The following is a 135080-nucleotide window of genomic DNA, read 5'->3' as shown; positions in this document are numbered from 1 at the left end:
AGCACACACTTTCACATTTAGTGGAATAATAGACAGCTTTGTATAATTCACTGATTTCAGATGATTTCTCACCCCAAGAGCAAGTCGCTCAAGTTACATAAGTCACCTGTTGTTTAGTCAATCTGGCAATTTTAATTAGAATAAATTTTTATGATTCCTCTTTGCAACACTTAGAGCTGCTCTGCCACCAGAATGCCGAGATGTCTGTAAATTATACAGGCTCCAATCACATCTTTTTTTGCTGTTTTAATTACAGTAACATTGCAGCATTAATCATGTAAGCCTCTGTTAAACAAGTAACAGCCATCCTCCATCATAATTAAAAAGAAAGGCCAAGCAAACAGGAGCTTTGGAGTTTACCATATTTCCTCCGAAAATTGTATTTTAACTTAAGAGTTTCACAAACAGTAGTTTTATTTGGCTCTAATTAGTGTTGTGAAGGAAACACCGAAAGGTTAATAAGAGATGGTTAGTTTGTAATGCAAGTTTCCCGGTGCCAGCCCCAGCAGTTCAGTCTGTTTTCAGAGTCATTAACGATGTAGATTGATTACAGGAGGAGATCGGGAAGTGCTGGCTTGCTGCGTTAGCAGAAGGTTCGGTTTTATTCATATACCTTCCCTACTGTTAAATATGATGGCCATTACCTTGACCATTTTGCTCGTCTTAACTGCTGTGAGACAGAAAGTGTTAATGGTTTCCTTGGGGTTACTGGCAAAGTAAAAAAAAAAGGTCCACGTGAGCCTTTTTTTGGCTTGTTTATAAGGGAAAAGGAAGCTGCAAACTTGACTGAACTGTGTGTTTATCTTAGAAATATTTGAAAATCCAAGTATTGTGTAGTGGTTTTGGAAAAGGATGCTTTGGGAGAGCCAGGGGTTAGCACCACCCCATCCTTCAGCTGAACCCTGACGAAGATCTTCTCCGCAAACCTTCTGCTTGGGCTGGAGTTTAGAAGTTAACAAAACCAAGCACAAATAGAAGCTGAAACTCTAATCAGAAATATCACTTCTTCATATCTCCTATAAATTGCTCTCCAGTCACCCAGCAAAAATATGGGTAGGCAATAACTAAATTCGACAAATTCTCATTAAAAAGTACAATAAAACGCTAGAAACTCTTCAACTTTCTGGGTTGATCATTCATCCATTACAAACCTACACAACAGGGCACGGATCCAAGTTTTAATTTTCCTCTCCAAATTGCCAAAATGTTCACATCTGGTGAGTGTTTTCTGTGCTTAGATGGAAAGGACTTGAGGATCTAAAAGTTGTAACTTCTGTGACTGTGGACTGAGTAACTTCAGTGATGGAGGCACTGCAAGAATATCTTTGAAGGAAGGAACCTGAAAACTGAAGAAAGAGTGCCAGGAATGTGGGATATATGATAATGCTTCTTATGCAAACAAAGGAGGTCACACATCTGTTTGTTATTTAGTTCTGCTGTTGCAGAAAGGGATTGGCGTTCATTTATTGCTGTGGATATGACTTCAGTGTCAACCCTGCCCCACCATCAGTTTCCCGCAAGGATTTCTCCAAGCTGTGCTCAGTGCTACAGAGCTCTGAACCTAAGGAAGAAGCAACACGAGGGATCTGTCCATGCCAGCCAGTACATCTGTGTGCAGATTAAACCTCCTGGAGCGAGCGCTGCCCTGCTCTGCTGCCACACAACAGGGGGGTGAGGGAAGCTGAGCCCATCGGTGGGGCAGCCCAACCCGCTGCCCAGTGCTGCCTGCCCACATCCCACCCACTGAAGGTGGAGCTCAGCACCACATGCCTGGCAGCAGTAAGGGTCATCCTGAAGAGAGACTTGTTAGTCTGAATGCTTGGCATCTTTTTTCCCAGTTACATTCACGGGTCTAATAAAAGATATTACGTCCCCCTGCGAGCCCCGCTGAGCAGCGATAGCAGCAGCAGGCGCATGGGGAGGATGGAGAGACAGTGTGTACAAAAGCATCAGTATCCACCACACAGCCATCCACAAGCTTAGATGCTCAATATGTAATCATGTAAAAGTGAAGGAATCATAAGACAATCAACTCCTCTTCCCAAAGCCCGGCTTAGCCACTTGTCATAAAAATCCTTCTCTGGGGTTTCAAAGTACTCCGAGAAGCTGACTGCTCCCTCCAGGCTGGCCACTGCAGGAGCACCACTGAGCTCGCCGAGGCTACTTTACTGAGAGATCCGTGCAATAATACAGAAATCAAAAGAGCTGTAATAATTGGCATTGCCCTGTAAAGAAAGCTTACAGCATTTATCCATCTTAAGGGATGTGCTGTCACTCACATATGAATGTTATACTTTATGTCTTGTGCTGCATATATGAATACAAGAAAGTAGGTATTTTTATTAATTTGTAGAAACTTCCAGAGAAATGCAGCTGTATTTCCAGCCTCCAAAGCCCTACAATATGTCACTTAGGTCTTCACGTACATACAGCTCTCAGAAAGGCTTTTCTGCAGAGTAAAAGGGAGTTGCAGGTGGAACGACTGCTGGAAATCAGCTTACAAAATCAACAGTTTCTAATACCTGTGTTTGCCTCCAGTTAATACCATTAGTCATGTTCTCAATTCATGACTGAAATGCACCCAGATACTATGGAAATGAGCATAAGAGCCAATTGGAATATTCTAAATAAAACCTGATCCCCTAAATGACGACGTATCTGAATAATTTGGGATGCAACCAGCAAGAAAAGTTTCGGTGAGTATCACGTGCCTGGCTCTCCTTTACATCCAAGCCTGTTCCTATACTGTGTGATAGTATAAAAAAGACTTAATGTAAGCATTTAAATATAGCCCATTTCTATTCAAAGAACCCTTTGTCTTGCTGGAGTTTATGAGACTCAGACACAATTAAACCACCTATGTGAGCAAAGTTACTCAAATGTGGAAATGTATGCAGGATCAGGTCTTTCCAGATGACATTTCACGCCAACCTTTACTGCTGATCTGGCACCAGAAAAGTGGAAGTGATGCTTTTAGAAGCAATTCTCTGTAGAGACACATTACTGACATTGCTTAAAAACCCTCTCACCTTGATTTGAAAGCTTTTTCACTATTTTATGGCTGTGGTGACTGTTTCTAACACTGGCTTCTTTATGATTAGTGTGTGTTTATAATTTTTGCGTTTTCTTTTGGATTCTATTTTTATCTTAAACAGCAAATCGCTGCTTCATTGGGCCAACGATTTTCTTTCTACGACTGATGGTAAAAAACACTGGCCAGCACTGGGAATTAAGAGAAGTTTGAAATCTGTTGCTTCTAACATTAAAAACACATATTTGAAAAAGTTCTTTTCTGATTTCTATGCTGGCAAGAGCTCCTATGACTTACAGAGTACAAGGATGGCTCTGGCTCAAGGCAAGGTGAAAAAGGTAATAGAAAACATTTAAGCAGATCTAGACGCCTGTATGCATCCACACAAAGAAAACAAGCCAGACCTGCACAAATGTTGCTTGGAAGAGGGCAAAGGGATTTAAAAAATAAAGTCCCAGTATGCGCAAAACCAAGGGAGGAATAACTACCTGAATCACAAAACAGAGTATCTAACCTCAAAGATGCTAATTCAGGTCCTGAGGGATCTAATCAACCTCTTTGTTGAAGTAAAGATAAAACTTTTTGACAGCAAATGCTTTCTGATAAAATGGAATTTTCAATTACCCTCTGAAACATCTGGTCTGCGCTGCCATTTCCCAGGAAAAGCACTACCACGCTCTGCAGTGTTGGAAAACATTTCACACTGAGATTTCCCCACGTTGCTGGGAGGAACAGGTGTCGGGAGCTGCAAACCCGACGGCAAAGCTCCGGCGGCTGCCAGCACCACCCACTGCTGTCCACAAAGGTGATGTCAGCCGTGGGTCTCCTGCCCAGCACCACCTCCTTGCTGGAAATCAAGGCATCCTCCAGTGCCGGGCTTTGGGTCAAGGTTACACCAGGATGCGGAGAAACTCCACACCACATTGCGGTGAAATGGGCCAAAATACAAAGGGGGACCCAAGGATTTACCCCCATCCTCCAGCAGACTTCTCCAGCCAACCCAAAACGTCGCCGAGATACAACAGCCACTCAAAACCCTCCCTTTCTCCAACAAATCCATTTGGAAGTTCAGCTGAGGACACCATTAGGAAAGGAGTGCATATAAACTTCTAGCAGTGCTTAACACCTCCACAAATAAACAAATAATTAAGCAGCGAGGCAATCGCAAAAGGTGGAGCGGTGCCGGTGCCCGCCTTCCTCAGCGTCCCATTTGGTATCAATTAGCAGGGGAAGGAAAACAATTCTGGGCGATAATGAACTCCAAATTGGGTACATATTAAAGCAATTACAGCCATCTTTTCAACTGATGAATTTATAATCAATAATTAAGATCCTGAGGTAAAGAGGGACTGGGCAGAAGTCCTACTCCCAAAATAAGTGATGTGGCTGAGCTCCAGGCAGTATTTCTGATGACCTGCTGCTACCCACTAAAGCTCGACACCCTCCATGCTATGGTTTGCCATTTCTCTGGAAATCTAGGTCATTTCCAAAGGAAAAGAAAGGGCTCCTGCCAGCAGGACTGGCAGCTAGTGTCACTCCCACCCAAAAGCAGCACCAGGGCAGAGAAGGGGTAGAGGGCCTGGAGGCTACCTGAGCATCTGCGGTAGGTCCCTGGGGCTCCCATGGCCACGTACTCACCACCGGTGCTGGGCTCACTGAAGAACACTGAAGGAGCTTGGACCCATCCATGCCTACCCCATGCCTACCTCTTTCTGCAGAAAATCCAGCATCTGAGTAGGCAACGGCTGGCCAGACAGGTCCCAGTGCCACCACAGAGGGGTTGCCCTCTACCCCTGAGCTGCAAGGATTTCTGCCAACCAGCGTCTTGCTTCAGCAGACCCAGGATTACCCACCAAGCAGATAAAGATGCCCAAATTACCTGGACAAAGTCTGATAGCTGGCCACTCACAAAGCACTCATGGTGTCACAAGGCGAGGTCCAAGCCCAGCAGAGCCTGGCCACCGGGGCACCTCGCCGGGCCCCCAGGCAGGAGATAATTAGCACTAATGAGCGAACTCTGATGACTCTCCCACCCCATTTCTCTGGGATTATATCAGATGTGGTTTGGGCAGGGATAGCGAGCAAAGGCAAAGCAGGGGGACGTGAGCCACCAGGCTGCTGTTTGGCCACAGACCACGTGCTCAGGGCAGTGGGCCGCGCTCTGGTCCTGCGCATCCTTGGCATTGAACTTGTGTTTCTTCCCTGCCCTGCTACTCTGACCCAAAATCGGGTAAAAATTACCATGCTAAAACCATCGCTTTAATCATGCAGGAACCGCTGTTATCACCATCATCTCAGCATCTTGATTTTCCTGATTATTTTCTGCAGTCCCTGCTTGACAAATCAGCTCAGAAAATGTTCTCTTTAACCTTTTTTTCAGCTTCTATGACAGTAACTGCTAACCCCCCTGCCTGCGCTGCTCCTCTCATTGCTCCACAAACATCCTGACAACCTCGCAGGCGAGTCCCCACTGCTCCTCCGCACAAGACGGCACGAGTCCTGCAGGATGGGAGCTGGCCCCCCAGCACACCTGCCTACAGGTCCAGCTGCATGGCAACGCAATGCTGGCGTACCAGTTTCCTCCCAGAAACAAACCAGAGCCAAAAGCACCAAGCCCCTAGCCATCGCAGCACTGGGAGGCAGACATACAGGTTGCTTTTGGAAGTCGCCTTCTGGCAATACTCCTGATTTTGGGGGAGTCTTTTACGTGCAATGAGGAGTTCATGTTACAACAGATTGGACCATATTATTTCCATCTGAATCCTTCAACAAGCTCTGCCTCCAACTCATCCTCTTTAACTTATTTGCATTGTTATCTGGTGCACAACAGAGCCAGCATGAAGACTTATCAGAAATGTAATCTCTGTAAAACCCTATCTGCAGTCCATTGAGATTGGTTTTTTTGCTGAAGAAATGTGACAAAAAATTAACAGATGTTGCTCAGACCATTCAACGGGATGGGAATCAATTATGAACATTTTTGCTCCTACAGTCATCCCTTACTGCAAACGCATCTTAGGAAACCCTCTCCTGATCGAAATGAAAAAGCATTTCTTTGTAATAGAAGAATAATAAATGATAGCTATCAGCCTGCATTCTCTGACACGGCACTGGTCCGCAGAGAATTAAACTGCCACTGTACAGTTATATAAATGTTTAATTTTTTTCATCTTTGGCCACAGTAGGGTTGTCTGGAAATACATTATCGCTGCGGATGCCATCCCTCTCCAATTAGTGTGGCTGGCAGCGTGGAATGGGTAGGTGACCTCCACGTTCCCCTCCTCGTGGAGTCTTACAGGGTTAACTACGGCCATTTAACAGACTCTATCGAGAATTAATACAGCGATCAGCTCCTCTCCAGCAAAAAAAACCCAACAATCGGTGGCGCAGATGGCAAGAACTCTCTCTCCCCCATTTGACTCTTTTATGACAGCAAAACAAAGGCTTTTAATGATGTTTACCATGAATTGAATTAAACAGCTGAAGACCAGTTCATAATCACAGCATTTTGTTTTCATATCCTTAAGTCTTTTAGCAGTGGGGCTTCCAGTTGAGCCTCAGCTACAGCTTATCTCAAGATATAGCCAAGCGCCCCGAGGCTCCCCTGCGCCAGAGCACCAAACCGCATTCAGGCTTCTTAATTGAAAAAGACAGGATGTTTGCATAGGATCTTCGCATCCGTCAGACATTAAAAGCTACATTCATGCCCAAGTACAAACGACGGCCTGGGCTCAGCTGAACTGCTCTGACTTCTTTCCTCCAGCTAATACCAGCCTGGCTCCTGCAGGACTTCATCCCTGCGCGTGGGGATGTGTAAGAGCTGAAAGCCCACCGCCTATCTGGGGAAAAGATGCAAACCCTCACCCACCAGCCCGAGCTAATCCCTCGTGGGATGCCCGGCTGATTGCCCACACGCTCTGCTGACCTTTCGGAAAAGTTGCCCAGACGGCGCCCACACATGAGCTCCGGAGATGGCGAGCAGGGCGCGCAGGGAAAGGCGCACCAAGTGCCAGCAGGGACCAGCCCTGGGCACGGCACCGGTAATTCCTGCCCTAATCCCAACGCCGCCACTCGCTCGCTGTCAGGCGGGTGCTCATGGCCTTGGGTTTTCTGCCTGTGAAACAGAGGATAATCCCAAATGCTCACTTACCTGACAGGCGCGGCGTGAATATTAATTTATATCTACCCAGCACCCTGATGATGTACAGCATTATCCCCTGCAAGCGCTACGCATCCCTGCTGTGCACCCACTGAGGCAGCACCAGAGCCACCGACAGGGCGTGTGGGGGCTGGGCGGGTGGTGGGCAGCCCCCAGGGCACATAGCAGTGGCTCACCTTGCTCAGGGCCCTGAGAACCCATGGAGGGGACGCTGGTGTTCAGCACGTCGTTGACGGCCGTGTCGCAGTAGAGGCCCCGCTGCACATCGTGCTCGCTGTCCGTCTGGTCACTCTCCTCATGGCCGCTGTCCTTCAGACTGTTCCCCTCCAAGTCCTTGAACGTGGAGCTGCTGGGGGAGACACAGTCGTGACTTATTGGGTGGGACAAGGTGGCCCCCACTGCCCCATGGCGTACAGGGAGACCTGCGGTGGTGGCACTGCTGCCACCACTCAGCCTCGCACCCTGCAGGGACAGGGAAGTCCCCTGCCATCCCGGCACCCAGCAGCAGGGCTGGAGCTGCTCCCCACACACACAGAGCTGGTGCAGGGAGGTAGGGGGGGACACCCCCTGCTCAGCACCCTGAAACACAGCATCCAGCCTGTCCCGCCTGGCAGGCTGCCTCTGCCCATGGGGATGGTGTCAGTCATCTGCTCTGGGTAGTATGGAAGCTGAGAGTGAAGCAGGATTGGAAAACAAAATTTAAAATATATACACTGAATGAGCCGTTCCTATAACTCGGCTCCCTTAAGTCGTATTACCACATATTGAAGTTACACAGGATCTAAACCCCAATTTTTTAGGTTATAGGCCAAATCCTGGTTGTTTAAAGTTTGAAAACTAAGGTCTTCCCAGAAACAGGAATTCATTTTCATGATGACAATGCCATTCTTATTTTTAAAAATAACCCGGCAATGCTGCATCCAAGTTCTCACAGCCTTAAGGAGATCCGACACACAGTTGAACTCCTTGACATCCCCTGCAAGCACAGCCACTGCCGGCTAGACCTGAGCTGCTCCCAACTTCCCCCAAGGGCCAAGCAGCTTCATCACCCCACAGCTGCTAGGCTGGAGGGATGGAAGAGTTTCATTTCTGGCTGCATTTGGGATCCTCCTGCTGCTCGCCACCATCCTGCAAGGGGTGATGCCCCAGGACACCCAGCAGCAAGTCACAGGGACATCTTGAGATGTGCCTTCCCCAGGTGGTACAGCCATCAGTGTCCCTGGGCAACCCACCCTGCGCCTCCTTCCACACCCAGCCTTGGCATGGGAAATCTGCATCCATCGGGGGGATCCACCTGCACCCACTGCCCCAAAATTTCTTGCTGGCTGATTTGGTATGAAACACCGGTGGGTGATGCGGCCTGTGCTTCAAAGCCCCAAAGAGCTGGAGATTTTCATTACTTTGAAAAACCCTTTTGCGTCTCCACGGAAACCAAGCAGACCACCTACCATCTGATGCTTTGCAAAAGCACACAAGGGGGTAGCTCTGAAATACATATAAACTGGTAAACCTTCAAACATTACCTTTTAAACAAAGATGTCCCTGTTGAAGCCACTGACTTTGATTCCAGGTGACATCAAAGAATTTTAAGTTAAGAAAGCACTACAAATCTACAATTCATTTGTGTGTGCATAGATGAGCGAGAGAGGCAGGCAGACAACACAGGAAAAGTACAAATAGATTAATTAAAGTGCTGGATTTGAGGAGATTCACTCACCAAAGATAGAAGAGCTACAACGTCTTCATAAAGGCAAAGGATGAAAATGATGCCACAGTATGTTACAGAAAATATTTTTTGTTCTTAGATGTCTGCACAGTGTTCCCAGCACCCGTTGTACTAAAGGTACAAGACAAAGGTAGAAAGCGAGGGGAAACACTATCCTACATGGAGCTGCTGTTCATAATGCGCAGGCAACCCGTGTTACAATGCATTTATCTCCCCTGCAGTGAACCAGACCGTAATGCAGCAGCCACACGACATGTTTCCACGGCTGACACTTCTCTAAAGGATGGGCAGGTCTCAGGGAATCGGCAGCAGCAGCATTTCCCAAACAATACAGCCCCGGAGTAAGCCCTGCTGCAGCAGGCGGGCGGGCTGCTTGCCTTTATCTTAGGTGTGAACGAGGAAAGATTAATAGATTGGGGTTTTTTCAGTATGGCTGAAGACTCTCCGGCGAGGGGCAGCATGACGCAGGCAAGCCGTCGTCTCTCACAATCGCATTAGCATCATTAAACACCACGAGCCACGCAGGCAAATACACCTGTCCTTCCCTAGCTGAACCCAAGCTGCTTAAACAATGTGCTCACAGCTCCCTTACTCCTTGTATTTTTAAGATGTAAATAAATGGGATCTCAGCCAGGCAGATAATTGGATATTTTTACTGCTCAGATCAGATCTCAGCAGTTCAGGGCCGGCTCCTGCTCTCCGTTACACCCCTGCTGCCGTGAAGGCTTCTGCAGAGCACCCTGGCACAACCCCACCGGGCACCGGCACGGACCCAGCTCGCTCGCCGCACACCTCGGCCGGTCCCTGGGGAGGAGAGGGGAGGTGGGCAAAGAGCTGCCGGCCACCTCCTGCGCCCGCATCCTGCGCGGGGAGACGGCCCTCCAGCCCTGCGCGGCGGCCTCCTGACAGGTATTGATTGTGCTGTGTCAGTGCCTTTCCGTGCCTTGGCAATAGCCGGGGAGGCAGAGCCGAGCCTGCCCCACAGGGGGATGCTCACCTCTCGTTTAGCACAGCCCAGCGGGGTTCAGCCAGATAACCCCAGCGTTAACCTCCCGGAGACATTTCTTTGCCACCACTAAGCTCTGAGGATACCACTATTTATGTAAAGAGTTAAATTCCCCCAAGGGTAATTGCCAGGTTGCAACTGAACCGATATTTTCCTTTTTACCCATGGAAGAAAAAAGCCTCGCAAAGTGCTGTTTTGCCTCGGCATTCAACCTAAAACAGTGAGCGCATATCCAACCCAATTATCTGCCCCCAAACGAGAATTTTTTTTTTCTTTTCCCCCGCCTCACATGGCAGGGAGATCTCACCATCCAGATCTATCATTTTATTCCTGTGCATTCAAATAGAATAAACTCTATGAATTTGAAAGTTGTCAGGGTAACAGCACTCCACCTAACTCACTGCAACTTCCCAGCGCGAAGGAGGAAAAGAAAAGAAAAAAACCCTTCCTTTATTGCAAACCAAGAGCAATGGGACGTAATAGGAAGTAAATACTGTTTTTAAAATCAAATGATTACTCTGGAAACGTTTTGCATATTAAAAAAAGCAAGTCGTATATAACACAGTAAGGAAGAACATTAAATAATCAGGATTTGGCTGGGCAAACCCAAGTGCTTTCAAGCAAGCCTACGTACCTTTTTATTAAATGAGCTCTGCTGTTCACGTAGTTGGAATCAAAGGAGTAGTTTTCAGTCTGGAAGGAGGAAAAGAAAAGGGAGATGGTTACAAGTCTGATTTCCCCATGACTGGGAACGGCCAGGTTTGAACCCCACATAAGGGAAGGAGCACCCCGGCTCGGGACAGACCCCAGCAAGCGGGACGGAGCCAGACGTGGAAGATTCCAGTCCCTGTCGGTCTCGCCACCAGCTTTCACCAAAAAAAAACCAAGGCTGGCTGGTGACCACAGAACAATTTGCAGAGAAGAAACAATGTGACTACGCTCTGTTACAAAACTAATTGCTTTTAATTCCCTGATGGACTCGGTTCTGTGTGTGTCAATTTGACTGAAAGTTCAAAAGGTATTTTTCTTATTAGTGTATAATTAACACGTTAAAATATTTATTGCATAGATATGTAAATGCCAGCAAGGTAATCCCCTGCTGGAGAATTTAATGTGGGCACTTTTCTTTGTTTTACATCATTTCATTTGCAGAGACAGTGGGCTCTGTTATTAATAAAAAAACAAACAATGGGCAACACGCTTAAAAGTTGGAGGGGAGTAAAAGCAGGGGAGAAAAGCCAATGGATTTGTCATTTGCAAGCAAAACCCACTAACTTACTCCACACTTGACACACTAACTTTTAACCTGATTACACAGCCCCGGATTTCTGGTGCTCGCAGCAGGTAAGCAACCGACAAAAGCAACCAAAAAGTAGAGAAGAGAGCAAGGTGTTAGCACTCTGGAGGCCACAGTTGGAGCCACAGGGTGGGATGTGGTGGGTGCTGCGTGGTACAGTATGGTGGGAGATGCACGGTGGGACATGATGGGAGCTGAATGGTGGGATGCAGTGGCTGTTGCAGGGTGGGATGTGTGGGAGCTACGAGGTGGGATGAGGTGGGAGATGCATGGTGAGTCACAACAGAAGCCATGTCAGGGACACGGTGGGATCTGCATGGCCAGGCCAGGATCCTCCCTGGGCTTCAGGGACCCATGAGGAGGCAGGTCAGGCACCCCAGTCCATCTGTCCCTCTACCCAAAGTCTGCCCAGATCTGCAGGGATCCCACCTGGGCTCCCACCAGCATCACTCCTGGGCTGGGGGACATTCTTTGCCCCTGCCAGACACCCCTGGCAGAGTTAGGGGTCGACCCTGTTCTGTCCTGCTTCCTCTGGGCTGGCAGCAGCATCCTCCTGGGACAGAAGCAGGGACAGTCACCTGTCCCAGCAGCCTGTCCTGGTTCCTCCTCACCCTGGCCCCATGGCCACTCTCCTTCCCAAAGTGCCAATTTGGGATACTATGGCCTGTTTTTATGGCAATTATGAACATGGCAAAAATAAATGCATGCATCTTTAATGTCCCAATAAATAAAGGAAAGCAGAGTCTGCTGCTAACGTAATCACAATGGCAGGATGCAGGGAGCAGGGCTGCTGCAGCAGAGCCGAATGTGAAATCCAATCGTACCCCAGCAGAGGTTACACTGCTCTGCCAAGATAATAAAGCAAAGGCGGCGTTGGTTAAATGTGACCTTTTCTCAAATACAGCACAATGTCTAATTTACCAAACAGGAACCTCCCAGAGAGAAACATGCAAGGAGCTGCGAGCCGGGGGAGTTGGCCCAGCACTCAGCACAGCTCAGTTATTACTTTCACATAGTAATTACTGCTGGAGAGTCACGCAGGAGATTTACTGCACAAACTACTGGTCCCTGCAGTTCCTGCATCCTCAGTCCTGCTGGACGACTTTGATGGTTAGAGCTCAGGAGTAAACGGACACATGTATTTTTAAACTTTGTGATGCCCAAGGCTTTAAACACTGCAGAAAACACTGGTCCTGTGTTTATCCATCAATCCTGGCGCTGCCATGCCATGGGGATTGATGCCACCCCACAGCATCCCCCTCCAGCAGCCCCACGGAAGATCCCAGCCCTGCAAAGGGGCTCTGAGGGCAGCCAAGCAATGGAGCGCAGGAGGGACAGGAACCAGTTTTAGAGCAATTCCTGCCCAGCAGGGAGCCCTGTCCACCACACTGCACTGGTGCAGGTGGCAATGGCTCCAGCAAGCCTGGAGCCTCAGCTGGCCCTGTCCCCACACCCCCAGCCCCACTGCCACGCCAAGCAGCAGTGTGAGACCCCCTGTACCCACCACTACTCTCTGATAAGATGTGCGCTTCATCCCTATGGGCTCATCTCAGCCCTGGGAAAACCAGGAGAGGAATGGGTGGCTGAGAGGACCCAGAGGGCAAATTGCAATATATGCAGGTACAACACAGAGCTTTAAAATGCTCAGAGCACTGTCGATGCACCGCCCAGGCTTCAGGGGCCAAGGGATACCCAGGGCTATCCGCAGGGAATGCTCGACCAGTGCTGCCGAAACACCACCACAGGCTGAGGAAACACCGCATGTGTTGCCATCACATGTGCCGCAGCCCAGATACAGACACTAAATCCCCCTCTGACCAACATCACTGGGAGCTTTGCTGTTGATTTCTGACCAAAAAAGACGACCAAATCCTGGCTGAACTGAAACCATTCACTGACAAGCAAACTCCCATCACATCTGATGGACTGAGGTAACACCCTTCCCATGCAGACTCCCTGGTCCACGTGTCCCCCCCTGCTCAGGATGCTCCACGTCACTAATGCAAGCAAGCGGGTTCCCGTGGGGTCAGTCACAGCATCCGTTCCCAAGCTTCGAATCCCCCATGCCACCAAAAGCAGCACGACTAATGCTAATTACTTCCAGATTTCGGACAAAACAAGGAGTGACATGGCCAGAAGGATGGGAAATCTGCTTCCCTGGGACGAGGGTTTGCACCCTTGGCAAGAGCTGCCTGCCCTGCCTGTACTGGCACATTCCCACCCGTGCATCAGGCAGCCCAGCAGTTTACGAGACCTCTCCTCAGCCATGGGATTATCCATCAAGGTTATCTAGATGCAGGCTAGGGGATCAAAACAGAAAAATAAAAAAGAAATGAGATTTTTCATGGAGAAGGGCTGCTTTATGGTTGCATTATTCAATCGAAGTTCACTTGATCTAATTCTAGTTCATCCTGCAAAGTGCAATTACTCACAAACAGAGGCAAAACAACAGCGAAGGAGAGTATCTCCAGCATGTCAACATTTTAATTGGGAAAGGAACCGCTCCCTCTCTTAATGAGGCCCGAAGAACAAAGTTGAAGTACAAAAAAAAGAGGGAAAAGGTAAGGCTGGCTGGCACCGATGAAAGTGCGCTCTTCATAAAGTGCATCATCAAGAGGCCAGCCCTCATCTTCTTCATTATTTTGGCAAAAGCAGATCGCTGCTTTCTCACTGATCAGCTTTGCTCCTCCAGAAATCAAAGGGAAGCCCAGCCTCCAGCCCAGCCTCCCCTTTCCATGTCCAGAGCTGGGTATGGCAAGGACCTCCCAAACAGCACTGCCAGTTCTGATCTCCTGCTCATCATAACACAAATAAAAGATGCTCGCACTTGTCAGGATCAGACCCTCAGCCTCTGTGCTACAAATACACAATAAATTCAAGACACTGGGAAGCGCTGAATAACACCTAGCATAACATCTGTGGTCTCAGCCTTTATTTCTCTTGGAGGAAAGAAACCCTGCTGTCCTCCAGGCTTGGGATTTGCTTTCCAGATGCAGGAGTGTTGGTGTCAATGCCATCAAAGAGAGAGGCCTGGCTCAGCACGCAGCTTACCAGTGCCTAATTTGAAAAATGCTTTTAACTGCTGCCTTAGCAACACAAATATAAATATAACAACAGACACACTCAGAATCGAGCAATCAGCAGGGAAATTTTAAACTTCCCCCCCCCCCCCAGTGGTTGCTTTTAGTTGAGGACTGCCAATTCCATTAAATTAAAAAAAAAAAAAAAAAGACGTACAAACATCAGGACAACTCTTCTTGACCCGGACATCGGGAGGTGACTTCCCTGTTAGGAAAAGGTCTGGCAGCAACAGAGCACTGCTCTAACGACTGCTCACTCTCTGCCTTAGAAACAGAAATAAACCTCAGAGGATGCAAAGGTGGTTTAAGAGGAATTAATGCAAGTGCCAGCAGAAAGGTCAGCAGGCTGCAGCAACTCCAGGCACGACCACCGCTGTGGACTGATGGAAAAATAGAGGATTCTGGCTGGAGTTGGTCCCCAGGGCTGGGGGGACATGTCCCGGGCTGTGCCAGGCGGCTTGGATCAGCGCACCCATGTCCCTGCCAGCCTGCCTGCCTCAGGGTGGATGCCCAGGATTGGGCTTTTTCTCACTCTTCCCTCTTTTCAGCTATTTCCAATGTTGGTTTTTTCAAACCAAAGTCTGTGGAGGTGAAAATCCAGCTTTCCCTGCTGTGTCTGGATCCAGACTCTCGGTGGAGGATTTGGCTCCTTGGTCCACACATCAGGCCCCCGGCAAAGTCTGTGGTTGTTTGAAGCTGGACCCATCTCTCCTGACCCGAAGTGACAGGTATCCATCCCTCTGCCAGCCTCCGCCTTGGAAGATAACTCCAAAGCATCCCAGTGTGAGGTTTTTTGCCCTTCTTCTCACTTCAGGGTGAAAACATTTCTATCTTTCTACAAATTATTGTAAACCTGCTGCAACCTCCTGCCAAAGCATGTAGGGACCCTTCACAAAATCAGCTTCATAAAAATGACACATTTAGCACCACTTTTTCAGGGTTATCCCTTGAGCCTTTTTTTTTTCCCCTACGTGCCTTGTTAATAAAGCTTGCATGTCACCCTTTATTATTAAAAAACAAAGCGGACCTTTCTCCAAGGCTGCAATGTGCATCTCTCCTTTTGGGTTTCAGAAAATGCTCTCGAAACATGCAATGGCTCCTCATCCTCTGAATCAAGCTGCTCATCTTCACCAGGAGCACCGGTCTGACCTTTCCTTCGTGCTGCAGGCATCACTGGGGACCACAGAAATGGCAAATCATTCCCAAAAATCCACTGGGTCTCCCCGGTGGGAAGGGCAGAGCTTGTAAGACCACTTCTCCTGGTCCTCCTGTATCCTCAGTCCTGTCCTCCATGGGCCACTCAATCACAGGCTCCAGCATCTGCAATAAAACTGTTGCTGCCTGTTAGGAGATCTCTTAATTCTTATGGTTTGAACTATATTGCGGGTGATATAGAATTCATGCAAATTAAATAAAAACACTACAGCTGCACGGGGGAGACAGGGAAAATTTCAAAGTAGAGACCAGGTCAAATGAAGTATGCATCAGCAGTGAGGGAAATATCATTTAGCAAGCTGCTTATTTACCTCATGGGAAATAAATAAGCAGTCTGAGACTCCTTCCTGACGGGAGCAGGCACTGTACAAATCCCCACTGAACACCAAAACCTAGCCCCGCGGCCCTGAGAAGAAGAGTCCAGGCTCATCGTGATGCTCTCACACCCAGCAACGCAGCTGGTCTCTCTCCCCACACCAGCAGGAGACTCATCAGATGCAGCTCGGGGCTGGGACCAGATCTCAAGGGACATCAGGAGAGGTTTTCCCCCATCGTGTATGATGCCACATAATTAGCCCCTGCACTACTGGCTACTGATGAGGACACTGCTGCCTCAGAGCATCAGTCAAAGCCCAGGAGCAGTGGCTGCAGACCAGCCTGGATGTGCACTGTGGTGCCTGACCCACGCCTCCTTCCCTGCGCTCACCACCAGCTCCACTCAGGCGCTGCCGGCATCAGCAACATCTGCAATAGTGGGCGAGGGTCCTGAGCACTGCGGCTGCAGCCTGGGAAGACGTAGCAGAAAACAGACCCGTATTTCCCAGCTCCTCACTCTCCAGCACTGGCAGGACCTGGCATGGTGGGTATCAGAGATGTGAGAGCAGCACCAGCCCCAGGCTCTGGGGTAAACATCCATGCAAACTCTACCCAAGCAGCTACTGGCGCTTCCACCATGCAGGAAAGTCAGCAAACGCTGAGGACATGGTGGGGCAAGCGATGCCTGTGTCACCCCATGGAGCCCATCACCCTCCCCTCCGACAGCCAAGCCGTGCTGTGGCTCAGGGACCCCCATGGCGTCAGGGACTTTGGAAAGGACCCAGCTGACCACCGGTCCCCTTCTGCAGCTCCAGCCTGCTCCACGGGCACCGGAGCACATGCCAGGGGAGAGGGGCTGAGGGATGCACCTCTGCTGTGTCAACAGCTCCAGGCAAGACAGAAAGTAAAAGTGAAGCAATTCGGCTCTTATTGAGCACCATTTAAGAGCCAGTCACCTGGAGGAGCTGGAAAGGTTAAAAGGATCTGACCTCTGGCATCTCCCTTTGCAGCCATCTCCCAGCTCCCTGCTAAAGCCTGTAATACAGGAGATTGCAAACTGTAAACTAGCAATATAGTGTCTCTGAAAAAGTAAGTGCATTTAGCATCTGATATTGATGTTTTATAATTAGATGTAATACAGCAGATCATTTTCCTGCCCTTGATCAATGAAACCAGGGTCGGGTTTGGGGTTGGGCTTTTTTGCAGACACTGATTGCTGCCTAAACCAAATGGAGCAGTGCCTCGCTTGGTTCAGCAGGAACGAGCAGAGACGAGGATGTGCAAACACAGCATCCATTTAGATTTACTATCCCCGAAATATAAACAGAATATTTATTTCTGACCTTTTAAGCACTAATTCCAAATTTAATAAGGTACAATGAACATTCCTCAGAGCCGGACTCCATGGCTGCTTAACACCACCGACCCTCTAATTACTACTGTAGCTTAAATAAAGGGCATTTGGTTCTGATGGACATTATTAAACACCGAAGGAACTGAGTCCAGCCTCCATTTTCTCTGGATGAAATAAAAAGCATTGCAGAGAAATCACTGGGAGAGTTCATCCTTTAGCATCACCCCGTTCATCAGAATGAGCAGAAGTATCAAACCAGACTGTATTACGGCGCTGGCATGCCCACTAATCCACACTGAACTCCTGTCCCCTCCCCAAATAAATACAGGCTTTGTCATTTTTTATCTGAAAATGGATCAGAAGCAGGAGGAAGGGAGCTGCTGTGATGTGATTTTGAAAAAGGGTACAGGATTAGAAACCCAGATTGAATCCCAAGAGAAGCAACACACAATGAAGCCATAATTACACTCCTGAAAGCCACAAATAGTGTCACCCGGTTGAATTTGTCAACATATCAGAAATCTACAGTATGGTTATGAAGGGCAAAAATGCAACAATAAAAAACCTGCCTCACATTCAAATGGCACCTATAACCCAAAACCTCTTTGGTGACTGTGACACAGAGGTCCCTCCAGCAGCACCACCAGGGCAGGCACCTGCTCGGCACCATCCCCACAAAACTGATCGAAAAGCAAAATACTGACCCAAAAGGGGAGCATGCTTTCTAGAGGAGAGCATACAGATACCCTCCCTGCACGTGAGCAGCCAGGAGGCTGGCAATGCCCCAGCAGCTGGCCAGTGCCCCCGAGACTGGGACTGGAGGGATTTGGGAGCAGCAGGAGCAATGCCTCCCTCCCATGTGCCCACCCAAGGGCACAGGGACGAGGTCACCAGCCCCCCTGGGGCACAGCCTTCTGCACGGTGGTGCTGCCTCAATACACCCAGGAAAATTCCCTGCAGAGATATAATAACTAATAAACCTAATAAAAGGGTTTTTTCCCATCACCTGTGCCTGGGACTTTCAGATATGTAATGGATCCATGCATGCAGCTTCCAGTGTGGACTACACCCCTCCCTAAGTAGTGCGAGAAACAATCTGGATCTAATCAGCAGCCCCAGGGTAATGGGGCATGACTTACAGATTTGTTAAAAAACCTTTCAGAACTGTCCTTTCCCTGCCTCCTGCCATTAGGAATGAAAACAAATATAACAGAGGAACCTTTTTTTAAATGTTCCCATCTCTAGGGCTAAATAAAACTCCTTGTCATTCACCTTCTGGAGCGGCAGGTCAGACTGATGCATTTTGTAGGGAACAGGAGAAATCACAGATTTGTCACTGCAAAAAAAAAAAAAAAAAAAAAAAAAGAAAAAAAAAAGAAAGGAAAAAAAAGAAAAACCAAAAATCATTGCAGCTGAGTTAAAAATAGCAAAGGCGTGAGATGCTGCTGCCAGCTCGGCACATCGGAGTGATGGGATGCTCGGGCAGCCGCCACGCCGGCTGCATCCCTGAACGCACACAAGCCCCGGGGCAGGTGGGGGGCACACCACAACGGTGCCGGGTGCCAAAACAGAGCCAGGCTCAGCTGCTGCCCCACCGCCGAGGGGCACCTTGCTCTGCTTCTGCATCCCAGAGGAGACGGAGACACCCCCAAGGCTCCCTGGGGCGGTGGGCGAGGGGGCTGGCAGCTGCAGCCAGACCATTTCCCCGCTCAGTGGCTTAGCAGACACAAGTTTGGCCAGGGGTACCGAAACCGGTGCAGCGGCGGGCGGCAGCCCCGGGGGCAGCCAGGGAGGGCAGGATGGGCGCATGGGGACTTCGGCCCTGCCCCATGTCTCAGCGCAAGCCCCGTTTCTTCTGATTTTGGGGCAAGCAGCGAGCGCTTCCCGTATCCCCTACACACCCCACAGGTGTTTGCATCCTACAGCTTCACCAAGGCCTGATCCGGTCCCATGTGCACCCCCGGCACATGGCCATGTGCACCCACACCCGGCTCTGGAGTGCAAGCTCCACACCAGCAGCTCCTGCCTGGCTCCGGCAAAAATTCCCCAGCACTGCTGGATAATAAAACTGAGGCGAACACTGCCCCGTGTGCTCATCATGCTGTCATTTACATTGTTTATCTGTAATTGCACGGAAAGGCTTGCAATCAGGATAGCCTTGCCAGCACCCGCTCTAAGCCTCAAGGGGATTTTGCTCACAATGAAATTATTTATCAAAACCATTTTCTCCGATTTTAATTTTTTTCCCAACTTGGGCAGGAAAATGCAGCTCTCCAGCCCACAAAATTACCCTGCAGCCAGGGGAGTGACTGGGACCCTGAGCAGGACTGGCCCTCCCGGCGCTGCCATCGCCACCCACGGCACCACGCACACAGCCCGGCGGGGAGGTGGGATGCGAAGGGCACGGCACAGCTCAGCCCGGCTCCACTCCCCCCAAAACCTGCTGTCCCCCAAAAGGTGTCACACTGGCTCCAGCAGCCTTGGGGACACGCCAGCACCCGTCCAAAGAGCCCTTCCTCCCCCCTGAGCCATGCTGCCAGCTCGGAGGCACCAGGAAACTGAGGAATTTAGCCCAACAGGAGCCTGTTTTCTCCCAGAATAAACTGTAGGGAAATAAATGATAATAAAGCACCCGCTGGGTTAGGGGATCTCTGCTCCCGCAGTCACTGGATGCCCCTCTCCTCCCCACACTGCCCCCCCCCCCCCAGCCCGACAGCCACCCCACACTATTAACAGCCTGGTAAAAACAGCCTGTTGGTTATTACAAAGATGCCAAAACCTTACTACTTCTTGTTCCTTCCAGTTAATGTACCATAGCCGAGGATGAATTGCTATTACAACGAACTAAAAATAAAAATGTTTCAGAGGCCGTAATTGGCTTGTCTTGTTGGGCTTTTTAAGGAGCCAAAGTACCAGTTCCAGGCTATTAGCCCTAAGGTTGTAGGAGAATGGTATAAAATATTTCTTCATTAAAACCCTACCTTCTCCACAGAGGTGTTTTTCTTTAGGGCTTTCTTCCCCCTTTCCTTTTTTTTTTTTTTTTTTTTTTTTATTCTTGCTTTTTTAAAAGACTTGTGTTATCAAATAAGCTTTAGTTAAAAGAGGACTTCGGAAGCCCAGAGGTGATATAAATAGACAGGGCTCGGTGCAGCTGGAGAACCAGCCAGAGCCTTCACTCATCTATTCAGGTCACTTTCCTACAAAACTTACGTAATATTCCTCAGTCACATCTGTAATGTTGGACCGTTCTTAATAATCAGCACCAAATCTTGCAGTCCTCGGGAAGATGGTGCTCTGTGCCGGCAAGCACCCAGCCCACCGGCACAGGATGGGGACCGCCACCACCGCAGGCTGCAGACCCTCTACCAGGCGGCCAGGGGTGCCCCAGCTGCTCCCTGGAGGGGGTACAGCAGAGGTTTTTTTTCCCTTTTGAGGCCCTTCGGTGCTACTTGGTTCCTAGGAACCTTAGTTACCACCATTACTCAATATCGGCAACAAACCCAAGAAAACCGGAACCATTTATTCAGCAAAACCCTTCTTTCAAAAGAAGCAGATGCTCTGCTGAGCAAGGACTCGGCAGCTCGGCACCAGCCATCCTGATGAGGATGGTGACGATGCACCAGCAAAACAACAATTCTTTATGGTCACAACTTTAAAATTAGCTGTAAGTCCTGCCGCTTGCAGAGCCCGCTCCGACCGACGGCAGCACCTTGGGGCTGCCCTCACCACTCACACGGAGCCGGGCATGGCAAAGAGCTCTGACAACGGCTTAGAGCGGCGTGCCATTGAAATAAATAATAATAATATTGATAAGGATGGTGACCAGTCTCTAGATAACACTGCACAACCAGGGAAACTCAGCAGAAGAATTACAACAGAGCCTTTTACTTTCTGCTTTTGCACAAGAAGGATGACACGTTTCTTTGAAATGACAACCCAACAGTTATTTACTACTTTGATTTTGTGATTTGAAGGTTGCTGTTAGAAGAAGACTATTTCTGTTAGGTACAATTGCTATTTTTTGATAGTGTCTAGGCAATACCTTGTTAAAAAGGGCAAAACAACAGTTATTAATTACCCTAATTAACCCAATTCATAAGACACATTTGTGTGGCTGTCATGACAACTGCTTTGACTAACTTGCCAAGAATAGCTTAGCTGTCCATTCAAATAAATCCCTGATAATTACTAGTCTAGTTTACTGGGCTTCTGTGATAATAATAATTAGTGCTACTGTACAAAAGGTCACGCTAAACAGTTTATGAATGATGCATTTTGCATGGTGATTACATGAGTCACGCAGCATCCAGCAAACAGACGCAGCCACGTTTCCAACGTGGCAAGAGGCGATTAGATGGGAGCCTGTGGCTGCTCTGCCTTCAGACAGCACGGCGGGCCGAGAGGGAGAAGTCATTAAGGTCAGAGAAATAACCAAGGAGAAGCTGGGTGAAGCTGGGACAGCCACCGACCTGCCTCCTCAACAGTCAGGGTGTCCTTTCGTCCATCTGTCCACCCAGCCACCACAAGCCAGGAGGTGGTACCCTACTTCTAATGAAGGCGGTGGTAGAGACACCAAAAAGCTTCCAAGCCTGCCCTGTCGCATGGTGGTATCTCACCTCGCCACCTCATTCCCCACCCCCGGCAATGACAGATAACCATGGGTCACCCCTCTGGTTTTGACATACTTCCTCATTAGTAGGTTTCAGGATCAACCACAAACGTGGGGTCAGGTCACCAGGAGCATCACGAGTCAGGGCTGAGCAGCCTCAGCCCTCTCAGTCTCCATCTCTGCTGGAAGAACTCCTCCAACCTGTGGTTTGGGTCTCCCCATGACCACTCGCAGCTCCAGCAGACCCTGTGGGTGCTGGCTGTCCTGCGGGCAGCAGGCACTGCTCAGCCCAGCATCACTGCTCCTGCGGCTGCTGCAGGCGCCAGGAGAAAGGCTGCCTCCCCCCGTGGAGGGGGCTATGCTTTCATACACCTTCACCGCAGGAAATCCTGGGCCGTCAAATGCCATTTTTCCTTTGCTGAGGTTTGTAGGTGGAAACTGATCCGTGGGATTCCCTCTGGCTGCACCTATACAGAGGCAAGAGGGGACAGGACCGCAATGCGCCAATGCTGCAAAATCCTGCAAAAGCCCAGGGCAGGCAGGGCAGCAGGGCAGGGACGGAGGCAGCACACTCACATTTAATACAGAGGACAGCTGCCAGCTCCATGGAAATCTATGAAATCACCCCATTTAAAATAAATTCTGATTAAATACCACATATGGTCCTTATTGTCTGTCCCTTGTTACCTATCACAAGAGGCATCTGCATGTAAACAGGGTCTTAATCTGCAAATATTTGTCTGCTACAGAACTCTCCTCCCTCACCCCCACCTGAACTTGCAATTATTCTTATTGATTGACTTTAAGAGAGCACCATGCACATGCCTCGAGCTGCCACGCGCCGAGCAAACAAGGGAACAACACCAGGCTCCGCTGTAATCATTACCGGGGCGAGCAATTGCCCTGTCACACATGGCAGGTTATGGCTTCAGACTGGAGGCAGCAAGGCCAGATGAACGCTTAAAACGTCGTTACAGTGTGAAAAGCGAGGATGTAGAAATGACACCTCCTTTCTCAACAAATCTGTTCCCAGAGCATCTCCCAGCTCTGCGGATATTTCATCTCGTTAAGCCTGAAGAGCCAGCATAGCCCTTGGAGCAGGGATGCAGGCTCGCGGCCACTTTGCCTGCCAAAATAAGCTCTGAAGAGGACGTCTTCAATCTGGGGGAAACTGGATTTGAGGTCCCGAGAAGGATTTCAGCACTGGAGCCTGAGCCCAGGCTCGCTTGCGCAACACCCGCAGCCCTGGCTGAAAGCGTGCCTGCTAGAAGACCAGGTGCTGTTATCAGACCAACGAGGGGAAATTAGGGAAACCTGATGCTGAGCAGAACCTTCCCCAGTTTTCCCAAGTGAAGTTTGCAGCTCAGTTCAATATGTTAGTGTCTAATGAAGGTTTCCCCCATACTCTGCAGGGTATAATCATTCTCCTCTTAATGAGCATGTGTTAATGGCATATTAATGCTGACAACAACTAAGTGCAGAGAACAAGAGATGAACATATTCCAAAATTCGTCTCTTTTTTTCTGAACAAAGGAATCCATCGCACGGCTGAGCAAGCCCCAGCCCGGCGGGAGCCCACGGCTCCCACAGCGATGCCGCCGGCTCTGGTCCAAGGGCTCACCACGGGATGCAGAGCCTGGATGGGACCACGGCTTTGGTCTCTTGCTAACCCAACCCCTGCAATTAAACCGATGTACAGGGAAGGATCTCAGCCCAAGCGTGGTACCTCCCCCCAGAGAGGGGACACAGCCACAGTGGGGCTGAACAAGAAAGCAGAACTGCTCGCAAATGTCTGGAAAAGCGTTTCACTGGGCAGACAGGTTCGGATACTGTCTCTAAGCCAACAGCCGTGTGGATTTGATCACTAAATGTCACTGAAGCTGGGCCCCTGCCAGAGCATCCAGATGTGAATCTGAATATGAAAAGTCCAGGAGGGAGCAGGTGATGGGAGACGCAGGCGCAGGCACCGAGCCCCATCCCGGTGCCGCTGTCCCAGCCCATCTGGGTTTGCGTGAACAAGTTTATATAAGCTCGCAGGCACGGAAAAGAACACACACAAAATGGGTGTTTTCCTGTTTTTTCATCTCTGTTTGTGAAGGCAGCTCCCAAAACCCTGACAGCTTCCCACAAGTAGCATCAATCCGCCCCGCGGGTGTGCTGTCCGCTGCCAGGCGCTGCAGGGAGGCGCGGAAGCCTAATACCCTAATTGCCTGACTCCCGTGTGCTCCCACCAGCGCATACACTTAGGTTTCCAGATCGATAATCAATGCTAGAATCAATAACAGGGAATTTAGCTACATTATAAAAACAGTAAAATCAGCCAATACTGAGAAATGACTATTGAGTCCTGTGTTTTCTGTACTCACTTAGTCTAATAATGGTGAATGATATTTTCCAAGTACATTATTCAGCAATAAAACCACCGAATTATTTGATCTCTTTCTAACCTTTATGATTCTAAGCACTCTTTTTGACCCAGATTGAATGAGGCAACATCTGCAGAGCCTTTCACAAAATTGTACTCAGCATGCACTATAGTAGGTCCGCTGCCAAAGATAAATGTTATTATTTTAAAGCCATCATCCTCCTAATAGATGAGCAAACACACTGCATTAGCATAGCCTGCAGAGCTCGAGCACGGGTGAGAAAATGCCAGAGGGTTTTCGCTTAATGGAATTTTACATACCTGACTTAGGATGGGTTAATGCAGTCTACCAACACGGGAATTTTAAAACCTGCCCTGTGGCATACACCTGCCATTACAAAAGATGGTATAATCTGACAAGCTCCAGATCCCCGTGAGAACCACGAAGGATTCACGTCCAGATCTCCAGTGGCCAACAGGGCATCAAGACAAGGACCACAATTGTCTACATGGCCCCACCACGTACAGACCTACGCTATCTACCACAGCCCCACACAATGTATCGGGTGTAAGGAGGAGGAGCGGCTGGGGTTACCCGCAGCGTGCTGAGGGCTTCCATCCGAGGGTGTACAAAGTGCAGTATCTGCGATGCACATCTGTCCACTGCAGCATTAGCACTTGCCGCATGCAAGCCTTCACCAGCCTAACGAGAACTCACCGTAATCCTGTGTTAAACAGGGAGGCACTTCAAGGCTAAGTGCTAATCACTTGTTCAGCTGACGTAAGCCATTACTTCACTCCAAATTTAGACCAGAAACTTGAGGGAGACACTGAAGCAATGATGCTGTGGTCTTTTCTCCAGCAAACCCTCCAACAGGTGCCACAGGCAAGCTCTGCCCCAAAAGGAACAGCGAAATGGGGAGCCATCCACGGCCTCAGTGCCACTTTGCTGAGCCCTGGGTGATGCTCCTCTGGGGACAGCAGGAACTGGGACCACAGGGGACCCCAGGAGACAACACACACTGCAGCCCTGTGAGGGTAGCGCTGCCTGCAGAGCACCCCATTCATCACCAATTCAGAGCATGCTCTAATTTAAATTATAATTACACTTATAAGTACACAGATTACAACTATTTATGCTACAAATAAGACCATCCTGTATTTTAATTAACAGAAAATGATTGGAACTCAACTATAGTCTCTGCTGGGAACAATATCTAATCATTTATTGAAGCAAGGCCATGTGCCCAGCCCCATAGGCAGCCTGGCAGGGAAGGGGGAGCAGGCAGGGCTGGAGGTCCCCCCATCCGAGCCCTCGCATGGGAGCAGGACCAACCATCAGAGGGGGTCACAGGAGAGGTCTCCCAGGAGAGATGGAGGGCTCACGGCTGGTGAGCCTGCAGGCAGAGCCTGTGGATGGAAGCAGGCAGGGGACGAAGGGCAGGCAGGGCTCTGCCCTTCCTGGCTGATGGGAATTTAGGAAAGACCCCAGCAGGACACCCTCAGTGAGGGCAGGAGCCCAAGGACCTGGGAGGGCACCTGGCTGATGAGCTTCTCTGGCTCAAAGTCCTCAGGAGGGCCTTCTGGAAATGGCAGCTGGAAAATATGGCTCGAGCAGATGCGCATGAGGTTGTTAGTGCGCTTGGCCTCAAGGATGCCTTTGCATGCAGCATGTGCTTTATGCAAAGCGAGCGACGGGGAGAAACCACAGAGTTCAAATCGCTCAATACAACAAGAGTTCATTTGGAAACTAATATAAGAAAGGCCGTAAGTAGCATGCAAGACCACCCTTTTGTCGTAATTTTAAAAAAAACTTACTATAAATCTTCCGTAATTTAAAGGAAAATTCTTATCTGCCATGTAAATATATGTGCCGGAGCTTTTTTTATAGACTCAACAAGTAAGAGTTATGCATCAGAAATATGCATCAGAAATTCAAATTTATGGAGAGGAAAACAAGACGCGCCTCTCTATTTTCAGTAAAAGTGAACCATAAAACCCAAACCAGTAAGCATAAAATCAAATGAGATATATATATGGTTATATGACATATTACATACTTATTTGCATAATTAGGTACAATATGTAACAATTCTATACACACTTTTTATATGCTTATAAATATATCATGTATAACATACAGTGTATAGCATATAACAGATAACATATAACAAATAATATAGAGAATGCAATATATAATGATATAACCATATCCATGTTGAGCACTCTAGGTGTTGCTATCAGCGGAGAAGGGTTTTACTGTTAAACACAGCTTGGCTCCTGCCACCACACCACACAGCGGCCTCTTAACTCCTCCCCAGGCTCCTGCAGCAAAGCCCCTTGGTACCACCCAGCCGGGACCCCACTGCGGGCTGGAAAACCCTTGGAAAATCCCAAGAGAGGAGCCAGGATGGGGTCACAACCCCATATCATCCGTACAAAACATACAAGGATTAGTGGTGGACTTGGCAGCGCTAGGTTTACAGTTGGACTTGATAATCTTAAATGCCTTTTCCAGCCTCAGCGATGCCGTGACAAGCTAAAGCTGTTGGACTAAAGGCTCGCCTAAGCCACCGCGCAGCGAGCGCAGCCATCAGTGAGGGACGTAGTTAAATGTGAATGGGAGCCAGCGTATTTATCTCTGTTGCAAGGTATTCAAATGAATTTTTCCATACAGAGAGCTTGGAGCGATTACATTAGGAGACGTATAATTTGGTTAGGCTGACCTCGGAATGGAATCAAAAGCTGCTGATTTCCATAATGTTGGCCTCTGACGCTCGGGGAGGTCAGGGGATGTGCAGCGATACACAAAACACTTTGGGAGTAGTTAAGCTGAGGGATTTGCTGGGACTCGTGATTTCGGGGGCGTATTTGGAGCGAGCAGGGAGCGCAGCTGGGGAGGTTGGGGTCCCCCCCACAGGCTCGGGCTCCCCGGGGGGTGCAGTGTGCCCGCTGGCTGCCCTGGCAGGGACCCCCGAGCCCTCCCCAGGGAGGGGGTAACCAGCCCCTACCTGAAGTCGGAAGCACCGCTCCTCTTCGGCAGGCTCTGGGAGAAGCAAGGCTGCCGCTAGCTCCCAGGCAGGGATGCACAGGCACAGAAATGCAGAGGCACTAATGAGAGCCATGACCTGTGCTTACCCATCACGGTGCGCATCGCAGGCACAAAAAAGTGCTGAGTTACAGTGACCTCCCAAGGAGAAAACAAGACTGGCAACGCTTGCTGCAAAGTCAGCTTCCGACTAGTCAAACGTCGACGCTCATAATGTTTTAATTATTTTCTCTGCTGAAAATAAGCCTTATTTCAACAGCCTGGCATGCCTCAGTGCCACAAACTTTCTCCGGGTTGGAAATTATCTCCGTTTTCTTCTTCCCCCCCCCCCCCCCCGCTCTATACACAGCATTACTCAGAAGCAAGCCAAATCCCTTCCAATTATGTACGATGATGTTTCCCCAGCACCACACTAAAGCAAGGCCCTTCACTTCTAAATGGCATGGTTTATAACAAATTGTCTGTTATACCAGACAGAAACTGATTTCCTCAAACCCAGCATATTAAAGTGAGTACATTCATTCTGGTTGTAACACACAAAATGTGATTACAACAGACACTTTGGGGGCTTTTTAAGGCTAGCGGAGAAGAGGAGGATAAGCTGGAGGGGAAGAAAGAATTGACAAGTAGAGAAATGACAGAGAAAGAGGAACAGCCACGCTGATTTCATTTCTTACAAAACAAAAATCTTTGTGTGTTGTTGAAATGTGCTTTAGTTAGCACCGCCAGATAGCCAGAGCAAAAACTGCCGGTGCTGCCTGAAACGAAAATTGCTCTATTGTGCTTAGAAAACCATTTCCTACAGTGAGGAGAACGCTTTCCAGGTAGTAAAAAGCATATCTGAAACCAACAGGGCCTTATCCTGCAACTGTTGCTCGCTCAAATAATCCCTGCTGCCACGAGGAGCCCAAACAAAATCAGTGTGAGTGAGGATTACGCGGGAGTGTATCAAGGTTGGGGGATTAGACCAGGATTATCACTAAAACCAGTAATTCCCCATCTTACTGATGGTGGCCATCAGCTCAGGAGGCAGTGGATCGCCACAGCCGCAACCCCTCGGTGCCGGGGCCGGAGCTGGGTCTGGGACCTGCCAGGCACGCAGGTCCCTGGAGGACTCGAGTCCTGATGGATCAGGGCTGCTCCACCTTGACCCTCTCCAGTGGGACCCCCCAAAGCAGCACCAGAGCAAGCCCATGCCTGACCCACACCCTGCTCACAGTGAAACGGCAGCACTGCTGCTTCCCTTCCCTGCCACTGCCGTGACGGAGCCATCCTGCACCCCCAGAGAGTCAAGCTGAACCTCCATGCTAATTCTACCTTTGGACACCCAACCTCTCAAACAAGACTTGCCGGCGCCCATTTCACACCTCCTCACTTCTCCCATGCTGGGTCCTGCCAGGGACCAGCCACCACTCAGCCCCGGCTGAGACTGAGGGGCAGAGCCAGCTGGCGTGCCCCCGGGGATGCTCCCCGTCCCAGGGCAGCGCTCGATGCACCAGCACTGTTTCCCAAAGCAGCACAGATTTTGGATGTAAAACTGTCCCTGAAACGCAGATGCAGCCATTACATGCACCTTGTTTTCTTTTAAAACCGTGAAGTCAAAATCCAGGCATGTAAGTGTTACCCAAGGGTGGCTGCTCTACATGCAAGTCGTGTCCTGAGAATCCTAAAAGGCTCGGCATTCAGACCGGTTTCCACACCACCCCAATGCAACGTGCATTTTTATCGAGGAAGCTGCCTAATGGCTCCTATTAATTTTGATTTTTTTAATCTCCTGGTACAACTTCCAGTAATATACATGCAAAACTTGACAACAAGTCCTTTTGGTTTCAAAGCTGACTTCCCCTCCGGCTCAGCAGGAAGAAAAAAAAAATAAGCCCTCGGCAGCAGCAAAGCCTCTGACCGGCAATGCCCTTGCAGCTCCAACATGTCCCACTCTCCCTCCTGCAAAACAAAACACTAATGGGGGCCAAGCTTCCCCCTGTCAGCCACAATCACCAGAGCTGCTCGCAAACGCTTCTTGCATATCATTGCCTACCACCACAAGGATGCTAAAAGGCTGCAGGCAGGGGTCCCCAAGTGGTACCTCAGCACCCAAGGGACCACCGAACCCCAGTGAGGCCGAACCCCCCCGAGATGTCCCTCACTGCCTCCCGATGCTCTCTTGGCAGCCATGCCCTGGCACAGGGAGAGCCGGCAGCTGAATCCAGCCCCCACCCAAAGGGAAAAGCTTTTCAAGGGTCATCTCAAACTTTTTTGCATCCTCAGAGTGGGGTTGCAGCCTCTGCAGACACCGCTGTTAATCCCTTGTGGATCAGCAGGGAAAGGTGGGGAGCACTGACAAACCCAATTACCACCGGCACGGCATGGCACCGCCTGCCCCAAGACCTGCCACTGTGCATACCACTGCTGCGGCACGGGAGGAAACATTTCCTGAAGCTCCACAAACAACCCATCCTTGGGGACTTCTATTTCAAGGTTCCTGACTGTTAAAGTAAATGAGCCTCACGTTAAAGACCAGCTACATTGCAAACCGACCGCCGCTAGGACAGCGCGTGTCTGCAGAGGCAATCACTTACTCCCAGCCACAACCATCATATGCTAAGCGACATCGCCAGCGACACATTTACCTCTGTATTTTATCTTTTATCAACCGACGCTCTGCCTTCTCATCAGGAAAAGTCACTCCTAGGTGGAGCAGCAGCGATATCTCCCCGATGCTGACACCTCATAAAGGCTCCCCAGGGAAATGCCAGCAGCCTCGTCACTGGAGGCAACTCAAACCAGCCCAGACAAAGTCCCACTGGATGCACTGCAGGGAACAGTTTGGCTCTGGAAACTCTGGGCAGGAACTGCATTTATTAAATGCTCGTCACCTGAAGGTGTACCAGTAGCACGCTTCACACGTGTATCATCACACCATAATACCTGCTAAGGCAGCGATGGGCTACGGCTGCGATGCTCCTCCATGGAAGCATCTTCTATGGAGTTTCTGTGTCACCCTGTGTGCCAGGACAGGGTTGTCACTCTAGTCACCACTGAACCTCCTCACCCTCTGGGGTCACCTGGATTTTTAGGAGCCAGTAGAACCCACACCACCACCAAGATAAACTTCCCTTGCAACAGCTGGAAGCATAACACTGGGACTCTCTGCCAAAAAACATAGAAGTTCCCACCCTAAACCAAACTTCCAAGCAGCTTTCAGTTGGGATTTCTCCTCCCTGTGCCCTGGCCCTGCCCTTTTGTCCAAAAGCTTTCCCTAGGAGCAAGCAGATTCCCACCAGGACATGCTGCTCTCCCCAGGAGCACCCACCCATGAGCTGCTGATCCCTCAGCAGGGCTGGAGAAGCGCAGCTGCCCTCCTGCGTGCCCGCGGGGCTGCTGCAGGGCACGTTTTCAGCTGACACTTCATGGCACTCATTACAAGAGACAAATTTATTGCTCCAGGCAAGGTACCGGTTCTTTGCAGTGCATCCCACCTGTACAAGTGATGGGGAAATGGGGCGTGCTGGAGCCACAGGGAGAAGCAACGAGCATCCCAGCTCCCTCACATGAGGGTGTGCAAGGCGGTGGGGGTCTTTGGAGAGCACACGCTGCCGGAGCCCAGGCTAACGAGAAGGGACATGGACAAGCACTGCCTTCTGCCCGCAGCTGCCTATTAACTTTATCAGCCGAGCTGTGATGTTCCCGATGCTCCTTCCCTCCTCCTCAGCACGGCAGACCTCCCCTGCCAGCACGCACTTCTGGCTAACGCCAACATGATGGATTTTATGACTGAATTTTGTCTGTGGCAGTGAATCACAGGCTGACAGGGTGCTCCACTGCTTGGTGCCCGTAGCAAGGCACCAGCCAGAGATGCGCTTGAGACCCCTCTGCAAAGCACACTGCTCTGGGAAGGCAGGAATTCCTCAGGGACCGCAACCCCCAACATCCCAACAGCAACGGTCACCCACATCCTTGGGATGCATCCCCCAGGCAGCTAGGCTCCCTGAGCCCCAGCTGATACCTAGCAAAGGGCACAGGCAAATCTGAGCATCAACGGAGATCCCCTCATGCACGAAGGGCGGCATTTCCCACCCCCAGCCTGCCCAGGCACAGCACAAGGAGCAGACGGCTTTGGTAGCAGCTCTTCCGCCTTACCTGACCAGAGACAGGCTTATCCCAGACTGCTCCTACCCAGGCGTGGATGCAAAGTCCCTGCCTCCACCCACTGGGGGACCTGGGAGCAGAAGAGCCTGCGCAGCTCTATGGCTGGACACGTGCAGTAGAATATACGAGCGCTTATATTCAGGTCATTCCCTTTCTGTTATGGCTAAGAAACTCTATTACAGCTTTTATACCAACACCAGAAGTTAAAATTGAGCTTTAATGCTCTGGACCAGCGCTGGGTTGCTCCTGCCATACCCTCCCAAAGGCAGGCAGAGTCATGGTGCCGCAGCCACAGGCAACCGTGCAGGGCTGTGCTGGGGCACCGGTGCAGGAGGTGCCTCCTCACAGCATCTCAGCAGGTAACCTTGAACAGGCAAAACCCTAATGGAGCCTGCACGTGTGAGGGCAGGAGAGCCTCCAAACGCAGGCTGAGCAGAAGGAGGCTAAATGCCCACGATCTGTCACGGAGATCCCGACAGCCCCCTCCTGACCGTCTGGTCATTAAAAGCTGCACCTCTGCTTTGAGCGACCAGCATTTGGGCTGGGAGCACTGTAAAACTGGGCTGACACCAGTACATGACCTCCTGGGAGGTGGTTCTGTAGCCTTAGCAAAGGTTGAACACCAGGGTTCAATGAGTATTTTGCCAATACAAACACTGCAGGATGAAACCCGCCAGCACCAGCCCTCTCCAGCAGCCCTGCAGACTCTCGCAGAGGGCCAGGCTCTGCTCCCCATAGAGCAGATAAATCTGAAGCAGCTCCACTGTCTTCAGCAGCAGCATCTTACATTTACACCAGCACACTGAACGCAAAACAGAGCAAGCCATAAATATTTCAGCTGCTTTTTCAGCTTTGTTATTCTGCTCAAAGCAGGAAACATGACAAACCTTTGATTGTTTTGCTTAATACCAAACAATAATTCAAAGAGAGACAAACAAGCAACATTAAATGATGCCTGTGATGTACAGGAAAGCTGATGAATTAGAAGAACCTGATGAGAATGGTGTGGATCGGAGCAGACCCTTTCCATGCCCTTGGCAGGTACCACGCATCCCTCCTCCAGTTGCACACCCATCCTGCACGGCGAGGGGACAGTCCCAGGCCAGGCGTGCATGTGGTTGCGCTGGGGCACCCTGCACTGCCTGCACCCCCAGCACAACACGCTGCCTCCAGTGGAACAGCCACCACCACCACTTTCAACCACCTTTTAACAAACTCTTGTGAAGTTAACGAGTACCTTGTCCCCTGAGTATCATCATACCCAAAATCCACTTGCAAAGCAGCCACCTCCAGCCTCCCAGCAGCATGGAGGCAGCGTGGCCAGGCACACCCATGCTAGCACCCCCGCTGGGGCATCCCTGAGGGTGAAACATCCACCCATGGCCACATCAGGGCTGCCCCAAAACCTGCAAGGTGGGTGCCCACCACTCCCCCTGCCCGTCCTCCATCACTCCCTCACCCAGGGCATCCAACGCACGGAAACCACCACAGCCTGTTTGCTCAACACATCGTTTCGGCAGCGCTTACACCGACAGACCCACAGCCCATGGTCCACGTGCAAACCCATCACCGATGCCACAGGGGCACGGGCTGCCCGCCTGCACTCACCTCTGGCAGCGGCATCCCGTTGATGATGAGGTCGGGCTGCTGGGGGCTCTGCCCCGTGAAGGTGTGATGGTAAATGTGGTTGGAGCCGGCGTTCCTGTTGTTCTGGCTCTCCACGTTGAGGAAGGTGCTTTCAGAGCGGCGGCAGCCCAGCGGCAGGGTCTGCTGGTGGTAGTCAAAGTAGTTGAGGGATGAAGTAAGAGAGGAGCAGCTCACAACGTTCATTTTATCTGTCTCTTCCACGTCCCGCGGTACCAGGCGGATATCATTCTTGCTGATTTTCTTCTTTTTGCTTGATTTCTTTTGATGCCCGTAGGAGTATTCTGCAATTCTGGGGGACAGAATGAAAATGAATAGCTGAGAGCATCCCGAACCCTGCCCCACTAAATACACATGCTGAAACCCAGAGGGCTTGGCCCCCATCTCCATGTAGGCTTCTTAGTCATGCACATTACGTCATGTTTTGAGACTGGTGGCACAACACAGACTTTAGCTTATTTTCATATGCATAACACTTTCAGGTCAAATATGAAAAATAATGGGAAGGAAGAATGCCTTTGGTTTTTTCTAGTGTTTGTAATTGCTGATATTTAGTTACTAGGAGTAAAGTCCAGCCTGCAGAAGAGAAAAATGGAGATGTTAAAATCCATGAACTGAAAAGGGTACCTGCATTCATTTCCATGCATAATAAGGATTTTAAAAGTGATTTAATTTGGTCCCTATAATGAAAATTCAAAACGAATAGCGGATTTTTTTCCCAGTTCATTTTCCATAGCAGTAAATAAAGCAGACCCAGAAGCAGTCCTAGCTGGCAAGCTCTACTCTCTCACACTCCAAAGGCTGTTTGTTTATTAATGTTTTATCCAAATTGCTGGTGTTTTGACTATATCCTGATAATACCTAATAACTCAAAATCTTTTCTCCAGCCGCATCCTATTCCTCCCTCACTCCCCAGCACGCACACCCCCTTCTGCTGGGAAACGCTTTCACCTTCCAGAAATCAGAGCGCAACAAAACTGTGTTTTTCAAAAAGAAATTATCCTTTTTGACCTTTTTTTCTTTTTTTTACTGCAAGCTTGTTTTTCTCTGCCTTTCTTTCCCTCTTTGCTTCCCACCTGCCAAAAGAATCAACTGATTAAGTGCCTTGTTTGCCTTCTGCAATACACCAGAGGAAAAAAGTTACCGTAAAACACCACCCAAGCAAATAATGACAAATATGATTGCACCTTGCATTAACTGGGTATGCTCAGCTCAGAGTGACTGTGGCTTCTCTTTCCATAGGGAGCAACACAGCCCTAGCGAATGCCTCACAGATGAATTTGTACATGCACTGCACTGGGCAGCTCAGTATTTCACAGAGAAGCACATCAAATGCTACCCACAGTCAGAAATACACATTTGAAAGTCAGGACTTTGCTGCTTTTCTTGTTATGATTACAGCATTAAAAAAAAAAAAAAAAAAAAGACACACCAGAAACAAACAACCCAATAGCTGCAACAGAAATAATGGGATGAATAAATAATACAGTTTATCTAGAAAGGCAAATATTGGACAAATATTCTTGTTCCAGAAAGCTAATTGCCTGAGCATGAAAATGCCAGCAAGTCAAACAGCTCTCATATACCTTACATGCCTCATAAATTAACACATTTTATGAAGACTGTCCAGCAGCTCTTGCAAGAGACTCTAAAACAAGGCACTGCCAAGCCCAAAGGCACGCACCCGGTGTGGGGAGAGGGTGCCCCACGGTCACAGCCGCTGCTGCGCCTACCTGGTGCTTCTCTACCTCCGCAGCTGACTTCTGCTCAGATGCACACTGATAACCGCCTGTGCATCCCCCTGAGCATGCAAATAAATCAGGGGAAGGCAGGGATTTCTGTTGTGCCAACAATCTATATGCTGCTGACTCCTCTAACAATGCTTGATGAAGCTTTAATTGTTTTGTTTACCTAAATGTTTAAGTTTGGCAATGCGAGAGCCCAATTATTTCCTGCAGGCATTCATTTTGCTGTCCTTTCTCTATTGACCAATTATTTAATCAAACTGCACTTCATTAATCCCTAAGCCATCACAGTAAACCCGGGGCTTATACATATGTGTGAAGCTGTTAGGGGCACCACCACAACGTGATTTTTATCTATTCAGGCCCTATTCTCCTTTAATGGGCCAAGCTGGCAAGAAAGCTGGTGTATGGGCTTTCACTTGAAGCTAGACATCCCATAATACAGCACAGATCGACCTTTATTTGCAGATGATTTTTCCCCCATCAAGCAAAAAGGCTTATAAATGCACTTTATGCGGTGAAAACCGGGGATAAAACCCAAACTCTCCAGCATTATTTCTGCGTAAATAAAACTTTAAAGACTGCACATCCCCCTGCGCTGCAGAATCGCCGGGGGCGAGCGTGCGTTTCCAAGGTAGAGCAAAATTAATTTCCATCCCTCCCCTCTGAAACGACTCGGTGCCGAAGGAATGGAGAAGTCATGGCTATTTCACTAGTAACAGGATTAAACCATTTATGAGGCATTGCAGCTGCTCTTTTATGGCATCTGATTGATATTCATGTGTGGTTAGCATTTGTCTCCTAACTTGTGTAACACAGAGAATAGTAAAAGAGAGACAATAATCGCCGGGCTGTTACATATTCAGGGGACTGGATTTCCCCTATCAGCCTTTCAGCGGTTGTGAGCATGGGGCTGACCTCCCCTCCGGCATTTCGGACCCAGAAGCACGCATCCAGCCAGGGCAAAATAACGCGGCGCTGCAAAAATCTCCCCTCGCCCCATCGCTCCCAGCCCAACCGGCCGTGCCAGGCGCTGGGTGCTGGGTGCTGGGTGCTGGAGCAGCGCATCGAGGGGAACCGGGTGATTTTCGCCACTATTTTACCCAGCCAGCCCCACCGGCAGCCGTGGTGAGGAGCCGCATCGGGCGCACAATGGCTCTTTTGAGCGGCGAGCGAGGGCTGACGGAGGCCACCGCGGCCACTCGCGCTCCTGCCGCGGGGCTGCGGTGGTGGCTGGGGGGCTTTCCCCCCTCGCCAGCCCGGGGAGCCATGCTGGGGGCAGGGGGCTGCCCACAGGAACCAGCCACGCCGCCGTGAAACTGTTCTCCCCCTTTCCCGCGACGGAGCACGTAAAATCAGGGATGCTGCAACAGATTGTCAAGCCACACAGTTAAGTCGATCCGTTACTCGGCACGCATTCCTGCTCTCCTCCCCTGAACAATTTTTTAAAGCCTCGCAGGAAATTTTCTTGGAGGGACGGGAAGCTCACTTTTGTTCCTAAAGCAAATCTACCCCCACCCACCCCCACCCCCCAAAGTATACAGCAGCAAATGGAAAAGTAACTGTGACAGCAAAAATCAAAGCAGACCCGGCGGCCGCACAGAAACAAAGATGTCTTTACCTGCAGTTGTAGGTCCTGATTTCCTTGTTATCCCTTTTGCACTTGACTGCCACGAAGATCATGGTGACAAAAAGAATGGCTGCGATAGACCCCAGGGCAATAATGAAAATCAGAGAGAGGTTAACAGATCCTATGGACTCCTGGGCATCCAGGGCTGGAGACAGGTATATCAAAATCAAGGCAGAAGCAGAGAGAGATGTTTTTCCATGGTCATGAGCCACCACGATCAGCTCGTAGGCTGTCTTTGCGTTCTCCCCAAAGGCTCTGGTGGTCCTTATCTCTCCATTGATCTGGTCTATCTCAAAAAATCCTCTGTCTCCTTCCACCATTTCATAGGAAAGTCTGCCATTTTCACCCTCATCATAGTCGTCTGCCTTGACCACCGTCACCAAGTAGCCAACCCCTGCGTTCCTGGGGATGTACACCTCCGCGGTCCCGTTGACCAACGGTGGGGCCGTAATCACGGGGGTGTTGTCATTTACGTCCAGGACAATCACCCTAACAGTGGCATTGCTCTGCAGAGAGGGATTACCCCCATCTTTTGCCAAGACCTTGAACTCAAAGGCCTTCGTCTGTTCATGATTGAAGGACCTCAAAGCATAGATATCTCCAGAGTTGGGGTTTATGGAGACATAGGTGAAGACAGGCATGTCCCTGACTTGGGAGGGCACAATCTGGTAGGAGACGCTGCCATTGAGGCCCAGGTCAGGGTCCCTGGCCGAGACTGAGAGGAGGTAGGCCCCCGGAGTGTTGTTCTCCTGCACAATGACCTGGTAATAGGGCTTTGAGAAGTGGGGATGGTTGTCATTCTCATCCGTGATCTTGACGGTGAAGGACTTGGTGGCCTGCAGGGAGGGGACGCCATTGTCCTTGGCCTGGATGGTGAGGTTGTACTGATCCCTCTGCTCCCGGTCCAGCCGCCCATCCACCAGGATGGTGGAGAAGCTCTCGTACTCCTGGAGCCGAAAAGGCACGTTGCCCAGGAGCTTGCACTGCACCCGCCCGTTGGCCCCGGAGTCGCGGTCCGAGACCCGCACCAGGGCGATGACGTACCCCGGCGGGGCGTTCTCACTCACCTCCACCAGCTCGCTGTTGACGGAGAGCAGGTTGATGAGGGGTGGGTTGTCGTTGGCATCCTGGACGCTGATGGTAACTTTGCAATGGGCAGGGATGGAGTTAGGCCCCAAGTCCTTGGCCTGCACGTCCAGCTCGTAGACGTGACCCTCCTCGTAGTCGATAGCACCGCTCACTGTGATGAGGCCGCTCTGTGGGTCTATTTGGAAGAGCTCCCGGGCCCGATCCGAGACGTAGCTATGGAAAGAGTAGAGGACCTGGCCGTTGGTGCCCTCGTCCGGGTCAGAGGCGTTGAGGCGGATGACCGGCGTACCCGGCGGGGAGTTTTCAGGCACACTGACGGTGTAGGCCGGCTCCTCAAAGAGTGGGTTGTTGTCATTGGAGTCGATGACGCGGATGCTGAGCTCCACCGTGCCGAAGTTGGGCGGGTCACCGCCATCCAGCGCCGTGATCACGTAGCTGTAGTGGGACTGGGTCTCGCGGTCCAGGCTCTTCTCCACCACCAGCTCAGCGAAGCGTGACCCATCGCCCCGCGTCTTGGTCTCCAGCCCAAAGAGGTCGTTGGGGGTGATCTCATAGCTCTGCACACCAAAGCTACCCGAGTCCGGGTCGTAGGCGCTCTCCAGTGGCACCCGGGTGCCGGGGCTGGCCGTCTCAGAGATCTCCAGCTCGATCTGGTCAGTGGGGAAGCTGGGCGCATTGTCATTGAGGTCCTTGATCTCCAGCTTGATCACGCAGATCTCCATGGAGCTGGACATCACCTCCAGCGAGATGACACACTTGGGGCTCTGCCGGCACAGCAGGTCCCGGTCGATCTTCTGCTTCGTCACCAGCAGCCCTGACCCGGGGCTGATGTCCACCAGGTGGGGGGCCGAGTTGGAAACCACCCTGAAGGCGGTGGGCTGCCGGGGGTCCAGCACGAAACCGGCGTCCCGGGCGTCCTTGGCGACGTTGGCGATCACCGTGCCGGCCCGCTGCTCCTCCTCCACCGAGTACTTGAGGTTGACGAGGGCCCCGGCGCCGGCCCACAGCAAGGCGGCCCCCAGCAGCGCCGGGAGAGCCCCCATCGCCGCCGCCGCCCCCGCCGCGCCGCGCCCCGACGGCCGACGGCCGCCCGCCTCAGGGGCCCGCAGCCCTCATGCGGACAGCGCCCGCCGGGCTGCCCCGGCCGCAGCGGCGGCGGCGGGCGGGTGCGGGCACCGGAGCCGCGGTCCCCCGCGCCCACGCCAACACCGCCCGCTCAGGCGCTCCGAGCCGGCGGCGCCGCGGCTGGGCCAGGCATGGCGTGCGGGAGCGGGGTGCCGAGCCGAGCCGCGCCGAACCGAGCGGGGCCGAACCGCGCCGCGCCGCGCCGAGCCCGTTCCCGCCGGCGCTCGCTGCGGCGGCCGCACGCCACTGCCCGCAGTCCGGAGCGCTGGCGGGCGGCGCGGGGGCGGGCGGCGCGGGGGCGGGCGACGGTGAGCGGCGGCCAATGGGCGCCCGGGGGCGGGGCCGGCGCGCCGTACGGCCGCCAATGGGGCCGCGCCGAGCCGCGCTGCCGGCCGGTGGGGCGGGGCCGGGGCGGGGCCGGCGGAGCGGCGCGGCCGGGCAGGGGAGCGGGGCCGCGCGGGGTGGCTCCGCCGCGCCGGCCGCCGGGTGCCCAGCGGCGCCGAGCCCGCCCCGGTGCCCGGGAGCTGCGGGCGCAACGGCGCTCTCGGGCGCCGCGGCAGCCGCTGCGTGGCGGCGGCCGCCGGCGGTTCCTTCTCCAGAGCCGCGGGCGCGTACAGGGCGGTGGCGGGCCCCTGCGGGCACCGGGGTGGGCGCCGCGGGGGCCGGGCCGGAGTGGCCAACGGGTCCGCGCCGAGCGCCCCCAGGCCCGTTCAGTCGCTCTCCTTCGGGGGCGGGAGGGAGCCCGCCTCGCTCCGGCTGCACCGCCCCCCGCCCCGCCGGGCAGGGTCCACCGGGAGCCGGCGTGGGACCCGGGGCCGCCAGGCTCTCCCCGGCGGCCCCAGCCCGGCGGCGCTCGCCGCTCACCGCTGGTTGTTGCGGAAAGCACGGCGGTGCCGTCCTCCTTGGAAATGAAATAAACCTCCCGCTGTCCGTGTGCCGGTGCCTTACCTCAGGGCTCCGCGCGTGGCCCGCAAGTCCCCGGGGGCTAATTACCGGGGTCCCCGGGCAGGTGTCACGGTGCCTGGGCACGGGCCGGTGCTGCCCCCGGCCGGTGGGGCCGGGCCCTCCGCTCCGGCACTCGGCCTGGGGCCTTTGGGCCGCACACCTCCAGCCACGCCGCTCCCCGCCCCGCGGCTCAAAGAGGGGCCGGGTGCAGGCGCGTCCCTGCGGCAAACCGCCCCGGGAGCCCGCCGGTCGATAGCGGCGAGCCGGCGCCGCGGCGGGGAAGGCAGCGGGACAGGGTGCCCGGCCGGAGCTGCCGCGCCACAGGCCCCCTCGGGGCGGGGCGGGCAGCGGGAGCCGCCGTCTCGTCGGAGCCGCCGCCCCGCGGGCACAGCCCGGGCACCCCCGCGGCGGCGGCTCCGGCTCCGGCCCCCCGGCCCCGGCCCGGCCGCGCCGTCGGGCCCTGCCGCGCCTTCCCAGGCACAAGGGCGCCATCTAGCGGCCGCCGCGGGGAGGCGGAGCGGCGGGACCGGCCCGGACCGCGCACGGCGGAGCCGGGACCCGCCCTGCCCTGGGCGGGCCCCCACGGTGCGCGGCTCCGGGCGCTGCGGCGCGGCCACGGGCCGCCCAGCCGGCAGGACGGGCAGGCGGCGGGCGGCCGGCACACCACCCCCTCCCGAGACACCATCCTCCGGGACAGCGCCCCTCCATCGACACCGTCCTCCCGGGACACCGTCCTCCCGCGACACCACCCGTGCGGGGACACCGTTCCCCGGGACAGCATCCCTCCAGGGACACCGCCCCCTCCGGGGACACCGTGCCCGGGGACACCCAGGGGGATGCCCTCTCCTCTCTGGGGAACACGGGAGCAACGCCGGGTCCCCCCGCTCCTGGCTGCCGCGATCCCGCAGCGGGAGCAGAAGCCGGCGGAGGGAAGAACCATTCCCAGGAATTTCGTGTGTGTCCCCCGGGAGGCAGCGGCGTGGGTCGGTGTAACCCACGGGGGAGCAGGGGGGGGACAGTGCGAGTGGGCAAACCCTTTGGTCCCGCGTCCGCCAAGGCTTCCTTGGAAAAATTAATTCTGATGCCTTGAACTGTGCCATGTGGATTGAAAACCTGGCTGAAGGATCATAAACAAAGGGTAATTAGAAACAGGGGGAGGTGTTTATGGGGTACTGCAGGGATCTAGGTTAGGTCTACTCTCGTTTAATACCCTCATTAATGACCTGGAAAGAGGGAGTAAACTACACATTAATGAATTTGGCAGATGATGCTATATGGGGAGGTGCTGTGAGCTCCAGCAAGCACAGAAAATTAACAGAGAAAGGGCCTAGTGAGAGTAGAAACATGGGCAGAAAGCAGCGCAAGGATCTGTGCCTTAGACAACTGCAAGCCAGCGCGGCTGGCAGGGAGACGTGGCCACCAGCCCACAGCAGGACGGGCCATGGCAGCTGAGCCACATACCGGAGCCAGGACAAGGGCCAGGGGACAGCGAGGGGGACATGGGGGGCTGCCGTGCACATCCAAGCCCTGGGATGCTCAGGTGTGGCCGGAGCTGGGCTCGCTCGGCACAGACACGCTGGCAGCAGTTCAGAGGGAAGCCACGCAAGTGATCAAAGGCACAGAGAGACTGATTTCTGAAGGAAGATTAAAAGGCTTAAATATATATATTGCTTGGCTAAGAGCTGTCCGTGGGGAGACAAACTAAGAGCCTTACAGATCTGGTTGGTGTAAATAGGGAGGGAAGGAATTATTTAATAGAGTACAAGGGGCATCACCAGAAGGGATGACAGGAAATGAAGAAATGGAGCATTTAGGTTGAATGTCACAGGGGAAAAAATCCCCTCTGCTGACAGCAAAAATTATGAGGCTGCAACATGGTTCCCTGGAGGGAGAAAGTTCGGTGGCTTGAGATATTTAAAACTAGACAGGATCAGTCTGAATATAAAGGCACCTGGGATCAGCTACCGGCAGGGGAAGTGTGGAAGGAGCAAGAGCTGGGCAGGGACGCATCTCATTTTCCAGCTCTTACTGAAATGCTTATATGTCACATATATAAAAGACCTGCATTTTTTATTTATTGCATACCTGTATTTCTGCTGCTGTAAAGAAAATCACTGACATCATGGATGCTGTCCCAGGCACCTTGTAGCCAGGCAGGGCTGAAAAGGCCCTGAAATCAGAGAAACTTCACCTCCATATAGGTATAGATGCAGTTTAAGTGACAGGTACAAGGTTGCTGAGCAGGTCTATGGTGTCCCCAGTGTCTGTATCCCTGCACAGTGCGACGTGCCCCGGACCACCAGGTCTCCTGCAGGCTTCTGTAGAGCATCCTGTATCTCAGTGGCTTTCTGCAGGATGCTTTCCAGGTGACCAAGGAGAAGCCAGGCCACAGCTGGCTGGCTGCACAGCACCCGTAACCTTGGTTAACGCTCCATCCTTTCACCCTCAGCTAATGCTCAGTTTGCCAGAGGCTGTGACGGGATCCCTTCCGAGCAAAACAGGCATCGATTGCAGCCCCCCCTCCCCCCCATCTCCTGCCTCACTGGAGGTCTGTGAGTGCTGTCAGCAAAATGGATTAATAGTCCTATTATCAGTTCAGATGGATGGCCAGGGTGAGGAGAAAACATCGCGTCCCAGGGAACTCAAGTAGGCACATTAATAAAGATGCCACACGTTGGCTCTGAAATCTAAAAGCATCACTTCACTCCTTGCAACACAATTAGTTTATCCAAAGCCCAACATCAGCACCTGCTGATGGCCCTAGTACCAGTGCGTGGTGACCTGGCTGGCAGGGAGGGAGCTGGTGGCATGGTGGTCCCCCATGTCCCCCTTGGCCAAACCCCTTGCAAGCACTCTCCATGCAAGACAGCAGCTCATTTCACAGCACCCATCTCTGGTCATCCTGCCACTGGGCAGCTGCACTGTCCCCCTTGGTGTCGGCTTGCTGCTCCTCAGCATCAGGCTGAGGGGAGGGGGCGCAGGGCCAGCCCGACCCCTCACAGCTTGCGTGACACACAGTGTGACAGGGCAGCACCACAGCCTGTTGCTCAGCCAGCTCATGGATGGGTATGGACAGCGTGTAATGAAGATATCGGTTCTGCCCATGCTGTAAAATAAGGAAAACTTTTAATTAAAAGCGAGTGGTGCATCTTGCAGCCCTTTGTTTGAGCACTAATGGGAATGACTTTCCTTTCCAGCCCAGCATTTATAGCTGTCTCTCTTGTACCTGTCAAAAAGTAAATCTCAGGATCTAAAACATGTATATTTAAAAATATGGTGTCAGCGGGCTGTCAAGCCTTGGGTTTTTTATTCCTTGTGCAGGCGGTGAGGGGAAAGGACATGCACAGGATGAGACCAGCAAAGCCATCGCCCGCAGGCAGGGCAGGGTGACGGCCTCAGCGCTTGCCCAGCCAGCTCCTGCCAGCACCCTGCCTGTCCTCCCTGCCTCCCTCGGGGTGCACCGCTGCAGAGGCCAGAAGGCTTCAGGGGCTCGAGGCACAGCCAACCTCCCCCTATAGCGAGGGCTTCCCGCTGGTACCCTGCCCCAGCTGCTGGTACCCGCACCACCACACGCATCCTCTGCTGCAGCAAGGTGGGGACTGAAGCCCACCCTGACCCAGCTCCCCCAGCACCCCACTTCTCCTGGTGTGGTGCAGAACCGGAGAAAACATGCATAAAACAGTTTGAAATTTTGAAGTTTGTTTTAAACATCAAAGAGGAACTTTATCTTTTTAATTTTTCAAAGCTGTTCTTTTAATTTCACATTTCTGAAGTGTTGTTTTTCCCCTTTCCGGCACCTTTCCCTTTCGCTACTAGGTGAAGTAAAATAAATGATGTAAGTTTATTTTTTCCTTTCTTTGCTTATCCAGTTCTGCAAAACTTGAAAGCTTCTCAAGGTGTCTGGGTGTCGGGAGTTACAGTTTAGGTTTGAACTGTTTTTTTCCTGAGCAATGTTTCGAATAGCACAGCAAAGTAGAAAAAAAACCCAAAAACCCTGTAGTCTAGAAAAAGGAAATGAAGAAATAGGAAAACTCAGAGCAAAATCCCTAGCCCATTCAGCCATCAGATAACTGCTGTTATGGAAAAAGGAAGACCTAAAAAGGAGAAAATACAATATTTTGTGTTTGGCAGGGTGGTGTTCAGCAGACGAGACAAAGTATTCAGCTTCAAATTAAACACACTTCACCACCACCACCACCCATTATGTGGGAATTCAGTGTATGTCTACTCTCAAGAGGTTTTGGAGTAAAGACAGCCTGGCTAGCACTGCCCATCAGCCCCCCAAGAGCCAAACTTTCTCCAGCATCCATGGGACTTGCAGACATTTGTGCATGTAGCTCTGCTAGCACTTTGCACATAATGCAGATAAGGGACCGCTGCTGTGAAATATTGAGTCTTTAGACTATAAAAAACTGTCTTTCTAAGCTGAAATCTAACTTTATTTGTACTCCCGCAATTCCACCCAAGTCAGCAGGGTTTCCTAGCTGTTAGCAAGGGCAGTGTCTGGCATGCTCTTTCCACAGGAGAGGTTAAAGTGCCAAAGAGAGGACGGCATCACTGTGAGGAATTCGATAAACTCCTATCACTCAATAGTTTAATTCATTTTACTGATGCAGCATCTTTTATCGAAGATTACATAATGCTGAATAATCATGAAGCACATAATGCAGAGCCAGACAGGCAGTTATAATCAGATTTAAAGCCTATATTAAAAAAGTGGCAGGTGAAGGGCTAATTCTCCACTCCCACACCGGTGTTGGTCCAGAGGAAGCCTGCTGGAGCTGCTCCCAATTTACACAGCCTGCCTGACAGCAAAAAATGGGGACAGAGGAGAAGTAATAGGATGGTGCTTTCTGGGGGTACCTAAGGAGCCAGGCCGGCACATCCCATGTGAACAAAAGCAGCACCAGGGCACAGCGAGGAGCTGGGCAGAGGCTGGCTCTCAGCAGCCCGCACAGGGCAATATTAAGGCACAATGCAGCCAGCACCATCAGCCACTCTCTTCCCGGTATGGTCTGTGAAGATGTGAAGCAAAAAATGCTGCTTGATGCAGGGGGCCATGATAGACGATGCAGCCTTTCCCCACAGCTCGCTGGCCCACACCCCACTGGCTGCTGCTGCTGTTCATTAGCCAGCGGCTACTCGATGGCCTGGGGCAAATGAGCACACTGGTTCTCAGGCCACTTCCCAGAAGGCACATTATGAAATATACTGCCAGAATTGCCATCTCTGCCAGCTGAGGGACCAGGACCAAGCAGGGTGGGGAGGGCACCTGGAGCGAGAGCCAGGCATGCTGCTGAGCAAGCTGGTCCTGCACCAGCACTGAGCACCAAACAGCATCCTCACAGGTGACTGACAGCTGACCTGCTGTCTGCTGCAGGATCACACCAAGAAACTGCACAGCTTGATTGATTTAATCCTGTATCGTACAAGAAAAGCTGACCTGAGGGTCTGGAAAGGGCTGCTGGTCACCCTCCGAGATGCAACCCTGGCTCCTCGGGCACAGCAGCACACCTGCACCTGGCAGCCCATGGGACACACCTTTCAGCCATGCTTGGCTAAATATTTCCCCTGCAATCAATTCCAGCATATAAAACCATCAAACAGAGTAACCTTGCAATCAAATAGCCAACAGAGAAAAGTGTTTAATATTATCCACTCCAGATAATGATCTGTATTTCCAGCACAGGCCCCAAACACACATCACCATGCACTAAATGCCATGCAATTGCCTACACAACAACTTAAGCAAAGATTGAAAGTGAGGAGAGAAGAGGGAGGGTAGAAAGCAAAGCACAGGGAGATTGCAATCTGTGCCACCAGTGTGTGCGGGAGCCGGGCTGGGGGAGCGCTGCAATGCAGTTCGGTGCACAGTCGTGTGGTGGACCTTCAGGATGGCGCGTTGGATGCCTGCCTGGATTTACAAACCGTGCGTGCTGTTACACACACAGGTGAAGAACAGACGGCCTTAGGGTTTACAAGACAGCAATGCCATGGATGAATTAAGAGGCAACCAAACTTCTCTCTGCAGGAGATCCACCTGCCGGCGAAGGTTATCCTAGGTAATGGGAGAATCTCTGCTCTTTCTACCCTGCTTACAAACAGCACATCTTAATTCAGTCTCCAGGTCATTGCATGGACGAACAGACTGCAAAGGTTGGGAGAATAGAGACACCTGGGGAAGGACAGTGATTTAGAGAAGCAGAGCAGTGCAGCATCTCTGGTCTGAACAGCTACGCTGCTAACGCACAGAGCTTAGCGAACTCTGCACAGCCGCCCCCACAGCATCCGTTCCATCTTTCAAAAGTCACGAATACAACTAAATCACTTATTCCACGTTTTTCTTTCCACTTTTCTGCCCCCTTCATTCCTGCATGCTACTTAGTCTGCTGCTGACCCCATGGCATGGGAGAGAGACTCCAAGGCTTCCTTCTTCCAGCAGAAATTAGATACCTGGCACTGGCAGGGAGCTGACAGCTCCCAAACATTCACTTGCTTTTACACTCGAGCCACAGGGCTTCTGCCCAGCATGCCAGCAGGCAGGAGAAGCATTCCTAGGATATACAGCCTCCTGCCACAGCGCTGAATGCCAGCTGGGAGACTTCAGCAGCGCTCCTCAGCTGGTGCGATTTGCCCCGGCTCTGGAGCAGCCAATGGAGACGTGTAGCACCAGCCGAGGAGCAGCCGTGGGTCCAGCTCCATCCCACCACGGTGCCTGCATCAGGGAACCTGGCTTCAGTTCCTCGCTGGTATTGACTTAGCAGCACCCCCCAGCTTGGTGTTTCAAACACTGCCTGCCTTTATCCTACACCCAGCAATTAGCAGTCCAGGCACCAGTCCTGGCACACTTCTCTCCTCCCCGGCACCCCCTGCCACTTCTGCAACGGCAGATGTAGGGAAATCATAGAGTACACCCGTCAAAACCACAGCTCTTCCCCAGCATCGCCACGCAAATCCTTTTCACCCACCAAACTGAGATTCGCACGTTATGGCACTCCACCTGCACTGGCTGCGGCGAGCCTGATGTTCCTGCACCGCAACACAGCTGGGCGACCGGTGGCGCTTCAGCAGAGCACTCAGAGATGTGAATGTCAGGGAGAGAGATTTGTCACATAACATTACCTACAAGAGAAGGCAGAAAAGGCTAGAAAAATGCCTAACAATTGCTGTAATTATGGCTTCTTCAAATGACTACATGATGTCAGACAAGGGCTGGCATAGCTTACCATAACCGAACCTAGGGTGGATGCTGTTCCAAGCCAGTGATTAATAGTCTGCTAGGATTTGTTTTGGCACGGCAAAAAAATGAGTGTGGTGTCTCAAAAAGATGCCAGATGGATGGCCGGGAGCAGAGCCCCCCAGCCAGCCGCCAGCACTGCACTGCAGAGCAGGTGCTGGCAGCAGCAGTGCTGGCGCAGGTTGTCACCCCGAGCCACGCAGTGCTTGCTCCTTATTTGTGGGGTAACTGCATCCTGGCAGGGACCAGCTCCTGCCGCTGCCTGGACCCCGACACTGCTCCAGCCATTCCCGGCACCTTGCAGAACAGGCATGATGCTGGATGCAAAGGCCAGTGTGCAGGCAGGATTGCTGGCTCCCATCCTCCCGCAGTGCAGGCTGCTGAGCAGCACAAGCACATGCAGACAGCCTTGTCATTATCCTCGCATCAGGTGCATCCCCACAACAAATTCCTGGACCTCATTTTCAGCAGGAATGCCAGGACAAAGCCTTCCTCCTGCAGCTTGGGTTGGTCCCCCTCTCCTTCGCCAGCCTGCAGACTTCACTTGCTCCAGGGCAATGAGACATCACCCTCTCGGCAGCCGAAACAGCGGCCACAGCTCCAGCAGTGCAAAAGCCTGAAGTGTGGTCCCTCAAGAGGCCACCCACCCACCGTGGAGCAGGTGTGCAGGGTGAGAGAGCTGCCTTCCCCACAGAACCCTGGGCCAGCGTGCCACCACAGCTACGGCCAACGCAGACTGTGTTCTTCAGAGAAGGATGCAGCGGGGAGGTGGCAACCATGCTCACATCGCTCTTCACCTTGGCAAGTAAGAGGCAGATCTTGGCTGTCCACGCAAGTCACGGTGTCTGCTGGTGCCAACGCATCCTCCAGTGCGAGGCTAAGGATGAAACTGAGTCCAGCTGGGCCACAAGATTTATTGTTTGGATCAGGCTGAGAAACACTTATGCGGTGTTTTATTAACCATAATGGATAGCTGTGCCTGGTAAAATGAATAATAATCTTGTTTAAGGGATCACTCCTGAATCACACAGTATTGTTGCCAATGCTGCAAACTTTCCTCACTGGTCTGCAGGCCAACTCCCGCCCTGGAGCAGGTGATGCACAGAAGACCACAAAAGGTAGGACAGTTTTCTTCATTTTTTTCTTTCTTTTTCTTTTCTTTTAAGAATTGGAGATAATATGACAAGTAGCATCCTCCATCTCACAGTCCCTCTGATTTTCACACATCTCATCTCAGTCCATCAGGAGTGCTGTCTTACCAAGCACTTACCCAGCCTGCAGCTCCACATCCATCTCAGGTGTTTCCCGGGGACAGAGCTCTGCCTGGGGTAAATGGTCAGTGGCTAATGGAAGGAAGTAGAGGAAAAAGTAATTTACATCAGCTAAGCATTTATTCTGTACACTGCTATTTTGTGATCATCTATAATTTTAATCTATTAACAGTAGAAGGTGCATCTGTTCTCTGGGTTCATCTTGTTTACAGGTGATGTAAACAAGACTGAGGGACTGGTCTTCTATTTGAGGGTATTTTTGGAAATCCTGTATTTCTTCAATCATGAGTGACCCCTGAAACTGAGGGGGGGCACTTGGAGAGGGACAGCATCCTACCTGACAGAGAAGCTGCCTTTTAAGCAAGACCCACTCCGACATGTTACATGCTCAGGAGCAGCAAAGCGTGCCGCAGCGAGACTGCCAGCCAGCTTTTGCAACGATGAGACATGCCATTGCCACCACCCCAGCTCTGTTAAAAAGCAGCGAGATGCAGTGGGCAGCAGCAGCCCAGGGATGTATGTCAGGCAGAGCTGGGACAGAGATCCAGGCTTGGGCACCAGTGGGGAATGCACCAGGATCCTAGAGAAAGCTGTCACCCGTAGTAGCTCCGCGTGCATGTCCTCCTGAAATATCCCCTCCCTGGTTCTCCACCCGGTGCCCAAGACCCTCATGCAGCGGAGCTGAGGCTCTGATTCAGGGCAGCGAGCTCTCCTGCAGCCAGGGAATAAATAATCATTAAAGTGAAGGCAGGTACCATGCTCAAAGGAAAAAGCAGCAAGTACAGCCTAGACCACGTGGCAGAGTTACGTGTTGCGCTATGTAAAAACACACCCTTCCTGGTAGAGATTTAACATATACCTCAGCCCTATCACCATAATTTACTTTAATTAGCAAGCTAATCAGCTGACGGCACTGTGGAGCCAGGGCTGGCACTGGGTGATGGCCAAAGGTCCTGATGGAGAAAGCCACCAGTGGGAACCATCATGATGCAGCCCCTCCGCACCCCACACAGGACAACCCTAATCCTGTGTGATGCTGGGAGGGGTGCAGGTGGGGGGCTCAGCCCCGCAGAGCCCGGCTCAACCGTCCTGCATCTGCCTGGCTGTGGGGGAAGGCCTGAGCAGCCACCCATGATGGAGATGCTGAAGGAAAGCACAGCTCATTGAGATTCTGCCTGCCTTCGCAAACCAAGGCAGCGGCTGCCGCGGGCTGGGTGCCCCAGCGCTGCCCGCACAGCTCGCCCGGGCGGCTGGTGGGTTGGGCTTGCTCCGCACCCGGGTAGCAAAGCCTGCACGGCCAGCGGCGCCGTCAGTCAGCCTCCTGTGAACAGCAAAGAGAGGGAAATAAATACTAAACAGGTCTCCTGCAACACACACAAATGCCACGGAGACCGTCCTCTTTAACACAAGCCGGTTTCCCCTCGGGAGCCTGCTTTGAACTCTGTTTTAACACAAGCCCAGGACTGTCCCTTCCCTTTCCTCACTGGTATGGAGGCCAGCAGCACAGGCGGGCTGTCCCCCACGGCCCTCCCAAGGGACATCCCTGCCCACATGCAGAAACGTAACACGCTCGCTCAGATTTTGAGTAAGTCACCTATCTCCAGCAATGACAGCCACCGCCAGCAGCTCTGCCCGCCAGGCTCTGGCTGCTGCCACCATTCAGGTGCCGAGATTTGCACGGCTTCGGGCACCTGCAGAACCTGAGCTGGAACAGACAGAGCTGGTTTAAGTATCCTGTGAATTTGCAGCAAAGTTTATTGGAAACTTTTAGCTCTCTTTCTGTTCATTAATGAAGTTCAAACATACTTTGATTTTCTTCATATTTGCTCATTATTTGAAATTGCACAGGGATGCTTTAATGGGGATGTTTCGAAGCAGGGTCTGCCCGCCTAATGTTCAAAGGCAGGCAGGCAGCAGCCACAGCATGTCCCTGCTCTGGCCTCGACACACTCTGCAGGATGGAAACCTGGCAAGGATTCAGGCTCCTACTGCCACCCCCCAGACCTCCTCTTTCTGCAGGCTTTTCTGCAAGCAGACTTTGCTCCAGATGCAGAAGCGCTTGCTGAGAGCAATTTAAAAGGGTTTGCAAACACCAGCATGGTTCTTATTGAAACAAATATCCACCAATCTGTGCCGTGCTCTGAGAGCACCAGCTCCAGGAAAGATCACATCTCCCCAGCTGGTCTGGACACGGTGCCACAGCAGCAGCGTCAGAGCCACTTGGCTGCAGGCAACTCCCTGCCAGCCCTGCCTGCACCATGGGGCACACACTCCGGCCACCCTCCCAGCACACAGCCATGGTGGGACCATGCTGCCGGAGCTGAAGAAGGGTGGAGGGGAATGCAGCTGGAGGGCACAAGAGGACAGCCCATCACCAAAATGCACCCTGTGGTAGGAGCACCCATACCAGGGCAGGCAACGTGGCAGGAGGTCATCGTGGGCACCCAGCACAGCTTCTCCACGCTGCCATCAATGCCTGCATGGATAACAAAGCTCCATGTATGCGAGATCACCACGCAGGCAAGGAAACGCAGAGCAGGGCCATGAGATGGCTCCTTTCCCTGCTTCTCCAGCCACCTGCCTGACCTGGGCCAGGACACCTGAGGTGACCCTGGCTGGTGTACTCAGAAGGGAGAACTGTGGGGTAAGACGCAAATCCCTTGTTTAATCCTGGTTACACCGAGGAGGAGCACTGGTGACTGCCACATCTGTCAAACTGCAGAAGAAAGTCTCACCCCAGACACGGTGGAGCTTCCCTGCCCCAGCTATGGGACGAGCAGCCACCACGGGGTTTTCCAAACAAGGAGCCGACACTGACCGGCAGAAAGCTTTTGTGTGGATGCTGCCAGCCACTGCCGAAACTTCTGCGGTCTGAATATTCCAAACCTGCTGTAACATTTGGGTATTTCACATATACTGCACAAGCCCACTTTATTTCGGGAATTATATGGTGATGGATAGCTAGATGCAAGGAAAGGCCATTATATGCTATAAAAAGCTGCACAGTCTTCCTGCCTGCTCCGTGCTCTGTGACAAACCATCTGCTTTGCCTGCACCTCCCTTTGTTTATCCTGCTCAGCTCAGCTGAAATTAAAATTGAGAAAAGCAATTTCTCCCGATCAAGTTGGAAAGATAAGGAGAGCGGCTGCTGCACACACTGCCATAGAAACCTGGGCTACTCCAGCGTTTCACCCTCCTCCTCCTCCCTGTGCACCAGCTAAGCCTGTGAAGTGCCCAGCTGCAGTGGGAAGATCCTTCTGCTCATGCCAAAGGAGAAACACAGATGGATTTAGCCACGGGAGATCTATCTCGCAAACGCAGCACTAAGGAGTTTTGTTTTACTCGTGCTCCCATCCCCTCCCCTCGGATTCAGAAGTACAAAGTGGCCCCTTTGATTAGAAAAACACATTTAGATGAATTTGGAATTATTTCTCATTTGAGAGAAAGGAGGGGGCAAGGCATCATTTTCCCAGAGAATATTTCTGGAGCATTTGAGAACCTTCTAGGTTACGTTTACACCACTAAAGCACTTTTCAGCTCAAAACACTCTACAAAATATGGGTCCAGGCTACAGACACAGCTGCAGCTCAGCTTTGGCACCAAGCCTCCAGGATTCGGTCCCCCAGCATGGAAGCCCAGCCTCTGACAATACACCTGCATGTGGCTGTGAAAGCTGTAGGATGGGAGAGAGCCCCTCACCACCTCCTCCCAGCACCTCCTCTTGAGATGCTGGAGTACAAGCCCCCTTTAAGCCCAGTGGGTTAGCACCTGCAACCTATTTGCAGCCCATTTGCACCACTCATGCCAGGAACAGCACAGAGTACAGCTCTTAAAAGACAGGAGATCTTCCTATTTCTACATCCTATTTCTTTAGACATGTTAATAGCATGAGGCCTCTTCTCTCTAAGATGCAGAAACAGCTGCTTGAGTCTCCACTGAATTAAGCTAAGGGCAAGTTTTACGTTTTGAATGAAGATTTTTGGGGTCTGGTGTTTTTTTCAAAACCTGAGAGCAAAGACATCAGAAAAACATCAAGCTGTGAGACATGCCATTTTCCCTGTGCTGGTATAACTCAGGAATAGCTGAATAAAACTGCAGTCCATGTTCCTGACAAATTCCCCAGTGGGCTGAGTAAAGGCTGGAGAAATTCCACCCCAGAAGGTAATTGCTTTTTTCTTTTTTTTCCTTTTCTTCCTGAGGTTATCAGAGTTACCGGGAGGCAGCAGAAGCCCCTTGCCTCACGGGAGCAAGCAGACCTGTGTGTGCTGGAGCCCACTGATTGTGGGCTACACGCAGGGCTGGTGGGCTGCAAAGACCAGCTTTTTTGCAGGGCCACGCAACCAAGTAAGGGGACAATTGGCTGTCATGGCCCTTCTGCTCCCTAAAGCCATGGGCGGAGGGTCAGGAGACCTCCAGGGCCTGACAGGAGACCAAGGAACACTCTAGGTGGGAGCAGGATCCTCACCTACACAGACTGCACCTTCTGTAGGCACCCATGGCTCTGTGACCACCTCTGACAGCAAAGAAAAGCTCTCACAGCTCAGGTGAAACATGAACGGAGGGTGCCTTGAATCCCAGCACCTTAACCTCCTCCCTCTACCGTGCCACTCTTACCTCAGAAACCCCACTGCCCCGCAGGTAGAGCAGCCATCGCAGCCCTGCAGCCAGAGATGCCAGGCACTTGCTGCCACCAATTAATCAAGATGACTGCTTTGATTGCAGTTACATGTCAGGGGGCAGATAATGCCGATAAACCCCTCTGCAGCAAGGCAAAACCAGAGTGACAATGCCAGCAAATCAATAGAGCGATCCTGGATTTGCATGGGATGCGTTACCTTAGGATCTGAATCTGTTCCTGGGTTTGTCCAGGATAAGCAAGATTAGATCTGGATCAATCCTGGGCTTACTGGGGCTAAGCAAGATTAGACCACAGATCAGTCTCCATATTGATCATATAATTTGTCACTACTGTGCTTGGGGAAAAAAAAAAAAAAAATCTCCTGTGCAGTTAATGGAGGCTGCACCAGCACGAGGAAGTGGAGATGCCAGGCTATATTCATTAGACATGTCATTCACTCAGCACAGTCATTGTTTTCTGTGATAATGTACTTAAAATTCAGCAGCACACTCTTCCCCACATTTAAATAGAAACAGATTTACCCACAGACATATATTATGCATTAAAAACAGTATTTTAGGAATTGGAGTAAGAATTCACCTGACTCCTCATTTATCTGCAGCTAATGAGGCTCCACAAACCAGCATCCCACGAATGCTCCCGCCCGAGCAAGAGCCGGAGGGACCACGACTCTGGGATGGCACAAGCAGCGGGAGCAGCATGTGGTCTGGGTAGTAACTCGGGGGAGAAGCAAGCTGAGCATCCGAGGAAGCTGGGTACACAAAGGGAATGGGGAATGATCTGCAACACCACTTGCTTGACAGCATCTGCCGGTGTCGGCCGATGCGATGTGACATTTTGGTGTCTGGGATGGGGATGTGACTTCATCTAGACCTTGCTAAGTTGCCCTGGGATTTTGAAGGGTTTGATGATAATAATAACTGGTTGGTTTTTTTGCATGAGCTGCTTTTTATGCATCCCTGACTTTAAGAGTTAGAAGGAATCAAAGACTTTGCAAACCTTCTGGCAGCGTTAGGGATCGCAGCCCACTGCGAGCAGGGAGGAGAGGGAAGAGCTCTCATGGCCTCTGAAGTCTGCTCCTCCTCGGGGAGCGGTGTAAAGTTATTTCTGCAATATTGCAACTGGATCAGCCAAGGAGGAGATGACATGAGATTAATGAAATAATAGTGCTCTGTGGGCTGAGCAGGGAGCAGGGCAGGATATTGCCCTGGCAATGCTTTTGGCAACTAGCTGAGCATCAGGCAGGGGAAACCACAGACGCCGGCCTCCTGCCTCTGACTTTGCCTCCAGCAACAAGGACTTCTGTCTGCATCTCTCCTGTGCCCCTGTCCCCTCCTGGGCCAGGGAGGGTCATTTCCAGGTGCAGAGATGACAAGTTACTCAGTCATGGCTGGCGCAGGAGCACCAAGCCACAGCTCACTTTTTTCAGGCTGTGATGAGGATAGTGCTTGGTACTCTAATTTATCCAAACAGAAATGCCTCCCAAATTTCTCTGCAAATTTTCCCAAGGTATCCATGTCCTCTTCTTATTGACCACACTGCTGAAAGCCTTATCTGCTGAAGACAAGCGTTCTCGCCTGTGTGGCAGCTAACACTAATAAATCACTGTCACACTGCCACTAGGGAGATCCTGCTGGGGAAGGGCTGCGGGGGCACTGGGTGATGGGTCTTTGCTCCTCCCAGTCCCCCTCTCCCCACCAGCCTCAGAGCAAGGCCAGGGTCTGGGAACCTCTCAGGGGCTCAGCCACCTTCTGCAGACACCAGTTTCTGCAAACAACCCCTGCACATGTTTTTTTCCCCTGCTTACCCTGGTAAATATGTTTCAGTTAATCCAATTTGCTCTCACACTGAGTAGCATCAAACACAGCAGCTGCCAACCAAATATTAAAGATACAAAAAAAAAAAAAAACCACCACCTTCTCCAGCCCCTTGCTGACGGTTTGGGAGGGAAGACTCAGCACAGGCATCCACACATTACAGAGAGAAAGCAATTCCCTCAGTCCCCCAAGACACAGCTGGGGTACACTGGCAACCAGCAGCAAATAACATAGGGGCAAAGGACTAAATCACATTTGTACGCCATCCTCCTCCCCCCATGTTTCTCTGCATTATTTAAAAGAAAACAGGTTCTCTTCTAGTTTTTCTTCTTTGCCTTTTGCACTCAATTCCTGCTGCTGGTGGGTGAATTAAACCAAACCCTCCGAGCCCCGGTTTTGAAGCAGGATGAAGCCACGCTCTAGGTCCGATGCGGCCACACCAGTTCCTGCAGCAGGACAGAGCCAGCCCTCCGATCAGCTGGACGCAGAGCGGCACAGTCCGGGCTCAGCAGAGCCCGCAGCTATCACACATTGAAAGAAACCCAGAGCCCAACACTTGTGGCTTCAGCTGCAGACCTGGGCTCAAACCCTGGGAAAGAGCCATGCCCAGGGAGCAGGCACATGGGCAGCTGCCACTGACTCTGCCCAGGAGCATCACAAACATCAAGAAGGACCAAGACAAAGCAAGAGCTTGGGGCACCATAGGCAGTGTGTGGAGGCAAGGGCAGGCACCATACATCAGCATGAGCCCCAGGTTCCTCACCCTCACTCAAGCATCAGATGCATCAACAGCATTGCACCGGACTATCTGGATGCCCCATGAGGAGCCTCTGAATCCCCCCTGTCCCCCACCGACATCTTGCAGGAGGGTCTCGCAGGAGCAGCATCACTTTCCCCAAAAAATAACTCTTCACCTGCACCACCCCAGCAGACACCATGGGCAGGACGAGGTGGGAGTGAGAGGGGCAGCCCCACACATGCCGAGTGTGGGCAGGGGAGCTGCTTCACCCCCCCACCCCCCAGCAGGCTGGGCTGGAGGCAGGGAGAGGATCCTGCCTCTCACCCAGGGCACACATAAGGGCATGAGGTTAGAGCAGGCGCCAGCATCTCTATTGGAAAACCTACCCCTGCAGAGCTCAATTGATTTTCTTTAAATTAATCTATTTACAGCAGTTGGAGTTGAGCTAGCTTTAGGTGCTATTTAAGCTGCTTTCCCTGTGCCTTGCGTTCAGCATTTGCATGGTGGGATTAAGTCAGATGGAGGCGAAGCAGGAGCAGAGGCACCAGCACCTCTAAGTGCTGCTGCCTGGTGTCTGCACACCCAGAGCAGGTCCTGAGCCCAGCAGGAGCCCAGAATCCTCAGAGCCCTCCATTCTGCACGCCCAAAGCATCCCCCCCACCCCAGTCAGGGCAAGGCTGGGGAGGCAGTGAAGGAGCCCCAAAAGCTTTGGGGTGCAGCATTGGAAGGCCAGACCCCACCAGCCTGAGGTGCCCCAGCCCAGCAGGACACCCAGCCGCCTCCACCAGAGACCCTTCATGCCTTGGAAAAAGGCTTAGTGGGGAGGATTTCTCCTCTCTGTCATTAACCTGACATAACATCTTTCCTGCTGGCAGCTTTCAGGCTCAGCAGGTTTGTTATAAAATTCATTATCAGATACTGCAATCACAGTCACCTTTATTGGGCTCTGCATTTACAATAATTAGGCCAATAAACACTGATTTATAAAAATGACAAACAGGAACTCCCAGTAAGCAAGAAAAATGTGCCTTCTTTAGTGAGCAGTTTCTCACAGGACAAAAAAAAAAAATATGTAAAAAGGCAGAAACCAATCACCACATCTGACAGCAAAGTTAAGCAGGTTCTCCCAGGAATTTCCAACGCCAGCCAACACCTCACCGGGAACAGACCTGGATGCAGACCCCTGGGCCAGGCAGCCCAGCATGGGGCAGGGGGTGCATCCCCCATCCCAAGGGCTGCAGCCCCCTCCTGCTGCAATGCCCAGGCAGCCAGGGAGCGGGGGAGATGCTGGGGTTGCGATGGGAGAAGATCGTGGCAGGTGGCACAGAGAGGGAAAGAGCAAAGAGGAGGCGGGAGGAACCACGCAGGAGAGCAGGAACAAAGCAAAAGTGGAGAGAAAAATCCAGCAGAAGGGAAGCACCTTGGCAGGGTGGGAGGGGAAAAAAAAATACTTGCCAGCTATAGCAATGGGGGAGCAGAGCAACAGGAGAGAAAGAGAGCGAGATTGAGCTTCGAGCCTTGATGTTAGGAAAAAAGATAAGAGCCTCAACAGGAGGGAAGGAGAGTGCAAGGTGTCACCTCTGAGAGGAGGCAACGCAGATGCTTGCTGCATGGCCAGACTGCTCCAAAGGCACACAGGGCTGGGCTCAGCCTGCTGCAGGTGGGTACATCAGGTGGAAGGCAAAGGCAGGCACACCGCAGAAGTGTGCCGTCACAACCCCAAAGGCAAAGGCTCACCAAGTCAGTAAGAGCTGAGCTGCAGCCAGCCCAGGTGCAGGGGAAGGGAGCAGCAAGCTTGTAGGGCACAGAATGGGGCCAGCCACAGCATCAGTGACCCAGCACCACACAGGGTACGAGCCAGCTCTCCCACAAACCCCAGGATGGGCATGAGGAGAGCCCCGTCCAGGGGTCAGCGCACCAGGACTCTGGCACCTCTGGAAAGGGCAATAGCCAAGTCACCTGTGTTTCAGCAGGACCCCCAGTAGCAGTGGGACATCAGCTACTGGGACATAGGACAACCCACAGCAGCTCCCAGTACCACTCTGCAGCGCTGGGAACCCTCCGGCTTGCCACCAGTCAGGCAGCAGCCCCAGGAGATGGCTGCCTCCAAAGGCTGGTCCCGCACAGCGCCGGGCAGGAGGAAGCATGGCAGGAACACCGTGCCCATGGCCCCCAGCAGCCAGCCTGCTCTCGCAGGCGGGCGAGCAGCACATGCCACGGTACATCATCACCAATATGCTTATTGTCTCCCCTCCGCACCCCCTTTGCAGGCCATCTGCGATCACACATGGCTGAGGCGGAGAGGAAGCTGCAGAGGAGGAGGAGGAGGAGGAGGGGGGGAGGAGATCCCCTTCCACCAGCACAGTGCGGGCACACAGCCCAGCCTGGCACAGGTACTGTTCCCCTACAGCAACAAGACTGGGTAATGCCCACAGCACTGCCGTGACCCCACAGCTCCCACCTCACCCGCACACACAGGAGCCTCTTCCCTGCTCTGTCTCCTGCTTTTTTCATCTGTAATTGTCCCAATTTCCCCTTGCTGATCCTCAGCACCCTGCACTCCTGAAGATGCTCAGAGCCCGGCAGCCCCTCCTCAGGCAGCCAAGGGTCAGCAGCAGTACAGCCCAAACTCTCTCTGCTGCCATCCCAGCCCCTATATACCCTCCCAACCAGGAGCAGCTGAGCAGCATTGGCTCCAACCACCTTTGCTCGTGGGGAACACCTGGTGCCCTAGGTGGAAGCATATCTGCTGAAGTAACCCCACAACCCAGCCCCCCTAGGGCCCACCCACCTGCCGGTGAACATCTGGAGGGGAACCAGCCCACAGCAGCATCAGCTGATGAACCCCAAAATTCATAGTTGCAGAGCCTTCCATGGCTTCATTCTATTTGGGGCAGAGATGGGCAATCATGCTGACTTTGATTCATTTTATTTATTTTATTGATTTTTAAAATAGCTGCTTTTCTTCCAAAAGGACCCTGGAGCCGTGAACAGCTTGACTGAGAGCTGAGAAAGGCAACAGCTGAGCTCAAGAGGCAGGGGAAGCAGGTCAGGTTATGTGGAGACATCACTGAGAAAGGACCAGGCAAACCCCCTCTCCTGAGCCTCAGGATCTCCCCAGAAACCTCGGCACACTTGGGAGACCAGGGCATCCATCCTCCCATTGCTGGGATGCTGCGGCAGTATGTGGTCTCAGAGGATGAGAGATGATGCTTGCAGCATCGCAGCTCAATTAATTGCAAAGGACATCAATGGGAGATTTAATGACAATCAAAGAAAAATTAACTGTGTTCAAATTCTTCAATTTAATGGATTCCTTTTTGATTAGTAGCATTCAGGAGTAATCTCAACTCTGTCTTTACTTGCTTTAGTAAGTAAACAACATTAATACGTATATTGGGTGACAGTGTAAAAGAACACAGGAGCCTACGTGACACTGAACTGATGCAGTAGGAAATGTTCAATATGCTAATATTAAATATTTTAGTTTTACTAAACAGTGGTAATACACTGCCTATTCTCTTCACGCAATCCCAGTACGATGCAGCCATTTTTGCCAAAAATGTCCTTCTCCCTGTGGGTTTCCCGCTGCTGAGTTCATGACCAAGGTGAGATACGGACCCTGCTGTCCCTCAAAGGGGAACCTCGTGCCTTTCCCCCACCGCTGGGCTTATCGCTGCTGCTGGAGAAACCCAGAGCATCCATCCCTCCTGCAAAGCACCCACACGCTCACAGCACGACATCAGCACTTCCTCGAGAAACCAGGCTGGCCTTGTCCACCTCCTTCCCCCTGCACCTCAGGCACGGTCATCACAAAATTACTGGCTTCTAACTAAGCAGGCTGGCAATTAACTGCTGCCCACGGAGCGCCTGCATCACCCTGAGCATCTGTCTGCTGCCATGAGTATGGAACCCCCCAACAGGGGGGCAGTTACTGCAAGGCAGGGGGAGGCACTGACCCCTCGCTCCCCAAGTTATCCTCTTCTTGGTTTCCTTTCTAGCACCTCCAAGAGGAGCTGTAGACTATTTTTTCGGATCTGGACACCCCTTAAACTATTTTTAATAAAATGCTTTTTGGTGTAACACCAATACACATGTAGCTTTCAATTACATTTTAGCACTCCCAGTAGGAAGCAGCTCTTTATTGGGAGAAGTGACTTATGATAGTGCGGGATTATGGGTTTGGTCTTTGCATTACAGATATTCAAAGCCTGGTGAAAATAAAAACTGCTCAGCACATATTCTGTAGATGAGCTCAGCTTTGTGCACAGGGAAGCATTTCTGAAGAAGTTAAGTGTTTGAAATAAAACCGTGCAGTCATCTAGTAGAACAGAGACATGAAATTGTTATTTATCAAGATGAAACCAGCATTTGGATAAAATTCTCCGGCGCTGTTAATAACTTCTGTTGACGAGGGAGTCGCAACAGCAGCAATGAGGTAGACATCCCCCAGAGCCTGGAGGAGTGGGATTTTTCACGGGCTGTGAGCAAGGAGAAGTGTGTGTCTCTAGTAATAACCTTCTGAGCAGCTTCATCAGAACGGCCACCATGAATTTATCTTCTTCTATTCTCTCCAAAAGCTTTGTCAGTTTTGAATAATCTGCTGTGGCTACAGGCTGCCAGCGTGCCACATGGCCACGTGCATCTCCAACATGAAGTCCAACTCCCCGAGCAGTTTTATCATAATGATTAAGTTTCTTAACTTAAATCAAGGATGTCTCTGGAGTTCCCTACAACAATGCGAACTTAAGATAAACAATGAATGATGAATAGGCCAATTACTGAAACCTCCCTTCAGCTGAGGCCATATGTGGCTAGTTGATAAGAGGAGGTATGCATCCTCTCATCTGGCAAATGTTACAGAAAATGGGATGGTTTGAAGCAAAGACTGTTCTGTATAATCAGGCACTGCCTAATGAGCAATTTCCTTTTATATATGATTTTTCCCTTTCTCTATTTGTTGTCCAGGATGTTGGAAGTGGGGAGGGAGCCGGCAGCCCAACCGACATACGTGTAAATGCTTCACCCTGGTATAAATCACTGCCCGCTGCTCCCACAGGAGGTCCCAGCCCAAGACACAAAAGCAGCAGGAGAAGGCTGAGGGCTGTGTGATGGTACTGCACATACCTCCCAAAGGCGAGGCAGCCCTTCCTGAGAGACCCACAGCCGGGGAATAGCTGTTCTGTAAATCCGCCAGCAGCCTGCTCCAAGCTTTCTGTGTGCAACAGCAAAGCGGGACAGACACTTGGACCACGGCTGCAGGACCAGCGGATGGACACCTTGGAGCACAGCTGCAGGACCAGGGGATGGACACCTTGGAGCACAGCTGCAGGACCAGCGGACGGACACCTTGGACTGTGGATTCAGAACCAGGGGACAGACACCTTGGAGCACAGCTGCAGGACCAGCGGATGGACACCTTGGAGCACAGCTTCAGGACCAGGGGATGGACACCTTGGACTGTGGATTCAGAACCAGGGGATGGATACCTTGGACCACGGCTGCAGGACCAGGGGACAGACACCTTGGACCGTGGATGCAGCACCCCAGACAAGCTGTAAGCCAGCACTCTGGGCATATTTTGGGGCTGAAGCACCTAAAAGAGCAAAGTGAGAGGCATCACGCTGACTGAGAGACCTCCCAGTGGCAGCCAAGGAGAAGGGCCCAGGACTGGCAGGGGCAGGCACAGTGGTGTCCCTGGGTGCTGTGGCTCTGTGCTGTGCCCTCAGCTCCATCCGGGAGCAGGTGCCACCACTGCCACCACACCACCCTGCAGCGAGAGCTGTGAGGCGCTGCGTCCAGCGGTAAATGATATGATTTACTTACTACCTATGGAATTGCCCAATTAATTCACTATCCACATTAATATTATGGCTCATTTTTAACTTTACTGTCTCCATCGTTCCAATTTAGTGCTGCTCAGAGATGCTGCCACTGACCTTAATGGGGTTTTCATTATAACAAAGAGCACCGTATTAATCATGATGGGTTTTCGGCTGGATGTTGCTGCCTGAGCCCCACTGCTTTGGGGAGCTGCTTTTTAGTGGTTCGGGGACCTATTTTATTTCTGCTGGGCTTCTTGCCCCCTTTCACACTGTGTACAAACCTTCATGTTTTCCAGGAGGAATTTCTTGGTATAACATTTCCAGGCACAGAGGTTTTATGCAGCCGTCAAGCTATGCTGCAGATATGATAGATTTTTCTGGGCAAATTAGAGCAAGAAGTAGAAAACTGAAAGGATGCACCAGTCATAGCCAATGAGCCTCTTATTGTCCTGTATAAAAATCAAATGCCTTTTAATCATTTCAAATGTTCTTCTGGGTATCAATTAGTCACACATTAATATCAGTATTGCTTCTCTTCTTCAGTTCACATCAGATTAAATTCTCCCCTGTCATATATACTCGTGCTCATTAGCTTCAAGGAAAATTAGTGATTGTTCCCTACTCATTGGCACTGATGGGAGATTTCCATCGGAACTGCTTTTTATACAGAGAACCTGATTGTCATCTTAAAGAGATTGAGGTTTTTTTCCCAAAAACATTGTTGTCTTTTCATGGAAAATCCATTTTTTTTTTCTTTCTCTGAAACCCTGAATGCTGAGCCAGAACACTGGGGAATGGAAGGGAAAAAAACCATTCCTGACCAGCATCATCCTGCGGTTTCTGTCCCTGTTTGCATCCCAAGCATCCGCCTCCCTGTTGGGATCCAGCAGCTGTTGCACAGCCCACAGCTGCGGAGGGGAAGGACAATTTGGGTTGCACAGGGTTTTGCTGCCATCAAACTCTCTGGTTCAAGGCTGGATATTTATAACAGTCTCTATGGAGAGCGGCAGTGTAGAGGGGTCTCATCCTGCTCCCTGCCCTATATGGGGGCTTGGGCACATGGCTCTGATCTGGCTATGGGGCTCCATGTGCGTGCATGTGTGGACATGTGTGTGCATGCATGTGTATGCATGCATGTGTATGCATGCATTGCGTGTGCTCTCTCCCATAGCTCCCCATCCCTCCGGGCCACCAGTGCCCACTTTTGCAGGCTGCAGCAAAACAAGGTCTCCAGCCCAGTGGCAGGATCCCCTGTACCCCCCACCGCTCACCCCAGCTGCTCCATCCCCAGCACTTGCCAAGCCCTGGAAGGGACCGATGATATTTATTGAGTTTTATTAACTCCCAGCCCTGGGAGGTTCTCACCTCTTCCAGCTAATTCAGACACCCGACTCCTGCCAGAGTTACAGTGATTGCCATTAAAAAGCTTGACATTTACCTTAAAACAGTAATAAAATGATAATGCCTAATTTGGTTTACGAGTGGTATTTGCAGTGTTTCCTGTGCCTTGAGTGGGGGATATTGTGAAGATCGCTGCTATGCTGATCAATTATGTCTGCTTAACGGCACGGCTGTAATTCTTTCCTGTAATCATAACCATCTTTCAGTAGAGCTGCTCCAAAGTTTTCCTTTGAAACTGCAGTTTTGACAGGAAAAGAAAATGTTTTCAGATATTTCAGTTTCCAGTGAATAACAAAAGCTTTGGAAGCAAAACTTTCTGGTGAAAAGTGAAGAGAGACAAACCTCCTGTCTGTACAGATTTGCTGCATTTAGATTTCCAAAACCTTTCAGGTGTTTTCAAAGGCTACCTGTGACTGCTTTCCATTAAAAAGTGATTTTTCTCCTTCAAATAACCTGCTGTCTTTCACCCATCAATACGATTCCCTCCTGTTATTAGCCTCTCAAATATTAAAAACCTCTGGTGTGTTTTACATCCCCAAGTGACTGCGGCTGCGTTAAGGGAAGGGATCTGGTCCCAGAGCTGCTGCAGGGCTGCAGGGTGAGGAGCGACTGCTGCCCCGGGGAGCCCAAACCCCTTTGGAGGGAGCTGGCACACACCAGGGCACACGCAGCCCCTGCACACACACATGCCCAACGCCTTCCCCAAGCTATTCAGCAGCTCCGCTTCTGTCCCACTCAGATTTACCCCCAGATTGCAGGCAGCGCTGCCCCAACACACTCACGAAGCCAGCACCAGACCCGCTAAAAGCAATTTCTTTCTCCATTTCTCACCCTGAGCAAAACTCAATGTGGATTTTCTTTTTTTCAGTGCAATTTTAATTAGTGCATGATGCACTCTGGGTTTTTATTAGAGTAAACAGCTTGGAAAAACAGTCCATGCCAGCTCCTCTACACCAGGGAGCCTCATCCTGTTCAGACTAGAAACTTCACAGTGGATTTCTGAAAGCCTTTCTTAAGATGGGTTCATTTCCATGAAATGATATGATTTCAACAAATGGAAATTTTTCAACTCAGTAAAAAAAATTAGTCAGGAAATTCCTGGCTGGGCCAATTTTGGGGCAAGGCTTTGCACACAACAGGCACGGGATGCCGGAGTCCTCCGTGGGAGAACTTGGCCTTCACACCACATTGCTGAGGGCTGGCAGTGAGTGCATGCACACGCATACGTGCATGCACACCCATGCATGTACATGCACACCCATGCATGCACGCATACACACATGCGCACCCGTGCCCAGGCGTATGCACATGCACATATGCACGCACATGCACATACATATATATGCACACACGTGCCCACGTGCACACCTGCCCCTGCCATGCCCGTGTCCCCCTGCCCTGCAGGCACCCCGCCAGCAGCTCCCAGCCTGCCCCTGCTGCAGAAGCCCCGCTGCACCCATGAGCAGAGGTGAGCAGCGCCCAGCAGCAGTGCCCGCATCCCCAGCGCGCCGGGGGTGCCAGGAACCCTTGCACAGCCTGGGCACCTCCAGCCATCACTGCATGGGCAGAAGTGGGGGGCAGGAGCAGAGATTAAATGAGAATCTGGGCCCCTGGCTGTGCTGGTGGGCACCACGCAGCAGAGCTTCGTGCGGGCTCGTCTCCAAAGGCGAGGGAATCGCTTGCACCCTGCAAAGAGCAAGCGCTGCGGAACCCCCCGGGGCCCGCGGGCTGTGGGGGGACGCTGGCAGCCGCCGTCACGGGGGCGGCAGTGACCCAGCCTTCCACTGCATGTGCAGCCCAGAGCTGCTGTAACTCCACCTCGGAGCGGGCTCGCATCCTCGCACAGAGAGGAGACCATGGGAGGGACGGCTCGGGAGAGCCCGGAGGACTGCCGCTTTCTGGACGTAAGTTCATGGCTTGTTTTGCCACCGTGCAGTTTGTCAGTATGATAAATGTCTGATATGCATGTGTACTCATCCCTCCTTGAATCGTCAGCAGACCTCTGGCTATCACCGTTTTGTCATTAATTAGGCAGAAGCTTCCAAGACGCGAAAGAAGACCTGTACCAGATACCAGATCTGCGGGCTGCTCTTCAGTGTGCTGCTCATTTCTCTTATTCTGATATTTCTTGGTGTCAAATATCTTTGGAACCCAACACCCAGAAAAGTAAGTAAAACCCCTCTGATCCAGCCTTTCAGAGTGCCGCTCCCCTAGACAGAGCTGTCATTCCCCCCCACCCCACTCATCGAAACTTTTAACTACACCCCGAAACCCAGGCAACTTTACAAAATGCATTTTCTTAGACTACAAGCATTCATGGGACTTTTAAAAATCTTTGTATTATTCATAACCAGCTTTTACTTTGTAGGAGCTGGGGTTTTTTCTCTGTCACCGCATTCTTTCCCTGACAATTACAGGGGATGGGAGCTACGCCACAAACAGTTAAAGTTACTCTTCTTTCACCGGCAGCAAATTTTATGACAAGTAAGAAAATATTTTCCATTTCATTTCAATTATCTTGCCAGAAACTGGTGGAAAAGTCATTATGCCACCACATAAAGAGGAGAGAAAGCCAGGACGCAGTGGTGATTGATTGCAATGGATTATATTTCTTACTTTAATGTGTCTGCAATGTGAGGGGACGGTGAGACAGATTAGCTTTTGGAGGAGCTCCTGCTAACTGGATTGGGCTCGTTTATTCCCAGTTCCCCAGACAGACGCTACTGTAAGCGCCGAGTGTGGCGGGGCGGCGACGGGGCTGCACATCTCCCATACATCTCTGCCCACTGCTGCCCAGCATCTTGGCAATTCTGCCAAAACTCTTTTTTTTATCCCATACCCCAAGCAAATTGCTTAACCTTGAAGCCAACAGCCTGGCCGGTGCTCCTCATCCTCCTCTCCTTTGAGTTTCCATGCTCACCCAGGAGGTCCTGCTTTGCACCCTGGCGCCAGCAGGTTTTGCCGACTCTCAAGAGCGTCTCCAAAATTCCCATGTGCAGCCAAGGCAGCCCCTTTCCCACGGTGGCGTCTCCCTTCTCCTCCCTGCCCCATGCCGGAGCCATGCCAGCTCAGCCAGGCTGCCCTCCCGCCGGGCAGAGGAAGCACCCCGCTCACCGGATACTTTTGTCTGCTTATCAGCAAAGAGAAATAAATACCCCAAAAAATAAAAGAAAAAGCAATAAAAGCCATATGTGCCTCCAGGCTACTGCCAAGTCGATTATAAAGTCTCTACTGTTCCTCGAAAAACAGGGTGCGTGCCAGCTATGGGGGGAAGAGGCTGTTAACCCCTGGAGGGGAGGTTTTCTCCGAGCCAGCAGCACAGAGCCATTGCTGCACCCTTGGAAAGGTTAACCACAGCACTGGCCCTCAGCATCCTCACCGGCAGACTCTGGTGCAGGATGGAGTCCATCAGAATTTCTGAAAGCCCTTCACAATGCCTGACAGGCAGGCAAAGAGGTCACAGGAAAGCGGAGATGTTCCTGCAGTGGAGCTGCCTGCTGATGTTCCCGGCGTCCACCACCACCACGTCCTCTGCAGCCGTGGGGCAGCAGCTTCTCCAGCTGGCCCCGGAGTCCTCCAGAAAAAGCAGGATGCAGGAGGCTGGAAGTTCCTAAGGCTCAAAAATATAAACCAAGGGCAATCAAACTCTTTAAAGAACAAAAAATCCCCTTCAAGCTCCCTTCATGCAATTGGACAGTGGAAAAAAAAATCTTTAAAGACAATTTGTTCCTCTGAGGGGTGGCCTTGGACACGGTGCTGCCCTCTGCATGGCAGCATCCGCGCCAGGCAGCACAGCCGAGGAGCGAAGGCGATGAGTCAGCTAACGAGGGGTTCATCGTGGCCTCGCAGGGGGACATATTTCAACCATTTGTGAGCAAGTGTCATTTTTAGCCCTATAAAACATCTCACAGTTCTCTGAGCAGCACGGAGCCAGCAAAGCCCAAATGGGTTAGCTGGCCACTGCACTGGCAAAAGTAATTCTTTGTAAATGGAGAGGCACTTGAAGGTAAGGTGCCACCCGGGATCCTACCTTCCTGGAAATGATTTATGGCACCATGTGCATTTTGCCAGTCAAAACCGGCGGCCTTCCAGACGTTTTAGGCTTCAGACTATTTTTACCATACCATAAAATACATTGACAGCTATATATGTTTATAAAAGCCTCCCGTTGACTAAGAGGAGATGCTCATGACTGCCAAGGCACACATCACTCTTCTGACTTTTAAGCAAGGGTAAAGGTACCCGGCAGTTACCACCTGCATGGCCTGTCCTGTGCCCAGGCTTCCTCCAGCAGCTGCAAAACGGTAGATGCTGATGCTGAGAACATTGCTGAGAGGGTTTGAAGCCCCTAATGGGGAGGGATGTGCAAGAACCAAGGGTCTGTGAAAGGAAGTTTAGACTGGGACTGCAGGCAGAGCCCCTGCCCCCTGCCAGGACATTGCTGGGGTCCAGGGTGTTCCCTCCTTGGCTCCACAGCCATGCCAGGGGACAAACGAGGCTTTCCCATCCCCATGCCTCCACCACTTCCCCCTGCCCTGTGGACCTGAGTGGTTTTGCACAAGCCCTTTGCTTCCGCAGAACACCATTGGATTTGGAAAACAAGGCTCCCCAAGGCTCGGCGGCTCTCACCGCACCAGCAGGATCATTTTTGTGCTTCAAACAGCATCTGCCGCTGCTCGTGCTTGCAGGGTCAGGCATCCGCAGAGACTGGAGGGCTGCTGGGCTGGCTGAGTGCAGCAAGCACCTGCGAGGAGGAGAGGGCTGCTCCCCACAGCGATGCTCACCCCAGCTCCCCGCAGGGATGAGTGCCGCTGGGGAGCCGGCTGCTATGCCCTGAAGCTCTTCAGCAGCCCTCGAGGAGGTCTTTGATTCACAGGCAATCCCTGATCTCCTCCAGGGAGACAGAGGCTCTTACCTCTGCCTTTCCAGGAAAAACAGAAGGTGCAGAGATGGAGAAAGTGAGCCAGGGATGACACAACGGAGCGAGCAAGGCAGGGACATGGTGATGGAGTAAGTGAGCCAGGGATGCAGTGATGGAGAAAGCAAGCTGGGGACACAATGATGGAGCAAGGAAGTCAGGGATGCGATGACAGACCAAGCAAGCCAGGGAGAAGTAAAAGTTGTCGCGACGGAGGGAAGACACAGTCACTCAATATGAGTGATCAGCAGACTTCCCTCCGTCGCGACAAAAAGTGAGGTCCCTTGGGCCTGGGCTTTGTGACTCATGCCACAGAAAGCACCAGCAAAGGCTGAGCTGTGGCAAAGCTCCTGGCGCAAGTATGGGATGAGCATCTTCTCCCAGGCTTGACATACCTGTCCTCCCGCAGCCTGGCCCCATCCTGCCCTTCTTCCCAGCCCTGGTGCCTGGGAGCTGCCTCTCCTTGCACTATCCGGACGATTGTCTTGGCTCAGAGCTGGGGTGCAAGGAAGCAGCCAGCCCTGTGGCAGAGCACTCAGCATCAGTGGTCAGGCACCCAGCACCAGCCTGCTCACCCAGCAGCTGGCGTGTGAAATCGGCTGGGGGCTGAGCCGACCCCCATGCGGTTTTGGCCCTCACAGGTTTATGACATGGAACACACATTCTTCAGCCACGGCCAGAAGAAGAAGATTGTGATGGAGATTGACCCACTGGCCAGGACGGAGACCTTCAGGAGCGGGAACGGCAGCGAGGAAATCCTGGAGATCCATGACTTCAAAAACGTGAGTGCAGCAGCATTTGTCCCCAGGACCCTGCCTGCGGTCTTGCAGCAGGACCGACGGGATCCCTCAGGACACCACAGGGTCGCTGGAGCAAGCCCCAGGATGATTTGCTTCTGCGTCAGGGAGAGCAATGCCCAGACGCAGACTCCCTGGGGATGCTCTCAAAGGAAAGGAGATGTGTATCTACATACGCTTCCACCGGTATTTAATAGTGCCGTGGTTCAGTTCCAGTGAAATACATCTCAAAAGCAAGACCTAGTTATTGGATTTACCCTTGCAAAGGAATGCAATCATCATAAATCTATCCAAGCCCAGTACATTTGTCTGTCTGGAGAGCATTAAAACCTCATGACAATGTGGTAGACTCTCTCTGAAATCTAATTAAAATTTGTAGGGAAATACCCTGTGCAGTGGCATATGGCAAAATTTTCAGCTAATAGCCTAGCAGGAACTGGGGGCTCAATGTTCATATAACCATAACGGTCAGATGCTACTCTGCATATTTTTATTTATGATAACGAGAGCTCGTGATAGTTATAAGGAGAAGGGGAGCAAAGTAAAATTTTATGACTGTCTGCCTTAAAATGTTTGCAAAAAGCCCGATTCTCCCAAACCATAAAATGCAATATCCCTTAGGAGAACCTGTTAGTACATCTTAGCACTACCGCTGAACAGAGTTTGCACGAAAACATCAACAGGAAAAAGCCTCCTCCAGCTGTACCCTCCATATGATGGGGTTATTTATCCTCCTGCTTTGCCCTGATTGCTTTTTTGCTGTTTGTTCTGATGCTGTAGGGAATAACTGGCATCTTCTTTGTGGGACTTCAAAAATGTTTCATCAAAACTCAGACTAAAGTCCTACCTGAGACGACAGAGGCCAAGATCCCTGAGCTTGAGGTAGGTGAATCAAACAGGACCCCCCCTCTGCCCCCGGGAAGCCCACTCCTCTCCCTGGCACTGGGAGTGTGGCCGCCAGCCCCACCGCCCTCTCATCTGCTCCAGCCTTCCCAGAGATGCTGCAATAAAGAAATAATGAGTTGTGATCGCTTCATAAAATGATCTTATTTCAGAGGATTGCTTCTAAAAACAAGTGGAAAGAGACAGGATTAGACAGCCAACAGACAAAAACCTCTCAGCACAATACCGGAGATCAAGAACAATAATCCTGTTGTAGTCAAAAGGTCGCAAGGCAGCTCAGGATTAGCAGGCACCAAAAAGTCAATCAAATTGTTTTCTCCAAGAATTGAGCCTCGCGTTCTCAAGCAGAATGAGGCAGAAGTAATGAATTTAAAAGAGCAGCCGTGTTTAAGAAATGCGATTTGAGAAAGCGCTTGGCGTACAGCCCTGGGAGGTGGGAAGCACCAGGCTGCAGCACCTCCCGGTCCCCCCCAGACCTGTCTCCCACGGATGTGCCTGGTGGCTTCTTACACCCCTCTAGTTTTTGCCCACCACATCCTGCTGCAAGGAGTCAAGCGCTTTGCCTGCTGCATGGAAAAAAAGTGGTTTACTCCATATTTTAACCCCTCCTTGACAGCGTAACCCGGGGTGATGGCTCAGTCCCTTGAAAGCAGTTGTCCCCTGTCCCCGTCCCCATCCCCAGGCCCCAGCGGTGGCACAGCCCCACCACAGCACAGCCTCCCCGCTCCTCCATTTCATGATGGGGGTGTTAGCAGACTGAATCCCCCCCAGGGAAGCTGTTGCAGATAAAACACCAGCAGGACATGCGTTTGAAACGAAGCGTGGGCAGAAACATTTCCCCAATTCATGACCCAAATTCCCAGATACCGATTCTTTGATTATGCTGTAAGAAGCTAATATATTTTTTCGGCTACCTTCGTAAAAGGAATATGACTTCCCAGGCTTTAGCAGAACATTGCCCCGGGTAGAGAGCTAAAATGTAAAACCCAATGAGATAAATGTAGATTTAAGCTCTAGTCATCTCCTCCCAGAGCCCACGCAGTGCCAGGTCCCTCATGCAGCACCTCCCCAACCCCCCAGCTTTCACCAGAGGCTCCAAAAAAGCCTCAGACTGGGTCGGGTTGTGTTGGCTCTTTCCTAAAACTTCCCAAAACCATAAGGAAAAACTCTGTAAAAGAGAAATACAGCTCCAGACACCTTCTGGAGAGAAAAATGCCATTTGCCAGCTTGCTCTGTGGGCCACCACCACCAACATACATGACGATGCCTTGGCAGATAGCTCGGCACAGACCCATCCAATAATCTTTATATATCGCCCTCCCTAAGCACCTGCCAAAACACACCATGGACTAATGCAACAGCAGAGACATGTGGTATAAATTACAGAATACAGCCATGCAAAGAATTCCTGTGAGGAATAAATTAGAAGTGTTCGATCACAAAATCGGTAGCAGAAGGAGAGAGAAATTAAATAGTAAGAGCAAAGCAGAGAGGAGATGTTTTAATCTTGGGTTTTAAATGAGCTGGGGTGCTCCAGAAGGTTCTTCCAGATGGTGGGGACTGCACAGGAGAAGGCTCTTCAGGCATGATGAGTGGAGAGAGGAGAGAGCAGGGGGCAGTGGCTGAAAACAGGCAGGAGAGACAAGGCTCACAATGGGTGTCCCAGCGTGAGGACCAGCAGGGCATTGCACGGGCACCCTGCGAGCACCACCAACCAAGGCAGATGAAGTCCAGCTGCTCTCTGGGAGGGGAGAGGGGCCTCTGGGTAAGCCAAGGGGAGGAGGAGCAGCCAGCAGTGGGGAAAGGGTGTCTCACCACACCGGGGTGAAAACGTTGTTCTTCCTCCAGGGAGAAGAGATCACGACCACCTACTTTGAGCAGTCTGTGGTCTGGGTTCCTGGGGAAAAGCCCATTCAGAACAAAGAGTTCCTGAAGAGCTCCAAAATCTTTGACATCTGCAGAAACGTGACCATCTACTGGATCCACCCCACGCCTATAGCAGGTACAAGGAGCCATCTCCTCCCTGAAGTGTTTGTGACACCCCTCACCAGAAGCAGCCCTGCCACCACCCATGTCCCCCTCTGCCACGTCCCCACTGCGACGTGGTGGGAACCCGTTTCCACAGCCTTGTACATCTCAGACATGAACACATGTTGGCCACAACCAAGAGAGAGCAAGGCAAATGTAACAGCAGGGGCTGAAGTTTCTCTCTGCAAAGCACTTGTCTCTGTCGGCTCCCCACTGCCCTGCACTTTGCAGAGTGGCCACCTTCCTCATAACAAGGCAAAAACCCACCCCTTTGTACCTGCAAAGAAAGCAGCGCTGCTGGAAACTGGGACGCCTAAATTCTAGTCACTGCATGAACATCAGAGCACGAGCAGACATCTGCATCTAAATCACACAACGGGGTTGCCACCTCCAGCTGCTCACTACACAGCCCTCACAGAGGTTGCGGCCTCTGAGATCTGCCAGTGTAATTACCCGCTGTCTCTAACCCACTTCTATCCGAATGAGCTAGTTTTAAAAAACCAACTGAGAAAACTCCCTCCGCTCTGCAGCCGCAGAGGCACATCTCGTTCCCCACGGGTACCAGTCAGCCCACGGCCACTGATGATCCTGGCAGCAAGTGGGCATCAGAGAGCCCTGATGCTGCTGTCCTCGGCCGCTGTCCCCTTTTGCTTCCTCAGTCCCCGCTGTTAGATCCCATCTGCAGTTGAGTTTTAGCAAAGGAAATTTACGTCACCGTAGGTTTTACCTAAGCTGTGGGTGGTGTAGCTGGGTCTAATCTGCCCCAAATCATGTCACTTTGCTGGGGCTGTACAAATCCCTTCCCACCCCCAGCAGTACAGCCCACCACGAAGATGTGCTTCCCTGCACCTGCAGCCCCGTGGAGGGGATGCCAACACCACCCCTGAGCACAGGGTGGGGGTAGGACATGTCTTTGCCCTTTCCTCCCACCATATTATCTCCTACAGCCCTACTTCCAAGCCTGGTAAGAGCAGGAGGCAACGGAGCACAGCTGGTCTGCTGGTGGGCTTTTGGGCTTTTCCTGTACATTGGCACTAAATTTTGGTAGAGACATTAATGCCTGCTGCTGCCTGTGTCCCCCCACTCCCTGGCTGTTGACAGCAATGTTTGGGCTCTTCGTGTAGCTCCTGAGCTGGCCAACCTTGAAGGGACAGAAGACGATGACCCTGAGCTGCTTCTAGACAACCAGAGCTGGCTGGATGGGGAGAGCGAACACGAGGCAGAGAAGGATGTGCAGCCAGGACCCAAGCGTCGGGCACGGCAGCTGACCGAGGAGGATCTGCCTGTCAATGACTACGTGAGTGCGGGCAATCGCATCCTGGGGTGCCCTGCCCATTGTCCCACATGTCCTGGTCTCACTCCTGGGGTTTCCTGCCCACGTTCCTAGAGTACTCTGGTCATGCTTCTGGGTGTCCTGGCCACAGTCCCAGGGTGTCCTGATTGTGTTCCTGGGGTGTCCTCGTTGTGTTCCTGGGGTGCCCTGGCTGTGCTCCTTGGGATGTCCTGCCCATGCTCCTCGAGTACTCTGTCCATGTTCCTAGGGTGCTCTGCCCATGCTTCTGGGGTGCCCAGGGTGTCCTGTCCACGCTTCTGGGGTATCCTCCCTGTGTTCCCAGGGTGCCTTGGCCATGCAGCCTCTTGCTGCGCTGACACTGTCTCTTCCCAGCAGTCAGAGAACGGGCTGGAGTTCCACCCCTTGTGGGACGAGCGAGGCTACTGCTGTGCCCAGTGCCGCCGTGCCAACCGCTACTGCCGGCGGGTCTGCGAGCCCCTCCTGGGCTACTACCCCTACCCCTACTGCTACCAGGGCGGGAGGGTCATCTGCCGGATCATCATGCCCTGCAACTGGTGGATTGCGCGGATGCTGGGCAGGGTGTAGCCCCCACCGTGCAGCACCTAGCGCTTGGGTGCTTCCCCGTGCCCACCTGCCGCGTTGCCACCCATCCAGATTGTCCCGACATAGCTGACACGCAGGTTATCTGCTTGATTGCTGGTGAGTGTGCAAGTGTGCAGACGATGGCACCCTCACCATGTGTGCACAGCCTGTCCCCCTCCCCCAGCACCCTGCGCTGCTCCCACGGGGTTGGGGGAGGCTGTGCTCGAATGCATCGTTGCCATGCTGAGCAGCAAGAGGCAAACAATAAACGTCTTGTATGAGCGATTGCAAAGAAAATGGAAAGTTGTTTAGTCTCAGTCTGTGATGCTTAATGGGTCTGAGAAGTGATCTAATTGCTCGGCTGCCTCGTCACAAGCATCCATAACTCAGGTACCAGGACTGCTGGCGCTCACCTCGCTGGGAACGTGTGGAGGTCCCTAATTTGCTCCCTGACAGTGCTGGTAGTTGTCCCAACCCTCTGTTCCAGCATGCTCCGATATGTTCAGTAGTTACTAGTGACAGCTCAGGGGTGCCACCAGTCCCCTCAGGAGCAATGTGCAGCACAGCAGCATGCTGGCAAGGCAGAGGCAGGAGCAGGCACAAGGAGTCCCCCAGGGAAGTGGGCAGCCAAAGCCAGAGGGAGAGGAGGTGCAGAGGACCTCAAGTGACATCAGCTGTCCCCAGCCCTGTGACCAACAAATGGGCAAAACCCAGGAGGGAAAAAGTAAGTCCTTGATACCGCAGCCACCCTGAGCAGGACACTGCCTGCAGCAGTGCTGACAGCTAACAGCCAAAATCCCCGCGCACCCCCTGTGCAGCCCCACCACTCACGGCCTCAGTGCTCACAGCAGACCCCAGGCTCTAGCTTTCACCCCAGGGAGCCGGCTGCTGCCGAGGAGCTTTGACATCCCACGGGTGTCACCAAGGGAAAGCCTCTCAGTGTCACTGAGGGAGCATGCACTGCCACGGCCGGTGCTTTCCAGGGAAACGCCTGGACAGACAAGCCTACCCAGCTGTACATACAGAGGAGAGAGCAGAGGTCAGGCTCCACTTGCTGCTACTGTGACGGGTGCCAGCCGCGGTGTCTCCGGGGCTGTCAGGCACTCCCTGCATCCCTGTGGCTCCTGCAGGGACATGAGCACTTTTTAAGGGCAGCTCCTTCTGTCCCTGCTCACGGCTGTGCTGACAATGTGGTTAAAATGCTGGAAGCATGGTGCAGCAGAGCTCCCCACACAGCATCCCAAGGGACACCAACCAGCCTGGGGGACACCAAGCGTTTCCGACAAGTCCCCCGAGATATTTATGCCTCTGAGAGGGGGCACTGATGCCCGCAGTGCCTGTTGCTGGCTGTGGGGATCAGCAGACTGGCCAAGCCTATGTGCTCCCCAGGTCAGCACCATCAGTGCTAGTTTTCCTGCAGCAGCTTGGGAACCTCCAGGCTGCCCATCCCACCTTCTGCCAGAGCCATCCCCTCCCCACCTGGGAATGAAGCTGCATGCAGAGCCAGGCGCACAGACCAGCGCCGGGTCACTCCCCTCTGTGCAGGCTTTCTGGTGAGGATGGGTTTAGCCAAGCCTGGCCCTGCTCCTCTCACGTTCCTGCCCTGTCTCCATCCATCCATTGCCATCGGCTGATCTCTCCAACCCAGCTTCTGTGCTCTGCCGCACTCTGCCGCACCGTCCTGACCCAGGAGGCTTTTGGGCAGCCAGGAGCTGACAACAGTCCGATTTACTCACCCGGGTTCAGCGCGGCATAAGGATTTTGGTTGTTCCCCTGTGGGTTTCTCGCTGTGGGGCAGTTTGGCTGCGGCAGCTCACCCAGCACTGAAGTAGTGTTTGCCAGAGGGCTGATGCTGACAAGGGGCCACCACTCCTACGCGCAGCGTAACTGCTCCTTTTACACCTGCCTGCTTCCCCGGAGCAGGACAGAGAGCCCCAGCAGCCAGCTGGCTGCTCCAAGCCAGAGCCCTTCTGGGTTTGTTCCTGACACCTGAAGATCCCAAGCTCACCGGAACGGAGCTTCACCACACCACTGCATCATCAGGCTCAGTAAGGCAACGGCTTGCTGACAAAACAGCCCAAAGATGAGCAGTAGCAAACAAACACAACAGCTTAAACCCACGTTTCTTGCCCTGGGGAGAGGCTGGGGGCGAAGGCAGGTCCAGCAGCGCTGCCTTACCCTTTGCTCCGCACCAGTGGCCGACTGGCAAAGGATGCACACGTTTGCACAGGGCTGAACTCACCCACCCGGCTCCTGGGCTGGGATGCTCCAGGCCTTCTGCTTCAGCACTGTTACACAACCGCTGTTACGAAGAAAATTCAATTACAGAGGTTATTTGTAAGTGCAAGTGCACTGGTGAGCATCGGAAAAACACAAGCTGCGATGGTCCAGAGGTTACTGGCTGGCCCGGGGCGAGTGGATTGCCTCCCAGGGAGGGTTGCTGCTCTTTGCAGCAACTCAAGCAGTTATTTCCAGGAGATGAAAAGAAAAGCTAAGGTGGTTTCATAGAGTAAAATATCTTAATATTTATTGTGTTTTGGGACAAGAGAGTTCTACTCAATACACAAAACGAGTTAAAGCAGCATATAATACTGACAATCAAGTCACAGCTGACTTGGTGCAAGGACACCTACCAAGGTAAAGGCACCAGAAGCTACATCACCAAACCTTGCTACAGCTTACAAAGAATCACTACAGCCTGTACTTAAAAAAGTACAACTATAAAAAAGTATATAAAACCCAGGGCAGGGATGAGAGAGAGCTTGGCAACACACTGAGACCTTGCTGAGCCAAGGGCTTCAGGCAGGCACGGATGTGTTTTAACAGGGCAACAGCCCCATCTCGAGAGCAACCACGTCTGGAGAGCGAGGGGACACCGAGTGGCTGCCAGAGATGAGGGGAAGCCTTGCTTTCCCAACGGAGGCACCGAAGATGAGCACTGGGAGTCCCACGAGGCTGCCTGCATGGTCAGCTCGCCATGGCACTCGAGTGCGCCGCCAAGGAAAGAGCCAGGGGCTGCGGCACCCGGAGGAGCCCGCTCGCTGTAACCACCGCAGCTACACTAATTATCCCACGTGGTGGCACAGCGGAGTAGTGTTAGGACAAGTCCCTGAGCGCACCAGGACAGCTGCTGCACTCGTTTCTATAAGCTAGTGGAAAAGAAGATCAGTCAGTTCAAAGCCAGATTTCACAAAGTGGCAGCCAGAGGAAAACTGGAGGTGGTGGCATCCTCCCTGGCCACGGAGAGCATACCCTGCAACGCACAAGACAAAGCGTTAGCAGACGAGGCTGGATTTATACACAGCTTAAAATGACATAGCAGACAGTCTTGCAGGTGCCCTCTATCCCCACACGCCCCCACACGTGGTACCCACTGCCACGCTGAAGGTCCCCAGGGGCTACCAGGCAGCAGGCAGGGATGCAGAGGCAGCCCACCGAGCTTACATCACTGGACGGACATACCCAGCCACAGCCACAGCGCACTGGGGGCCAGCTACACGGCTACACCATCTCGTACTGATTGTTCGTGATGTACTGGGACAGGCAGCAGGCAAGAATGATGCCAACCAACTGAAGAGAATAAAAACACATACATCAGAGGTAGCCAAAAACATGATGCAACATTTTAGGGGGAAAGCCTGACAAATTGCTCCAGAGCATCAGTTTTATAAAATCCAAGGATGTACAGTGGGATTTATAAACCACAACATAGGCTGCTGCGCCCTGCTTCAGAATAACAGAGAGGCCAAAGCAGAGGATCCTGACATGCATCAGCCAAACAAGCTCCTCACGGGAGGTGCTGTGTCCCATCCTGTTACATTTTGCTTCATGAAGCATCTACAGCTTTATGGTAATTTTGGAGATTACACAGATTATCTGGAGTGTCACAGCCAATTACACACACAAAAGAACACCTCTCAAGCAGTCACCTCTCCCTGTTGCAAGGACCATGGAACAAATGGTTTCGCATCACCATCTGAAGGACACGCTACAGTCATCACAACGTGGCCTCCCAGCCCCCCTACGCAGACATTTAGGGCCAGATCCTGCAGGAGTTTGACCTCCACAAGCAAAGTTAGAGGCACATTTGCATGATGGCTCCCTGCCGGCCACACAACACAGCAAGGCTTGCTGAAAGAGCCATAAAAGCCAGGAGCCAGTTACAATTCCCAAGCCTGGCATCAGCCGAGATAATTTCACAGCTGGGAGTGTGCAGCTCACACTTTGTGTGTCAGTCACATCTTGGTGACGCCACAGTGAGCACAGCCCAGCTGAAGAAGAAAGTGGGGTGAGTGGCTGGGCAGAGCAGAGCAACTGCAGCTCCTGGGCTCTCCCAGCTGCAATCGGAAGCACTTGGTAGCACAAGCTGCAGGCAGGGGCTGCTGGCTCCCGCCTCTCCCCCAGCTCGGTCCATCCATTACGGGAAACGCACGACGACACACTCATTACGGGAGAAATATCTTGGCAGGGTTCCTTCTCCCCATGCTGGCATGGTCACCCAATGGTCCCAGGCGGCAGCACCTCAAAGCTCATGCCACTGCCTCTGCGCGCCGGGCCAAGGGGAGGGGGAACTCAAGCCCCTCCAAAGTCAAGGCCAGCCGAGCCCACTCCGCAGCTGCTCAGTGCCGATTGCCCAGCAAGCTTCCACAAACCAGCTAAAGAAGGGCCGGCTGTGCATCCTGCAGCTCCCACTGTGGAGCACCGGAAAACCCTCGGCACTTCGGGAAGCCCCACGGCAGCGTCAGCATGCCCAGCGCCCTGCGCGGCGGAGCCGGGGGCAGGGGCCTCCCGCTTCCTGCGGGGATAAGGCCTGCCGGAGCAGGGCTGGCCAGCATGACACCGCTGCGGCTCCTGCAGGAAGCATCCTACAGGATAAAGTAAAGGAGATGGTGGGGAGCAGGAGGGAAAGGACACAATTGCAGGGCAAGGCAGTGTGTGGGGTGTAAGCTGCCAGCACAGGTGATGCCCCACAGGTGCTCACAGGGACTCAGCCATGCAGAATTGATGCCAAAACACCTCTCAGATGAAAAGGGAGGTCAGCGGGTAGGAAAAGGAAGGGCGCAGATTTGATCCCTGCCAACAGCAAATGCAGGGAGTTTGCCCAGCACAGCACAGGCTCGGTTTGGTTTTTCTTGAAGTCAGTTGTTTCATACAGGGGCTATTCTCAGATAAGCTGGGCTCACAGAAACAGAGCTGGTGCTTCAGTCCTGGGTTTAAAAGACTGGAGACTGCACGGTGGTGAGATTAAACCCAAGCGGAATCTGCAAAATAGCTACTCCTCCCTGGCTGAAACAGGACGTGACTTTTGTGCACACACCAGGCTTTGCACGGAAATTAAATAACCTCCGGAGGCACACTAACTTTGCTCTGCACTCCTCCTGTACCAGACAAAGGAGATTTACCTGGAAGCATGCAATGCCAAAGGAGATTCCAGCCACAATGCTCATTTTTGACTCCATCGTTGACGTTACCAGGAAAAAACAACCCTGCAGAGGAGGGAAAGAGAGCACATGGGTCCAGTGCTTTTCACCCCCAGGAGCGCAAACCTCCCCAGAGCACCAGCAGCTCCAGGGGAAGATGCTCCCACAGGCCGCCAAAGGCTTCTGGCTGTCACCCTCTTGCCTGACCTTGGCGAAGTTATTTCCCTATCAGCACCGCAGCAGCCAGCCTCCCAGCCCAGCCGTTATCAAGGGGAGTGCTGCCCTTGGGCTGTTCCCAGTGGTGGCATTGGGTTGAGCAAGGTGACTCATCAGAGGAATGGCCCTTGCATCACCAGGCCCTCCCTGCCAGATGAGGTCACCGCGCTCACTGCCGGGTCAGGACTTTGCACAGTCGGAAGACACCAGCACTGCCGAAATGAACTTTACTGGGAAATAACCTCCTTATTCACCCGTTCTCCAAAACACACAGCTCCTAGCGCAAACGTTTGGGGACCTCCAAAGAAGGAGTGGAGGGGCCCTCAGGCAGGAGGGAGGGCTCGTTCCTCCATACCTTTCCCCTGCCTCCATCCCAGGGGAGTCCCTGGGCCACAGGACACCTGCACAGAGAGTAGTTCTCCTTTCAAGCCTCCAGTGAAGGGCAAACCCTTCTCCACCCACCCAGCTCTGCCCTCTCCACCTCCAGGACTGGCAGGGAGATTTTTCTAAGCTGAACTTACATCCACAAACACTTTCAGCTTGGCTTTACTTGGGTCTTTCAGATCCTCCTCCGAGCAGTCATCCTGGCTCTTGCAGCAGCTCCGTGGGATACCCTTCTGGGTGAAGTACTCAGTCCTTTCCCAGTCCGAGTAGTTCTGCACCCCGCAGCAGTGCAGCTGGAGGGGGAAGCACATTTGGGGAGCACAGTCACACCAGGGTACTGACCCCCTAGACCCACCATCACTCCCATGGCTCCCCTGCCTCTCCAGCAACTGCCCCCATCTCACCCAGCATCTCCTCCCAAACTCAAAAGCCCATGGTGTGAAAGGACCCCCAGCACCGCGCCAGGGATGCCGATGCTGCGGGGGTCCCAGGGGATGCCCCTGGGCAAGGCGAGCAGACCCACCCACCGCCAGCCAGACGCCAGCCTGGGGCACTCACGGTCCTCTGGATGGTGTCGACGGCCTCACTGTGTCGATCCGCGGTCATGTTGTAGTCCCTCAGGGCCAGGTTGAGGTTACTCTCGAAGTTTGTCTTAATCTGCAAGAGAGAGGTCTCTGCGGCGGTGCTGTCCCCTCCCGCGCTTCAGGACCCGCGGCCCCACATTAGTCACCTCTCAGTGTCGGCAGGAATGACTCTGGCCGCGGCCAGCAGACATCACCCCGGCCACCCAGGCAATTAAACCCAGGCAATTAAAGGGCAGGCTGGGATGCGCCGTGGCGGCAGGGATGCTGCATGTAATAACAAGGACCCGTGTGGTGCCAACTCCCCCCTAAGCAGGCTGCTCCGTGGCACAGGAACCCTCAGAGGAGCTTTAATTACAGAAATTATTGCAGAAGATAGATCAAAGTCCAAAATTAAAAGTCCAGGGCTACTTTGCCTGTTCTGACGGAGGGGCAGCATGCTGTGTCAGGTGGATCCTGACCCAGCCTGGTCCTTACGGGGATCTTATGGGGCCTTCTAGGGACCAAGCTGCTCTTTGGGCTGTTTTAACCCTATGTTGGCTAAACTAAACACTGCTCCCAGCAGCACCTCTGCCCCGCCAGTGACACCTGCAACTGCTCTTGCATTAAAGCCTGCATCAAACTCGCCCTGCAGCATGGGGAAGCAGCAGTGGGTGCCCAGCTCACCTCGTGCCTGAAGACGAACCCCACGACGGCAGCCACCAGGACGATGAGGAAGATGAGGGACAGGAGCATGGCGTACTGCAGGCAGAAAGGGCGGGATGGGACAGTGTGGATGGGATGGGGCAGGATGGGATGAGATGGGGAAGGTCAGGATGGGGTGGGATGGATGGGATGGGGTAGGATGGATGGGATGGGGTAGGATGGGTCGGGATGGGGACTGCATAGGGAGTCATGGGGAAGGATGGGACGTGCCAGGATGGGTCAGGACAGGTCGGGATGGGTCAGGAGTGCATGGGACCCCATCCTGCCCTGTCCGGGACCACCCACCAGCTTGAGCATCCAGGTGCTGCCGCGGCAGGTGGCAAAGCAGCCAAAGGTGCCCAGGAGGACAACGACAGTGCCAGCGCCCACCAGGACGAAGGGGACGTTGGTGGCCTTCTCGTCCAGCAAGGAGAAGTAGACGGCCAGGCTCACCCTGCCCCACACGCCCACGGCCAGCAGCACGATGCCCGACACCTGGGGAGAAGGGAAAGCTGCTGTGGCTCGCGACTGTCGCGACAGGGCAGCGCGGCGGCGATATATCGCGGGGACAGGAAGGGCCGGGGCGGCCGCGGCTCGGCGCTCACCCAGAAGACGAAGGTGTAGGTGAGCAGGACGCTCTTGAGGCAGGTGATCACCGGCTTCGTCTGCAGCCGCCGCGACGGGGACGCCATGGCCGACGCGGGCCCTCTCCTGCCGGCCGGGCCCCGCCGCGCCGCCCCGCCCCGCACCGCCGGCGGCGCCCGAGAGGCGGCGGAGGTTGCCGAGCGCTCACGGAAATGGCCGAGCGCGCCCGAAGGCGGGCCGCTCCTCCCCAGCGGGGCGCCCCCTGCCGGGCCGCGACCACACCGGGCCGCCCGTCCCCGCTCTCCTGCCCCAGCGGCTGGCGGTGCAGCCCCTGCCGCCTGGCCGGGTGTCCCCCCGCAGAGCAGGGACCGGCCATCCTGCCCCCCAGCACATGGCACGGCCACCATGCCGGCAAGCGACGGGCATCCCCGCGCCCTGCAGCCCTGCACAGCCGCCTCCTGGCAGCCCTCTCCTGCTCGGGACAGCTGTGTTATTAATTAGCGTGCTCACCGTTTGGCCGCCACATAATTAGTGCATTCAGGCAGCACGTCCCCCCCCATCACCCCACGCCAGCTCTCCTACCTGTGAGTGCCAGGCTCGTCCCTCGCCTCCCCTCACCCACGCGGTCCAGTGCTCCAGCGCCTAAACCCCGGGGGGCTCCGGCGCCCGCCCCCCACCTCGTGGGGCAGCGGGTCCCACCGAACGTGCTCCATGAGCCCTGCCCGGCGGGGGCTGCGCTTCAGCTGGGAGGCAGCAGCCCCTAGCTGGAAGCGCTTGCCTCAGGACCCGCTTCCCAGCCCGCCGTCTGCAGTGAGGTCTGTCTCTCCCTCCCTCCTGGCAAGAGCTGGAAAAGGGGTCTCAGCTCCCGCCGTTCTGTCCTCGCCTCCCCCCCGACCCCCTGTTCCCAGAGCCCGCCAGGGCTGGGACAGGCTGGGCTTGGCTCTCTCCTCTGTCAACACAGGCTCCTGGCTCTTCTGCTTGCAAAGAAAAAACTCTGACAGCCTTTTAAAGCCTCGGAGAAGCAGGAGGTACACTGGAAAACGGGCGATCCTGGGATTTATTATTTTTGACAATCTCATCATTTTGGGCCTGACTCACGGCTTTTGAATGTTTGGGACGAGCAGCAGAGGGGAGAAGTAGGTTTGCTGAGCACAGGCAGCACGGCCAGGCAGGAGGGTCTGGCGTCTGTGCTGTGACAAGGCGACGGAGGGGGGCATCATCCCACTCCCAGCCCCTCGCCATCCCCGCGGCTGCCCCTGGCTCAGGCACGGCAGGTGAGCTGGCCAGTCCCCAGCCCCCCAGCATGGCACAGGAGGCGGCCCCCATCTTGCTGGTTGTCCTCACCAGGCTGGTGTCATCCACGTGGCACGAAGGTGAGTGCTGGCGCATGCGGGCGCAGCGGGGCTCCCCCAGGGACAGCAGCCTGCGGGGTCCTGCTCCCATCAAGGGGTGACGGGCAGGGAAGGAGGGAGGGGTGCCCTGGTACAGCGATGCCAGCGAGAGCATTGATGCCTACAGGGTAGGGGGTGCCTGCAGGGGAATGCTGTGGGGGACGAGGAGTGGATGGGGTGCTGGGAGGCATCTGGAGAGGAGCAGAAAACCAGCCTCTCTATCACGCCCCTGCCTGCACGAACGCAGCCTTCCTGCTGACTCCCTGCTCCCATGGGGGCCATCGGCAGCAGATGTTTGCCTGGACTGAGTGTGCAGTCCCAAACCCCACTGCAGCCAGCCCAAGGATCAAAAGCTCTTGCCCTGTTTGGGGAGGGCCTTCCCTGCTCCCATCCTCATCCCTTTGCCACGCTGCCAGCACGGCTGGCTGAGGATGTTCCTGCCCAGGGCAGCCAGGGCTGCGTGCTGGCCCCAGGTGAGAAGCAAAAGGCTGTGCCTGCACAAAAAGGGAACATCAAAATTAAATGGCACATCTGCCTGCAGGAACGCAGTGTACTCCATCCCCGGAGCTGGGGGGGGGGGGCGCTCAGCAGCCCCCTCGGGAAGCAGCCCTGCTCACTGACACAACCCCACTGCCACCCCCACAGATGCCAGCCCTGTGCTAACCCTGGGACCCTCCACTCCCTGGGGCAGCCGTGGCAGCGTGGGAAGGACGTTGGGATAAAAGGCTTGTGGAAATGTGTGGGCGACTTAATGAAGCTTGTGGGAAGCAATGGGGAGTCGCTCTGTAGTAAAGTTCATGCTGGAAAGATTTGTAATGGAGTTTCCTCCCTGTGACGGCAGGGCTGCTCCTCGGATTGGCCTTGGCGGATATCCCCTTCCCAAAACCCGGAGCAAGGGGAAGGGGAGATGGGTGCAGCTGCAGTGGGACTGTGGCTTTGCTTGGGGTCCCTTCCCAGGCTGAGCATCCCCGCCATGTGGGAGCGGGGAGTGCGGTGGGGTGGGCTGGCAGCGAGGAGGGGGCAGCGCTGGCGGGGGCCTGCGGAAACGCGGCGGAAACGTGAGCTCAGTGCTGGGGAATGCCGTGGCCGAGGCGCCGAGGGGCCACGGGGAAGGATGCCAGCCCTCTCCCCCTGCATGGCTCCCTCCTCGCCGGCTGGTCCCTTGCCCATGGGGACGCGGTGCGGGCCAGAGAGTGGCCTGCAAGGATGGCACAAGGCTGTCCTTCCCCCTGGCCATGGACCCTCTGCACAGCATGGGTGGCATGGGGCCAGCAGCTCCAGCCAAGCCCCTCCAGCACCGTCCCCCAGCAGCAGCATCCTTCTCTGGCACACAAGCGAGAGGCTGCATCCCCACCAGCCCCCCAGCAGGGCAGCGTGCCTCTCCTGCCTTGCCTGGGCCAGGGGCTCCGCTGGGATGGGCAGGAGAAGGCAGCTTTCTTCCTTCCCTCGGGATGCCCGGTGGCAGGGACAGTGCCACAGGAGTGGGTGGAAGGATTTCCCGGCAGCGCAAAGCCGGGGGTCGGTGCCAGCCCACTGTGTGCCAGCACCCGCTTCCTGCCATAACCACGGCTGCTCCTGCCACTGTTTAGTCTGCGGGCTGGTGCCAATGCACACCAACCATGTCGCTGGGGACTGGGCTCACTGTCTGCCCGGCTTAACCCTTGATGGCAGCCCCAAGGACAGCAGGGCAGGGGATGCCTGGGGATCGGATCTCTTACTGGGTGCTGCAGGATGTTTTGGGGTAGGACAGTGCAGCTGCCCAGGGAGGCATCATCACCTGGGTGCCGCTGCATCCGTGAGCCATCACGCAGCCCCCTTGTCTCCTTCCTCCTCCCTAGGGTCTGGCTACTACGCAGCCGAGAGTCACACCAATGAAGTGTACGCAGAAGAAGCCCCTCCTGAACCTGCCCTGGACTATCGCCGAGGTAATGGCACCCAAACCTCATGGGGAAACTGAGGCACGGCAGGGTTGGGTGGCCCCCTCACCTCCCTCCTCTCCCCCAGTGCCCCAGTGGTGTGCCACACTCAACATCCACCGCGGAGAGGCCACCTGCTACTCTCCCCGGGGGGGCTCCTACCGCAGCAGCCTGGGGACACGCTGTGAGCTGAGCTGCGCCCGTGGGTACCGCCTGGTGGGGCCCGGCGCCGTCCAGTGCCTGCCCAGCCGCCACTGGTCTGGGATGGCGTACTGCCGACGTGAGTGTGCCCAAGCCGTCAGCTTGCCAGCATCCCCACAGACACCCATGGCAGCCAGTCCTGGGTGCTCTGCCCACTAGCAGTCAGGCCGGCTGGTTCCCTCCCCTCTTTGTGCTCTCCATCCCAGAAATCCGGTGCCACGTGCTGCCGGCAGTGCTGCGGGGCTCCTACGTGTGCTCAGCCGGCGTGCAGATGGATTCCCGCTGTGACTACACCTGCCTGCCCGGCTACCAGCTGGAGGGTGACCGAAGCCGCATCTGCATGGAGGACGGGCGCTGGAGTGGGAGCGAGCCAATCTGTGTAGGTAAATTCTCACCCTACCGTCCTCTCAGCCCCATGCTGCTGGGGCGCACAAGGGCAGGCCGCCCCACATCCCTGGAGTGCCTACAGGTATCACCCCACGTCCGACCCGGGCATTGCCAGGCGCTGGCTTCTGCACCTCCTGACCCTGGGACCGCTGTGCCCATTGCTCCCTGAGGTGCTGTTTGTCCTGAAGCACGCACTGGTGCAGGCACGTTGGTTCAGGGTCAGGACACTCCGTGCTGGCTTTACAGCAGGGCTTGCTGGCTCTGGGGTGCCTGGGATGTGCGCAGCATCCCTGGGGGATGCTGGGGTTTAACCCTGGGGTTACACGCTGGGGCCAGTGCCTGGCTCTCGCAGCCCAGCCCCAGTGCCCTCAGGTTCCCCAACTCCCTCTCCTCCCTGTGGGCAGATATGGAGCCTCCCAAGATCCGCTGCCCAGATTCCCGGGAGCGGATAGCCGAGCCGGGCAAGCTGACCGCCACTGTCTACTGGGACCCCCCCCGTGTGAAGGACTCTGCTGACGGCATCATTAAGAGGTGAGGGCGGAGGTGCTAGGGGCACCACCAGCGAGGGCTGGGGGCCATGCTGGGTGCTCCCTCCCGGGGTCCTGACAGAGAAATCCTTCTGCTGGGTGCAGGGTGATGCTGCGGGGCCCCGAGCCCGGCTCTGAATTCCCCGAAGGAGAGCACGTGATCCGCTACACTGCCCATGACCAGGCGTACAACCGAGCCAGCTGCAAGTTCAGCATCCGTGTCCAAGGTGAAGCAGGCTCCCCGGGGGCTGCTGGCTGCCTCCCCCCAGCTCTGGGCTCCGCACCCCACGGCTGGGGCCGTGCCCCATGTCCCCCAGCCCTTACTCAGCCTCCCTCTTCCCAGTGAGGCGCTGCCCTGTCCTGAAGCCTCCGCAGAACGGTTACCTCTCCTGCACCTCTGACGGCAACAACTACGGAGCCACCTGCGAGTACCTGTGCGAGGGGGGCTACGAGCGCCAGGGCACCTCCCTGCGCATCTGCCAGTCCACCCAGCAGTGGACTGGCTCCCAGCCCCTTTGTGCGCGTAAGTGGGGCAGGGCAGGGGGGGACCTGCCTGCAGCCATGCCCTGCGCTTGGGGAGGATGCCACCTGGCCAGGCAAAGGGGTGGGGAAGGGGTGATGGGGGGCGCAAAATGGCACTTCCCCACACGCACGCCTCTCACTCCAGCCATGCAGATCAACACGGACGTGAACTCAGCTGCCAGCCTACTGGATCAGTTCCATGAGAAACGCCGCCTCCTCGTCATCTCAGCCCCTGACCCTTCTAACCGCTACTACAAGATGCAGATCTCCATGCTGCAGGTGAGAAGTCCCTCCTGCCACCCCCACCTTCCCCTCTCCACCTCCAGCACCCTCTCACCCGCCTCGACCTCCACAGCAAGCTGCCTGTGGGCTGGACCTGCGTCATGTCACCACCGTGGAGCTGGTGGGGCAGCCCCCGCACGAGGTGGGACGCATCCGGGAGCACCAGCTGTCCCTTGGCATCATTGAGGAGCTCAGGTAGGGGGGAGAGGGGGCTGTCCTGCAGAGCCAGGTGCCTGTGCAGGGGAACTGAGCATGGGGACATCTCTGGGGATGGCAAAGCATGAGGTTGCAGCTGGGTTGGTGGACAGACCTTTTCTGCTGCACCAGAGGGGCTGGTGCAATGTGAGGACACCCCCAGCAAGCCTGAATACAGCATCACCAGACGCTCCCAGAGCTCACAGCCCCAGGGAACGGATGGGAGTCACCTGAGGAGGACCTGAGCGCTGTTTCATGGGGTGGGCAGGCTCAGCCCTCCATGACAAGCCCCCCAACCCTGACCGTCGGCTCCCCCCTGCACCCCCAGGCAGTTCCTGCACCTCACCCGCTCCCACTTCAATGCGGTGCTGCTGGACAAGGCAGGCGCCGACCGCGAGCGCTACATCTCCCCCATCAGCCCTGATGAGCTCTTCGTCTTCATTGACACGTACCTGCTGAGCGAGCGGGAGGCAGCACGGCGGGCACAGAGCGGGGACCCCTGCGAGTGAGACAGTGCCAGGGAGACACCCCCGCTCCGCTGGCCTCAAGGGACGGACACCTTTCCTTTTTGCTTTTCTAGTCACCCACCGTAGAGGAGGACCAGGGTGCCAAGGGCCTCCTGGGGAAGGGGAGCCCCTCTTCGGCTGCTCTGGCACAGAGGCCAGCAGGGCCAGGGACCATGCGCTGGCAGCATCCCTAGTGCCCAGCAGCCGGCTGCAGGGTGGGATGGCTCAGCCCAGCCAGGACCATGGTGGGACCCACCAGAGTGCCTCCGCTCAGACCCCAGGGCAGAGGGGAGATGGGCTGCCAGGCGCTGAGCTGCCAGAGCAGAGAGTGGGAGGTCAGGCAGGACAGGCAGGGAAACAGTGCAACAGCTTCACCCTCCCCTGGGGTAGCTTCACCCCCAGGCACAACCTGCACCCGCTCCCTCCCCCCCTGGGGTCAGCCCTGACAGGCAGGCACTCCTGCCAGAAAGCCTTCATTAAAAAGCAAACAGCCCCACGCTCAGCAAAGCCAGCGTGCAGCCCCCACCGCGGGCTCGCCATCCCCCCCCCGCCCCTTGCTTCACCCTCCACCAGCCATGGGGCACCCTTCCTGGGAACTGTTTTAGCCATAGAGTATTAACTTGAAATAAATAAAATTGTATTAAAAGTCGGTGCTGGCAGAAGGTGTGTGGCAGAGGGTCCCAGGAAAAGGATGCTTCCTGGGGACCACTACCCCCAGGGTGACCCCACACAGCTCCATCCTGGGCCCACAGCCAGGGCCAGGCTGTGCACGGCTGCCCTGGTCCTGGCAGTATCCTGAGGGAGGAGGGTGGGGAAGACAAGGAGGGAGCAGACTGTGAAAGAGAAGGGGTATGAGTAAGAAGAATGGAAAGAAAACCCAACTACATTTCAAAGTATTTTGCCTGGAGGCGGGAAGAAGGGAGGGTCCACAACGACTCCAGTTCAGCCTGAAATTTGGTGCAAAGCCTAGGACAAAAGGAAAACCCTTTAAACGAAGCTAAGCCAAGAAGAGTTTCTGCCCAAGCCTGTTTAGAGAGGGTCATGTTTATTAAAGGAAAAAAACCACAACCACCCAACAAAAAGCCAGCCCACACAGGGCAGCCCTGCCAGGCCGTGCAGCGAGGGTGGCCCAGAAGCAGCAGTGCCAGCCCCCAGCCAAGTCCCAGGGCCACAGCCTATGGCCTCAGCTTGGCCATGGTGGAGCGGAGCTGGAGCGTCCCCTCTGCCCACGAGCCTGGGTACTGGCACATCTTCTGCCACAGATTCAGCTCTTCACCCGTGGAGTCCATCCAGTCCACAGCCTGCCCGTTGCTCATGCCTGGGGGAAAGGTTACATGTGGGCAGAAGTCACGGCTGGAGCAGCCTCCTGCCTGCAGCAAGGCAGCCCCAAGCAAGGCTGCTTGTCCCCAGGGTTTGATAGGACCCCAGGGCTCCTCACCATTGCCCACCCCCAGACGGACACCCCCAAGAAAGTCATTGCTGGACAGTGGCTCCCTGTCCCAGACCGTCAGCTCCAGGCAGATGTGCTGCAGGTCCTCGGGGTTGATGCCGTTGTAGACAAAGGTGTGGTTGTAATGAGGGTTCAGGGTCTTCTTCACCACAGGCGTCTTCCTCTTGGAGGCTTTGGTTTTGTGTGGCAGGAGGTAGCTGGGGGAAGCAGCCCCTGGGGTTAGCTGCCTGCAGCTGCCTTCTGCCTCAGGGTCTGGGGCAGCTCAGCACCCCAGGACCTGGCTTGGAGCCCACCTTCCCCGATATGGCTTGGGCAGGAGGACAACAGTCGGCAAGGGGCTGGGTCCCTGCCCTGCCTCCCGAAAAGCTGCTCAGCAGACTGCAGCAGCCTGAGGAGGGGAGAGGGCAAGGACTGGAGCCTGCTTGCCCCCAGCCATGCTGCCCGGTGGCTTGCCGACCTCTGGGAAGATGATTTGATGGCAGCTGGAGTCCTGCCCTGCACACAGCCTCCCGGCTGCAGCCTCTCAACCAGCCAAAGCCTAGGAGAGCACTTGCTGCCAGGAGTATCTTGTCTCTGGGCAGACGGTGACTTTCAGGGCACTAACGCAGGCACCACAGGGCAGCTAGTGGAGAGACCCTTCCCTCCCCAGGTCCCTCGGGCAGCTCTGGCAAGTGCCCTGGGATGCAGCCAAGGACGACAGTGCCTTCGTTGCCCCCCTACCCAGGACCCACACTCACCCCTTGACAAAGCTGTCTGAGGTCCCCCCAGATTTGGCAGCTGTGAGGTTCTTGGCTTCTTTGATCCAGACCTGGAGCTCACCACCTTCCCCTGTTTTGCCTGGGGAAAATCCAACACAAAAAAATTAATCGACCTTAATTTACACCATCACAAACTTCTGGAAAGGTCCTGCTGAACACCTTCATCACAGAGGCAGGTACAGATCCCCCAGCTAGGTTCTCCTCTTGCCTCCTCCCTCGCTGGCCCTGCCTGCTGAGGCCAGGGCAGGCAATTGCTTGGTGCAGGGCCTGATGGTCCAGCCCCAGGACCAGTGGACCAGCCTGAGGACAGCCAGGTCTGCCCCGACCCAGAGCAGCCCTGCAGGCATTATGGAGGAGAAGGCTGCAGTGGCGTCACCCAAGAAACCCATCAAGACCCACCTTGCCTTGCCATGAGCAGATCCCACAGGCTACAGAGATCCTGGAGCTCCAGCACTCACCCTTCCTGCCTTTGCCGGCCCCAGGGTGTTTGGAAGATGGGATGTACTTCATGGAGACAACCAGCTCCCCCTTGTACTGGTGGAGACCAGCAGCATCTGCCCCGATCTGCAGAGAGGCAAGACTTTAGAGGTCAAAGCAGACACGGTGATGGCCTGGTCTGCATGCAGACCTCCCCACGCTGGGCCAAAGGGCTTGGCTTCTTCTAGAGGTGGTTTAGCTGGCAAATGCCTACAGACCCTCCCCAGCATCACCAGGTCAGAACTCAGACCAGCTCCTTTGGGATCCTACTTTGGCTCAGCCACCTCCCTCACAAAACCCTGTTTAGGGGTTTCCACAAGCTGTGTGAGCCCCAGCAACACCAAGGGCTGAGCCCACAGTACGAGTTAGCCTACAGAACCAGACCTAAGGGCAGCAGCAGAAAGATCCTTGCTGCCTGGCTTTCCAGCCTGCAGCAGGATGTCCCAGCCAATTTCCCCCATTTGTTTCCCTGAAGTTGGCTCCAATTCCTCCCAGCTGGAGCAGAGCGCCATGAAGAGCGGCACTCACAGCAGTCAAGCAAGCAGAATGAAAATACCTGATGGGGCAGAGACAAGTTCTGCAGTATCACATAGGGGACTTAGCAAGGAGGAAGAGGGAAGCTGCGCTTGAGGCAGAAGATCTGCCCTTGTTTACTATGACACTACTGCTGTCTGCTTCTGAGGTCTTCACTTCTCCAAAGATTCGATTTGGCACAAGCCTTTTGGCAGTTCTCGGACAAGGTGTGTGCACCCCTCTGCCCACCAAGGGCCACCCCCTCCGGACAGGGCCAGGCAAAGGTGGCTGCGGGCAGCAGGGCTGGGGTAGCAGGGCCAGCACCTTGCCATGCAGGGGCAGAAACTCCTCCAGGTGGTTCTCGAAGTTCCAGGTGTCCAGTGGGACTTCCACCTCCCCCAGGAACGTGTTGCGGCCAAAGCGATCGTGGTGCCAGACTGAGAACTGCAGTGTCCTCGCAAGCAGGAGGGACTTGTTAATCTCATACTAGGAAGAGAAACAGGAAAACCCCTGGTGAGCTGGCAGCGGCGGGCAGGGGACAGGCTTAACAGACACCATCAGCCACAGGTCTTGAGCAGGAGAGAAGACAGCTTGGAGGAGCAATGGGTACATGCAGGAGACCGTTCATCTTCCTTTGCAAGCCTGCTTGAAACCTCAAAGTCCTGGGGCAGTGGTGCAGGAGCCTGTGCTCTGAGTGGTCCTCAGAGCCAGGACCAGACTCAGAGCATCCAGCCACCCCACCTCCACCACAAGTGAAGCTCTGCCAGCCCGCTGAGCCTCAGGCGGTCAGAGTGTGAGACCTTGGCAAACCCAGGGCTGTGGGTGCCTGGAAACAAAACCGCAGTTCCCACTTCCCTCCTGCCAGAGAGCGCCTGGCCTCAGCGATGCGCTGCCAGGCTCAGGGACAGAGCCACCCAGTCCCACCACCCCATGGTGGCTGCAGAGGGAACCGTGAAGGGCGGCACCAAGTGCTTCTGCCAGGGACCCAGAACTGCCTTAGCTCTTCCTCTGCAGCCATGCCGCCCTCCCTCCCACCACTGCAGCCTGCCTGCGATGGCCCAGGAGCCTCCTCCATGAAAGCTATGTCCAGGGTGAGCAAAAGGGCCCAGCTCTGGGAGATGCCACGGGAGCAAGGAACATGGCCTGTGACACACATGCACCTCTGCAGTTGAGCCTCCACCCCACCACGGCACCCAGGGCTTGACACTGCAGCCACATCAGAGCAGCAACCCAGCCCAGGAGTGGGTTTTTTTCCAGCTTTCAGGGTGCAGTGTCTGGACACAAGTCCTCTACAGAGCCCCCACCTCGGCGTTTGGAACCCATCCCTCCCCTGGTTTGTTCCAGCAGCTTTCCCAGGGCCGGCTGTCTGCCCGGCCCCACAGCACAGAGTGCCCATCCCAGCTGCCCCTCCAGCCCATCCCCGCTCACCTTCAGCAGCTCATTGTACAGGGGGTTGATGGTGTTGCGTTTGATGGTCGTCTTGCGTTTCCCTTGCCGGGATTTGTCAGGCAGGAGGTAGGTCTTCACGTACCTGAAGGGAGAAGCAGCAGCACTTCACCAAGGTCTCCCCAGAGCCCACCCCCAGAGCCCCCCAGGGCAACCCCAGACCTCCTGCCTTGCCAAGACCCCCCTGCTTACTGCTCTCATCTCTGGCGGGCACCCACAACCCAGCTGAGCACCACCAGCCACCACCCCCGCCCAGCTCTCACGGGTTGGAGCGCTTCTTGCCCTCGTCCCCATAGGCCAGCTGACGACACTCCTTCACATGAATGAACAAGGTCTGTGTCTTCTGCTCGTAGCTCAGGGAAAAGGAGATTCCCCCGGTGACCGCGACGTTGCCAAAGTCACCAGCCTCGCTGTAAATGCTGACCATGCTCCCCAGTGTGCTCTGGAAGACACAGCAGGGCTGAGCTGAGGCAACATCACTTGATGGTTCCTCTTCATCCTCAGCAAGGCTACTCCCCATGCCTCCTCGGCACTGCCCCTCTCACCCCTCCATGGCTGGGGATGGCTGCCGAGTGCCTTCCACCTACACACAGGCTCCCTGGAAGAGAGCTGGGTCTCTGTGTTTTGATTCCCTTCAAGGGGAGGAAGCCCCCACACCCCAAGCTCTTGCCCGTGGAGCTGCCCACCCTGCCTTCCTCCCACCCAACCTGTCTGCGTTGCCCTTCTCCATCATTTCTTCCTGCAGCACAACCACGTTGCAGGGACTCACCAAGGAGGTGCCACTGCGCATGCTGCCGCGGGCCACCCTCTGGCGATGGATCTCCACCAGATTATCAATATCCTCCTCTTCCTCCTCCTGCAAGGAGAGACAAGCCACCTTCATGGGGAGTGGCATGGCACGGCTGGCCAGGCAGCCAGCTCTGCGGCATGCTGAGGGTCTCACCAGCTCTGTGTTGAGGCCAGGGACCGACTTGCTCCGGTCCCCCAAAGAGCTGCCTTCCCCCACAAAATCTTCTGGGCGCAGGTCGATCACCGACTTGGTGTAGTCTGCAGGAGAGATGGTGAGGCAGGAGGCAGCAGCACTGTGCAGGACTAACAGAGACCTGCTGCTCCCTCAAGCAAGGGGCTGCCCCAGCCTCTCCCATCCACACCAAAAGCCCACCGCAGCCCGGGGAGAAGCGGCCACCAACCCCCCGCCACGTCAGCATCCAAACCCCCCACAACCACGCAGCTCTCACCCGCAGGCCTCACCACCCGCCGGGGATTCTTCTTGAATATCGTTTCGTGCTCGTCCACCAAGGCACTGCTGCAGCTCCCCACGGCAGCACCCTGGGGAGGGGAGATCCCTTCAGAGCAGGGCAAGGCTGGGCACCCCACAGGGTCCTGGCCCTGCGCCCCAGGACAGGGCTGAGCCTGCTGGAGCAGCGGCACGCACCCGTCTGTCAGAGAATGCGTTTTTGGAGCGGAGAGGGAGGGTCAGGCTGGAGGCAGCAGGTCCTGCTGGTGCAGCCGCCTGTTTTCCATCTCTGAGAGGGGCAGCTCTCTCCAAGGAGTTACTTCTGCAGAGGATACAGAAACATCTGTCGCAGGCCAAAAGCATGGCTGGAAGAGCAAGCGCCGGCCGGGAAGCGCTATCTCCCCACAAGCTACCTAGAACACCTCAGCCTGGGAAGCAGAGGAGCTGCCTGCCCAAGGACAGGTTCAGCCCAGCCAGAGGAGCCAGCTCCCCCTCACTAGACTGAAAAAAAAAACACTTCAGATGAAGGTCCTCATCCTTCGCCAGGCCAGTCTTGCCAAGGAAAACCCACACAGGGAGCCCCTCACCTGCCCCCACCACCAGGACTAGGTCTGTAGCCATCCAGGCTCATGTTTTCCATGGATTCTGTGTCGCTTTTGCCATCCCGAGGGTCTGAAGCATCCGGGAACAAACTGCAGACAAATAAAACCACAGGTATGTCCTGTTTGGCAAGGAGGTTGAGCTGAGAAAGAGCTTCTGCGCCACCAATGATTTAAGCAGGGTGACAGCATCTGTCCCGCCCCTACAGCAGATGAGGGCTGGCACCCAGAACAAGGGAGATGGCAGGGATCCTCACCTGGGCCCCTTCTGGGGTGCCGGGGGGCTTTGCTGCTGGGCTGTGGGGGAGCTTTTGGGCTCGTTGAGCTGGGCTTTCTGGAGAAGGGTTTGTCCCACGGTCTCTCTTTTGCTGGCTGGAAAGAGAGAGGCATCAGGAGAACCACTGCTCCAAGCCCAGCACCTGAGGCAGGAGCTGCTCCCAGCCAACTCCATGCTGAGGCACACCTCGGAAAGCTGGAGCATCCCAGAAGGCTGGGCTGCGGGAGAAGGCATCGCTGCAGCACTCCTACCTGCCGACCTGTGCCGCAGGGACAGCCGCACCATGTCACTGCCCAGCCGGTTGGCGAAGCGGTTGACCCTCTGGTCATAGAACCAGTCACCCGTCGTCTTCTTCAGCTCGCTGCAGAGCAGGGAGGCAGCGGGGGCAGTCAGGAGCAGTGGGGGCTGCTCCCTGTGCCCCAATGCCATCCTCAGTGCTGCCACCAGCCAGGGACAGCACGGGCACGGGGGGCACGTTTAGCAGCTGGCTGGGCACAGCCGATGCACTGGCCCAGCTACGTGCGCAGCAAACACAGGAGCAGGAAGGGTTTTGTAGGACGGGGAGGCTGAGAGGGAGGAAACCTGGTGCGGTTGAAACACAGGCTGAGCAAAGGGCATGGGGGGGATGCCAGAGTCAAGTGAGGGGGGAAAAGGAGTGGAGTCAGCACAAAGGAGACCCAAGAGTGGGGCACGACCCAGCTCTCCATCACCCAACCATGGGTGCCTGCCACGGGAAGTGTCAGCAGAGACAACTGCCCTGCACTGGACATCAGCTAGGCTAGCAAAGCTTGGCCATGGGATAGCGAGCCAGGGCAACCGGGAAGAAGAAGGGGAGAGGAGGAGTGTGCCAAAGGTCCCTGTCACTTGCCCCTGGGGTACTCACGCCTCCTTGGTGCAGACTTTGCAGCGCCAGGAGCTGTTGAGGCTGTAGGAACGGCAGTCCTGGCACACCAAGTGGTTGCAGCCCCGGCAGGTGTTGGCCTTGGGGCTGACGCGGCCCAGGCTCTGCTGGCAGCGGGCACATGTCCGCTCGCTGTAGCGCTGGCTGCCCCGCTTGGCCCCCTTGCGCCGGATCTCCAGCAGCTCATTCTTCAGGCGCCTGCTCACACCCCAGCACCGTCAGAGCTGCAGCGGGACCCCCAGGCTGGGGCTGGGGCTGAGCCGCCCCCACCCCATCACCTGCACCCTGGCCCCTCCAGCCGCTTGTAGGGCAAAGCGGGGAAACCAGCGCCCTGCCCGCCCCCCGCCACGTCCCCACCTGATCCTCCGCTCCTCTGCTTTGCGGAGCTCCTCGTCGCGCTGCAGGACCTGCAGGATCAGATCCCTCTCCGCGTCCGAGAGGAAGGACAGATCCACGGCCTCCGACATCGCTCCGCCCGGCATCGTTCGCCCTGGCCACAAGTAGCCGGGCGCGTCCGTGCTGGGAGCGAGCCAGGCGCTGAGCGCAGCCCCACGGCTCCCCCGGCACCCGGTGCCCCGAGCGCCCCCGCGGCCCTGCCCCGGGCCGGGCTGCCTGCCAGCCCCGCCGCCCGGTGACCTCAGCCGGCGCCGTGGGACCGGCGCTGACGCCCAGCGTCCCCGCGGGGGGAAGGAGCTGCCGCCGGCCGCTGCGCCCGCAGACGCGCCCCGGGCCGGGGACGCGGCTCGTCCCCCCGCGGAGCAGCCGGGTGGCGGGAGCAGGATCCGGACCCCGACCCCGGGCGGCCGCGGCAGCCCCAGCCCCGACGGAGCGGGACAGAGCCGCGCTCCCGGAGCCCCCGCGGGGGGTCTGCGGCGCCGCTCGCTCCCCGCTCCCTGCCCGGGGCAGCGGCACCGGCGAGCTGGGGGACGGGTGGCGGCTGGGAGCGGTCGCCGCCGAGCCCGGCGGGAGGGACCTGCCTGCCCAGCCGCACCGGCCCCCGCGCCCCGACGGGCCGGACCCCCGGCTCCCCTCTGCCGCGGGCCGAAGGGGATGTCCGGGGCCGCCGGCACCACGCTCGCAGCGCGGCCCCCGGGGCAGGAACACGCCGGCAGCCCCGCGTCTGGGCGGCCCCGGCGGCCCCCGGGACACCGCGGCCCGCGCCCCTGCCCGCGCCCACCCGCCACAAGGGGACCCCCAGTACCTACCACGGCACCTACCCCGGTACCTGCCACGGCTCCGGCAGCACCTCCCGGCAGTAGCGGGGAGGCGGGGCCGCCTCCTTAAAGGCGCCGCACCTGCGCCACCGACGGGACGGCCCGGGCGGGAGGCGGGAGGCGGGACCCAGGACCCGGGACCCGCCCCGCTAAGCGGCCCCGGCCGTGCCCGGAGCCCCCGGCCCCGCTGCTCTGTCCCCAGCGCGGCTGGGCAGCGCCCGGCTTGGTGCTTGGGGCTGGGCGCTGTGCCCCGGCTGCCGCCCGCAGCCCTATCTGGGAATGCGGCTCCTCCCAAAGAGCACACACACACACCCGTTGGCATGAAGTCTACAGCCACCCGAACTGCTGCGGGGTCCTCCCGGGGTCCCCGGGGCGCCCAGCACGGCGGCGGGCGAGGGGCAGGGACCCGAGGAGCGAGGCCGTGGTGCCCTCCCAGCGCTGCCGCAGCAGAGCATGTCCCCGCTGCAAGGCTCCAGCCTCTGCCCTTGTCCTTCGTGGCAGAGAAACGGGCCCGGAGGAGCTCCCCGTGCTCTGCCCGCAGCAGCACAGGCAACAGGGAAGCCATGACGACACGTGGCAGGATGAGGCGCAGGGCTCACATGCGTGGGGACATGGTTTCTGGCCACTCAGGACAGCAGGGACCACCCCAAAACAAGCGTGAGGCCACAGCTCTGCCCACGCTTTTGGCTGTGCCATGGGGTTCCCTGCCACAGGACGGGGGGAGCTGGAGGAGATGGGACACCTACACAGAGGAAAACCCAAACCTCGTGGCCCCCCAGGACATCCAAGGCCAGCGGGAGCTCCCTCCTGGGGCAGCGGCTTCTCTGCAACAGGGGTACCCACACCATGCTCAGGCAAGGGGGCTCGCAGGCAGAACCCAGAGCAGGGGATGCCAGCAGAAGCTTTGGTCCCCGAGCCCCTCCACACACCACCCTGGGACCCGGCCCCCCCAGGCCAGGCCCCCACACACTTGCACCAGTGCTCACATTTTAACTGGACACCAACAGGAGAGGTAAGAAACACCTTTATTTTTGCATAAAGGTGAGAAGAAACCGAAATGAACAGGCCTGTTTCCAGTACAATAAAAAAGCGCACTGGTAAATACAAGCATCAAGCCTGTTCCTGACTCGCTGAAATGAAGCCTGGCAGGAACCCAGGGTCTCCTCAGCCCTGTGGCCCCCTCCTGCGGGAAAATGGGGCTGAAAGTGCCACCACACATCCAAGACCTGGGTGGCGACAGGCACAGCCAAGGCAGGATCCAGGGCACTCTCAGCCACAGCCTGCTCCATCCTCAGCTGGGATACGGTTCCTGGAGGGGTCTCCTGTGGGAGCACATCCAATGCCACTGTTTTGTGGGAGCCAGGGCCACACTGGGGGCTGTGCCCAGCTAGGTGGGCAGCGTCGGCCGGCACTCGAGGTCCAGCACAAGGTGATGCACATGGGGCGCGTAGGACTTGACCGCCTCGATGTGCAGGATGCTGGTGTGCCATGGCTGCCCATGCAGCTCTGCCAGCAGCCCCCGGATCCGTGCTGCCGTTGCTTCAGCCCACCTCTGCCACTCAGGCCTGATCCTGGCCCCCTGTGTCTCCTTCTCCCTGTCCTCCATTGGGTGCCATGCCTCTCCATTACAGTCTTTTCCCTCCAGAGATGCCTGCTCAGCCAGCAGGACTGGGGTCTGCAGTGGAGCCATTGTGGGGAGCGTCTCCACGTTGTGGTGGATGTGGAGAATCCCACCTGTGCCCTTCTTCAGGACGCGGCAGGCCACTGGCCAGCCTTCCTCCGAGCTGGGAATCAGGCCCAGGTTCACCCGGTCTGCTACATCCCGCAGCTCCAGCTGGAAGAAGAGGGGAGGTGAGGGGGATGCCACATGGGGATGGGGGGTCTGAAGTCAGGCAGCATCGTTCACCTGCCGATTGTCCCCATGGTGGACACAGCAGCGGTCCTGCACACCGTTCAGCACCAGGCTCCTCCGAAGGGCCTCCACAGCATGGCTGTTCCACTCGCAGGCGTGGGCAAAGGCAGCCGCTGCGTGAACCAGGTATGGCAGCGTGAAATAGCCGATGCCTGGAAGCAGGAGGTGGCAGTGGCTGAAGGCAGGGTCCAGGCACTGCCAGGGGTCCCTGCTCCTCCCCAGAAGCAGGCCAGGATGCAGATTGCCATCCCAGCTCTCTGAATCTGCTTTGCTCTGGGCTGGAACAAACCCAAATGCTGGGAAAATGGAAAATCATCCCCCCCTCCTCTGCAAAAGCAAAATCTGGCTTGAAAAATGTTTAAAGAGGAACTTATTTTACCTTCAGTCTTTGGCCGTTAGCTTAAGACCTGCCCTGCCCTGCTTCCACTCTGTGCAGAAGTGCCCAGAGTACCATTTATTTTAATTAATCCAGAGCAGTTTTGTGAGTGCCACATCCTTTCCTCGTGGTACAAATTGGAAGCATTAACCTCCCTAAGCACAAAACGGCTGTTCTCTCGACATGCAAATGCCTGGTTCGATCTCCCCAGTTACTTTCACAGCACAGGACACTTCAGTTAGTGCCAGCCTGTCATGAAAACACAGGCTCAGAACATCTATGGGAGCTTTTCAGAAATAACATTGAGGGCAAATATTTCCCCTGGCTCCAAACGATTCCCATGAGCAGCACTAGGTACAGAGCAGCGTTCTGCAGAGCCTGAGCACAAGGTCATACTAAGTGTCCAAAGGCAACATGGACACAAGGAGAGACAGCAGTGCTGAGGGCTCACAGATGGGGTAGGAGCTCTAAGTCTGCATGTTTTTCCAGTGCAGGCTGGAAATGACGTTTCACATCCACCTGGATGCCATCAGTACCTGCATCACTGCTCTCTGCCTGCCTGCCCCCACAAGCCTGCCCTGCCAAACCCCTCCACCGTCCCTGTTACCTGCATAGAGATCCACCAGGACCTCCCCGGAGCAGGGCAGTGAGGCCACCCGCAGCTTCTCCGTGATGTTTCCCGGTGAGAACATGCACTTGGTCACGTCAAAGGTGTACCTGGGAGACACCGCTGACCCAGTGAGGGCAGCCCCTTCCCTGTACCAGCCGCACCCTGCAAGGCAGCTCCTGCCTACCTGATCCCGTTGTCCACATGCTCCACCCAGCCATCCTGGCCCAGCAGCAGGGTGACGCGGGGGGACCGCATCCCGTCTGGCAATACCCGTCCTCGCCTGGCCAGCCGCTGGGCACCCAAAGCCGAGGCGACCGTCTCCCAGAGCACTGGACCTGCAACACACCCATCCTGGGAGCTTTAAGAAAGGCCAGGGCAGCTCTTCAGGCAGGATCAGGGCAGGCAGGCCCTGCTGCCCCTTACCCAGCTTCTCCCACACCGCAGCCTTGAAGCTGTCCTCACTCAGCAGGACCAGGTCCTTGTGTCGCTGCCAGGCGTGGGGCACATCGCGCTCCAGCTCCTCTGACCAACTCTCACCCAGCAGTCGCCGCAGCTCATCCCGCAGCTTCTGGGCTGGTGTCTGCCGGCGGGCTGCCCTGGAGGGGACGGGGCTCTGCGGGGAAGGATGTGGCACATGGGGCTGAGACCCCACCACCCCACAGCAGGGCTCAGGGCGAGGGCTCTCTCCCAACCTGGATCCAGACCAGTTCACAGGGCATCTCCTGGGGCAGCCACAGCTGGGAGAGCTTCTCCTCCAGCACAGGCAGGGCCACACAGCCCCCTGGCATCTTCTGCAGCTGGTAGTGCCTGTCCAGGAGCTGCTCCTCTTCCAACTGCTCCCTGCGAGGCTAAGGCATGGTCAGACCCTCCCCAGCCCTGCTGCCCACCCCATCGCAGGGAAGAGACCCCCGCTGTGTGCGGGGCTGGCCTCTGAGCTCTCCTCCCCGCCAGCCCTGCCGGAGCAGCCGCAGGGCTCCCATTCCCTCTTTCAGGCTCACCTGAGGCACTGGGCAAACCGCGGCTCCGTGGCCAGTGCAGGGACAGGGATGGGGGTGTCCCTGGCCTCCATCCTGCCGAGCCCCAGGACAGAGGGACATCACCGGCTGGCAGCGACACGAGCACTGGGTGTCAGGTTTGCAAGGGACAGGAGGGAGCTGCGGCCAGAGGAGTCCCTGGCACTGCCATGCTGGGGGCATCGGAGCCCCGGCTGCACGCGGGGGCAGGGGGCTGGCTGCCCTGGCACTGCCATGGGGTGCCCGGGGATGGGGCGCCCTGGGGGATTGCGTGCCCTAGGGCTGTTGTCCTTGGGATGGGGTGCCCTAGGGGATGAGGTCCCTGGGATGGGGCGGACTGGGGTGGTCCATGGAAAGGGATGTCCAGCGATGAGGTACCCCAGAGGATGGGGTGCTCGAGGTATAGGGGGAGTGGGTACCCCAGTAGTGGGATACGTGGGGGGTGGGGTGTCCCAGGGAATGGGGTGGCCGGGGAGTGGGGTGCCCGGCTGCGGGATACCCGGGGGGCTGTGCCTCTGGGCCGGTGCCCGGGACTGCACCCTTGAGGCCACGGCGCTGCTCCGAGAGCCAGCCCCTGATGGCGGACTGCCCGGAGAAGGGCTCCCCAAGGACCCCGCACCCCCCGGCCAGGTGGCCCGGCCCGCTCCCCGCTCCTACCGAGCGCGGCGCGGAAGCGGCAGCAGCACAGCCCCACGTTTCCCTCCGGAGCGCTTGCCGTGCCGCGCCGCCGTGCCTGTCGCGGGCGTGGGCGGAAGCGGAAGCGGGGGGGACTGCTTGGGGCGAGGGACCGGAAGCGGCGGCCAGGCCTGGGCGGCGGGATGGCGGGGTTGTCGGTGCGGGATCCCGCCGTGGACCGTTCCTTGCGCTCCGTCTTCGGTGGGTGCCGCGGGGCGGGGGGCGGGCCGGGCGGCCGAGCCCCCTGCGCCGTGCGGGGCCAGTATCCGCGGAGCCCTCGGCCTCCGTGCTGACCGGCGGCCACCGTCTCTCTTCTACAGTGGGGAACATCCCGTACGAAGCTACAGAGGAGCAGCTGAAGGACATTTTCTCAGAGGTTGGGCCCGTGGTCAGCTTTAGGTGAGGAGGGCTGCCCGCCCCGGTTCCCCCGAGCCCCGCGGGGCGGGCAGGGGCTGCCTCAGGCGGCGGCTGTGCGGGGGGCGCAGGCGCTGGGGCCCGCCGGGAGCTGCGGACGCAGCAGCCCAGCAGGGCAGCCCGAAAGCGGCCGCGTCGCGCCATGCTGGGGGCTGCTGCCCTGCTGCGGCCTGGAGCCGGGGCAGGTGGGTCCTGCAGTCCCGACCAGGCTGTACGCAGAGCACGCCCGTCCTCGGGGCTCTGCAGGGGTGTTTTCCTGGCTTGGTATCAGGCTTCAGTGAGCTCTCAGTCAAGGGCTTGGAAACAGCAGGAGAAGCCAGTCCAGCCCTGTGCCCCCAGGAGCTGTCTTTGTGGCGTTATGGGAAGCATGATGGTGCTTGTGCTGGTGGCCTTCCTGGACGCCAGAACTTTGGGAACACCTGGGTCTAGGAGGCCTTTTGGCTTTGGCTTAGGGCCCACTGTTGTGCACTTTGACCTGACTCCGGTGCCTTCGTTCTGCTCCGCAGTGCTCCTGTGTGGTGTACCCCAATAGCCCCGTTCTGAGCGATGGGGATATGTGGGCACTGCATGCTGCTCGATGCCTGTGCTGCCCTCAGCGGTGGTGGTTCTCTCCTCGCTGTGCAGGCTGGTGTATGACAGGGAGACGGGAAAGCCGAAGGGCTATGGCTTCTGTGAGTACCAAGACCAGGAGACGGCCCTCAGTGCCATGCGGAACTTGAATGGCCGAGAGTTCAGCGGGAGGGCCCTGCGTGTCGACAACGCGGCCAGTGAGAAGAACAAAGAGGAGCTGAAGAGTGAGTCTAAATTTTGTGATGTAGAGCGCACTGATGCCATGCTGGGCCTGCCCTTCTCAGCGTTACAAAGCATGCCTTTTCTGTAAGGCTAGCAAGATGGAGATCTCACAGAGCTGACCCGCTCTAAGCTATGTAGCAAGTAGCTTTGCAGACGGATGTGTGGGCTCAGCTCTATGTTTTCTGTCTCAGATGATCTTCCTGTTTTCACTGCCTCCTTTTCCCCATAATGGCGTGGTGCTTCCATTCTGATGAGCCCATTAAAAACAGCCAGTTTGTGTTGCTGTACAAGGTTGCAAACTTTGTTGCAGGCTTGGGCACAGGTGCACCCATCATAGAGTCACCCTACGGTGACCCGGTCAATCCTGAAGATGCCCCCGAGTCCATCAGCCGGGCAGTAGCCAGCCTGCCACCCGAGCAGATGTTTGAGCTGATGAAGCAGATGAAGGTGAGTGAAGCGGAGAGCTGCACTCTCCGCATGAGCACAGCTTCTACCACTGCTGCCCATGCCCTTGCAGCCCCTGTCGCACCTTGCCAGAGCTCTGATCTGCGTGTGTCTTCTCAGTTGTGTGTCCAGAACAGCCCCCAGGAAGCCAGGAACATGCTGCTCCAGAACCCCCAGCTGGCTTATGCCCTGCTACAGGCTCAGGTGGTCATGAGGATTGTCGACCCGGAGATTGCACTGGTTTGTCCCTTGCTGCCTTGTTTGTGGTCAGTAGGATATTGGTGCAGCCTGTTGTGGAGGAGGGGTGGAAGATAACTCTCTTCTCCTTTTTCTGCCCCTAGAAAATCCTGCATCGCCAGACCAGTGTTCCTCCTCTCATCCCAGGCAACCAACAGCCAGTGCCGGGGCCGGGGCCAGGACCAGGACCAGGGCCTGGGCCAGGGCCTAACGCCCAGCTGAACCCACAGAATACACCCTCGTCCCAGCCACAGCCCATAGTAAGAGTCTACACGATGCATGTGCTGTGTGTGGGAGAGATGGGCATTGCCAGATCCAGCTCTCCCAGCTTGGATGTGCATGCCTGGGTGAAGGGGCTTCCCTGACTCAGTTTTCTCTCCTGGGTAGGGTGGGATGCACGTAAATGGCGCTCCGCCTCTGATGCAGCCGCCCATGCAGGGAGGAGTGCCGGCCCCAGGACAGATGGCAGCCCCTGTGCAGGGCCCAGGCCCTGGCCCCATGGCTCCAGGAGGTGAGTGCATGGGTTTTGGCTGAGCGGGGCCTGGGGCGCACGGGTCCTGCAGACAGCGCCCCTCTACCTTCCCCCTAACTGGAGGGCTTGGCCCTGTGAGAGCACATGTAGCCCATACCATACATCATGGTTGTGGCTACTGCCAGCAGTGGTCCAGAAAGTTGGCTTGTCTCTGTGGGGGGCCAACACCAAGAAAATAAACTGCTGGATGCTCCCCAAGGAGCTGGGCACAGGGGAGGTAGTTGGGGCCAGAGGAATCTGTTAGTGGTGCGGGGATGGCCAAGGAGGGATCTGATCTCTGCCTGTCCCTCTCAGGTGGGCTGCAGCCGCAGGTTGGGATGCCGGGTGGAGGGCCAGTCCCCTTGGAGCGTGGACAAGGTAAAACAGACGTGAATGAGTGCTGTGCGTCATGTGAGCATTGCTCTGGTGGGGGCCTGGGCCACGGGTGCTGAGCAGTGCTGTGCCAAGAGCCCCTGCCAGTTACCTGCAGCCTTGCTGTCCCTGGTTCCGGGGCAGCTCCCACAGCGCTGAGCTGCACCCAGGTTTGTTCGCTTAGGCGCAAGGCTGTGGTAGCAGCTCTCCTGCTTCCAGGGCCCCAGCCCATGCACCAGTTTGCTCCCAGTTTGTTCTGTGCCACGTTGTGCAGACGTGCCCTGGAAGCTGGGAGAGCTGCCAGTCCCTGCAGAGCCCCACTGAGCAGGACGTGCCTGTGATTCCCATCTCTCTGTGAGCCTGTGTCTGTCCCTTTGCTTGTGTGGGCAGGCCGAGCTTGCTCTTCTCTGGTCCCTGTCCTGTTCCTTTGCTGTCTGGGTGCTGCGAAGCAGCTTGTGCTGCCATTGCGTCTGCCCGCATGTGCCAGCACTCCCCGCGCCGTGCCCGGCAGAGGGAGCCGGGCCTTCGCTTTCGCTTGCGACAGTGAGTGCGAGGCTTGGCAGGGAATTTCCTGGTGAGTGATGGCTTGGCTTTCCCTCCGCAGGCACGGTCTGTACGGCCCAGCCCCACAGCCGTATTCTTTACGGTTCACATGTTGCGTGGCCACTGTGTCAAGCCACAACCAAGGCGTTCCTGTTCTTCCAGTAATAAGGCACACGGGCAGCCACCCCTATTGCCTTCGCTCGTATCGTAGGCCTTGTTTCAGGGATGTGACAAACTTGTTCTGAGATCCTCTTGTCTTAGGTACTTAGGGGCAGCTGACTTGCATTTTCTTTGGGGTGGGCACCGTCTTCCTGACAGCAGCCTCGTAGTTCTTGGCACCCAGAAGGTTTTGGAGAGCAGACAGCTGGCTCTGGGGAGTGCCGCGGGAAGCTGCGGGCAGAGGCAGAAGCTGGCTGGCTGCATGTTGCGGGGCACAGCACAGCCCCACAGAATGCCAGTTCTCTCAGCAGGACGTCCTCCCGCCCTGCACATTCACGTAGTGAGTGAGGGAAGGGCCGTGCCAAGCGGTCTGTCACGCCTGTGGTGGCAGAGGTGGCGTTAATGGAAGAGGTTGGTAAAGCCAGACCTGCAGCATCCAGCATCTTCTCCCTAGGTCTTCCGGGGGACTTCAGGGAGTGGAGGTGATCCTGCAGGCAGCATTGTCCCCAAAGCTGAGTGCATGTGTGCATACACTATTTACGTGTCTGCTCTTCTCCCTCTTTTCCTGCTGCTTGCCCAGGGAACCTGCAGCTCTCGCCCGTGGGACCTGCCAGGCCTGCGTCTATCGAACGCGTTCAAGGTATCCCGGCACCCGCCAGCTGCCTCCTCCCGTGGAGCTCGTTGTGGAGTGTGCAGAGTAGCTTTCACCCCGCTGCACTCGGGGCCAGGGACTGGCATATCACTCTGTAGCCTGGCAGGGTAAAGAGGAGGAGGAGGCAGGATTTCCTCCAGTGCTGGAGGAGAGAACAAGCTAGAGCCGTGCACAGAGAGCCACCAGTGGAAAAGGAGAGCCTGCTTGGAGAGGGCCTTTGCCTAGGATCCAGCCCCCTTTGACACCTCGTTACCAGGAGCCTTCCAGGTCTTGCTTTGCTCCTGGCCCCATGTCAGCGGGGTGTTGATGCCCATGCTTGTAGGGATTGCCATGGGGGCACCCACGCTTGGTTTGACCACCTGGTGCCATAAGGAGCCTGAGATAGAGCCAGAGGGAAAGAGAGCGATTAAATCGGCAGCTAGGGAAGGGGTTTTGGTGCACTCTGGCCTTGTGTGAGGGGCTGCGCCCCGGCGGTCAGCACGGCTCACCTGCCTGCGCGCCGGTGAGCGGCAAGGCTGCCCCACACCCCAGCCCCAAGAGCGCTGGGGGACAGTCTCAGCACAGCACTGGTCATGCAGATCCTCACGAGCTCTTGTGTGTCTCCCTGGCAGTGCCCATGCCAGACCCGAGGGCCCCTATGCAGCGTGGACCTCTACCTGCTAGTGGCCCGCCGCCCCGAGGCCTTTTGGGAGATGCCCCGAATGACCCTCGCGGAGGGACCCTGCTCTCAGTCACTGGAGAAGTGGAGCCCAGGTGAGGGGAGAGGGAAGGAGAGGAGCCCTTGGCACTGTCCCCTGCCCAAGGGTGACCTCTCACTGAGGACAGGGGAGTGGCTCCCAGCCTTTCGGGAGTCACTGCTGCCTGGTCGGAGGCCTCTGTTCTGCCGACCATGGGGGCTGGCCCGTTTCTGCGTGGACGGGGCATCCCCAGGGTGATGGCAGCAGCCCTGTGGCATGGGGCCGACAGCACCTGTCCCTGTGCCAGCCTCGCCCTCCTCCCCTGTGGCCGGCTTCGGGGGCAATCCCAGCGCTCTGCCCAGACCGTGCCAAGCCAGCGTCTGATTCACACTCTCTCGCTTTTTCTTCTCCTCCTGCTTTGCTCTCCTCGTCTCTCTGCCTCAGAGGTTACCTTGGGCCGCCCCACCAGGGAGCCCCTATGCACCATATGCCTGGTCATGACAGCCGTGGCCCCCCCCATGAGATGAGGGGGGGACCCATGGGAGAACCCCGACCACTGATGGGAGAGCCACGGGGGCCCTTGATGGATGCTCGAGGTGAGAGAGGGGGCATGAAATAATGGGTGGCTTAAAGCGTACAGACAAGAAGTCAGAGTGGAGCCCACTGCCCTGACACGAGACATAGGAAGGGAGTTTGGGCAGTGAAACGACTGACTCCAGGGCAAGGAACGACAGTTCCACAGGGCAAGGGACTTCCTCCAGGCATGTCCCCTCTGCCCCCAGCCCTGCACCTTTCGGGCATTTGCTCGCCCCCAGACAAAGGAGGCAGCAGGCTCGCTCCCATGCTCCCTGTGGCACTGCTCCTTTCAACAGCTTGCCGTGTCTTTCCTCTGCAGTCGGAAGAGATCCCCGGGGGCTGGAGCCACGAGGATTGGAGCCACGAGGGTTGGAACCCCGGGTGATGGAAGCGCGAGCCCTGGAGGCACGAGGCCTGGAGCCACGGGTCCTGGAGCCGCGAGTGCTGGAAGCCAGGGCCATGGAGGCCAGGGTCATGGAGCCACGGGGCCTGGAGCCTCGAGGGCCAGGTCCCAACCCACGTGGCCCCATGCCTGGTGGGATACAGGGTCCTGGGCCACTTAACATGGGAGCCAGTGGCCCGCAGGGGCCCCGCCAGGTACACACAACACCTCTGCTCAGCTGGTGGGCGCCGACGATGTCCTGTAGGTTAGGGATGGGTGGGGAGCGTGAACGTGTCCTGCAGCAGCTAGCGAGGGGAGGGCATCCTGCAGAGCAGCACCTCCAGGAAGCACAAAGCCTAGGTCAGTGGCTTTCTGAGGGGTCAGGGCATCTGTCCCATCTCCCCAGGCACTGCCTGTCTGCTGGGGACAGGACAAGGATCAGGCCTCTCTCCACCTCTTCCTGATGTAGGTGCAGGGAGGAGTGCGGGAGTTGGAGGGACAGGAGAGCACATAAAATGCATGGTAGCCTGTCTCTCGTCATGCTTGGGCATTGTCAGGCTGTCTGTGAGGGCATTCATCTGATCATGCTTGGTGTTCCTGTATCTGCATGGCTGAGCCCAGAGACCCCTTGGTCCTTACCCTCTCTCTTGCGCCCACAGGTTCCTAACATGGCAGGGGCAGGCTTGCAGGGAGGAGGCATTCCTGGGGCAGGGGTCCAAGGAGCTGGTCAGCCTGGAGGCTTTAGCCCTGGACAGAGCCAGGTTACTCCCCAGGATCACGAGAAGGTAAGAGGATGAAAAGCAGCAGATGAGAGCAGGAGCAGCACTTCCTATGCACCTGACTGTGGCAGGGACAGCCCCTTCCTGGCTCCAGTAACCTGTGGCTGCTCTGGCAGGCATGGCTCTCATTCCCCCCTTTCCCCACAGGCAGCCCTGATCATGCAGGTTCTGCAGCTGACAGCAGACCAGATCGCCATGCTGCCGCCGGAGCAGCGGCAGAGCATCCTTATTCTAAAGGAGCAAATCCAGAAGTCTACAGGGGCACCCTGACAGGTGACGTCCTTAGCCAGGCCTCAGCCTGTGCCTGTCCCCTTCAGTAAATCAGAGAGCTGCTCAGGATGGGGCTCTGTCCTGTTTTTCCTCCTTGTGCCGGGGCTCACTGTCCTCCCCTTCCTCCTTGCAGCCCTGGCAGGCACGTGGTGGAGATGCTGTCTGCCTGGACAGAGGCAACGCTCTACGGCAGCTACTTCCCGTTGCTGTCTGCGCTGATGCTGTGTTTTGGGAGAGGTTTCTCCTCACACCCTAACATTTTCCCCTTCCGTTCATCTTTTTTTCTGTGTGTATATTTTATGATGTTTGAAATAAAGTGGGAGGAGGGTTTGAGTAAAGCTGTGTCTCTGGCTGCCTTGTTGGTCTTTCATGGAGGCCAGAGTGGGACTGCTGGGTTGTGGGAGCAGTCTGGCCCGGCTCCAGGCTAGCCTAAGTCCAGACCACTTGCCTTCCTCCCTTCTCCCTAGCAGCAGGGCAAGAACTACTGATGGGATTTCTTAGGTGCTGTGCTGTTCCCAGGGGTGTAAGGGAAGGGCAGAATGGGGAGCTCGGCTTTCTGTCCCCACTAGCTGGGCAGGAAGGGCTCCGTATCACATTGCTGTATCACTTACCGTGCCAGCCTGGGTGGGGAAGGTGGTTTTCCCCTCTTCTCTGCATATACTTGAGGAGAATTTGTTGCCTTTACACGAGCTGCATTTGAAGCCAGACTGCGCTGGTGTGTGCCTGACGGGTGGTGCAGGCTGGCTCCGGGGTGGCAGCCAGCCCCTGTGGAGGGGAAGTGCCTTACCCTGCACCCCAGCAGGTTTGCTATGAACCAGCTTTGTTACTGCAGCCCTACAAGGGGGCAAAGAGTGGGCTTCCTTCGTAGCTGCACGGAGGCTTTTATTATAAGGGAAAGCAAGTTTAAGTTACCCTTTTATGCAAAGGACAGTTTAAACCTGGAGGGGCACATCTGGCTCCCAGTGCCTGCTCGGCTTGCCCGTGTCCCGTCCCCATCCTTGTCCCATGCTTGTGCCCAGCCCGCTGGGTGCTCCTGCTGCACCAGCAGCATCATGGCAGCATGTGTCTCCGGTTTCTCGACAGAGGGCCGTGTGGTGCTGCAAGCCCGCTCTCCCCACGAGGACCCCTTGTAGACCAGGTCAAGGCAGCATCATCTTTGAACGTGGAGCTTCGCAGGGGGAAGGAGCGCCTTGCCGTGTTTTGCACAGCTTTGGTGTACGCGCTCTTCAGCAGATGCTTACCCCGGGCCATGCTCCAGCATGGGGGTGAGACTGGCAGGGTCCCCTGCCTGCTGGGGTCCCAGCCTGGCTGCCACTTAAAAGTTCTCCTTGTTGAAGTAGAATTTGACCTTCCTGGGGTCCAGGCTGGAGTGTTGGTGGCAAGACTTCTGCAGGCTCTTTGCCAAGGCCCCTGGCCCGCAGAGGAACACGCCGACCACCGACCTGTACACGGCACAAGGGGCATCAGCACTGGGCAGGTGGCTCAGGGAAAAGTGATTTAAGAGCTTTTTGGGGTCCCTGCAACCTGCAGGGGATAAATGCTCCCCTCCCAAAGCCAGCACTGCACGCCAGGGAGGAGAGGGTGCCTCCCAGCTCCGGCACCCTGAACCCCCTGCCCAGCTCTCACCTGGGGTGGGCTGCAGCCACCGCCGCGAACTCGCTGTTCCACATGGGCCGCCCAAAGATGGTTTTATGCCTGAGGCCCGTCACTGTGTCTGTAGCAGTGTCAAAGCGGAGCGCCACGTTGTTGGCCTGGGCAGAGCAGGGACGGTGAGGATCCTGGCCACCATCCATGAGCCCACCTCCAGTCCCTCACCACAGAGGAGCATCCCTCGCTGATGCCCACCAAACGCCACTCCTGGACCTTCTGCCTGCAAGCTGTTGACATGCTCGCCCTGCCTCTCCTGCCTGAGCTGGCCACCCCGTGTCCCCCCTCGTAGTCATGCCTGCCCATGGTTGACTCACAATGCTGGTGTCCCAGCCGGTGAGGAAGAGACGGTAGGTGAGAAAGTCTGCCTTGCCCGACTCTGCCATCTTCTGCTCCAGTGAGGCAAGCAGGTCATTGAACCAGGCAAAGGCTCCCGTGTCCCGGCAGAGCCAGTAGAAATATATCTGGGATGCAGGGGTAGAGGGGTTGCCCAAGCTGGAGCAGAGCAGGAGGCGTGGAAGGATGCAACATCGAGAACTGGGAAGCCCAGCGTGGAGGAACCCACGGCTGGTCCCATGGGACACCCCATACCTTCTTGGTCTTGAGGGTCTGGTCAGCCTGCTGGAACTTGTACCAGATGGACTTCAGGATGGAGGCAAAGGGTGTGACGCCAATGCCTGCTCCCACCAGCATGGCCACCTCATACTGGAACACGTCTTCACTGGCTGTGCCGAAGGGGCCATCCACCTCGATCCTGGCCGAGAGAGGGCCTGGGTAAGAGGTACAGCCTCCCCAGCCCCCTGGGATGGTCTGTTCTGGTGCTCCCCAGCCTACCTGGGCATCTCTGACTTCTGCTGCTGGAAGGTGTGGACGAGACGCTCTGTCCAGTCCCCAGCCACCCGGATATGGACAGAGAAGAAGTCCTCCTCAGGTGCCGAGGTGAGGGTGAAGGGGTGCCACTCCAGCATGGAGATGGCAGGGCAGTTGATGAAGACGTACTGCCCCACTTCCATGCGAAAGCCCTTCTTCTGCATCTGCAGCTCCAGCACACGGGCAGGGTGCATGACCACCTGCGGGGCAGGGATGGGGCTCAGCACCCCACCTGGCTCCTGTCCCTGGGCAAGGGGCTTTGGCAGTGGCCCCTGCCTACCACCCCGGCAGGGAGCTGCAGCACCAGTGGCAGTGCGGGAAGCAGCTGGCAGCAGGCACAGGCTCCTGCACCACCCACCTTGGTGACAACCACCTTCTGCCGTGCGCGCCAGACCCGGAGGATCCGCTCGAATACGTAGAGGACAATGGGGGCCAGAACCCACTTCCAGGACTGTGGGGATGGAGGAGAGCAAAGGGTTGGGGAGGGCCAAGGCCAGAGCATGCCAAGGGCAGAGGAAGGGCTTCTCCCCCCGCAGCCGTCCCGCTGCTGCCTTACCTCGGTGGGGATGCTGCCAAACTCGGGGTCTTTCCAGCAGCTGTGGCTGCAGTTCTCGGCCTTGTGCGTGAGGCAGCGGGCACACCGATGGGGGTGCACCTCCTCCATGCTCTCCTCTGTCTGCCCGCGCACCAGCCCGCTGCAGGGGAGTGAGGGATGAGCCTGGGGGCCGGGTCCTGCCCCCTGGACGGGGCTGAGCCACACTGTGTGGGGCCAGCTGGGCTAGCCGGCCCTGGGAATGAGGAGCCCACGGCCCCGCTGGACCCTCTCCAGGGCTGCACCGCTGCCCCACCGGGCGTACGCGGCCGCTGCCCCTTGCTGTCCTGCCTTCAGGGAGCAGTGAGGAGCCTTACGCAATGCCATGGATGACAAGGCCAGCAAAGTAGATGAGGAAGAGATGGTGTGTGTACCAGAAGACCTCAAAATAGTTCCTGCGGATAAACTCAGTGGAGGACGTGACCATGAGGATGAGCGCCAGCGTGATGATGACACCTGTCAGTCCCGGGATGGTGGTGAAGGCCACATACTCAACAGTCTGCAGGGGCAGCAGGAGAGGTTAGGGAGGCAGGGGACAGGTGGTGGCAGGGGGCTGGACACCAAGGCTGCCCTCACCGTCTGGTTGGAGTGGATGGGGTTCAGCCACTTGCTGCCCTGCAGGTGCATCTTGGAGAGGACAGCGGGGAGGCTGCCATCGGTGGCTTGCTGGCTGTGGTTGTAGCGCTCCAGGTTGAAGAGGTGGGCGATGGTGTGCACGGCTGGATAGGGGACAGGCAGTCACCTTCATGGCCACCTCCCAGTCCCCACCATGCCCCAGCCCAGCACGGGGCAATACCTGTGAGCAGGGCCAGCGTGTACGCCACCAGCTTGTGGAAGGTGAGGTTGTGGTCCAGCTGTTTCCGCAGAGTTCGCCTGCAGCACTGCAGGGAGAGGCGGTGGCATCAGGACAGGGATGGGGACAGGGATGGGGACAGCCACGCTGGCCGTGCTGTGGCGGGGCACTCACCGAGCAGGTCCCGCGGAGGAAGGAGAGGAGGTTGCGGCAGACGGGCAGCAGGATCAGCATGCTGTTGAAGTTGAGGCACTTGGCTGATGCTCGTGCCCATGCCAAAGCGGACTGGGGAGAGGACCGGGGGTGAGCGCTGCTGTCCCGCACTGCAGGTGGGGTACGTCCGCCTGCCCCCATGCTGGCCCCCACAGCTCTGCCCAGCATGGTGCTGTGCTGGGACTGGGACAGGGTGGACCCAAGCTGGGAGTGAGTGATGCTGGGCTGGGGACCAGGAGGGAGCGATTCTCGGCTGGGGGTTGGGAGGGAGTGATGCTGGACTGGGCTGGGAACTGGGAGGGGGTGATGCTGGGCTGGAACAAGACAGGGACCAAGATAGGGACCATCATGGAGCACTGCAAGGCTGGGAAGTGGGACAGAGTGATGCAGGGCTGGAAGAGGACAGGGCAAGGAAGGGGCATGGGGTGCTACAGCCCCCACCCCACCGCAGGAAGGCCCCAAGGGGCATGCATGCCCAGGCAGGCAGGGTGCTGCAGGGAAACATCTTACCCCGAGGATGGCCCTGGTGTAGAAATACCGCTCGTCCCGGTCAAAGAACAGAAAGTAGTATGTGAAGAGGAAGATGTTGATGCCCAGCCAGGCTGCCTGCAGGGGAAATCCATGGCCCCATGAGGGACCCCAGCCCGGGACCCCTTTCACCCCACAGCACTTGGTTGTGGTTACAGCCAGAGGGTGTCAGGACAGCACATCCCCTGCTGCTTCCTCATGACCTGCGGCAGCACACAATGGGCCAGGACACGGGTCCAAGGCTGGGGAAAAGTGTGAGAGTCTTCAAAAATAACTCTCTTGTCCCCCACGGCCCTGTGCATCACCCACACACAAGGAAGGAGGAAAGGCCAGGAGCAGGCAGCGCCTGCACAGCGGGAGGGCAGATCCAGAGGATGGTCGGGGCTGAGCAGGGCTGTGTGGAGAAGGCTTTGGGAGGGGGAAGTTTCACAGGGCGCTGGCTCACCCAGCCCCGCCACGCTGCTGTCCCCTGCCCAACCCTGCTGCAGCCCACACTGGTCTCTCAGCCACTGATTTTTTGAAGAGCTCCCAAACCAACTCTGCCTTGCATTTGTTTTGTTTTTTTTTGAAAAAAGTCATTTAAAAGTGAAAATAACCCCACTTTCTGAACACCCCCATTTTCCCACGCATTTGCAGCTCCTCATGCAGCACCGAGCAGCTGGCACGGTGCTGGCCGGGCAATCAGCAGCAGATCATCCCTACGGTCCAGGCTCCTCACCCCGGTGTGGGCTCTCATGGGACCCTCCTGCTCTCACACGGGAAGTGCCCAGGCAAAGCAGCTGGGCAAAGCAGCGTCATTTTTAAGTTCTGCAGTGGGACCCCCCCTTTCCTTTGAGTCCTGTTTTCCTCAACACAAGTTTTCTGAACCCCATCCCTCCCCTGGCCACCGGGGCTTTGCAGGCTGGCTGAGCAGAGGGGATGCTTGTCCCTCCCAGCAGCCCACCCTCAGGACAGCCCATCAGCCCCCGTTTTCCCAGCAAGGCCCCCGGTGCTGTATCCAGACTGTGCCCCGCATAACCCCCCCCATCGCCCTAGCCCCCCGCCCTGGCAGATGAGCCCCCAGCCCCACACACTCACGAGGACAGCAGCCGAGAACCAGTGGTTGACCAGCCAGTTGCCCATGGTGCGATGTCCTGGCGGCCGCCGCCTGCCCGCCGTTTTATGGAGGCGGCAGCCCCGGTGGCGGGAACAGCACCGCAGGGACTTTCCCCTGAGAAGCCTTTGAGGAAATGCCAAGTAGTTCCAAAGGCCACCTCCCAGGAAGGCAGGGCTGACCCTACCGGGCACCCCAAAACCAGCCCTTCGTGCCGGCTGGGCAAGGCCTCCCACTGAGGTGGCCCCCGTGGCCCCCCGGCTGGGCACTGCAGGGCATCAGGCTGCTCTGCCCGGTTCTTTGCAGTATCTGGGGACAAACCCGGGCTTTTTTTCAGGTAGGAATCTCCTGGTGGGAGGAAGTAGCGGAGAGTCTGTCCTGCTCCCAGCTCAGCAATTGTGCCCTTGCCTGGCCTCCCACGCCAGCCTTTGCTGCTTCTGTTTTACAAGAAAACCACCAAAGGAGGAGAAGCATCCTGGGAGCAAGGCACCATGCTGGGGTCAGGATCCAGCCCAGGGACCCACTCCAAAGCAGGTGAATTGAGACTGAGCACCAGTGGTGCAGCACCACCACGGGCCCCCCGAGGGTGCTGAGCGCCCTCAGCCCGACGCCAAGCACCCTTCAAACTAAGCTGACCCCACAGATGGGTGCTGGGGGGAGGGTCACACTCCTGGTTTGGGGGCAGGACGCCTGGGTCCCATCAGCATCCTTGCCAGCACGCCAGCTGTCCTTCGTCTCCTGCCTCCCCTCTGCTGCAGGGGCCCAAGCTCTGCCGTGCCTGGCGCTCCTGCTGAGAACAGCAGCCAGCACTGGGGCCTCCAGCCTGGAGGAACAGGTTGGGCAGGATTGCTCCTTGCTGGTATGCTGGGTTGCTCCTGGCCTGCAGCCATGGCCGCGCTGACGGAGGCACAGGATAAGGCTGGCCCCCCTTCCGCCATGCTCCCGTACCTCATCAGCTCCATCATGGGGAATCCCCACCATCCCCATTTGCCACTGGGGCAGCCCCGGCTTGGTGCCCATGAGGACAAGGGCTACGTGGGCAACGGGTGTGTGCAGATGCCAGCCCCGGCAGGACAGTCCCCACCCTCCACGTGAGTCACCAGCCACCCACCAGCACCTGGATTCACAGCCACAGCAAAGTTTTTTTTACTGCTTAAAACAGTCCCACTGGCACCCGTGGCCCCAAGGTCCCTGTATGTACCATAGCGGGCAGGCTGGGGGGGTCGGGGCACCCCAGGGGATGTGCATCGCATGGCAGCTGGCTTGCAGCAGCAGGCAGTTTCCGCACCCCATAAGCCCGTTGTGTCCATGTGCATAGTCCCAGGCAGGCAGGCATGCTCCTGTCCCCCTGCCACTGCAGGGCCACACTGGGACCCACTGCCACTGCAGGGCCAGGCAGTGCTTGCCTCTGGCGTGGCTTGTGCCACAGGTCCCCTCTGGCTGCCAGCGCAGCCCAGGGCTGTCTGTCCCCTGTCCATAGCCAGCTGGAGAAGCCGGGCGCTGACCAAGCCTCAGACGATGCTGTGCCTCACGCCGGGCTCACAGGGTGCCTGGAGGCGCAGAGGGGTCCCCGGCAGCTGCCGGCGGCAGCAGACACAGTGCAGGAAGTCGGCAACATTGTGCCGGAATAGCTGGCGGCAGGGGTGGAGGTACTGGAAGAAAAGGAGCATGAAGTAGATTCCCAGGCAGTAGCCGAGGAGCAGCTGCACCACCAGCAGTGGTGTGCAGATGTTCTCATAGACATCTGTCTTGAAGAAGTACCAGAGGACGACGAGTGCTGTGTTCTCTGCCAGCCGGACCATGTAGTACGTGGCCAGGCGGCCCCAGTTCTGCGACTTGTCAATGAGGTCCCGGTCGGCCAGCTTGAGCTGCACGGCCGACCAGCAGAACATGTTGATGCTGGCGTAGAGGAGGGTGAAGGCGCAAAGCACGACCACCGTGCCCACACGGCTGAAGTTCTTCTCGATGTTGTCAGGCAGGCGGGTGCCGCTTCGCCAGAACTGCACCCAGGGCAAGAAGAAGACCACCAGCAGGTTGGCCAGAGCGATGGGGATGATCCAGTGCTTGAAGACGGTGCTGAAGAGCACGAGAACGGCCACGCGGGTGGAGATCTCCAGGCTGCGCCACACCACAATGCAAAGGAAGGCCAGTGGCCGCAGCTGGACCTTGTAGTCATCATACTTGACCTGGATGGCCAGGATGTTGCAGACAAGCGCTCCGTAGGTGACCGACACCAGGCAGATGCCCATGAGGATGGCTGCAGAAAGAGAGGGCAAGGGGAGTCAGGCAGCATCGGGGACCGGGCTGTGTGTCCAGCCGCTCTGCTGCCCTGGGTGCAAAGCACGAGGCACCAATCCTGGGTGTGAAGTGGAGGGTGCCAAGCACTGGCGCGTGCAGCAGGAGGCTCAGTGCGAGCGCTGCTGGGACAGCTTGTGGCTGGTGACAACAGACCCCATTTTGAGGTGGCTGTGGGGGGAGCTGCAGGCAGCAGGAGGCCCTGCTCCCAGATTTTCTCCCCACACCAATAAACCAGAAGCCTTTGCCAAACTGGGGACATTCCTGTGCTTGAACTAGGCACCACCCCCCTGCCCTGTGCAAGAAATACTGCTCAAGGGTGAGTGGGGCACAGTCTGCTGTGAGCATCCCTCTGCCCTCACCAGGGCCAAGAGCTGCACCTCTGTAGCTGACCATTCACCCCAGGACCATATCAAGAGCCTGCCTCATCCAGGGGCTTCAAATCCAAGGTCATTTCTAGGGAACTCATGCTCATATCCAGCGCAGCCAGGAAAACCCCAAGAGAAAAAGGGAAGCTTGCGGCTGCTCCCAGTCATGCCATGCCAGTGGTGGTGGCTGCGAGCTGCAGAGCTGAGCTGAGACACTCGAGCTGCGATGGAATCATCCAAAATGCATCAAGCGGGATTCACTTCCCACACCTGCTGCTGGAGGAGCGCTGAGGCTCATCCTCCCTCTGCTGCTCCACCTCCCCAAAACATCCTCACAGGGGGCTGTGGCCATGGAGAGGGTTTCTGTGGGGCATCTCCCATGTTCCCCTTCCCGTGCGCCTGCCGTGGGCACAGAGGGCAAGGTCTGGGCTCCCAGCGTGGCCGGGAGAGTGGGTCGGTGAGGGCAGCTCCTTCACACAGTGCTGCAATTGGAACGGTGCAAGAGCCTCCTGCATGCCTGGCTCGGTAACATGCTGCAGCAGGAGTTAAAAGTTTGCTCTGGCACATCCAGCCCCCAAGCACATAAACATCCTGGGAGCAGGCAAGGGAGCCTGGGAGTGGGAGCTTTGGCTGTTGGGAAAGGCACAGAAATAGATCTGACAGAGGGACCGTGGGGAAGCCAGAGCCTGGAGCTAGCCAGAAAAAAACCAGTAACTAATGCAGACTGGACCACCTGCGGCAGGGACATGACATCTTTATGGGACAGGGCACAGGGTGGATGGCACGGCTCAGTGGGCAGACACCTGCAAGGACCAGGGCTGGGAGCAGAGCCTGGTCACAGCCAGCTCTTCCCATTCTCCCCAGCTTCACTGCAAGCTGCAAAGCAGGGAGCTGAGCATCAGAAAAGCAAACCAGTGGATGGACAAGCGCCCAAATTCCACAGCTTGTGCTCCATGTTTGGGGGAGTCCAGTCCTTCACCAGCCATGCCCCCAGCAATGCCCCCCAGAGCTTTGTTCCGCTGCCACACCGGCACACACAGTTAAGGAGCTGCCGCCGTGCCCCCGTAGGGTCCCGCCTGCACGGCCCTGGGGAGCCCTGTGCCAGGCACCCTTACCTCGGGTGACAGGGACATACTTCTCCAAGACGCTGATGTAGAGCTGGAGGGTAAGCTGCGGGGTGGAGCCCAGGAAAGCCTGGATGACCGCCATGCGCTTGAAGGCGTTGCGGTGTGTGGCCAGCCGGCGCACCGAGTGGCCCACCTCCTGCTCCATCTCCACCTCGTAGCCTTTCCGCAGCCGCCGCTTACGGGTGATGGTCACGTAGGGTTCCTCCTCCATCCCCGACCGGCAGTACACCACCAGGGCCTCCACGCACCTGCAGAGACGAGACCCCTGTCACCCCGCCAACATCCCCGCTGCCCTCCAGCCCCGCTCCCGGCCCTTCCAGCCCCCCTCGCTCGGTGCTGGCCGGACCCTGCTCCTGCAGAGTTCAGCCCAACTGATTCAGGCAACCGTTCAGCAGCGCTGCCGGCAGTCCCTGGCCCTGGGACGTCAGGATGAGGGCAGGATCCCAGGATGTCAGGATGAGGGCAGGGTCACAGCAGGACCATGGCGATGCCTGGTGGCCACTCCTCTGCTCCAGCACACAGGGTGAAGCGTGTGGGGCCAGGGGACAAGGGGTGCAACAACCGCTGCAAGGGGTGCAGCATCCAGGGTACAGAATAGCTTGCAGCAGAGCTACAGGAAGGGGTTAATCTCCCTTGGGCTCTGTTTTCCCCACCAGCACCAAACCTATCTCTTCCTCTAAGCAGAGGCAAGGGAAACTTTCTGATACTGTCTTTGATCTCTTCTTGAGCAGAAGGCTTCTACATTTCCTTCTTGGTGGGGACGGCAGGAAGGGGAGCGCAGGGTGAAGCAGAGTGTGACATGGGCAGATAAGACAGCGCTTCCGCAGTTCCTGGCACCCTCACGTGCGGGCAGGGGAGGTGGGTTTCTCCCACACTGCTCCCCACTGCACGGCCAGCAGGCAGCGCGACCCCCAGCCCCTCCGCACACAGCCGTGAAGCGGGTGTGTGAGGGCCAGAGGCCATCAGCAGAGGAGGACCCATCTGACAGGCTTGGCTCCCGCTCCGGGGACGGGCTGGCTCTGGGACCAACAGACACAATTATTTATGAGTGCTCATTAGGACAGCAGTAACTGCTGTGTTTCATACCCAAATGGAATGAGGGTTTTGGATAAATCCTCTTGCTAGATCAGGCCAGCACTCATGGCTCGTTGCAAACTCTTAACGGGAAAACAGTTTCATCAAAATGCCTGGCTTCAAGGGCAGTCCCAGCTGGCTCCCGGTGCCCTGCCAGACCTTAGCAGGCTGGGCTCCATCTCCTGCCCAAGGAGCCAACCGAAGCAGCCGCTCGTGAGCAGCTCTGCCTGGCTTTTGCAAGTGCCCAAACACCATCGTAACCACCTCAGACAGCCACAGCTGTTGAGCTGCAACACCACCGCGGGCCAGTACAGGCTGACGTGGACCTGCAGCCCTTCCGCAGCTGGTGGCCCTGAGGTGAGACTCCCCGGCCACCTCTGGAGATGAAACGTGGTGACGAGGGTGCCTCTGGCACCCTGCTTGTTTCCGGTGATGGAGGAAGCGTGGTGCAGGCCGCGGTGTTTTTGCAGCTCTGCAGGTGCCCCAAAGTGTGGCTGCCGGCGTGCCCTGGCGGAAGGAGCCCCATGGAGATGACGGCTCTGCCACGCTGCCCACTGCAACCCCTGTGCGTTCTCTCTGAGCATGGTGGCCAGGGTGACAGCAGCCCGGGGAGCACTGCAGCATTCCCAAGGAGTGAGCGATCAGCACCTCTCTGCCTTGTGCAACACCCACTCCTTTGCCCTCCCCTCCCCACCATGGTCCGGTGGCCTCCCGGCTCCCATGCCACTCCTGCTCCTGCACTCATCTCCTCTCCTCCATGTCCCATAAGCCCCCTCCCCGCCCCAGGACTGGGGACCTTTGCTGGGGGACAGGACCCTTGTTTCTATTCACCCTCAAGCACCCCTGCCAGGATTTGCATCTGTGCCCCCAGCCTAAGCGTGACCCTGGCAAACCCCACAGGCCGAGGGAAACGCCGGCTGCAGGCAGTGCCCGCGCACAGAACCTGCCCAGCAGCTGAGTGCAACAGGCTGGCAGGGCCGAGCCCTGCCCGGAGCCGGGATCCAGCAGGCAGGCGAGCAGGCAGCACCCCGGCACGACCCTGGCATGGCTGGAGAGGGGCAGCCGAGCACAAGACCCCCGTGGTCACCTGGTAGCAGTGGTGTCCCAGGGGAGGAGGGGGACAGGGAGCCGTCAGGAGCAGCTCTGGGCACGCCGGCGTGATACAGGGGCAGATTTCTGCTGACAGCCAGTGCCCGGGGCGCCCTGCCCGGACCACGGTCACTGCTCTCACCTGGGGCCCGCACCATGTGCCAGGGGTCCCCACGTCCCTTCCAGGGGTCCCCAGTGTCCCCTATTGCACCATGCCGGGGGTCCGCGTGTACCGCTGGGGGTCCCCGTGTCCCTGCCGGGGGTCTCTGCGTCCCCTACCATGCCATGCCGGGGGGTTGCCATGTCCCTGCCGGGGGTCCCTGTGTCCCTGCCAGGGGTCCCTGCGTCCCCTATCGTTCTCCTGCTGGGGGTCGCCGCGTCCCTGCCGCGCTCACCTGATGAGGGGCCCGAGCTGGAGCAGGTGCATGAGCAGGACGAGGGGGCGGTCGCGGCTGAGGTCGCGGTGCACGAAGATGAGCGTGAGCTGCACCAGGACGGAGGGGCAGAGCACGAAGAAGATGGTGAGCGCCAGCCAGAAGCGGTCGTCGGAGTGGTCGTAGGAGAGGCAGAGGACGGCGGCCGCCGCCCCCTCCCCGCAGAAGAGCGCCGTCGAGAAGACGATGCCGAGCGGCAGCTTCGCCCGCGACGGGGCGGCGGGGGCGGCCAGCGGGCAGCCCCCGCTCGGGCCGTCCATCCCGGCCCCGGCCCGGCCCGGCGCGGCCCGGCCCGGCCGCTCAGCCCCGCCGCGGCTCCATCCCGGCTGCAGCGGAGAGAAGAGCCGGCTGCGGGGCGGGGCGGGCGGCGCGGGGCGGAGCGGGGCTCCCCCGCCGCACGGCGCCCCGACGGGCAGCGCCGGCCCGGCCCCGCCGAGCCGTGCCCAGCCGTGCCGAGCCCCGGCGGGGGGGGCGGGCACCCCGGCGGCGCTCCGGGCCCGCCCCGACGGGCACAGGGGGGCGGGATACCCCGCCGGGCCCCGACCCCTCCGTCCCGGGGCCCCGGCCAGGCCCCCCCGCCGTGCCCGCCACCCCCCTGCCCGGGGCCGCCCCGCGCGGCTGCACCCAGACTCCCGCCAGGCGCGGAGCCCCCTGCCCCGGTGCCCCCATCTTTGCCTGGGATCTTCCAGCCCTGTTTCTGCCGGGAGCCCCCACCCCAGGACACCCCCAGAGTGCCAGCACCCACGCCTCAGGACCTCCGGCCAGCTCAGGACCCCCCTGCAGCACCCACCGTGGGACCCCCCCTTCCCCAGCCGTAGCCATGCCAGCCCCCATGGAACACTTTGGGTGTCCCCCAGGCCTCGGCGGTCCCCCCTAGGACCCCCCTGCCAAGTCCCGTGTCCTGACAGCTACCAGCCCACCAAGGTGCAGCAACATCGGGGGGTCCCCCTAGGGAAGAGCTGCCAAGCAGCCCCAGGGAGAGCGGGGTCCCACCGTGGGGCAGGAAGGGGTGCCAGTGAGGGTGCCAGCCCTGCCCGCAGCCAGCCCTGTGGCTTTCACTGGCCATCTGCCAGAGCTGCCTGTCCCCGCTACCACCCCAGTGCCAGGGGGCCCAGCTCCAGCCCCAGGGATGGGTGCGTGGGGCTGGCCCAGGGCACCCACCAGCCCGTGGCCCCGCGGGGCAGCAAGTGGGAGGAGGGCTGCTGCCAAGCAGGGGGCATTTGGTATTTTGAAAGCCAAGCTCTGGCACAGGCACCCCTTCAGGTCTGGTGGGTGTCTGGTGTGTGTCTGCTGGGCTGGCCTCGAGATCTGGGTGGGATGTTGTGGGGCAGATGTGGTTCCTGCATCCTGGATGCTTTTGCCTCCAGGTGGGAGGTAGTGCAGACCACCTCGGCCTACAGCTGAGCAACAAGGTGCTTTTCCCATTGCCTTCAAGGCCCCACCTTCAAGGTGGTGGGGTATATGGACTCGCTGACAGAGCCAAACATCCCACCACTGAACCCGCTGCTCAGCCCCACATCCCCTCCTCTCTGTCCCACCCATGGTCTGGGCCCGGAGAGGCCAGCTGAGCTCCACACCTCGGCCACCATCGCAGCAGCGGGAACACAGGGCTGGCTGGGCTGCTCCCCACACCGATGGCCGTGGGGGTCCCCGCTCTGCCTGGCAGGCGTGGTGGACCCCACCACCAGCCCCACCGGCCTTTCCCCCGTGAGCGGTGGTGTGAGCCCATGCAGCTGCAGCGCAGCGATGCACACGCTGCCCTGCCTGAGCACATGCTGCCTGCCAGTTACTCAGTCCAGCCTGGGCACACGCTGGCTGGCTGGGAGGGATGGGACAAGGCAAGGAGTGTCTGAGGTTTAGGCAGACAGGGAAGTCTTAGGTAACTTTTCAAAGGCGCTCAGTGTTCACCCCTCGGCAGCCAGGCCAACTCACAAGGAGATGCCCACGCTAACGGCAGGGATGCTGTGTCCATCGCTTGCCCAGCCCCGTGCAAGACAAAAGCATGAAACCTCCCAAAGCCCACACATGAGTTTCCCCCATTTTACCGGCTGGAAGCGTTACCAGGGCTATTGGGCTTATCAGCAGCAGAGCTGGGAATAAAACCGCCTGAGACCTTGGAGGCCACGTCTCTCCTGACAGCAGCTCCCGCACAGAAGCAATCCCAGTCCCTGCAGCTGCTCAGCGCTTTTCCTTCCAACGCTGAACAGCTGCTTTGGGAAACCGCAAACGCCATGAGCTCATAGGGACTGGCCTGACCGGCAGGGACAGGAGACCTACATGTGACCACTCAGCTCTGGTATGATAGTTACATATTTTCAAGCTGATTTTGGAAAACAGCCGCTCCAAAAAAAACCCAGCAGGGCAGAGGGCGAAGGGAGCAGTGTCCAAGCGAAGGAGCCTGACGGCCAGCCGAGTGGCTCCTGTGGACGCTCAGGGTGGGAGCTGCGCGCAGGCAACAGCTGTGCCTGGCTGGGTGCTCAGCCAGCAACAGCGCATCGTTCGGCACTGCCAACTGCGCCCACACCTCTGTATTAGCAGCAAGAGCAACGTACAATTTATACTATTTATGCAACTTCCACTTATCCAAATTAAAAGCATCCCTCAGGAGTCTGGCAGGTCACCAAGCCCTCGGCTGAGCAATGCCTGGGCTTCGACTCATCGTATTTTTAATTTCATCTTCCTCTGCTTCGTGATGAAATACTTAAGAGCAATTGTTTAAGCAGTCAAGAATTCCAGTCCTGCATCCCAGAGTGCTGGCAGCTGTCAGGGGAATGGAGGGATGAAGCTTCACAGTGTTTCCCACATCAGTTATTACCCCATTTTCTGACCCAAGCATGGAGGGGCAGTGGGCTGTTTTCTGGTTCATGCTGTGAGTCACCCCTCAAGCCTAACCCCACCAGTCTACAGCTCAGAGCTGTAAACAGCAGACCATAAAAGCAATCCGTGCCACAGATAGCATCAGCGAGCGATCCTGCCCCCGCTGCCTCCGCCACGCCCTGTACCTGCCGGCTCGACGCCTGCGCCGCTGCCTGCAAACCCAGCACGGCTTGGGCTGCCAGACACCCTGTGACACTGCCGTCACAGCGCTGCCAGCTGATCCAGAGCCGCGGTGAGCCAGGAGGGGCTGCCCAGGCACTGGGGACATCCTCCTCAGGCATTCCCATGTGCAGTGGCCAGATCCTGGGCCAGCAGAGCGGGCAGGTGCTGGTCAGCCCTCTCTGTCAGTGCTGCTGGGAGCAGAGCAACCTCTAGGCTGGGTGGGGTGAAGTGACCTCCAATATGATGGCAAAGCACCATGGAAGTGCCCATCCAGATATAACCGGAGGTGCTAAACAGAGGGGGACAGTGCTGGCATTTCTAGGACCACTTAGGAAAGTGGTGGGGTTTAGACAAGTTGCATCGATGTTACGTAGTTCTGTTACAGCAGCACCTAGCAGCTCATATGTTTTGCAGACCTCACTGTCAGGAGCTGGAACAGGAAAGAAAGGCAAAGGGAAAGAGAAAGCACCTTTTTTCCCTGCCCCAGGGTGGCACAGTGCTGCCCAAGTCCCTGCCCTGTGCCTTGCTGCAGGCACCAGCGTCCAGGAGTCTCCCTCCACCCAGGGATGCCCAAGGCACCAGCCTGAGTCCTGCCACCGTGTACAGATGTCAGTTCCCTGGCTCCCACAAATGCCTGCCCTGTCCTGGAGAGCATTCTAACTTCATTATTTTCTTAATCCCAGCTTTCATTAGGTGTTTCATCCCTGTGTTCACACCATGTACTTTGAACACAGGGCTGTGGCAGCGGTGGCTGCCTGCTGTGTGAAACTCAGGGTTTGCTGGGCAGTTTTTCCAGCCTCTTGCACGCCTGCAGATGCATGAGGGCATTTGTGTGTGAGAGCCTGGGCTGTATGTGGGGTGGGAACCGGCTCCCTCACCGGCTCTCACTCTGAAAATAGCCATGTCTGCTTTACACATGCCTGCCTGGTGGCTCAGCTCCTGTAAAAGGAAAAGAGAAAAGCTGTTTGTTTAGAAATGGCAGGGAGCTGCTTGCCAGAGCCCTTAAAGAGCCCAGCTTGGGAGAGCTGCTGGCAGGCTCCTGCAAGCTCTCCTTTCCTCTCGCCGGGGCACTGCCACCACACTAGGACCCGGAGCAGACATCGCTCCCAGTGCACTTGCTGGGACAGCCAAGCACACACCGCCGGCTTCCCAAATATAGCCCTGCACACAGAGGTGATGGCAGCTGCTGGGGTGCAGGGACAGCCATGCTGCCCCCCCACTGCCCTTTCAGATCTGAAACCTCCTCAGGAACACGCGCTGTGCTGGGGATTAAATATTTATTCAGCTGGTGCCACATGGAGCGATGGTGGGGATGCGTTGATCCCCAAAATACCCCGTGTGCTGGATGAAGTGGAAATCACAAAAAGTTCCTCAGCCTGGCAGGCAGTGCTGGGGGGTTCCCAGGCATCTGTGAGCCGGGAACTTTTTACTTAGTTTGGAAATAGCTTTGCAAATGACTGGTTTTCACAGCCTGAACTGTTTGGACTTAACATTGTTTTCTCAGTAACTCAGCTGTATTTTTTCCTGCCCCAGCAGTCTGTGGAATAGTTTTTGCTTGGGGAAATATTTTTTCCATTCGCTTCATCATGCGACTGCTCTTACCGCTCCAGTTCCTCGTCCAGCTTCATTCTCTTATCCTGCTGGGAGAAAAACTCATGTCTGTCCTGAGGACCTCATCCCTCTAAATTTCACTGCCGGCTGGAGGCCGTGCTGAGACCGCCAGCAAGCTCGGTGCTACCAGAGCCGGGGTGCTGCCTGCTGAGCGGGCATGGCTGTGCTCCTCCAGCACGGCCCCCGCTGCTGCTGCCTCACGGCCTAAATTCATTAACAAGAAAACAGAGTTACCTTCCTCAGGTGCATTTATAGGTCTTTGCGATAATTACACATTTTGAAGTCATGCCTCTCTGGCTACAGTCCCAGCTCAGGCAGCGGGTGATGCTGTAACACTAAACCAGGCAGGAAGGGTTAAAATTACTTTTAATTAACTGATTCCCCCAGTCCCACCTGCTGTAACAGTATACAGCCCTGGCAGCGTGCTAACCCAGCCACGCTGCGACTGCGCATGCCCAGGCGCCCTGGCATGGTTTACAGTCTCCTTTCCCCCATGCTTTGCTGCGGGAAAGCAGCAAGAGTACTGTAATGCTCTCAGCAAAACCACTGTAGGAGCCCAGGTAAGGCTCGTAGCCATCACAGGGGCATCACCGAGCTGCGTGCACGCTGCAGGAGCAAGCTGGCAGCTTCCCCACGCAGCAGGCAGAGGAGCAAACCCCAGCAGATGAGCTTGCACTCAAATCCAAGCCCCTCCTGGGAATTCCTGTGTGCTCTGGCTGGAAAACAGCGGGCCAGAAATTGGGTGAAAAGCAACCAGCTCTCCGCACGCTTCCTCCGCTGCCTCTGCATCCACCGCAGGGTGGTGGTACTGACGGCAGGGGAGCGAAGAGTTCTCCGGAAAAACAACCTCCCTTGCCTAAAATAGCTTTGCAAAATGGTCGCTGGCCTGGTGGAGGGGAATGCGGCTGGTCTGCACCACGGCCTCTGTGCTGGCACAAAGTGTCGTGGTACAAACTGGCCTCACCCCCTGCTGCCACACCAGCCTACCAGCAAACATCCGTGGTGCCCCAATTCATCACCAACAGGTCGCTGTGGCACAGGCTGTAATTATCTTGCATTTCCAGCCTGACCGCAGGGTGTTCGCCTGTAATTAGCTCTTGGGATTTAGGAGCTCGCATGATCCCGGGTTATCGTTAGCTGCCAGAGCCGTGCTGAGATTTAAAGGGACGATGCAGCTATTTGCACATCTACTGCCTTGGTGTGCTGCTGCCAGCCAATGCATTAAATAGAAAGATGAGTCCCTCCCCAAAGCCCGTGCATGTCTTCCCCCGCCATGGATGCCTTTCTGGGCAGAGTCGACACAGTCCCAAGCAAAGCAGAAGAGCTTGCAAATATTTCCACCTGGATTTTTTGTTCCTTGTCGTCACTTCGGTTTTGGTGCTATCCCAGGTCAAGGCTCTCGGTAAATGCTATAGGCAGCCCCTATAGCTCTGCATTGCCCACTGCTTTCCCTTGCAAGCTGTCACTCCCCATGTGCAAGCGCCCCAGCCCTGCCACTGCTGCCCCCCCAACTCTGCTCTTCACCCTGGGGGGTCCAAGGCAGGGTTCCCAGTGTGCCTGATGCTGGCTCAGGCGCATACTCACGGGGTCTAGGGCAGCCAAGGCAGGGCAGCCCGCCAGCCTGCATCCATCTGCACTTCTCCACGGTCCCTGTGGTTTCGCCTTCTTCCTTCGCCTGCGACACTCCGGTGGGCAGAAATAGCCCCAAAACACGTGCTGCCTTCCAAGAAGCGATGCCAGGGGCTGAGCAGCCCTGGTGCCCTGGGCTCAGCCCTCCCTCAGGGACTCCCACTGGCACCGGTGGCACCAGAGGGTCCAGCCCTGCACGGTGCCGGGGCACGGTCCGGTAACAGCTCCGGTGAGGAACATCTCTGGTTATCCGCCAAGATAATAAATTCTGCCTTAGAGTTTCTCACCTGGCAACAGTCACCAAGGAAACCCGGACGGCGGCTGCGGGTCCCCACTGGCACTACCTGGGGGGGTACCCACAGCGCTGGCAGAGGGGCTCCAGCTGCACCCCGGCTGGCTGCACGAGCGAGGGGCCACTCATCTGCTCTGCACTCCGAGCCCAGGCCCAGCAAAATATCTGTCAGTCGGGGCTTGGCCCTCACACCGCCTCTCCAGAGTCGAGTGTGTGTTTCCCCAGATCTGGGGTGGATTTTGCGGTTTTCCCAGCCATTGAGCCGTGTGTGTGTGCATCGGGAGGGGTGACATGGAGCTGCCTCAGGCTTCTGACGGGTTTCCCAGTCCCCAGCGCCAGTTTGGCCAGGGATTTTGGACACTTGTGTTAAAAGCAGCAGAGCCTCAAGTGCTCAGAGACCTCTGGAAATCCATCAGTGGCAGGGGAGGCCGTGCCAATGCCTCCAGGGCTGCCTGCCACACGGTGCTTCCCTATTTATAGCACCGGTGGTCGTGCATCTCCCTGTCCCAGCCTTGCGTCCGCTGGCAGTGCCACCCCTAGGCACAGGGGCAGGTGCTGGCACTTCCAGCAAGTCATTTCAAGCCTGGTATGGCTCATTCTGCAAAAGGCTTCCCAGCCCCATGCTGCCTGCAAACCTGGTGCTGTCGCTGGTCCCAGCATACTGCCAGCACGGGGGCAACGGGGAAAGGCCATCAGGCTGAGGACAGGGCTCCATCCCTCGGCCAGGCTAAGGCAGCTGAGGTGCAGCCACTGCCCCGCCATCAGCAGCACGGGCATGAACAGTCATCCCAAATATTGTTGCACATAGCCGTGACACCAGTACGGATACTTCATCAGTCATTAACCCCGCGCGGCTCCCTGCCCACAGTGCGGCTCTGGGGTGGCTCCCTCGCCCAGGGGTGGGAACTGAGCTTCCTGGCAGCATGCAGGGCTGGGGCAGGGGGCCATGCCCAGCCTGGGCTTACACCCCTGAGGCCACCCCAGAGCTGGGGGACACCTGGCAGCGTCTCAGCATCCTTGGCTTATGGCTGAGGCTTAGCTGGTCAATGTAGTGCTGCTGGTGTTGGCTGGTTTAACGTGGACTGAGGTGAGCCAGTGGGATCCCTGTTTGCTCCCCAGTGTGGCTTTTGGAGTGTCTCATGTCCTCGTCCCTCTGCACCCCATGCCACCCCACCCCCGCCCCTGCCAAAGCTCCCACAGCTCAGACACCCCCATGAGGCCTCCCCTCTGCACACAACAGCGGCAGCGTGCCAGGGAGGGCTGCCCTGGCTGGGGAGAGCGGCAGGAAACCTGAGGAGCAAGATAAGAGCTTTGTGCTTGCAGATCAAGGAGTTGGGTCTTTTTTGGCTTCACTGCCTGCCCCATTGTCCGAGGGTCCCCACCACCTCCCTGCTCCCAGCCAGGCGCCTGCTCGGGCTGGTTGGTATCTCTATTCCAAGCAGCACATCACCTGCTGCTGCTCAGGGGGTGCCTCCTTAGGGCGTGAAATGCAAGTAGGGAGCAGTGATGTCCCCCAGGCCAGCACAGAGGGGACCCCGGGCAGGCAGTGGAGCCGTGCAGGGGCTGCTCCCTGCAGAGGCTGCTCCTTGCAGGGGCTGCAGAGAAACATCCATGCAGGGATTAGGCAGCAAGGAGCCAGGGACATGTTCGTTAGAGGAGACACTAATTCAGCTGGAAACCCCATGTGGGCTGTCAGGCAATGTCCCCACCACAAGCCATTTAAACCAGTGCTGGAGGTGCGAGGCTGCCTAGCGCCATGCGGGTAAGGCAGCACAGTGCCGTGCCGCCCAGTGTGGTGGGCAGCCCCGCGGCACTCCAAGTCCCAGCAGCCACCGGCCTGGGCCGACCCACCAGGATTAGGGAGACTGTGAGGAGTAAGTAATTTAAATCCGGATTAGATTTAAGCAGCTGCTATGCAAAAGGGATGTAAGCAGGGGCCGCACAGTGGGGACAAGCGGGTGAGAGGCTGACTGGCACTTCTGAGATGCAAGAAGGGGCTGCCAGGGCAGGGTCTGGCTGTGGGGTCTGTGCCCGTGGAATATTGTCCAGGGGGCTGGGATTTATTCCCAGGCTTGGTTTGTGCGTACCAGGCTGGAGGTAGCAGTGCTGGGCCATGGGAAGGGGCACACTGTGGTGAGATGCTCCCCACCATGGGGAGAAAGCACAGGTAGGAGGACAAAGCACGGGGACACGTCGGGGTGTTTGCTTCGTAGGTGTCGAAGAGAGGCCATCCCTCCGCACCCGGCTGCCGAGCATGTTCCACCTCTTCTCTCACTGCTGGTCGTGGCTGAAGGCCATACAAGAACCCATCAGGTAGGTCCCTGTGCCGGCTCCTCAGGGCTCCCTGGGAGGCACAACATTTACCTGTGCGTTTATCAGCGAGGGCCCCATTGCAGTAACACTGCAAGAGTGGTGCCCATCGCAGGAACCGTCCCCAAACTGCAGAGTAATGCACATGTGTGTCCTTGCTGTCCCCCCAGCAGGCAGCAGCTGGGCAGGCAGGGCAGCACGGTGGGCAGGGGTGCCCATGTGGGGAATGCTCCCCCTGTGCGAAGTCAGCGGTTCCCCAAAAAAGCTGGGGAGGATGAACTGAAACACTTGCCATGTTTGCATGTGTCAGGAGATCTGGGTTAAGTCCCTGGGGATGGCCCTGCACCAGCCCGGGCAGGCACTATGGGCAGTGAGGGGGTTTATGGTCCTCTCCCACCAGCGAGGACACTTTGCTGTACCGCTGGAGGTGGAGCCATGCCACCCACGTGTGGTCTGCATTTTTGAGGAAGAAAACAACACTGCAATTACTACTGTGGCTTGTCAACCACCCGGAAAGCGTTCTGCACATGGCTCAGGTGGAGCACATCACTGGAGACCAAATAGTACTGTTTAGCAACAGGAATAACCTCCTGAGTCCAGATAGAAGCTCATAAAATGTCCTTGCTGCCTCTCCCTAGCTGTGTATACCCACAGCTCACTGACAAGGAAGGACGCCAAGAGTAATCATTAACTGCATGTAAGGAACAATCATATTGCCCTGTGCATATCATTGCTTAATCCTTTAAGATGTGAAAAGAGATCCTTGCCATAGGAAGCACGTTGAAGGCTCTGCAGTGTGGCTTGAAGGCACCAGAGCCAGGGTGGCTCCTGGTGCCCATGCTTGCCCTCCCCAGAAAGCAGTGACTGTCCCTGCCCTCACCCTCAGCTCAGCCAGAGCCTGTGTCACCATCCTGCCCCTCTCCTGGCTGAAATACAGCTGCCATGGGCAGGGGCCCTTGCCCAGGGGCCCTGGGGCCAGCAGCGGTCACCACTCCCCAGGGAGCACAGCCTTCCTCTGGGATGCTCATCTGCTGTTGTCACTCCCCAGGAAGGTGACCTTACTTGTCTTGGGGCTGGACAATGCGGGGAAAACCTCTGTCATCATGGACTTAGAGAGAGGTGAGGAGCAGCATGGCCCTGCAGCCAGCCTTGGCTGGAAGCAGCAGCTTTACAGTCCTTTGCAACCAAGTGCCCGAGCCTTGATGGACCGAGACCCTTGGAATACAGCTGCTGTGCTGGAAGAAGTGTGCGGGCGGCCCTGGCAGTGGGAGCAGGGCTGTGGCTGGAGGTGGCGGGGCACATGCCACAGGGATGCTCCCGGGCTCTGTGTGCCAGCTCTGCTCTCTCCCCGCACGCAGCGCTGGCCGGTGAAGTGCTGCCCGCGGCGCAGCCCGGCCAGACCTGCCTGCGGGTGGACAGGTTCGAGGTGACACTGGTGGATCTGCCCGGGGGCCAGCGCTCCCGCAGCGCCTGGCGCAGCCACTACAGCACAGCACACGGGCTCCTCTTCGTCCTGGACTCCAGTGACCTGGCGCGGATAGAGGAGGCCCGCAAGGTCCTGAGCCGCGTCCTGAGCCATCCTGATGTCTCCGGGAAGCCCCTCTTACTGTAAGGCCAAGTCCCCAGGATGCGACCTGTAGGGTTTGGGGTGAGGGGCAGTGGGATCCCGTTACTGTGGGGTGCGCGGCCATGCTGCTGTGGGGACGTGGTGCCCAGGGGTGCTGGGACAAGGGGACCCAAGCGGTGCTCGGGAGCTGGGAACATCCCTGGGGAGAGGCTGGGGAGGGGGTTCGGGGCAATGCTTCCTCTGATCCCAGCCAAGGTGGGAGAAAGCATCCAGCCTCCGCCGCCGTGGTGCGGCGAGGCACCCAGAGGCCGGGGTGACGGCCGCCCTCCGCTCCGCCGTGCCCCAGGCTGGCCAACAAGCAGGACGCGGCGGCCGCGCTGCTGCCCTGCGAGCTGATCGAGCGCCTGTCCCTGGAGCGGCTGGTCAACGAGAACCGCTCGCCCTGCCGCATCGTGAGTGCGGGGCTGCCCCCCGCCCCCGCCCCGCTGCCCTCCGCTCGCCGCCGGGGCTGACGCTGCCCCCTCCCGCAGGAGCCCTGCGCCGCCAAGCGCGGCCCCCCCGCCGGCCCGGGCCGCGCCACCCTGCAGGGGCTGCGCTGGCTGCTCCGCGCCGCCCCCGCCGCCCCCGCCGCCGCCACGCCGCCCGGTCCCGGCCCCAGGGCCGCCCGCGGCCGCCCGCCCGCCCGCAGGTGGGTGCGGGTCTCCCTGGGGGCCTGTCCCCGTCCCCCTCCCCGTCCCCGTCCTGCCGCGCTCGCCCCGACCCCCCGCCGCGCTCTCGCCCCGGCAGGGACCCGCCGCTCCCCGCGGAGGATGCCCGAGGCGGCGCGGGGAAGACGGGGGAGGACCGGCCGCTGCGGCCCGGCCGCCGCCTCCCGCCCCCGGTGAGTGAGCGCCCCCGGGATGGGGCGGTTTGGGAGCGGGGGTCCGGCACCTTCCCCTCACCCCCCTCACCCTGCCCAGGAGGAGAGCACCAAGGGCCCCGGCAGGAGGAAGAGGAAGGTGAAGGTGAAGAAGAAGGGCTTGGGGCAGCCAAGCCCAGATGAGGGGCCGGAGGGACCCAGAGGAGGGGGCGACAGCCAAGCAAGTGCTGCCAGAGGGCTGCTGCCCCACAACAGTGTTGGGCAGGAGGAGCCCACAGCCACCAGGATGGCTGCCCCCCACCCAGGTGAGAGGGGGTGGCCAGCACACCACACATCAGGACCCCCAGAGCCACCCTACAGGGTGGGTTTGGGACCCGGCAGCAGGCTGGACCGGTGGTCCCCGCCACCTCCACTAGCTTTGCTTGCAGACCGGCTGGGTGCGGAGCGGGACCGCAGGCGTCCGACTGGGGAAGAGGAGAGACACCTCTGAGCATCGCCACAGGGGCTGATGCACGGAGGTGATGGAGGACTGCGGATCCGCCAGCAGCAGGCCTCTCAGCTGGTTTGGTGACAAAAGCATCCTTGCCTAGATGTGGTGCCTGAAATTTTGCATTTCTCCATCCAGTGCAGGGCATGAAAAAGAAAAAGAAGAAGAAAATCAAGAATAAAATCAAGTCGCAGGAACCTGCTGCAGAGCAGCAGCGTGAGGAGGTCTCAAGCACCTTTGGTTGGTATTTCCCAGGACAGATTTTGCTGAAAAGCACCGGCAGGTCTGGCCTGCTGGCATCCAGGTGTGAGCTGTGCAGGAGCCCTTGGCCGTGGGGTGCTTGATGTGGGGACACGGGCACAAGCAAGTGCCACTGCAGGGCGAGGTGGGGGCTGTTGGGGAGGCGGATGCTGCTGCCTCTGCCTTCAGGTGGGATGCAGGGTGGCCATGTGAGCGCACTGTGCTGGAGGCTGGGGTGTCCTTGCAGCCCTCACTTAGTGCAGGCTGCCAGGTGAGCCCTGGAGCTGGCCCCTGTGTTAATGCCTGACCGCTTCCCTTCCTCCCAGACTTGTACCGCCGGGCGATGCTGGCTCTGAAGGTGAGGCAGGAGCAGAGGAAGCAGTCATCTGCCATTGCCCCCTGAGCAGGGAAGGTACATCCCAGGGGATGTGTGGTTCCAGGGGAGCCCAGACTGCAGTGGCAGTGGGACCCATGTGCGTGCAGAGCTTCTGGTGTGCTTGGCCAGGGTTGGCAATCCTCAGCCACGGGTCCTGAGGCATAAACAGCATCATTGTCCTCTGCATGGCTTGAAAACCGGGGATCCACTGGAGCAAGCCAAAAGTCCCTTTGTAAGATGCCTCTGTGGCAGCCGGGCTGCAAACCCATCTGAAAAGGGAACAGTCGGCCACTTGCCGACCCCGTGTTAATATTCTGTGGAAGACTCAGTCTGAACCTGTCCACGTCTGCGGAAGAGAGGAAGATCAGAGCAAATATCCCAGGGGAAAAGCCTGTCTCTTGAATTGACCTATGCCCAGACAAAGCTGTCTTTGCAGGTCAGTCCCTGGCTGCTGCCTGGACAAGTCTCCCTTCCTGCTGGTGAAGGTGGGAGGGTAGTCATGGATGGTCTGCACAAGAGCTTTACCCAGCTGCCAGCCACATCTAGCAGGGCTGTCGGGGGCCCTCTCACATGGTGGAGGAGGGTGATGCCTGTGTTGTCTGGCATCCTTGCAGCCCTTGGTGAAGGCTTAGCTCAACGGCAGCTGGTGGTAGAGGCTGCTGGACGTTCCTTCCCCAGGACTGTTCCTCCTGAGCCTGCCATCCTTCCAGGAGGGACAGCAGTGCCCTGCAGGTGATGCAGAATCCTCCTGTGTCACTGACAGCCTGGTCCCCTGCAGCCCCGGGCAGTCCCTGACCTGTGCTCAGCTCAGCTCTGAGATGGGAGAAGGAGCAGCACCCACATCCCAACACAACCTGCCTGTGGCCCACACCACCACAGAGCCATGCTGTTGTGGGGGCTGGGCTGTGCCGAAGGGCTCATGCTGCCCGGCTCCAGCTGGGTGCACGTGTAGGGAAGCCACCCGTCAGCCCTGGAAACACTTCGCATGAAATCAGGAGTGCAGCAATTTTCCTTTCACAGCTGCAACAGCGTTAGGACGTGAACTGAGGTCAGCAGCAAAGCATGTGTCGTCTCTGCTCCCATGATTACTGATTAACAGGCGATGCCTTTGTAATCCAGGGGAAGAAAAAACATTAAAGGCGTTTCCTTGGCAGGGCTGAAAAGGGAAAAGCAGAGAAACTCTGGCTACTCTGCTTTGCCAGTCTGCTGTGAAGTTCTAACTCTGCCACATTCAAATGTCAGTGATTAGGAATTAATCGTAAATAAATTGTAAATGACAAGAGCACAAATCAATACTGGTCCGTAAATGCAGCACTTTTCGTAAACCCTTGTCTCTGGTGGAGATGCCTGCAGTGCAGATGCTGTGGGCAGTGCGGGAGGACCCATGCCTGCAGTGGAGCCCCTTCTCCTGGGGTGGGTCGGGGCCATGCGTGCCCCTGTGGTGGCCGGGCTGCCAGCCAGGCTCCTGCCACCAGGTCACAGATGTCCGCAGGACCATGGGGAGAGAAACATCAAAAGTTTATCCCCTCTAATGGCTGCTTTTCGCATGCCCACCGGGTCTTGGGGGAGGCCAAGCCCTCCCAAACAGCTAGCATCCCAGTCCATGGCTGTGCTGGGGCTAAGCCTCGATTGCCACGGCTCTGAAATCGCGTGGGGAGTGGGAACTGAGTGGGTCTGGGGGCGTCTGGCATGGCCAACAGCCAGCTCCCTCTGGTGCTCCCTGCGGCTGGGCCATGCGGCTCCTCGGCATGGGCACCAGCATGTCCTGCAGGGACACAGCGTGTCCCGTGTGACACCCACAGCCGGAGAAGACAGCCGGCGAGACAAGTCCAAAGGCAGAACTGGCCTGGCTGGTGCTGCTGGGCAGCTGAATGAAACTTTCCCTGGGAGCAAGCTGCAAGAAACTGGTTTGGTTGATCTAACGCACTTTCCCCTAATACAGTGATCTCCAGAGAGAGTGCTACAGGCAATTCAAATATATTTCGAAATCAAGTCCCCTGATCCTAGTGTGTTCATGACTGTAAAGCAGCTAATTCCTACACCAACCAATATATAATCCCGGTCTGCACCAACCAGGAATACGACTTTTATCTTCTTTAGAAGGTGAGCAGCAACTACTCAGTGTTAAAAATGGTCTATCTCAAAGCTAGAAACATCTCAGAAATGGGATCTTGAGATCTATGGGATCAAAGACAAACCAAAATATATTAATTAATGGCTATTCTGTGCCATGGGGTGATGGGCTGGGCTGCTCCTGCCACACGTGAAAAGTAGTGGCAGTAGCAGGGGGTGCATACCGGGGGTGGGCCAGGTGGACAAAGGTCCTTTTTCCATCGTTCTCCTCCTGCTGTTTGTCTACAGCCCAATAGCTGGATAACCAGCAAGGGAAGAAGGTCTCTGGGAGGTATGGCCCTTGGTGGCACTGCCTGCTGTCAGCAGGGCGAGGTGCAGCTCTGCCCAGGCTGGTCCTGGCATCTCTGAACTGCTGGCAGGTGCCCAGCCGTGGTGCTTGCCTTGAGGAGATGTCCTCAAAAGTGAGATGGTGGTGAGTGGCACCCTCCCACAAATTGAGTTTTTTGGAAAATGCTGGAGCTCCAAACGCACCAAGAAGCACAAAGTGATGCAACAACAGCTGCCCTGGGGAGATGTCTTCTGTCCGTTGACACAGAAAGTCAATGGTATCAGTATAATTTCCTGCAGGAAGGGCTGGAGCCAACTGGGTGATACAGCCAGGCTTTGCATTTAAGCACATCCTTCTTCTCAGGTTTCCAGAGGAGCTGTCTCGGGACGGCCAGGTTAAGCAAAACCTGGTTCCTGCTTCCACGAGTGTTTTCGTGGTGCCTCAGCCTGGGCTACGACTGCATTTCTTGCAAACTGATGATGCAGAAGCATGTGTGAGTTTTGCTTGTCTGCAGCCCACTTCCCTGTGATGGTGCTTGTTCAGGGAACCTGCAGCTGCCAGTGTGGCCACCAGCAGTTCTCTCCATGGCATGTGTCCTTCTGAGCTTGAAGGATGGAGGGAGGGAGGGTGTGCTTGTCAGAGCTTTGCAAAAGTTGGTGATGGTTTGTATGGTGCCAGGAAGAGATGAAGAAATGTTTCAGCGAGTGCCTGTGGGCATACACCTACACTGTGGCACAGCTGGTCCCATCTCCTCATACTGACGTTGCTTTGCACAGTCAGATTCTTTCCTGATGCCTGTTATCACTATCAAAATGTAACTGTGTGGGCTGAAATTCAGGGGGTAGGGGAGAGACTACTGCTCTTTTCAAGAAGAGGGATGTGAAGAGCATTTCTTGGTCAGTGCTAAAAACACTGCTGAGCCCTCTCTGGCTCATCATCAAGCTTTCCAGGCAGCAGGAAGACCTGGAGGAGAGCCTGGTAGATGGGACAATGTGGCAAGGCTGCTGACCACTCCAGCTGCACCCATGGCCCTGCTGTGCTTTCCCCCACTTCTTTATGCTTTGCTTTCTGCCCACTGGCTGGGCTTAGCTAATAATTA

The 135080-nt window shown here is 56.2% G+C and overlaps 10 protein-coding genes across 23 annotated transcripts in view; 4 read left to right on the top strand and 6 right to left on the bottom strand.

Moving 5' to 3' along the window:
- PCDH19 (protocadherin 19) overlaps positions 1-38791 on the bottom strand; it is a 59787-nt gene extending 20996 nt beyond the window's left edge. The window contains exons 1-4 of one of the 2 annotated variants that reach the window (XM_055727682.1): positions 36366-38791; positions 32964-33291; positions 10557-10615; positions 7367-7539 (exon numbers count right to left, since the gene is read on the bottom strand). In XM_055727682.1, coding sequence (XP_055583657.1) covers positions 7367-7539; positions 10557-10615; positions 32964-33291; positions 36366-38506 — 2701 coding nt within the window. In that variant the 5' untranslated portion in view covers positions 38507-38791. The remainder of the gene's footprint in view (positions 1-7366; positions 7540-10556; positions 10616-32963; positions 33292-36365) is intronic. The other variant, XM_055727683.1, reaches the window with a different exon arrangement.
- Positions 38792-64238: 25447 nt separating this feature from the next.
- On the top strand, positions 64239-73676 carry TNMD (tenomodulin). The gene is made up of 7 exons (XM_055727802.1): positions 64239-64366; positions 64494-64628; positions 68022-68162; positions 68958-69059; positions 70929-71082; positions 72233-72405; positions 72778-73676. Exons 1-7 carry the CDS (start codon positions 64319-64321, stop codon positions 72985-72987), a joined length of 963 nt encoding a protein of 320 aa, XP_055583777.1. The 5' UTR covers positions 64239-64318; the 3' UTR covers positions 72988-73676.
- A 1808-nt stretch (positions 73677-75484) lies between these two features.
- On the bottom strand, positions 75485-81029 carry TSPAN6 (tetraspanin 6). Of its 2 annotated transcripts, XM_055727697.1 has the most exons (8): positions 80875-81029; positions 80576-80764; positions 80252-80326; positions 79563-79661; positions 79142-79297; positions 78387-78470; positions 76447-76554; positions 75485-76237 (listed from the first exon to the last, which is right to left on the bottom strand). In XM_055727697.1, the coding sequence occupies exons 1-7, from the start codon at positions 80959-80961 to the stop codon at positions 76486-76488; spliced, it is 759 nt and encodes a 252-aa protein (XP_055583672.1). In that variant the 5' UTR covers positions 80962-81029; the 3' UTR covers positions 75485-76237; positions 76447-76485. The 2 variants fall into 2 exon arrangements, with proteins under 2 accessions (XP_055583672.1, XP_055583673.1); XM_055727698.1 differs by lacking the exon at positions 80576-80764 and having other exon boundaries at positions 80875-81016.
- Positions 81030-81414: 385 nt separating this feature from the next.
- On the top strand, positions 81415-87421 carry SRPX2 (sushi repeat containing protein X-linked 2). The gene is made up of 10 exons (XM_005436090.4): positions 81415-82227; positions 84084-84170; positions 84250-84441; positions 84569-84745; positions 85154-85280; positions 85382-85503; positions 85620-85799; positions 85944-86077; positions 86154-86275; positions 86604-87421. Exons 1-10 carry the CDS (start codon positions 82158-82160, stop codon positions 86782-86784), a joined length of 1392 nt encoding a protein of 463 aa, XP_005436147.4. The 5' UTR covers positions 81415-82157; the 3' UTR covers positions 86785-87421.
- Positions 87422-87805: 384 nt separating this feature from the next.
- Positions 87806-95838, bottom strand: SYTL4 (synaptotagmin like 4). Of its 2 annotated transcripts, none has more exons than XM_055727745.1 (17): positions 95657-95838; positions 94797-94958; positions 94422-94637; positions 93790-93899; positions 93519-93633; positions 93250-93354; positions 92861-92984; positions 92664-92754; positions 92369-92472; positions 92195-92281; positions 91689-91867; positions 91408-91510; positions 90304-90465; positions 89448-89553; positions 88969-89068; positions 88220-88428; positions 87806-88099 (listed from the first exon to the last, which is right to left on the bottom strand). In XM_055727745.1, the coding sequence occupies exons 2-17, from the start codon at positions 94919-94921 to the stop codon at positions 87957-87959; spliced, it is 2079 nt and encodes a 692-aa protein (XP_055583720.1). In that variant the 5' UTR covers positions 94922-94958; positions 95657-95838; the 3' UTR covers positions 87806-87956. The 2 variants fall into 2 exon arrangements, with proteins under 2 accessions (XP_055583720.1, XP_055583719.1); XM_055727744.1 differs by having other exon boundaries at positions 94797-94929; positions 95657-95837.
- An 836-nt stretch (positions 95839-96674) lies between these two features.
- TRMT12 (tRNA methyltransferase 12 homolog) lies at positions 96675-100317 on the bottom strand. 4 transcript variants are annotated; one of them, XM_055727556.1, is made up of 8 exons: positions 100222-100317; positions 99550-99654; positions 99244-99399; positions 98975-99147; positions 98736-98886; positions 98549-98658; positions 97560-97717; positions 96675-97487 (listed from the first exon to the last, which is right to left on the bottom strand). In XM_055727556.1, exons 2-8 carry the CDS (start codon positions 99618-99620, stop codon positions 97041-97043), a joined length of 1266 nt encoding a protein of 421 aa, XP_055583531.1. In that variant the 5' UTR covers positions 99621-99654; positions 100222-100317; the 3' UTR covers positions 96675-97040. The 4 variants fall into 4 exon arrangements, with proteins under 4 accessions (XP_055583531.1, XP_055583530.1, XP_055583529.1 ...); XM_055727555.1 differs by having other exon boundaries at positions 98975-99164; positions 99244-99391; XM_055727554.1 differs by having other exon boundaries at positions 98975-99164; positions 100222-100311.
- A 2-nt stretch (positions 100318-100319) lies between these two features.
- CSTF2 (cleavage stimulation factor subunit 2) lies at positions 100320-107385 on the top strand. Of its 3 annotated transcripts, XM_055727550.1 has the most exons (15): positions 100320-100440; positions 100560-100638; positions 101278-101447; positions 101756-101892; positions 102010-102129; positions 102231-102386; positions 102514-102637; positions 102953-103015; positions 104292-104351; positions 104975-105116; positions 105485-105636; positions 105936-106213; positions 106658-106783; positions 106925-107050; positions 107181-107385. In XM_055727550.1, the coding sequence occupies exons 1-14, from the start codon at positions 100383-100385 to the stop codon at positions 107045-107047; spliced, it is 1788 nt and encodes a 595-aa protein (XP_055583525.1). In that variant the 5' UTR covers positions 100320-100382; the 3' UTR covers positions 107048-107050; positions 107181-107385. The 3 variants fall into 3 exon arrangements, with proteins under 3 accessions (XP_055583525.1, XP_055583526.1, XP_055583527.1); XM_055727551.1 differs by lacking the exon at positions 104292-104351; XM_055727552.1 differs by lacking the exons at positions 104292-104351; positions 104975-105116; positions 105485-105636.
- Positions 107386-107933: 548 nt separating this feature from the next.
- On the bottom strand, positions 107934-113781 carry NOX1 (NADPH oxidase 1). Its single transcript, XM_027800886.2, has 13 exons — positions 112768-113781; positions 111673-111768; positions 111124-111234; positions 110953-111037; positions 110733-110875; positions 110474-110655; positions 110121-110259; positions 109923-110015; positions 109529-109764; positions 109286-109448; positions 109012-109158; positions 108674-108798; positions 107934-108489 (listed from the first exon to the last, which is right to left on the bottom strand). The coding sequence occupies exons 1-13, from the start codon at positions 112810-112812 to the stop codon at positions 108363-108365; spliced, it is 1692 nt and encodes a 563-aa protein (XP_027656687.2). The 5' UTR covers positions 112813-113781; the 3' UTR covers positions 107934-108362.
- A 124-nt stretch (positions 113782-113905) lies between these two features.
- On the bottom strand, positions 113906-119621 carry XKRX (XK related X-linked). The gene is made up of 3 exons (XM_027800908.2): positions 119132-119621; positions 116562-116821; positions 113906-115040 (listed from the first exon to the last, which is right to left on the bottom strand). The coding sequence occupies exons 1-3, from the start codon at positions 119428-119430 to the stop codon at positions 114295-114297; spliced, it is 1305 nt and encodes a 434-aa protein (XP_027656709.2). The 5' UTR covers positions 119431-119621; the 3' UTR covers positions 113906-114294.
- An 8030-nt stretch (positions 119622-127651) lies between these two features.
- On the top strand, positions 127652-132869 carry ARL13A (ADP ribosylation factor like GTPase 13A). 6 transcript variants are annotated; one of them, XM_055727848.1, is made up of 10 exons: positions 127669-128054; positions 129100-129170; positions 129410-129659; positions 129965-130070; positions 130149-130306; positions 130405-130498; positions 130578-130782; positions 131103-131204; positions 131531-131616; positions 132017-132869. In XM_055727848.1, the coding sequence occupies exons 1-9, from the start codon at positions 127996-127998 to the stop codon at positions 131605-131607; spliced, it is 1122 nt and encodes a 373-aa protein (XP_055583823.1). In that variant the 5' UTR covers positions 127669-127995; the 3' UTR covers positions 131608-131616; positions 132017-132869. The 6 variants fall into 6 exon arrangements, 5 of the variants coding, with proteins under 5 accessions (XP_055583821.1, XP_055583823.1, XP_055583822.1 ...); XM_055727846.1 differs by lacking the exons at positions 131531-131616; positions 132017-132869 and having other exon boundaries at positions 127652-127699; positions 127955-128054; positions 131103-131523; XM_055727847.1 differs by having other exon boundaries at positions 131531-132869.
- The last annotated feature ends 2211 nt before the right edge of the window (positions 132870-135080 follow it).

Source organism: Falco cherrug, chromosome 15 (assembly GCF_023634085.1).
Source record: "Falco cherrug isolate bFalChe1 chromosome 15, bFalChe1.pri, whole genome shotgun sequence".
Lineage (NCBI taxonomy): Eukaryota > Metazoa > Chordata > Aves > Falconiformes > Falconidae > Falco > Falco cherrug.
This window is presented reverse-complemented; position numbering and strand designations above follow the sequence as displayed.

Excerpts from the sequence above, each read along its gene's own strand:
- SRPX2 (XM_005436090.4), top strand. The coding sequence starts at position 82,158 with ATGGCACAGGAGGCGGCCCCCATCTTGCTGGTTGTCCTCACCAGGCTG. Across the intron at positions 84,171-84,249 it reads TGCCCTGGACTATCGCCGAG|TGCCCCAGTGGTGTGCCACA; the intron begins GTAATGGCACCC and ends CCTCTCCCCCAG. Across the intron at positions 84,746-85,153 it reads GAGCGAGCCAATCTGTGTAG|ATATGGAGCCTCCCAAGATC; the intron begins GTAAATTCTCAC and ends CCCTGTGGGCAG.
- TRMT12 (XM_055727553.1), bottom strand. The coding sequence starts at position 99,620 with ATGGAGGCCAGGGACACCCCCATCCCTGTCCCTGCACTGGCCACGGAG. Across the intron at positions 99,400-99,549 it reads CGGTTTGCCCAGTGCCTCAG|CCTCGCAGGGAGCAGTTGGA; the intron begins GTGAGCCTGAAA and ends ACCATGCCTTAG. Across the intron at positions 98,887-98,974 it reads TGCGGTGTGGGAGAAGCTGG|GTCCAGTGCTCTGGGAGACG; the intron begins GTAAGGGGCAGC and ends GGTGTGTTGCAG.
- TSPAN6 (XM_055727697.1), bottom strand. The coding sequence starts at position 80,961 with ATGGCGTCCCCGTCGCGGCGGCTGCAGACGAAGCCGGTGATCACCTGC. Across the intron at positions 80,765-80,874 it reads CCTACACCTTCGTCTTCTGG|GTGTCGGGCATCGTGCTGCT; the intron begins GTGAGCGCCGAG and ends CCTTCTCCCCAG. Across the intron at positions 79,662-80,251 it reads GGTTCGTCTTCAGGCACGAG|ATTAAGACAAACTTCGAGAG; the intron begins GTGAGCTGGGCA and ends TCTCTCTTGCAG.
- TNMD (XM_055727802.1), top strand. The coding sequence starts at position 64,319 with ATGGGAGGGACGGCTCGGGAGAGCCCGGAGGACTGCCGCTTTCTGGAC. Across the intron at positions 64,367-64,493 it reads AGGACTGCCGCTTTCTGGAC|GCAGAAGCTTCCAAGACGCG; the intron begins GTAAGTTCATGG and ends GTCATTAATTAG. Across the intron at positions 71,083-72,232 it reads CCACCCCACGCCTATAGCAG|CTCCTGAGCTGGCCAACCTT; the intron begins GTACAAGGAGCC and ends CTCTTCGTGTAG.
- ARL13A (XM_055727846.1), top strand. The coding sequence starts at position 127,996 with ATGTTCCACCTCTTCTCTCACTGCTGGTCGTGGCTGAAGGCCATACAA. Across the intron at positions 130,307-130,404 it reads GGCCGCCCGCCCGCCCGCAG|GGACCCGCCGCTCCCCGCGG; the intron begins GTGGGTGCGGGT and ends TCGCCCCGGCAG. Across the intron at positions 130,499-130,577 it reads GCCGCCGCCTCCCGCCCCCG|GAGGAGAGCACCAAGGGCCC; the intron begins GTGAGTGAGCGC and ends CACCCTGCCCAG.
- XKRX (XM_027800908.2), bottom strand. The coding sequence starts at position 119,430 with ATGGACGGCCCGAGCGGGGGCTGCCCGCTGGCCGCCCCCGCCGCCCCG. Across the intron at positions 116,822-119,131 it reads CAGCTCGGGCCCCTCATCAG|GTGCGTGGAGGCCCTGGTGG; the intron begins GTGAGCGCGGCA and ends TCGTCTCTGCAG. Across the intron at positions 115,041-116,561 it reads GTATGTCCCTGTCACCCGAG|CCATCCTCATGGGCATCTGC; the intron begins GTAAGGGTGCCT and ends CTCTTTCTGCAG.
- CSTF2 (XM_055727550.1), top strand. The coding sequence starts at position 100,383 with ATGGCGGGGTTGTCGGTGCGGGATCCCGCCGTGGACCGTTCCTTGCGC. Across the intron at positions 100,441-100,559 it reads TTCCTTGCGCTCCGTCTTCG|TGGGGAACATCCCGTACGAA; the intron begins GTGGGTGCCGCG and ends TCTCTTCTACAG. Across the intron at positions 105,637-105,935 it reads GCCCTTGATGGATGCTCGAG|TCGGAAGAGATCCCCGGGGG; the intron begins GTGAGAGAGGGG and ends TTTCCTCTGCAG.
- SYTL4 (XM_055727745.1), bottom strand. The coding sequence starts at position 94,921 with ATGCCGGGCGGAGCGATGTCGGAGGCCGTGGATCTGTCCTTCCTCTCG. Across the intron at positions 93,634-93,789 it reads CCTGCGGCACAGGTCGGCAG|CCAGCAAAAGAGAGACCGTG; the intron begins GTAGGAGTGCTG and ends CTCTCTTTCCAG. Across the intron at positions 88,100-88,219 it reads CCGTCTGGGGGTGGGCAATG|GCATGAGCAACGGGCAGGCT; the intron begins GTGAGGAGCCCT and ends CCTTTCCCCCAG.
- NOX1 (XM_027800886.2), bottom strand. The coding sequence starts at position 112,812 with ATGGGCAACTGGCTGGTCAACCACTGGTTCTCGGCTGCTGTCCTC. Across the intron at positions 111,769-112,767 it reads GGTTCTCGGCTGCTGTCCTC|GCAGCCTGGCTGGGCATCAA; the intron begins GTGAGTGTGTGG and ends TTTCCCCTGCAG. Across the intron at positions 108,490-108,673 it reads GTGGCTGCAGCCCACCCCAG|GTCGGTGGTCGGCGTGTTCC; the intron begins GTGAGAGCTGGG and ends TGCCGTGTACAG.